The sequence below is a fragment of the Carex rostrata genome, chromosome 1, assembly GCF_964058835.1.
Source record: "Carex rostrata chromosome 1, lpCarRost1.2, whole genome shotgun sequence".
NCBI classification, from domain to species: Eukaryota; Viridiplantae; Streptophyta; class Magnoliopsida; order Poales; family Cyperaceae; genus Carex; species Carex rostrata.
Genome location: NC_135918.1, coordinates 13,216,527 through 13,352,458, shown reverse-complemented (window position 1 = coordinate 13,352,458; position 135,932 = coordinate 13,216,527). Strand labels below are relative to the sequence as shown.

General features: G+C 34.4%; 11 protein-coding genes, 1 non-coding gene and 3 pseudogenes across 18 annotated transcripts; 8 read left to right on the top strand and 7 right to left on the bottom strand.

Annotated features, from left to right (window-relative positions):
- The first annotated feature begins 23,011 nt into the window (after window positions 1-23,011).
- Window positions 23,012-25,716, top strand: LOC144554852 (uncharacterized). The gene is made up of 3 exons (XM_078303455.1): window positions 23,012-23,253; window positions 23,721-24,850; window positions 25,360-25,716. Exons 1-3 carry the CDS (start codon window positions 23,170-23,172, stop codon window positions 25,364-25,366), a joined length of 1,221 nt encoding a protein of 406 aa, XP_078159581.1. The 5' UTR covers window positions 23,012-23,169; the 3' UTR covers window positions 25,367-25,716.
- Window positions 25,717-33,760: 8,044 nt separating this feature from the next.
- Window positions 33,761-35,948, top strand: LOC144561548 (sugar transport protein 8-like; annotated as a pseudogene).
- A 2,300-nt stretch (window positions 35,949-38,248) lies between these two features.
- Window positions 38,249-44,351, bottom strand: SWC2 (DNA binding protein SWC2). 4 transcript variants are annotated; one of them, XM_078308511.1, is made up of 12 exons: window positions 44,160-44,350; window positions 43,055-43,124; window positions 42,664-42,735; window positions 42,251-42,294; window positions 41,576-41,876; window positions 40,769-40,844; window positions 40,363-40,482; window positions 39,657-39,725; window positions 39,422-39,464; window positions 39,261-39,326; window positions 38,547-38,757; window positions 38,249-38,301 (listed from the first exon to the last, which is right to left on the bottom strand). In XM_078308511.1, exons 1-11 carry the CDS (start codon window positions 44,222-44,224, stop codon window positions 38,562-38,564), a joined length of 1,122 nt encoding a protein of 373 aa, XP_078164637.1. In that variant the 5' UTR covers window positions 44,225-44,350; the 3' UTR covers window positions 38,249-38,301; window positions 38,547-38,561. The 4 variants fall into 4 exon arrangements, with proteins under 4 accessions (XP_078164637.1, XP_078164630.1, XP_078164653.1 ...); XM_078308504.1 differs by having other exon boundaries at window positions 38,249-38,757; window positions 44,160-44,349; XM_078308527.1 differs by lacking the exons at window positions 38,249-38,301; window positions 39,422-39,464 and having other exon boundaries at window positions 38,546-38,757.
- A 2,038-nt stretch (window positions 44,352-46,389) lies between these two features.
- Window positions 46,390-47,843, bottom strand: LOC144554017 (casparian strip membrane protein 1-like). The gene is made up of 3 exons (XM_078302585.1): window positions 47,426-47,843; window positions 47,196-47,319; window positions 46,390-46,752 (listed from the first exon to the last, which is right to left on the bottom strand). Exons 1-3 carry the CDS (start codon window positions 47,782-47,784, stop codon window positions 46,537-46,539), a joined length of 699 nt encoding a protein of 232 aa, XP_078158711.1. The 5' UTR covers window positions 47,785-47,843; the 3' UTR covers window positions 46,390-46,536.
- A 530-nt stretch (window positions 47,844-48,373) lies between these two features.
- Window positions 48,374-51,010, bottom strand: VAMP714 (vesicle-associated membrane protein 714). Its single transcript, XM_078308469.1, has 4 exons — window positions 50,691-51,010; window positions 50,133-50,323; window positions 49,460-49,623; window positions 48,374-48,570 (listed from the first exon to the last, which is right to left on the bottom strand). Exons 1-4 carry the CDS (start codon window positions 50,911-50,913, stop codon window positions 48,477-48,479), a joined length of 672 nt encoding a protein of 223 aa, XP_078164595.1. The 5' UTR covers window positions 50,914-51,010; the 3' UTR covers window positions 48,374-48,476.
- Window positions 51,011-58,598: 7,588 nt separating this feature from the next.
- Window positions 58,599-60,598, top strand: LOC144559433 (Cyclophilin-like peptidyl-prolyl cis-trans isomerase family protein). Its single transcript, XM_078308460.1, has 6 exons — window positions 58,599-58,759; window positions 58,897-58,992; window positions 59,088-59,149; window positions 59,278-59,411; window positions 59,733-59,817; window positions 60,366-60,598. The coding sequence occupies exons 1-6, from the start codon at window positions 58,688-58,690 to the stop codon at window positions 60,409-60,411; spliced, it is 495 nt and encodes a 164-aa protein (XP_078164586.1). The 5' UTR covers window positions 58,599-58,687; the 3' UTR covers window positions 60,412-60,598.
- Window positions 60,599-62,070: 1,472 nt separating this feature from the next.
- Window positions 62,071-67,759, top strand: LOC144559414 (putative disease resistance protein At3g14460). Of its 3 annotated transcripts, XM_078308441.1 has the most exons (3): window positions 62,071-66,341; window positions 66,811-67,264; window positions 67,684-67,759. In XM_078308441.1, the coding sequence occupies exon 1, from the start codon at window positions 64,574-64,576 to the stop codon at window positions 66,305-66,307; it is 1,734 nt and encodes a 577-aa protein (XP_078164567.1). In that variant the 5' UTR covers window positions 62,071-64,573; the 3' UTR covers window positions 66,308-66,341; window positions 66,811-67,264; window positions 67,684-67,759. The 3 variants fall into 2 exon arrangements, with proteins under 3 accessions (XP_078164567.1, XP_078164562.1, XP_078164575.1); XM_078308436.1 differs by lacking the exon at window positions 67,684-67,759 and having other exon boundaries at window positions 66,811-67,559.
- On the top strand, window positions 63,359-64,545 carry LOC144561464 (putative disease resistance protein At3g14460). The gene is made up of 3 exons (XM_078310453.1): window positions 63,359-64,027; window positions 64,121-64,375; window positions 64,531-64,545. The coding sequence occupies exons 1-3, from the start codon at window positions 63,359-63,361 to the stop codon at window positions 64,543-64,545; spliced, it is 939 nt and encodes a 312-aa protein (XP_078166579.1).
- A 375-nt stretch (window positions 67,760-68,134) lies between the features above and the next one.
- LOC144559468 (uncharacterized) lies at window positions 68,135-70,198 on the bottom strand. Its single transcript, XM_078308496.1, has 2 exons — window positions 69,059-70,198; window positions 68,135-68,615 (listed from the first exon to the last, which is right to left on the bottom strand). Exons 1-2 carry the CDS (start codon window positions 70,154-70,156, stop codon window positions 68,262-68,264), a joined length of 1,452 nt encoding a protein of 483 aa, XP_078164622.1. The 5' UTR covers window positions 70,157-70,198; the 3' UTR covers window positions 68,135-68,261.
- Window positions 70,199-70,879: 681 nt separating this feature from the next.
- LOC144566589 (U2 spliceosomal RNA) lies at window positions 70,880-71,017 on the top strand (annotated as a pseudogene).
- A 1,085-nt stretch (window positions 71,018-72,102) lies between these two features.
- SPY (Tetratricopeptide repeat (TPR)-like superfamily protein) lies at window positions 72,103-82,852 on the bottom strand. Of its 2 annotated transcripts, XM_078308480.1 has the most exons (18): window positions 82,697-82,852; window positions 81,694-82,135; window positions 80,813-80,974; window positions 80,016-80,191; window positions 79,620-79,695; window positions 79,376-79,504; window positions 78,755-78,874; window positions 78,590-78,658; window positions 78,401-78,482; window positions 77,682-77,776; window positions 77,528-77,592; window positions 76,937-77,135; window positions 76,050-76,244; window positions 75,297-75,391; window positions 75,050-75,185; window positions 74,410-74,627; window positions 73,441-73,568; window positions 72,103-72,781 (listed from the first exon to the last, which is right to left on the bottom strand). In XM_078308480.1, exons 2-18 carry the CDS (start codon window positions 82,105-82,107, stop codon window positions 72,363-72,365), a joined length of 2,778 nt encoding a protein of 925 aa, XP_078164606.1. In that variant the 5' UTR covers window positions 82,108-82,135; window positions 82,697-82,852; the 3' UTR covers window positions 72,103-72,362. The 2 variants fall into 2 exon arrangements, with proteins under 2 accessions (XP_078164606.1, XP_078164614.1); XM_078308488.1 differs by lacking the exons at window positions 81,694-82,135; window positions 82,697-82,852 and adding an exon at window positions 81,148-81,301.
- Window positions 82,853-95,904: 13,052 nt separating this feature from the next.
- LOC144561392 (G-type lectin S-receptor-like serine/threonine-protein kinase SD2-5) lies at window positions 95,905-98,338 on the top strand (annotated as a pseudogene).
- A 1,042-nt stretch (window positions 98,339-99,380) lies between these two features.
- LOC144559406 (M28 Zn-peptidase nicastrin) lies at window positions 99,381-106,392 on the bottom strand. Its single transcript, XM_078308426.1, has 14 exons — window positions 106,021-106,392; window positions 105,241-105,398; window positions 104,638-104,741; window positions 103,982-104,048; window positions 103,809-103,898; window positions 103,343-103,507; window positions 102,890-103,030; window positions 102,205-102,282; window positions 101,895-102,007; window positions 101,685-101,745; window positions 101,282-101,449; window positions 100,339-100,440; window positions 100,135-100,224; window positions 99,381-99,672 (listed from the first exon to the last, which is right to left on the bottom strand). The coding sequence occupies exons 1-14, from the start codon at window positions 106,292-106,294 to the stop codon at window positions 99,610-99,612; spliced, it is 1,674 nt and encodes a 557-aa protein (XP_078164552.1). The 5' UTR covers window positions 106,295-106,392; the 3' UTR covers window positions 99,381-99,609.
- Window positions 106,393-108,632: 2,240 nt separating this feature from the next.
- LOC144566593 (U4 spliceosomal RNA) lies at window positions 108,633-108,785 on the top strand. The gene has a single exon (XR_013515231.1). It is a non-coding gene; the product is annotated as a U4 spliceosomal RNA (small nuclear RNA).
- A 1,186-nt stretch (window positions 108,786-109,971) lies between these two features.
- LOC144553199 (uncharacterized) lies at window positions 109,972-111,169 on the bottom strand. Its single transcript, XM_078301632.1, has 3 exons — window positions 110,835-111,169; window positions 110,678-110,743; window positions 109,972-110,225 (listed from the first exon to the last, which is right to left on the bottom strand). Exons 1-3 carry the CDS (start codon window positions 111,077-111,079, stop codon window positions 110,147-110,149), a joined length of 390 nt encoding a protein of 129 aa, XP_078157758.1. The 5' UTR covers window positions 111,080-111,169; the 3' UTR covers window positions 109,972-110,146.
- Window positions 111,170-135,932: the final 24,763 nt, after the last annotated feature.

Here is a 135,932-nt window from a genome sequence, read left to right as displayed (position 1 = left end):
TGTATTTAGTTTGAAGCGGTGATTAAGTTCCTAATTACCGTTAATTCAAATAAAAACTGTGCGTCCTATCTCAAAAAAAAAAGTTTATGTTTGTTAATAAGTAACATGCATGGTTTAGATTCAAGATAAGCATGCAGTGAGGGTTTTAATTAATCCAGATATTATTTATTAACAAGAAACATAACAATATAATGGGTAAAAAAAATACCGCCACCAAAACAATTTTCCATAACTTCTCGACAAGTACAAAACAAATTAGTGACCTTGTAAGCATATATGAGGAACTAACAATTTCGCCAATTATATAACCAACAAATTTGAAAAAACAAAGGCACCCAAACATAAATTTTCACCAAATTAACTTTTTGGATATGTACTTCATATGAATAAACTTTTTTATTGAACAATTCGAAATAATAAAAATCGGTATCCCTAATTGCAAGTTGGATGGAGCGAGAAACAGAAACAAAGTGAGCAGTAAAGAGAGAAAAATAAATATAAAAATAGATACTAACACGTGGCTCCCATCTGAATAACATCCTTGATCCTTGATAACATTAGTGTATCTTTTATTAATTTTTTTGTTCAAATAATTTAGATTACTTAATTTCAATGAATCTATGATGCTAAATAAATTCCCTATAATAACTTTTTTTTGTATATGTGTGCATTTACAATATATATATTCCTTATTTTAAGGATTTGGAATTCTTAATTCTTTTCTTTTTTGTATGTTTCATGAAAATTTATTCCAGACGTTTTGCAAAACCTTTTCAGTTATTAATTATATTTTCATATTTCAAGTAATGTTACATGTAATGTATTTAGTTTGAAGCTTTGAAGCGGTGATTAAGTTACTAACGTTGATTCAAATAAAAACATAAAAAATTCTATCTCCAAAAAAAACAAAAAGTTTATGTTTGCTTAATAAGTAACATGCATGCATGATTTAGATTCAAGATTAGCATGCAGGGAGGGTTTTAATCCAGATATGTTTTATTAACAACAATATAATGGGTGAAAAATTACAGCCACCAAAACAATTTTCCACTAAGAGTACAAAAAAAATTAGTGACCTTGTAAGCATATGAGGAACTAACAATTTCCCCAATTATATAATCAAAAAATTTGAAAAAACAAAGGCAAACAAACATAAATTTTTCACAAAATTAAATTTTAAAAATTATTTATCATAATCTGTAACATAGTAGAAAGAATTATTTTTGGATATGTACTTCAAATAAATAAACTTTTGGATTGAACAATTCGAAATAATAAAAATCGGCATCCCTATAATTGCAACAAGACATGATAAACTAGAGCAACAGATATATAACTGACAATCTGCGAGCATTACAAGAACAAATAAATTTAGTATAATTTATTATTTATTCCCTCGTAAAATATTGCGGTGTTCACCCATCTTTATCAAGCTCCAAATTTTGTAAAACAATAATATTATGGATAAGGATTAACTTAAAAAAATATGCTAGTTTACTTTAATTATACATAGTTTGTTATTCAATGGTTGATTATCCATTACATGGATAAGAGTAATTGCAATGGAAAGAAAAGAATTCCAATATTGTGAAGGGAATCAAATGTGTAATCAAGTAATTGTCAATATTCAGTTTAGATTTCAAAATTACCGATAAATTGCAAACTCTATTTTTTTTTAGTATATTGAAGTTTATGTGTATTTTTTTTAGTATATATTTTTTAGTATATTGAAAACCAACATCAAATGAAGTAAGACTCAAAGTGGATTGAAGTAACAACAGCATTTCAAAACCTAGAAATTTACATCTCCAATTTATCTATTCTATTTACTTTTAATTTTCGTCAAATATAAATTTGACCTCTGATCCAACAACAACTCTTTGATTTCAGATTTTGTCTAGTCTTCTAAAGAAAAATTATTTAATTACTCAAGACCTTAAATATTATTTCTTGCAGATCGACACTCGTTTATAGTACTCAATAAGATTATGCACTTGTAATCTAATTAAGTACAACCAGATTATAAATTTAAAAGCACATAAACACGTCAATAGCAACTCTGATGTTTTACTTATTATTTCGAATTTTATCAGAGATGAAGGGCTAATTGAGGCTTAAAATAAAGCAATATTACCAGGAGGTAGGTATAAGAAAAGGTAAAAAGAAAGCTAAACACTAATTCGTACAAGCAAACAAAGATAAGATCAACTGACAAAGCTGATGTAGTCGATCTGACTATTCGACTAGCGCAGCTTTAGCTTCTCCATCCCTTGCTGGCGCATCGATTATGAAGAGCAATACTGCTTTATTCGATAACGCATAATTCGAATAATTAATTAAAGGAAGTGTCTAATTGTCCACATTCTTTTGTTCATCATTTGTCCACAGCTTTGACTTGCGCAAATACTGTAAAATTACTTCTACATGCTGTATAATTATACAATATATCACATAAAATATATCAGTTAATCACAAAACATCCAGCAACTATTTGAAGTGGTCCCATGATAGTTAGAAAAAGATTGCAACTTGCACAACAGGACAAAATAAATGTACTTTCAAATTGTACTTCCGAAAATTACAGTTATAGGAAGTTATTGGCAGTTATTAGCTTCCGCACTGGGTTGAATCTTGTATACTGTAAAATTGAATCTTGTATACTGTTAAATTGAATTTTGTATATAGTAAAATTTTCAATTGAATCTTGTATACTGTAAAATTGAATCTTCTACACAGTAAAATTTACAATTGAATCTTGTATACTGTATAATTGACTCAGCAGAACTGTAAAATTGAATATTGTATACAGTAGAATTTTCAATTGAATCTTGTATACTGTAAAATTGAATCTTATATACAGTAGAATTTTCAATTGAATCTTGTATATTGTAAAATATATACTGTAAAATTGAATCTTGTATACTATAAAATTTTCAAATAATACTGTAAATTTTCAATTGAATCTTGTATACTGTAAAATTTTCACATAATACTGTAAATTTTCAATTGATTCTTGTATACTAGAAAATTGATTCTTGTATAAAGTAAAGTTTTCAATTGAATCTTGTATACTATAAAATTGAATATTGTATACTATAAAATTGAATTTTGTACACAACAAAAATTAGAATTGAATGTTGTATATTGTAAAATTCAGTCTTGTATACAGTAAAATTTTCAATTAAATCTTGTATACTGTAAAATTTCTAAATTTAAACCATAAAAAATACGATCTATACTGTAAAGGTATAAGATAACATCTAAAAAATGCTACATTTCAGTTTAAACTACAACCTGCAAAGTACCATGTATACTATAAAATTGCAAAATATAAACCATAAAATAATATCATGTATACTATAACATTGCTAAAATAAACCTAACTGTACTGAATCGACATAAACCACATACATCAACACACAAAAACCTGTTCAACACAAAAAAACATCTGTTCATCACAAATAACATCACTGGACAAGAAACTTTCACATTAAAAACATCCTCTGTTTATTGTTTGGATGAGTAAGCAACCTTATTGCAAGAACAACCCGTTCTTTTGATATATCATCCTGCATAATAATAAAATAAACAATGAAACAAAATTGATTTATAACAAATAAGAATTACAAAATAATATTACAAGTTATTTACCTGAGTGAAAACCATAGGACTGTCTGTAATAATACTGTAGACAAAACGTAGCACAAAGATAACACAATCATTTGACTTCTCACCCTGTTTCGGGCACTCCTTGCAAATCACAGAAGCATCTACCCAATCAAGATTGGCTGAAAGGTAAATTGATATCAACAATTTATCAAAACTTTAATTCTAAAACCTATAGTTAATTGCCACAAAAAGGCAAAACTAGTACAACAATACTGTAAAATAATAGAAGAAGACATTATAATAAAATAAAAAATACTCACAAGTCCTCCACGAAAGAAAATTCTTTAGCCAGCAGATGGAGTGCCAATGGTACTCCATATAAGCCCCTTCTTCACCAGATGATGTATAATAGTTGATTTCTATTGCAGGGACATCCAGTGCATAAAGAACCCAATGGTTTTTTCTTACAAATTGGAACAAAAAGCCATCTTATACTATCAAACTAAGGACTAAACAGCTGAGGAATGTTCTGCAATGCTGCATATGCACTGTAATCATGCATACAAGCCTATATCATACAAAATAAAACACATTAAAGAGTACTCAAGTATTTGAACAGCAAAAAAAAAATTAAATTAATAAAGAGATAATAAAATAAAGAGCAAAAAAAAATACTTACAGACAAATAAGGATTAATGAAGAACCATTTATCCTTCACAGGCATCTCAAATTGCATGATACTCAAAACCATATCAACCAACTACAAAAACAAATGATAAAAAACATTCAAATCAAAATCACTGATGTATCCAGTAAAATAAAATTACTTTATGTATCCTGCAAAATTACTTCATATATCCAGTAAAATTACTTCATATATCAAATTACTTCATGTATCCTGTAAAATTACTTCATATATCCAATAAAATTACTTCATATATCAAATTACTTCATGTATCCTGTAAATTTACTTCATATATCCTGTAAAATTACTTCATATATCCAGTAAAATTACTTCATATATCCAGTACAATTACTTCATATATCAAATTACTTCATGTATCCTGCGAAATTACTTCAAATATTCGATAAAGTAAAATTACTAAAATATATCCTGCAAAATTATTTCATATATCCATAAAAATATACAGTACACAGTGTAAAAGTTCAGTCATTACCTCACTGCTTATAGGTTTCTCAGGATCCATTAGGTCTTTCATCACAATCATCCTGCACCAGAAGCCTCCAGGCGTGTGAAGGAAACCTGTCTCAATGTTGATCAATTTTTTGTTCTTCACATAGATCGTCTCTCTTATATCTCTCCAATAGATCGCTCCCCCAGATCGTCTCTCTTAGATCTCCACCAGATCGCCTCACTCTCATCTATCTCCACCAGATCGTCTCTCTTAGATCTCCACCAGATCGCCACACTCTCATCTATCTCCACCAGATCGCCTCTCTTAGATCGTCTCTCTCCACTAGATCGCGGCCGTCGCTGTCGTTGCTGCCGTCGCGGCTGTTGATGCCGTTGCGATCGTCGCTGCCGGAGCAGATGAGAAGAGAGAGAGAGAGAGAGCCTCGCCAGGATTTTCAAAAGAGAGAGAGAGAGAAAAAAGCTGCTAGAGTGAGAGAGAGAGAGCCTCACCAGGTTTTCAAAAGAGAGGAAAAAAATAGAGAGGCGGAGGATTGAGAGAGAGAGATCTGATTTATAAAAGGAGAGTAGAGTCATTAAAATCAGTTAGAGTGGATAAGGTGGTGGACAATTCGTGGACAAACGTCAGTGGACAAAGAACATTTCTCTTAATTAAAAGTATATATCTTTCAAATAAAAGATAAAAAAAATATGATACTAAGAAAAATAATAATATCAAAATGTATGATAACTAAAACTCCATTCCAAAATATAACCAAATTGTATATCTTAATATATGACAAGTAAAATTACAGTCTAAAATATTGTACAATATTTCAAATCAATTGTTTCTATTATGGACTGCCAATAAGTCAACAACATTCATCATTTTGAAGTAACATAAAAATATTAATTTTAAAAATAGCAAATAAATATAATTTTAAGAAAAAAAAAATCACATTCTCTTAAAAATATTGTCATTGTATATGCTCTATGATAAAAGCTAATTGATTAAAATAACAGATTTTACAACCCCTAATATTTACTGAAACAACAAAGTTTACAATATGCAATATTAATTAAAACAACCGAATTTGTGATATCTAATATGTGAAGGAAATTCATATTTATTAATATTATTTCTTCGTACATGTTCAATTCATTCGACATGTAAAATATGAAGTACCACTACTTCCATAAAATTATAAAATTTGCAAGACATAATAACATTAAGCAAAAGTTACTTCACATTTCTTCATGATCATCATCATCATTATTATTATTTTTTCCATATTCTTGATCTATAAATAAGATATAAGAGGTTGGTACGAAGTACGTTTAATATTATTAGACTCATTTTACAATAATGGTTATATGGATATTTGCAATTCCATAATTATAGTAGTTAACAAGCACAACTATGCTTCAGAAAAATGAAATTCTGCATTTACATCTTAAGAACATATTTGTAAATGTCCAACGCATATGAATCATACATCATCTATGTGATCATCTGTGTAGCGGGTACAAATTGAATATAATCAAATTTGTTATCTGCTAACAATTTTTCCAAGGAATTGATGTTATATCTCCCGAGACATTATCCCCCATATGTATTAAATTGCACTAAATAAGAAATTAAATTTTCTATTTCTATAAACCCCCAAGCGTCATCTCTTCCCATTAAATAACAAATTAAAGCTTTAAATTTGTGTAATTCATGAATCGTCATCTATACCCATTACATAAGAAATTTACCCTTTAAATATTTGTATACACCAAATCGTTCTCCTAGTTCCAAAAATAAAACCTCCCCATTCCACGTCAAGGCCATGGCGCCGAGCTCTCCCTCCCGAATCGACCATCTCTCGGTTCTCCCTGACGAGGTGCTCATTACCATACTCTCTCTACTCCCTACACGCATCGCCGCCCGCACCTCCGTTCTCTCCCGCCACTTCCGCTACCTCTGGAAAGCCTCCCCTTCCGTGGACCTCCGTTTCACATTCCATCCCTCTTTCAAGAACTCAACCTACGTTTCCATGGCTAACAGCGCTCTCCTTACTCGCACACCCTCCAACCCTCTCATCCATCTGAACCTTCATATCGGTTATCCACTCCCATGCTCTCGGCCTGCGCCACCTCTTCATCGATGACAATTCGGACTTTGAGCACTCTGAATCTGTTCTCTGCTCTGTCTTCTCCATTAGCACTATTGAGTCTCTTTCAATCCGCATTGATTCCACATTTCCATCCCAAATCGCTTTCACCCGCTTGAGAAGCCTTTCTATCAATTTTACTACAGACAACTGGACTCAATTCCAACGGCTTCTCTCTGAATTGTGTTGTTTGGAAGAATTAGATCTTTATGTGAACGCTTGGGTTGAGAAAGTTTGCCTGTCCTCCTGAACGATAAAAAACCTAGAGCTGTTTATTGATTATATAGAAATTGATTCTGTGGACCTATCCATGCCTTCATTGGATCAGTTCATTTATTTGAATAATCGTTTAGGATGTAGAAACGTACTACTGATCCATGGAGAGATTCCCTTAATAAGAAAAGCTATTATTACCATTGGTTTCCTTCGTAAGGAAAACATCACAGCTGTTGCTCAGATGCTGAACTTCATCGCACATGTCGAAGAGTTGAGCCTTGATTTGGAGGAATATAATGTAATAAACTCCATCTCCCAAACCTTATTTTTGGGTATTTGCTGAAATTAGGAAACTAGGTATTTCTACAAACAAAGCAAGCACTGGAATAGAAACGTAAGATAATTATACAAATATAGATGTGAAATGTAGCTCAAAGGTTTAGAATCAAATTATATTGTACCTTGCCCCCCCCCCCCCCCCCCCCCCCCCCCCCCAATTATGAGCATAGAGTACTGTTGTGTATAATGCTTAGAAATCTCCTCCAGTGGCATGCACTTTAGTGTTTTAACTTTTTTTGTCTGATTTCTACAGTTCTCCAGTAATCCATTTTGTGTCTTGATGGAACCGAGCAAAGAGGTACCAAATTTTCCTAATTTGAAGCACCTGGATATGAGCATATGTTTTCATGAGTTCAACTTTGAAGCTGTGGTCACAATACTACGTCATTGTCCTGCATTGGAATCACTAAAACTACATCATAAGGTGCATAATTGCTTTCGTTGAAATTTCATTGATGGAAATGTTCCTTTTGTTTTAAGAACGTTAGACTAGGCCATATCCTGAGGCAATACTCATATATATATATAAAACCCATTTTTGCTCTCTCTATTTTGTTCTTAATATTTTTCTTTTCTGTTTTTGTACCAATTGAGATTTAAATGGGACGACCGGACAAATATATAACTCATATTATGATATTCATCACCTAGGCTATATCATGGTTGATCTTAGTAATGTATATACTTTTTGAATCAAGTTTTATGTTTTTATTATTGGCCATATCAAGTTCATCACTTAGGCCATATCTTGGTTAATAATTAATGTACTTTTTGAATCAAGTTTATGTCCTAACGATTGCAAAATTAGACTCTTTTAATTGTTTGAAATATTTGAGTGAGATTTATTAGATGTTGCCAGTATTGACTTACTAGACATGAATGGTTGAACTTTTAGGTAAACTGATTATGTCGATTTCCTAACACCTTGTTTGGATTGAGAGTAGAGGAAGGGAGGGAATGGAAAGGAACAAAAAATTTCCATTGAATCGTGTTTGGTTGTTAAAATTATGTTGGAGGTGAAGGGTATAGGAGGTGAAAGGTTTAATCTTGTATCATTATAATTAATAGAATCGGCTTCCCTCCCAAATTGAGGTATAACGGATGGAAAGAAATTTTGTTACAAATATTTTTACAAAAAATAACACAAATACCCAATCCTATATTTTACATATATAATTTTCATACAAGATTTTTTTCCTCAAACCTACAACAGTCACCGAATTTCTCATTAACCTCCTAAATTTTAATCAACCAAACAAGAAATAAGACGGAAAGGAAAGTTAAATTTATTTTCTCTCATTAATCATCCAAACACGAAAAGGTTAAATATGTTAATCTTCATTTCTATTTCATTCCATTCCCTTCTATTCTTAACCTCCCATTCCTTCCTCTACTCTCCATCTAAACATGGTGAAGGTTGTCCTTTTGCCTCGGATGTAATTAATTAGTTATGCCTGCTTCGTTGTTTGCGTCTTTTTTAATATATATGCTTCCATTATATTGCCACTGATCATATATTTGTTTGTTTTCTTTTCTTAGGCTCCTGATGATATGTGGGCGGTTAAAAGGGGGAAAAGAAATGTTTGGAAATCAAAGCTGCCACGTAACAGAGACGGTAATTATCAATATGCTTGTTTCAAAAATCTTCATTTGAGAGAGAATAGAGAAGAATTTGAGAAGTTGCTAAACAAAAAATGTACTCCTAAGAGGCAGAAAATAGGTAGCTAGAGATGCAAATCATGCTATCGAAAACAATACTAGAAATGTTTTTGTTCGGATTCATTTTTTTTTTAAACTGGATTTGAGTTCAAGCTTGCTTGCAAGTTAATAGCAAATATGTTTATTATTTTAGCTCATTATTCCATTGGTTTTGTTCATTTAAGCTTTCTTTTTTCCATTATGGTCGAATCTTATATATTAGTTTTTCTACTTTAGAAATAATTATAGTGTGAGTTCAATTTCTGCAAACTTGATTTGTTGAAGTTCACTTTCGACTTTTTTAAAGAGGTTGGAATTTAAGAAAAAAGGTGATGCGATATGCTGCACCTTTCCTTTAGTTTTGTGCATCTTTGTTATTCTTGTTTGACAAAAAGAAAAGCTTTATTATTTTTTATATTGCCGAAACATCTCGAATTAATGAAAGAAGATTATGAAATAAAAACATTAAATATTAGCGTTGTCCACGGAATTATAAAAGAAAAATAAAAAGTATCTAAACTAGACATACCTTTCGCAAAATGATGACAATATTGTGCTATCTAAGAATATATTGTCCATGATGTGGTTTAGGTTTAGTTCTACAAAAGGTGAATAGAGAAATGCATTCTTTCAAATAAGCAACGTGGAACTAAGTAATTTGAGAACCGGATTGATAAATATTTGTTTTTTAATTGACTGGATTTTATATAGTATATATAATAGAGTAACGTACATTGCTCTCCATATTTTACATCTCCGCTCAAAAATGTTTCAAAATTATATTTTCTTAATTTTGATCACATGAAGCTATATGCACCTTGTTTACTTGACTCCTTGCATCTAGCCTCTTTTTTTTTCATTTGCAGATCAAGAGATTCAAAGGTAAAAAAAAAATTGGATAAGAAAATTCCATCTGCTATCATTCAATTTTTTGGTCTTTTAAGCAACAATAGATCAAAATGACAAAATTACTTGTATGAAATTAAATAACACAGAACTCCCATGAATCATCCTTCCCTCTCATATTTTATTGATCAAAGAATATTTGTTGTTATTTTACATGGCACCAGCCAAGGGTATTTAACATCAAGATTGAATCCTATTACATCTTCTAATTTTAGAATATAAGGCTAGATAATACAACAAATCAATTCCTAAACCATCTAAGGAAGGTGGGCTAGGAAGAGGAGCTGCTGGATTGATTCTTTCCTTTTTTGCTTAATTGATTATTTCCTTCTTTGCTTGATATCAATTTATTTTCCCTGCTGAATATTTTGTTTCCCTTGCTGATTATTATGATCCCATGTGATTATTTCACACTCCCCCTCAAGTTGGCATGAAAAGATCGAACATGCCTAACTTGTCCAATACATCGTGAAACAACTTGCTTGGTACTGCTTTGGTTAAGATGTCCGCGAGCTGTTGACTAGATTTCACAAATGGGAAGTTGATTGTTTTTGTTTCCAAGTTTTCCTTGATGAAATGTCGATCCACTTCAATATGTTTCATCCTATCATGTTGGACGGGATTTTGAGCTATAGCTATGGCAGCTTTGTTGTCACAAAATAGACTTATCTCCTTGCATGTGGGATATCCCAGTTCTTTTAATAGTTTTCGTAACCACAGTAGTTCACAAATATCTTTTGACATGCCACGAAATTCTGCTTCAGCACTTGATAAAGCCACCACGTTTTGTTTCTTGCTTCTCCAGGTCACTAGGTTGTCTCCCACAAAGGTAAAGTAACCAGATGTAGATCTTCTATCTGTGTTACTTCCAGCCCAGTCTGCATTCGAATACCCCATAATGTCTAGATGTCCATGAGCTTTAAATAAAATACCTCTTGCAGGAGATCCCTTTAGATATCTCACAATTCTAATAACTAGATCCATGTGTTCTTTACTAGGAGAATGCATAAATTGACTAGCTACTCCTACAGCATATGCAATATCGGGTCTTGTATGTGACAAGTAGATCAATTTTCCAACTAATCTTTGGTATCTCTCCCTATTCTCAGGTATTTGATCAGGGTTGATCTCAACCTTAGTGTTAGGCACCATCGGACTATCTGCGGGTTTGCACTCAAGCATTCCTAATTCCTTCAAAAGGTCAAGTACATATTTTCTTTGAGAGAGAAATATACCTTCCTTAGACCTCATTGCCTCTATTCCCAAAAAATATTTGAGCCTTCCAAGGTTCTTCATTTCAAATTCTTGTGATAATTTCTCCTCTAGTCTGTTCATCTCTTCCTCATCATTTCCTATGATAATCATATCATCAACATAGATAATCAGCACTGTTAGTTTATCTCATTTTTGTTTAATAAATAGAGTATGGTCTGAATCACACTGATCAAACCCATATTTCTTCATTGCTCCAGAGAATCTTCCGAACCATGCTCGAGGAGATCCGAATCACCATACAATGCCTTTTTTAGTTTACACACTGCATTTGTTGGTCCTGAATATTTAAACCCGGGTGGCAAATCCATATAGATTTCCTCTTCAATTTCTCCATGCAGAAATGCGTTCTTCACGTCAAATTGATGCAAAGGCCAATCCATGTTTGCTGCTAAGAATAATAAGACCCTTACAGTGTTCAATTTTGCAACTGGAGAGAAGGTCTCTTGAAAGTCTACTCCATACATCTGTCTGTACCCCTTCGCAACAAGCCTTGCCTTGTATTTCTAAATGGTCCCATTGGCATTGTACTTGATGGAGTATATACACCTACATCCAACTGATCTTTTTCCTTCAGGTAATTCTGTCACAGACCATGTCTTGTTCTTTTGGAGTGCGTCCATCTCGATCTCCATTGCCTTTCTCCAATTTGGATCACCAAGTGTCTCTTATACTTTATTTGGAACCTGTATTAAAGACAAGTTCAAAGAAAAAGCTTCGGCTTCTTTTGTTAGTTTATTTAATGTCACAAAATTGAACATTGAAAATTTTGCAGGGTTTTTTGGATCATAATGTGGATCATACCGCTCTGGAACCTTTCCACGATTGATTCTAGGTGGTAACTTTCTCGAAGATTCAGGAGCACTTACCTCAGGAGATAGGCCCTGTGGTTGAGAGGGGAAAAATTGTACATCTTCATCACCTAATTCTATCCATATATCGAGGCCAGCCAGACTCCCCCTTTCTTCTATTCTACTTTCTGACTCAGTCCGATTCTGCTGTGAATTTTCTACTGGATCTGTTTCTGAATTTTCTGCTAAAAATGGGGATTCTGTTTCTGAATTTGCTGCTGGAAATGGGGATTTGGTTTCTGAATTTTCTGCTGGGGATTCAGTTTCTGAATATGGGGATTCGGATTCTGAATTTGCTACTGGAATTGGGGATTCGGTTTGTGGCTTAGAACCAGAAATAGAAATTTTTGGCTCAGAATTTTGTGGCTCAAGAAATAAGATTTCCTGCTCAATATTACTCTCCCCCTGAGAAGGAAACTCATTATTTTGGAAGTATGGTTCATCTTCTAAAAAATCAACATCCATTGTGATATACGTTTTGTTTGTAATGGGGTTGTGGCATCTATATCCCTTTTGATTTGTTCCGTATCCAAGGAATACACATTTTTCTGCACAAGGATCTAGTTTCATTCTTTTATTCTTATGGATGTGTATATAAATTGTACAACCAAAAATTTTAGGAGGCAAAGTAAGAATGGAAGGAAGATCGACAAATGATGCTAAGATCTGAAGAGGGGTTTTGAAATTCAAGGTTTTTGAAGGCATTCTATTAATGAGGTAAACTGCAGTGGTAATGGCCTCTTCCCAAAATTTGGTTGGAACATTATTATCAATAAGTAATTGTTCGCGTGAAAGCGCAACGCAAGTTTCGGTATGCTTGGGAGCGTACCTTTTAAAATCGCGGTTACACCTTCCGATTAGGGTTGCAAGTGCACAACCCTATCGAGGAGTATAATCGGGTGTCGATCCACAGGGACGGTTTCTTTATCTAGAGTCTACTTATCTCGACTAAAGACTAGAAGTGAGAAAGAGGGAGTTTTGGTACTTAATTTTCCTAAAGAATCAACTCAAGCAATCAAACAATGCAATAGAATAGTAAATGTGCAAGGAAAGGTATAAACTGTGTTTTGATTTGGGATAAAAGATGTTTCAAGGGTTTCAGACTTCATCTCTGATTTGCCTCTAGTGGTACGGGTCTTACCAAGTTGGTACGGCTAGGCCGCACCAACCTGGTCCGACCAAGCCGAGTAGAGCTTGGTACGGGTAGACCGCACCACTCTTGTAAGACCTGTACTGATGTACCAGTACAGAGCTTACAAGTTCGAGTTGATGCATTTCTTGCTGGTACCTCGTATTAAACTCTTCAGAAATGTTCAATTGACCATACCTAAGGTTCCTAAACCTCAACTCTCGTTTGTTGGCTCAAGATCTAGGTTTTGGAGTCAATTCTTCACCTTCTAGGGTTTCTAAACCTCAACTCTCGTGTTTTGGTCCAGATCCTCTAGTTGATTGATTGGAGATCTAAGGTATCCTCTAATTTGTCAATTAGGGGAGAATTCAACCTTTCGGCTTCAATTCGAACAAGTCTACCTAAAGGGATTGGTTTGGTTGAGAGAAGGCAATGGTCACATGACCTTGTTAGGGTTGATCTACCACTATAGGCACACCATATGCAATCACAGAAAGACAAAGCAATCAAGACAAGCAAATACACAATCAATACAATCAAAAGAGTTCATACAAGATCCAAATCAAGAAAAGCAACACAAATCAAGAAAATCCATCTACAAACCCTAGAAACAATGATCAACTACTCACAAGTCATAGATCTGTCCAGAAATACAAATAAAGAGATAAAGAGAGGCATGATAGAACTAGATCGAAGATCGGGAGTGGAGAAGAGGTTGATCCGTCGATTTTCGCCTCTTCCTCTTCCTTCTTCTTCTCTCCTTGCTCCTTTGCTCTCTTTCTCTCTTTCTCTGAGCTCTCAATCTCGAATGAAAAATGGAATCCCCGAAAATGGAGAGATCCCCCGCTTTAAATAGCCTCTGCCAAGATTTGAATTCTGTCAGGCGGCATCTAAGTACGGCCCGTACCAAAGTGGTACGGCTAGGCCGTACAAGATGGAAGGGAAGCTGGATCGGCTAAGTCTGGTAAAGGCCGTACCAAATCTGGTAAGGGCCGTACCAGAGAGTCCAAAAACACCATTTCTTCGTTTATTTTGCTCCAATCCTGCAGAAAACAAACAAACTCTCAGCAGTACCAAATTCTAAAGATATATCAATGAAATGCACATGATTTTGACAATTTAGAACGTGAATTTGGTACGAAATCAAGTCAAATATAGGCTAAATATGCGAGGTATCAGTAATGCTCTAGTTGTTTCCAAAATATGCCTATTTTTTCGCTCTGCCACCCCATTCTGTTGTGGTGTGTTAACACAAGATGTTTGGTGGATTATCCCTTTTTCCAAAAAAAAAATCTTTTAATTCCCTATTTAGAAATTATCCCCCATTATCACTCCTTAAAACTCGTATCTCTTTCCCATACTGATTCTTTATTAGATTACAAAAAGATTGGATTACACTTGCAACTTCCCCTTTTGTTTTTAACAAGTATAACCACGTCATACGAGTACAATCATCGACAAAGAGAACAAAAAATCTATTGCCATGCAAAGTTTTAACCGGGAATGGTCCACAAACATCAGAATGAACAAGAGCAAAAGGTTCAATACTTATATTATCATTTCTTTGAAAAGAGACACGGTGATTTTTGGCTTTAATGCACGTTGTACAATCAAAAGATTCTTTATCACATTTTTCAAAAATACCGGGAATAATTTTTTTCATATACCCAAAAGATGGGTGCCCTAATCGTTTATGCCACTTGATAATTTGGTAAGAGGTGATTTCTCGAGACTTAACATGATGTACTCTTCCTTCACTGATATCTTCCATAACATACAATTTTCCCCTTCTAGTACCACGCCCTAAAATCTCCTTCGTATGTGCATCCTGAAAGAGACAAAAACGTGGGTACATGAGTACAATACAATTCAAATCATCCGAAATCTGTCCAACAGAGAGTAGTTTTGATGACAGTGAAGGAACAAGTAACGTATTAGATAATGATATTGAAGGGGTAAGAGATACTCTTCCTGCACCCATGACCGGGTGTTTTTCTCCATTTGCATTTACAATATCGAGTCTTCATGGGGTAACCAATTCGCAAAAATCATTTTGGTCATACGTCATGTGATCTGGCGCTCCCGAATCTATTATCCATTCAGAATTTTTATTAGTACCAATATTTAAATTACCTTCACCTAGATGAGTATGGTTGGAAACCGCTGGTATTAGGGAAAAACCATGCTGCTGTTGACTTGTGCCAGCCGCTGCCTCATACTGCTTCTCTTCAATGGTTCGGCCAGCAGCTCCAGTGGATCGGCCAGTAGCTTCAATGGTTCGGCCAGCAGCTGTTGACTGAATCATGTTCACATTTGGTTTTGCACGGTTGTACCCTCCAATCTTCTTCTTCCCTTCTCGCCACCATTCAGGGTATCCATGGATTTCGATGCATGTTTCTCTAGTGTGCCGTGTGCCCCCACAATGAGTGCATTTTAGATATTTTTTGTGATCTGATCTTTGGTTACTAGGTAGCATTTCAGAGGGAGATTTTAGAGTGGGTTTAGTTCCGGTATACATGACTGCAGCCGACATCTCATCTCTTCCTACCATTAGATTATGGCGCACTTCTTCTCTCCTAACCCAGGCGAAGGCCTGTTCTGTGGTGGGAAGTGGAGAAGTTTGGAGTATATGTGCCCTCATTTGGTCCAGCCGATCACTAAGACCATTCAGAAAATTAAACAACCTTTCTTCTTGTATTATTTTGTTATACCTTTCGATAGTCTCGATGCCAGTAAAGGTGTTGGGTCTGCAATAGTCCATCTCTCTCCACAAACCTTGAAGTTCCTTGTAATAGGCTTCAACAGAGTTGTCTCCTTGTCTCAAGTTATAGGTTTTACGCCGTAGATCATAGTACTGGGCAGAATCACTACCATCGAAAAAAGTCGTGGCGAGTGCTTCCCAAACTTCTCTTGTAGTGGAACAATTGATGAAGCTTCCAACTAATGAGTTGTCGAGGGATTTGATCAGCCAACTCTTCACCGTGTTGTCTTCGATCTCCCATCGTTTGTGTGCCTCATCGGTTGGTAACGGAATTTTCTGGTCCCCTTTCACATACCCGAGTTTATCTCGAGTTTTTAGTTCCATCTCAACCATTTGCGCCCAAATTCGATAATTGTGGCCATCCAACTTTATGGCGATGCCTGAATTCGGGTTTTCGCTTGAATGAGATTGCCCCACGCCTTCAGAGGGCTTATTCTGACTTTGTGCCATGATTTGGGAGAGCTTCTTTGAGAATTCTTCAATGAGAATTTTTGTTGTATCTCGCATGTCAACGCTTGATTCTGGAGGTGTGCTCGTCATTTCTTATCTAGCAGCAGAACAACGAGAGATATAGGATTGAATGAGGTATCTAGATCACCTTCGGTATGACCATCAGCAATCTGTACCTCAAAACAATTCCTGCTCTGATATCATGACAAAATTACTTGTATGAAATTAAATAACACATAACTCCCATGAATCACCCTTCCCTCCCATATTTTATTGATCAAAGAATATTTGTTGTTATTTTACATGGCACCAGCCAAGGGTATTTAACATCAAGATTGAATCCTATTACATCTTCTAATTTTAGAATATAAGGCTAGATAATACAACAAATCAATTCCTAAACCATCTAAGGAAGGTGGGCTAGGAAGAGGAGCTGCTGGATTGATTCTTTCCTTTTTTGCTTAATTGATTATTTCCTTCTTTGCTTGATATCAATTTATTTCCCCTGCTGAATATTTTGTTTCCCTTGCTGATTATTATGATCCCATGTGATTATTTCACACAAAATAACTTGGTTAGTCCGAAGTCCGAATGATCTAAATAATTTTCGGAGGAAATTTGCGGCGTATCTTTTGTTACTTCGTATCTTCATTTGTTTTTCTAAGAGAAAATTACTAGTGTACCCATACAAACTTTTAAAATAGCCAATTTTTTCATAAAAACACCATAATATCCAATATCCTCGTAAAAATTTTAAATTATTTCTTCTATCCCCTTTTATTTATTTAATCTTATACTTAATTATTTTAAAAATGAAATTGACAAGAATACCCTCATCTCGTTTTCACTATATACATAACTTCTCTAATTAAACAACAATCGGACTAATAAACTGTTAAACCATGGCTCGCCTCCTCTCCAAAATTCTTCAGTCACTGATAGAGCCGCGCCATTAACAAAAGCTTAGTATTCTATAATATGCTTGGTCCAGGGCACCATAAAAGAGAAGGTTGGCACCGAATAATTATAAGAGAGAGTAAATTGAAAACAAAAGAAGGGAATGAATTGTTTGCTTGGCAGCATAACTCGTGGCATCAACTAGCTTTTGCAAATGACAGAAAATATATACTTCTCTTCTCCCACTTAGAAAAAAAAGAAACTAATACTTCAAATATTTGCAAGCAATAGCAACTATTTTTTTGTTGGGTTTTGTTTTACTAGTAACACATGGCTGTGTTAACGTGTTTCCAAGGAGCAAAAAATGTCAAATTTCCTTTGGACTTTTTTCTTACCTGGCTGACTACAGCATGAATCCTCCTACTTCACTCGGCCACAACTTTTACTCATCTCTTTGGTGCACTAAACCGGATCTATTCAAGTTATCTAAATGTACCTCTTTCGTCTTGACTTAATCGACTGTGTTTAATTCCCAAAAAAGAATTACAAAGGACAAACGCTCTTTCTTGCTCAACTCTGTAAAAAAGAGAAGAAGACCTGAATCAAAGCATTCAAGCTCAATTCGACAACTCCAATCAGTAAAGATAAAAGAGATGGGAGAGACGAGGGTATATATGTCAACTTTATTTTTAAAGTAACTAAATTAAAGTTTAAATAAATAAAAGGGGATTTAAGAAATTATGTGATGTTTTGATGGGCAAATTGGATATTATAGTTTTTTTGTGGGGAAATTGGCTATTTTAAAAGTTTGTATGGGTACACCATAAATTTTCCCTTTTTCTAATTAGTATTCAAATATATTTTTTTGTAGGACCAAGATATATCTTGTTTGATTTTTTTTTTTTTTTTTTGTAAGGGACTATGGACTCTATTAAATTCGGAACATTTAGTCAAAGAAGCAATTATATCAATTATTAAATTTATTCAAATAATTGACTCTATTTATACGGGTAGCAACTTTTATTATTTCGAATTGTTCAATATAAAAAAGTTCATTTATTTGGAGTACATACAGAAAAAATATATTTCTTTCTACTATGTTCCATTTAGTAATGTCGCAGATTATAAATTTTGTTGTTTTAGTCTGTCATGTCGTACTGCAATTATATATACGGATAGCATTTTTTATTATTTTGAATTGTTTAATAAAACAGTTCAATTATTTAGAGTACATATATATTAAAAATATATATTTCTTTCTACCATTTTCCATATTATGGCGATTTGTGTGCATTTTTATTTAAATTTGTTGGTTATTTAATTGGCGAAATTATTAGTCTCTCCATCCTTAACTATGAATTAAACAAATAATCGAATTTATTGGATGTAATAGTTTATAACTTTTGTCTCATAATTATCCCTAGAACATTAATTTGCTAAATCATTTGTTTTCTGTTTTTATCTTCTTCTTTTTAAAACACATGTTACTATCTGTAAAAATTAAACTACATGTCACACATGTACAACATACAAATGAAATCCAAAAATAATAAACTAAGAGGAGCTAATACATAGCAAACTTGTCATGCCCTTTACAAAATTTAACCACAAATTCCTTTCTTTTATATCATTCTACACAATAACTTCTCCGTGAGATTCGTTTCTCTGAAAATTGTTTTATTTTGTTGTCACCATAATAACTATATTATGCAAAAGAAGTGCGTCGCTTATTTATTTTTATTTTTTTTTGTTATCAATTCAAAATTACTAGAAACCCTCCAAGAATTATCAAATTTTTGTTAGATCAAGTTTCCAAGAGACATTAAACGACACCCTCGTAATTAATGCACTAATAGTTCTCCAAACTCTTTCAGCATATTAGCAAAGAATACAGACAAGAATACAGAAAGTGAACGACATCTTCCTAGCTAGTCACACTAATCACATAAACAAGTACACTAATCACAATCTGAATAGCACAGACAAGTACACTAATCACAGACAACAAACAAAGGCACACAAACATAAATTTTCACCAAATTAACTTTTTGGATATGTACTTCATATAAATAAACTTTTGTATTGAACAATTCGAAATAATAAAAATCGGTATCCCTAATTGCAATAACACATGATAGACTACAATTAATAATAACAGAATTTACAATCTGCGAGCATTACAAGACCAAATAAATTTAGTATAATTCATTAATTATTCCCTAGGACAAATATTGCAGTGTTCACCCATATTTATCAAGCTCCAAATTTTGTAAAACAAAAATATTATGGATAAGGGATTAACCAATCACCAATTTTTTTAATTTTTACTTATGTTAGATAGTTTTTTAAATAATTGTCAAAAAAAATCCGCTGAATTTTTTTATGAAAGAAAAAAATATGCTAGATTGGCTTTGACTATACATGGTTTGTTATTCAATTGGTTGATTATCCATTACACAAAATGTTGATGTTAAAAAAAAAAATTCAGTTTAATGGCTCCATGGATAAGAGTAATTGGAATGAAAGAAAAGAATTACAATATATATTGTAAGGGGAATCAAATATGTAATCAAGCAATTGTCAATATTCAGTTTAAATTTTAAAATTACCGGTAAATATTCTTAAATTTGTAATTCAGCTCAAATTTACTGCTTCGCCATATAATTACTTATTTACTTCATTATATATTTAGATCTATTAAAAAAATTAATTTTAATTAATTGTTATAAGGACACTAATAGTCACAAAAAACATTAATTTATATATGTAACATAGAGATAACATCCTTTAGTTTTAAAACTTACATATAATTACTTCATAAAGGGCATCACAACCATCGCACTACATTTACTGATAAAACAACAAATATGATCAAATAATGCTTCTTCTAAGAGCGTTTGTTCCTTGAATATATTTCCATCTATTATAGGAAAGAAAAAAAAAAACTCTCGGTCAGTTGTGTGACAAAAGCAATGATCAAAATATTCTCAAAAGTCACACATTAGAAAAAATCACAATCATGTAATTCAGATATATATATATATGGAGTGAGTCTATGGTACTATGTATATCACGGGTACGTTTGGTCCGTGCTACGGCTCAATATTCGAGTTTTTAAAATCCTAATGGTTGATCCGAACCGTTCATCTTGTTCTCCATATTAATATGTGTTTGGAGACCAAATTTTACATTTTTTGAAATTTTTTACTATTTTTTTAGATATTTAGAAAATCACTTGATCTGAAAATTCTGGACCATCTAAAAACAGTGATTTTCAATAAATCTAAAAAATAGTAAAAAAATTTCAAAAAATGTAAAATTTGATCTCCAAACACATATTAATATGGAGAACAAGATGAACGGTTCGGATCGACCGTTAAAATTTTGAAAAGTCGAATATTGAGCCATAGCACGAGTCAAATCGTAATATGCATAGTACCATATATAGACTCACTCTATATATATATATATGAATAATCATTTCTGTACCCGTGCTACAGTACCCGCATAGTACCCGCGCTACAGTAACTTCATTTAGAGGAATAATGTATTATGGTCCCTACTAATTATATCGTGTCCACTAATTATTATTCTAAAAAGATATTATATAGTCTCAACTAATTATTATTCTAAAATCCCAGCAGCACCCTTTCAAAGCCTCGGCACTAATTCTGCGTCAACATTTCTCTAACAAAAATAGTTGACCTCATAAAAATAAATACTTCAGTGCATAGATATAAATAATTTTAATATTTAGATATTAATACTTTCAATGTCATATGTAAAAAAAGGAGGGATCCAATTACAACATTATAGCAGTTTAGGTCCCCACAAGCAGTTATGTAAAAATTACAACATTATTTACTATATAGATATAAATACTTGTGTTCTTTGAACTATATACTTCAAGATTTGACTATTAATATTAAAAAAAAAAAGTTATAGATCTGGAACGGTTGTGGTCCCCACAATCAATTACGACAATTTAGGTGCGGGTACGATTATTTAAAAGTAATTAATTTATCATTTACATTGTTTACTATATAGATATAAATACTTGTGTTCTTTGAACTATATACTTCAAGATTTGACTATTAATATTTTAAAATAAAGTTACAAATCTAGAACAGTTACCGTCCCCACAAGTAATTATGACAGTTTAGATGTGGGTACGACATCAGAAATTTTAAAAAAAGTACGGGTACGATTATTTAAAAATAATTAATTTATTATTTACATTGTTTACTATATAGATATAAATATTTGTGTTTTTTGCACTACATACTTCAAGATTTGATTATTAATATTGAAAAAAAAGTTACAGATCTGAAGTGCAATTATGGCAGTTTGGTCTCCACAAATAGTTATGGCAGTTTAGGTGCGGGTACTGTAGCGCGGATACTCATATCAACTTCATATATATATATATATATATATATATAATTTTCTAAATTTTTTGTTTAACCATCAAGAAAGCAAACAATTATGGTGTGTGACAAAAGACTTACCCATTTATAAACATTGCATAATTGAATTCAGTTGCTCGAAACAATTTTCTTTTTTTAATTCTATTGCTTGAAAATGATGTCTACGCGTCCCTTTCCCATAAATAAACACATGCAATTAATGTTGCTGGATCACGAAGCAACATAGAAACAATTACCCAAAAAAAAAAAGTTTAATTTGGAAAGGTTACTGGGAAAACACCAGTTCTCAACCCCACCACCCCAAGACAACATTATAATTAATTAAGGACTTTATAATGTAGATTTCTCCATTTCTGTTGGTTTCTTACTTTAATTGAACAAAAATTTCTACATATTAATTAATCATAAGTTTTTTGGGAGGAACTATATTACCTTGGAAGAAACATTTGATAAAGATGTGGGCATAATTGAGATACAAAATCAATGGATAATTTTAATCCTACTCTATTTAATAATATCATGATTGAATATTTATAATTTAAATCTAAAATATATATTGTGGTATTTCTTTTGTAATTTTATATTTTTTATGAACATTGTGATTTGTACCAACCATGCAAGCACCTTATTTCTTTTGTATATACACGGTTATACAAACAACATTACACTATGCAATGCCAATGGATTTTTTAATTTTTGTTTTTTACAATCCAATAGCAAAGCATCAATTTGTAATTTGCCAAAGTTAAAAAAAAAAAAAATTCTGTCTAAAAGGTAAGTCTTTTTTTTTTTTTTTGATGAAAAGAAAGGTAAGTCTTTCCTTTCTTAAAACAGTAAAAAGATGAAAAGAAATAGAAAACTGGGCCCACGGGCTCTCTTCTCACTGACACTGGGCTACAAAAAAAAAAGCGCAAATGTGGAATACTGGAATTAAGTGTTTCTCGGTAGTTTCGATCGGATCCGTTACCTGACTCAACACAATTGAAAACGACGGCCTAGATTTAATTTCATCCGGTTCTTACTTATTATTTGAGCTTTAAGATTCGTGTCAAATTAAAAGGAGCAATTCTGGACTATCCGATTCAATTGTACTGAGTCGGGTAACCTGAGAGGATTTGAATTCCTTTCGATCAAATAGCGAAGCAAACAGGCCCTAGTGTCCCTCTCCGTCTCTCGTTCGCCTCCTCCGCAACCTTCATCTCTGATCGATTCCCTCACCACCCGTCGCCTACTCACACTACCCACCACCTTAAAGCAAAGCAATATACTGTTCCGAACAGATCACTACTGTCTCTAGCCTCTAGCCTCTAGGTAGCTTCAACAAATATGGGGCGCAGGCGCCGAGGAAGGAAGACCCAACGCGAAGCCTTTTTTGGAGAAGGGAACTCTAGTTGTCTACCTCCAGCACATGTACATTCATTACTTACTCCGCCAAGTTTGATTTTGTATTTCTTATGTATTATCATTTTTTTTTCTAGGGTTACTTTCAAAAGAGCACAAAAAATAATAATTTAATATCCTCTCATATCTAAGTGAATGTGATAGACTCCTAAATTTAGTTGGCATGAGTTGGTGTAAAGTTTCTGGCTTTTATGTTTAATAAGTCCTATTAGGTATTCTCCGAATTTTATTATTAGTTTCTTAAAAGAAAAAAAGGTTAATTCATTGTAGTATAATTTTATTTTTATAAGGTTAAAACTTGAAAAGTAATAATGCATGCAAAAATTGTGAAGTTTTGGTTAAAATTATAAATATTCCCCTTTTTTCTTTTTTGAAAGTGCAGCCTACTTTAAATTTTTTATGTATGGAAGCCAAGCAATCCTTTCTACTTTAATTATTTCCATGTACTTTAAACTTGGCAATGACACTATATTCAGGAGAGCAACGAGAATATGATGGAGAGAAGGGATTGGTCTTCACTCCCTGAACTCGTAGTGGCGATGATCTCCAACTTTCTACTTTCTGAAGATGTAACGGAGTACATCCGCTTTCGCGCAGTTTGTCCTGGTTGGAGGCGATCTACTGCTCCTCCCTCCAATATGGAGAGCCTCTTTCGGCCACGAAATTGGATCATGATCATTTCTGGTCACCGTGAGAAGTATTCCCCTGGGGGGCTTAAAGATTGGAGTACCTTCTTTAATGTCTCAAGTGGAGGCTGCCTTCTAGTCGACATTCCGCAGTTCTCTGAGGGTTACATGCCAATATGTTCTGCTGATGGGCTCCTTGTACTGCTAAAAAAGAAGACGGGTGAATTATGTCTTCTCCACCCGTTCACATTATTTATTACTGAACTGCCTAATGTGTATTCTCTTCCCCTTGGATCGTCCAGCATCAAAAATGGGCTAAGAAGTGTCAACTTCCTCTCATCTTCCGTTGTTGTTTTCTTCCTTCAATATGGTAAAGTTGTATATGCAAGGATAAGAGACAACAGATGGATTGTTGCGGATTTTGAGGTCAATTGTATTTCAACTCTGTCCTTTCAAGGCAAGTTGTATGCGGCTGATACTACAACTGGAGAAATATTGCAGTTTGAGCTTGAGGGAGCGGCAATTGGGCCTAGTTTGCATCCAAAACTCAACTTGATCCTGACCCCCGGTCCCATGTATCTTGGTCTTCTTGAGTCTGGGGGAAGAATGTTACTCCTATGGATGTGCACTGATGTGCCGCCCCTTGGTGGTTTACACTTTGAAGTATACGAGATTGATGTGGAGAATAGGAGGCTCATCCCAACTACCATACCTTGTGATCGTACTATCTTTGCGTCAACGAGCCGATGCCTATGTTTATCTACTTCAGTTTCACCTTCAATCTTGCCACAATCCATTTATTGCCACCCATTTATATATGCAGGCATGAATGTTTACAGTTCTCACCGCCCAAACTTTGCACCTACAAATTCATATTATCCTGATCCCGACAACCGTTGCATCATCTCATGCAATAAAAAAATGATTGGTCCTTATTCTCTTCCCACATATCTCATTTGGGACTGCGCAGACTTTTTATGGTACGTGCCCTTACTTTTTCTTTTTTCTTTTTCATGCATATGTAAAATTAAGTTAAGAAATTTTTTGAATCCCCAAACCAGTGTATAACCTTATTTTTTAACTTCTGTGGACCCACATGTTAGAAATCACTATTGTGATAATGAGAATACCCAATGTCAAATACATTAAGAACAAAATACAACAAAATAATTAACTTAATGTGAAAACATCATATAAGACTAATTATATGGTTATTCCAGTACTTACTATTTTCATTGAGTTCATTCATAAATTAAAGTTTAAGTATATGGTTGAATAAGACTAAGGATGAATTACTGAATTAAATGCTTTGTGATGATTGTAAAGTTTTCCAGTGCTTCTAGCGCATGCTATGAGACACCCTTTTGGCAATTATGAAAAATTAAACACTTCTGCAACAATTACAAAAAGAATTTATAAGAATTTATAGAATTTCTGTTTTCTATATTAGGACATTACTGCATAAACAATTTTTGCTTTCCTTTTGTAGCCGGTAGATTCCTTGCTGGTACAGGCCATTATAGAGGAAGCGGAAGTAGTACAATTTCCGACTTTAGCAGGTCTTTCAAGATTCGGTGTGGAAAAAAAAATTGATGATGTGCTTCAAAACCTTTGTTTCTTTATGGCCTTTTTGTTGTAAAATATTTATATCTGGACCTTGTTTAGTAGGTATTCTAGAACAATTTAGTATCGTTATCGTAGTATAATGTAGACTTTACTGGCTCGGTATCAACTTTTGATACCTCTCGTCAGGCTATGCTTGTTTCAATGAAATCGGTGGGATATTGTTTCCCAGTTTGATCAAACAAAAAGTTTGAAATGCTTGTCAGTGTTACAGGTACAGGTACAGCTTACATGACTCCTCTGTATGAGTCCCTTTAAAACTAAGCTGAACCTCTATCACCCCTCCATGCTGTGTACTGTCTAGCAGAAATGTGCCACTTTGTGCCCATGGCCTTGTTATTAATTTTCTGTAATTTCTTGGAAATGTTAAGAAAAAAGTCTTGAAGGATTTCTTGAAACCTGTAGATTCTGAAACTGATTCTCTGATTCTGATCTGGTACCAATCGGTACTGGGGTTCTCTCTATGTTTCGGTATGACCTGAGGCATTTTCCTGAGGGCTTGATCCGGAAGTGTTTGGTAATTATTTCTTGTTAGAGAGTCTAACAGAAAATTCATATTTAATCCTATGCTCAGCACCATATTCTAGCCACTTCTCCTAGCAATAGCAATTATCTATTATCCATCATCAGTAAGTGTTTGAACAGCACTTTATATTTCCAATTAGAAATTGCTATCATATACAGTACTGTAGTATATATTCAACTAGCAAGTACATATAATGCGACACTATATATATGCTGTCGCTTATTAATTATTACACTGCCACCTTCCTCCATTAATCATATACAACCAACAAAAAATTATTACAACATCATGGATATATAAATTAATTAATAATTTTTTCCAAGATAAATCAAACTAGCAGAATTCCATACAGACAAGGAATTGGAACCGAGCTCAGTATCTCAGAACAGGTAGCCGATGAGAAGCATGATCACTGAGGCCGTGACACCATATGCTGGCATTGCGGTAGCCGCATCAGACATAACAAATGTAGATGGGGCAGGGGCAATTTGTGCCTCTGTGACAAGCATTGTTATAGCGAACACGACAAGCGACACAAAAAATCTCTCCATCCCTTTCACAAATGGAGTACAAAACATAAAACAAATAATAAAGATAATTGTGAAATATGTCATCAAAACAACAATTACGGTCATCTATAACTTTCACAAGAATATAACCACAAATAGATAGAGCACAGTATAATTTTTTTTTTTGAAAAAAGCTTAATAGAATTTACAATTTTACATCCAAGACCAATTACACTAATTTATTACAGCAATACATTGGATCCTACAACCGTAAGTGAGAGAAACTTGGGCTCATGCTAACCGCATGAAGGAGTGCTGGAACGAGACTAGGAGCTTTACGCCTGCCATAAACAAGGGTTAAAACTTAAAAGTAATACTAAAGAAAGAAATTTGATGAATTGAAATCAATATGAGCATAGGCTTACCGATAAAACAGTCGCCGATACCATCTGAGTTCTTGCGCCGCTGCCTGTTATTTTTTTAGGATTACAAAATATATTAATTTTTAGGGTTTACAAAATGTACCATAATAATGTAAGTATACATTACACGGACAAAATACAAAAATTCCTTTTCTTGAGGTGCAAAGGGGGAGGGGATAACTTGTACAAAAAAAAACCTCTAGTTGGTGTTCTAAAATTTATATTTGGGCCTGACAAAGCCCCCTTTGGGACTTTATTTGTGTTCTCATATCACTTTAATAGTAATTAATAATATGAAGTTTGGTGTAGGATAGAGAGACAAGTTCTACACAAATTCTTTAATTTTCTATTCAAACTATAATTCTACATGCATATATAGATTTAAGTTTCCCAACAACACAATAAATAACTATTACACCCCACTTGTTCCTAAACACTACATAGAATTCTGAATTTCAGTTTTCTTAATCCAAAAACCTTAACAACACCCCAAAAAACTTCTACAACCCTATTCATGAATTATTCTTTGAACTACACATATTGCTAATAATTAAGTTTATAATTAAACAATATGTCCTAACAGCCCAAACTCTATGTTTTTTTGGGGTAGATCGATGATATTAACAAGTAATCCTAATACATTCTTCGTTATATTAAAATAAATGCATACTGACCTTTTGGTTGTCCTTCGCTTTCCTAAACCATTCATGCTGAAATACACGCGAGTATGTCTAGCCACGACATAAAGAAAGAAAGTATTTGTTAGCTGTAGTTGCTTTAGGAGCTAGATTAAAAGAAGAGTATGCATGTAAATAACACAGTACTAAAATCTCAATTTTGTTATTAACTTTGTATATTTGAAATTCTTATGAGAAAGTACAACAATAATTGCATTAGCATCAAATTAACTTTGACAGTGAAGAAAACATTTTGTAAGTGCTTGCATTTACTAATTTTCTTCATTTATATATTGAGAAACATGCATGTAAATAACACAAATAATATATAGACATGCGCGCGCTAATCTTGTGGATTCTAAATCTTTTTTTTTTTTTCAAGAATATAGTCATCATTAATTAGTTTATTAATTTTATCCCGTAAACACTGTTTGCGAGACAAGCTACTTTGAAAAAAAAAATTTGCAAACCATGAGTTAACATCAAAATGACAAGAAATTAGGTTTCGTTTCAATTCAAACTGTGGTAAATACTTTATTAAATTTCCAGTTTATGGTAAATACTTTATTAAATTTCCAGATTTTCGTACGACACAAATCATACAATTTTCATTAATAATAATAAATCAAATCATAGTGTTTTCCAATGAAAATTTTAGAATATTAATTGTTGTATCGAATTCAATTTTGGATAAATTAAAACTTGTGCTTGAAAAAATCAATCATTAATTATTAAGTCAGCTGACAGAACGTATAGTACAATTTTCAACTATAAGTGAACTGTAAATAACAAATTTCATAATAAATTTTTCTACATATCGAAGCAAATAAATCTATATATTTCAACAAATCGAAGCAAATAAGTATCACTAAATTAATTTTTATTTATTATTATTTAAGTATGGGGAAACAATGATCTAAGAAAACTTTTTTTAGTATCAATATATATGTTGGCGGCACTTCGCCGCCAACCATAAAAAAAAAAAAAGCAGTTAAAATACATACCTTTAATAAAATTCTGGCAACTTCTATTAGGTGCACAAATCCAAAATTTATTTGCCTCTCAAAGATAACCTGGAGATGCTCCCTCCTGCTCAAACTTATTTCTGCAATTAGTAAATATTAAAAATTGGGCATTAGATGGTTTAGTGTCTGTCCTTTTATAGGTGTAGATAAAAATATAATTTATCAAATAAACAATATTGTGGGACTAAAGAAAACGTTAACGGGTTTGAAAATTTATTTTCATACTAATTAATTAATGGGCTGGATTTGAGATGGAATAAACTGGAATGATTTGAATGGTTTAACTAAAGTTTATATAAAATTATTTTATGTTGGATTTATTGAAGAAAAGAAATATGAGTGAATCTTTTTTTCTACTTTATATGTTATCTGAGAATGCTTAAGTTCAAATAATTGAAAAATGAACCTTACATATACGGAAATTATTAAATAAAACATTAAATATTAAAGCTGTCTACAGACTACAGAATTATAAATGAAAAATAAAAAGCACCTAAACTGGACATACCTTGAGAAAAATGATGGCTATAGCTTGAACGGAGTCTTTGTTATCTGAGGATATATTGTGCATGATGTGGTTCAGGTTTAGTTCTCTTATAGGTGAGTGGAGAAATGGTTTCTTTCAAATAAGCAATGTGGGACTAACTGACTAAGCAATATGAGAACCGGCCGGATGGAGAAATTTATTTTTTATTTTAATTGACTGGATATAAATTATATGATATAATAGGCAAGTTTACAGCTACCCGTACTTTTTTAAAAATAACAAAACTAACATCCCTGCCCAAAAATGTTTCAAAACTATGTTTTATTTTTTTTAGTTTTGATCACATGCAGTTACATCTGGTGCATGATTGTTTGTAGTATTCTTTTTTTCTTTTGTAGATCAGGGGATTCAAGGGTAAAAATAGTTGGATGTAGAAAATTCCATCTGCTATCATTCAATTTTGTTAGTCGTCAAGCTGAAGCCACAATAGATATAGATAAAAAAAAAAAAAAAAAAAAAAAAAAAAAAAGTTGGTGAGTCAGAAATCCGAATGATCTAAAATAATATTCGGAGAAAAATTGTGTATCTTTTATTACTTTGTATCTTTATTTGTTTTTCCAATTTAGTAATATTTCGTTTTATCATATAAATATTTTTTTGTAAGACGATAGATATATCTTATTAGATTTTGTTTCGTTGAATTTGGAGTACTTTTGTGGTTTAGGTAAAGGGACTATGGACTCTATTTAATTCATATATACTAATTAGAATAATATATAAATTTTTGTCAAGAGTTATTGTTACTCTATTTGTCATGTCTTATTTTATAATTTTTATTCAATATCTGTCCCATCAGATTCAAGTGTAATTAATGTTCTAACGAACGGTCTTCAAAAGGGAACCGAATTCTCTGCCCTCCTATGGGTAGGACTTGGGGTAAGATGAAATCTGAATCATTAAATATTTGTCAAGATTCGTGTTGAGAGATACGCTGGAAACTGCTGCTGAAGAAGGGTTGAGTTCAGAGTTAAGAGGACAGACGGTGAATATTGAAGAGCTAGTGCTGGCTTGGAAATCTTTCTTTGAATTCAATGTAGAGTTGGAATGATAAAATCTTATAATTGAATTTGCCAATGTTTGATAAACATGGTTAATCATATGTTTCCTTCTTGAAATATGAAGAATATATATGAAGAGTAGAAAACTTTGAATTATGATAATCAAGCTATGTCACTTGAAATATAAAGAAAACTTTGAATTATGAGAATCAAGCTGGAAATCTTGCTTTGAATTATGAGTTTGAAACACAAACTATACTTAGGAATTAATTTGTACCAAGCAAAGGATGGCACATCAGTTAGTGCTTTTGAATTGTAAGCAAATATTGAACTTTTGTGGCTCATCTCTACAATCAATTTTATCTTTATCTTTTCTACTTTAGACTGAATTTTGGAGAATTCTACAGCACAAACACTTGAATCTAAATAGGTGAAATAACAAACAAACATGACAGAAGTACATAAAATTTACAATAATCTAACAAAATGTTATTAATATAGACAATTAATCAAACTAGAAGACATACATATTGGCCAAATTAATAACGATGAAAGAACATTCATATCATAAATAATATACATGATACACTATTGAAGCCAGTTGATTAAAACTGGCGACGAATATCAACAAAAAGGAAAATTTCATAGCTATGTCCTTTATATGTGCAAATATAACCAAGTCCATAAATTTGCAAATTAGTTGAGCACGACCAGTTCTTTTTACCAGAAAGCTTGCTCTTACTGATGGTTCCAAAACCATGTACCAGTTGGCACAACAAGAATATTCCTTCTCTAGCACTAGACATCTCGGTGTGGGTCTTACGAAATTGGTTCTAACAGAATTACTTATTATAGCAACCACATCTTCCCCCAATTCATCTCTTCCATCTCTCAGTGGATTCTAAAATAAGTGATGTTTTTCTCATATAAAACTTGTTTTAGAAAAGAAAACAGAATGACGAGTATTTATTGAGAAATGCTTGAACACACAAAATCTTATTGAAAATACAACTGAAATCCTTGTATATCTTAACTTTAGGCAATTCAAAGCCCCGTTTTACTCTTCTGCAATAAATTTATCATATTTAATAATTGTAGACAATTTCATCTCAATCCTGAATGAGCTCTCTTGGTGTGTGTTTTTCCTTCATATAGGACTAAACTGACTTGAACACCAGCATTTTCCATTTACCTTTGCAAAAAAAAATATATATATATGGAGTAGAATTAGGGTGTTCTTAAGCTCACCAAAATGTTTGGTGAGCTTAACTCCAAAACCCATCAAATTTGTTTCAAATGACGAATCCGAACCGTTGAAATCCGTCTACCTTATGAGTGATGCGTCTACATTTGAAAATTTTAAACATTCGAATTAATTTAGTATAAAGTCAAGCGGTCAAAAAACGTTCAAAAAATGAATGCACTAAAATTAATTTATTAACCTTCTAATTTTGACCTATTGACTTTATACTAAATTAATTCGAATGTTTAAAATTTTCACATATAGACGCATCACTCGTAAGGTAGGCGGGTTCCGACGGTTTGGATTCGTCATTTAAAACCGATTTGATGAGTAGAACACCCTAGTTCTACTCTTGTGAACACCAAATTTACCAACTGTTTCGTTAATTCGTAGCATACGATTAATTATTAGCCAAAAGTGAGACACACAGAACATAGGGCTGCTAATGAGTCGAGCCGGCTTGCGAATCAATGTGTTGAGCGGCTCAATATTTCATAACGATTCGAACTCGAAATTGAAAAAAGTCCAAACTCGACTCGGCTCGTTTTTGAAAGAAAAAATCTCAGCTCGACTCAACTCATGTAAACACTTGGCTCGGTTCAGCTCGGCTCGCAAGCTCGTGAGTCGGCTTACGAGCCGACTCATAGTCTTACTTATTTTCCATTTGGATACTAGCGAAAAAAAATTAGAGAGTTATAGCAATATGCTTTGTCGTCTAACATCTTACGAATTTTCTAACAAATGACGTTTTTAAGGTATACGCCTTCTGTAAGTAAAAATTCCATCACAAAAAATAAAGAAATTTAGGATAAACAATCTAAGCAGTTTACTATTTCCAAACCGTTGAAATAAAAGAGAAATAGTCATGTTATTGACTTGGAATAATAATAGCATTAATATACGAACGAGTCCCTCGTAGTCTTGTAAGTAAAGCATAATAATTTCCGAGTGAGTCTATGGTACTATGCATATTACGATTTGGCACCGTGCTACGGCTTTATATTCGAGTTTTCAAATTATAACGGTCGATCCGAACCGTTTATCTTGTTCTCCATATTAATATGTGTTTGGAGACCAAATTTTACATTTTTTGAAATTTTTTTACTATTTTTTTAAATTTATTGAAAATCACTGTTTTTGGATGGTCCAGAATTTTCAGATCAAGTGATTTTCTAAATATCTAAAAAAATAGTAAAAAAAATTTAAAAAATATAAAATTTGGTCTCCAAATATATATTAATATGGAGAACAAGATGAACGGTTCGGATCGACCGTTAAGATTTGAAAACTCAAATATAGAGCCGTAGCACGATGCCAAATCGTAATATGCATAGTACCATAGACTCACTCATAATTTCCTTTGAAGAAGTTCGCACAAACCACAGTCAAACCTACGGGCTTTAATTGGAACATGCAGTCAAACCTTTCGGATATTAATCGGTGAGAGACTGATCATCAGATCAGATCGATGCATGTGGTGCTCATAATAAGTTGAAATTTGAACAAATTTAGAAATTTAAAAAAAATTGAAAAAAAATTGGAAAAAATTGAAAAAAAAATTGGAAAAAATTGAAATTTGGAAAAAATTGAAATTTGAAAAAAAATTGAAATTTGGAAAAAATTAAAATTTGAAAAAAATTGAAATTTGGAAAAAATTAAAATTTGAAAAAAAATTGAAATTTAAAATCAGTGAATTTTTTTTTTTAAATTTGGAGACAAGTGTGTTTTGATTGATCTAGGAAAATAACAAAAGACAACAATTTGAAAATAAACCTAGAAAACTAAGTAAAAATATGAGCCGACTCGCAAGCCGGCTCATGAGATCGCGAACTGAGCCTAGTCAAGCCAAGTATTTACATGAGCCGAGTTGAGCCGAGCTTTTTTCTTTCAAAAGCGAGCCGAGTTAGAGCCGAATCATATATTTTGCTTCTCTCATTGAGCCAAGCCGAATTTGAGCCAAACCTTAATCATTAGCAGCCTTATGTCAGAACATATTCACATGACATTTACAATCACATGATGTATGTCAATATCTATAGTTAGCTTATATATCTATATTTAATTATGGCATCATGTATCTATTTTAGAAAGTTGTGGAGACAGTGGAGGTCTAAAAATAGATTTTGTATTAGATATATTAATTATTAGGTTGTGCATAGAGCCACATTTTTCCAACATCACCATCTGTACGTACCAAATTTGCTTATAACAATTTTATTGGTTTTGCTCCTAATTAAGCTCTCTAATCATTCTGATCTACACTGTGTTATTCTTCTTCTTTTCTTTCTACCTGAGGGGAGTGAGAGATAAGACAAACAAAATGCCTGATGTTGTTATGTCCAATGGCAATGCTCCCGATTTCGGAGGGAAAATTACTTATTATGTGATTATTTGCGCAGTTGTTGCTACAACAAGTGGATTGATGTTTGGTTATGAAATCGGCATTTCGGGTTAGTTGACTTAGTTCATACACATTTCTATGTTTATTTGTTTTTGGTCTCTCTCTTTTCCCTTCTCTTTCATGGTTTTTTATTGAAAAAATTTCTGTATGATCAAGTGGGTCAGCAATGATAAGGTCTGATACTAGTACTAGTCCGATAATGTCGAATTGATACATTCCCAAATTCAGCAAGCAATTTTTCTCAAATGTTGTTTTGTATATATATTTGCATAATTAGTCAGGTGGAGTTACATCAATGGATGACTTCTTGTTGAAGTTCTTCCCGGCCATGTATGCAAAAAAATCATCATGCGAAAGAGAACAACTACTGCTAGTATGACAACCAGTTCCTCCAGCTGTTCACCTCCTCCTTGTACTTGGCTGCTCTTGTGGCGAGCTTCGTTGCCTCCAGGACATGCTCCAACTATGGCTGTAAGGTCACATTGCAAATGGCCTCGCTCCTTTTCTTGGCCGGTGTTGCCTTGAATGTGGATGCTATGAACCTCACAAAGCTTATCCTTGGTAGGATTTCGCTTGGCATTGGTGTTGGATTTACAAATCAGGCAAGTTATTATTTTGTTAGATGTACGTATAATTTACTTGGTATTGATGTTGGATTTACAGTAATACATGTGACATTAGTATTATTCTCAATTGTATTGAGAATTTCTTAATATATATGTTTTATGCTATTTTTATATAATATAACAAATAGATTAACTAAAAACAAATAAACAAAAAATTCTTTTTTATATACAAACTTTTGCATAACTAAGAGGGGTGTTGTAATCTAGTTAAACAAAACCACCATTCTATATCAAAAACTTGAACATCAATTAGTTATCATTGTAGGCTGCTCACTTTTTGTCAGAGATGGCACCACTAGTGAAGTACCATGGTACCCTTAACATCATTTTCCAGTTGAATGTCACAATTGGCATCCTATGCGCAAATATCATCAACTACTTTGCAGCAAACATCCATCCTCATGGTTGGAGAATTGCACTCGGCATTGCTGGAATCCCGGCTACACTTTTGTTTGTAGGTTCCTTTCTTATTACCGAGACCCCAACAAGCCTAATCGAACGCCAGAAACTGACAGAAGGCATGAATACTTTGGAGAAAATCAGAGGTATGGACAATGTGACTGCCAAGTATGAAGAACTCGTACTCGCCAGTGAGATGGCACGGCAAGTGAAACATCCATATAGAAACATCATGAAGAGGAAGTCTCGACCTCAACTGGTGATTGCGATTGTATTGCAAGTCTTCCAACAGTTCACCAGCATCAATGCCATCATGTTCTACGCCCCGGTTTTGTTCCAAACCGTTGGCTTAAGTAGTGATGCCTCGTTGATGTCTTCGGCAATTGTTGGAACAATCAATGTTATGTCGACTGCTATCTACGTTGTGTCGGTCGATAGGGTTAACAGGAGGGTGCTTCTCCTGGAGGGTTGTGTTCAAATGTTTCTCACTCAGGTACATAATTCAAATTGTATCAGCACATAACAACAATTTCCACTTTGCCAACTAAAAAGATTTTCTTAAACTCAAATTATTATTTTATTTTTCTCCAGATCACCATTCTAACCATTTTGTGCATATAGATTTGCATTGGTGCTGTCCTCACAAAATATTTGAAAGACATCGGTGACCTGCCCGCTAAGAGTGTTGCATTATCTGTTGTAGTGTTTGTATGCTTCTATGTGAATAGCTTCGCCTGGTCATTGGGTCCGCTCGGCTGGCTGATCCCCAGCGAGACGTTCCCTCTAGAGACCAGGACAGCCGGCTATTCATTCGCAGTAAGCTCCAACATGCTCTTCACCTTCCTCATAGCCCAGACCTTCCTCTCGATGCTATGCACCATGCGTGGCAGCGTCTTTCTCTTTTTTGTCGCGTGGGTCGTGGTCATGTTATTATTCGCCATCTTCTTCCTGCCTGAGACCAAGAATATACCGATAGATGAGATGACTGACATGACAGGGTATGGAAACAGCACTGGTTCTGGAAGAGATTCATGGATGACGAGGACGATATTCAGGCGTCGAAAATTGAGATGGCACAATAGTTTTTACTTTAGAAGTATATTTTTAGATTTTAAGTTTGATACTGGTGTAAAAAATAAATTAATTAATTAAAAAAAAAAACACTGACGGGTGGTAATGAATGCACGAACGGTTTGTTCTCAATTTTTTTTATCGGGTTGTGGATGACTAAAATACGTTTTGAGCTCCCTTCAATTGTAATGAGATCCATTAGCTAAAAATTCATACTAATTAAGATTTCTTTTGGTTAACTAATTGGGTGAAAAAATCGCTTACAAACTTATTAATTAGGTAATTACACAGAGTTATATATCTTTATACATTACTTTATAGGATAATAACTATGTACAAAATCATTTGTAATAATTTTTCCATCATTCATTTAATTATATAACAACTGGTGTTCCTATTTTAAAAAGTGTCCTGCACAATCAGAGCACTCTGACGCCAAAATGTCAGTGATAGAGTACTAAATTTTGTTATTGGTCTTGATATCCTATTTGAATTATTTAAGATGCACGATATGCGGTTTAGCAATCTTATAACTAAAATGCATTGTGTTGGCCAAAAATGTCAATTTCACAAGCTTATAGAGGGTACAAAAATGGTAAAAGAGGATATGATGGACTGACAATTAAATTGATTAACATGGACAATTATGGTAAAGAAAAGAGAAACAATAAGAAAATTCATAATTCGAAACGTAACCAGAAGAGAGTGATGGCAAATCTTAACGTTCAGTTGTTGTGCATGCATGCAATTTATAAAATTCAAAACCAACACGCATCAATTTGCGCCTTTTCAACCAGCTAAGCTAATTCTGTCCCTTTATGGTTCTGCTAATTAGCCAACTGGCTTTTATTTTACTCGTGTATCCGTTCACAGATTCTGCCTATTTAAGCACCTCCCCTGGTCATTCTCTCTAAATCAACATAAAAAATAAGTCTTTCAGTGAATACCAGTAACATTCCATAGCAACCAAAACTTGACAGGTTCTGTGTGTCGATTAAAACTTGACAAGTTATGTGTATCCTGAGGACCAAGGAGCAACTTTGCATGTTCTGTGTACTTCGAGCAGCAAGAGCTATACCTCCAAAGGTTTCATTTCTCTCTTTTAGAATTATCATCTCGCTACCATTGAATGTGCTGTCATAGGATAGCGTATCCATCATTTCTCTGTAGAAGTCAAGGACTTTTGTTATAGCTGCCATGTCATAAGCAATTAAGACTTTCCTAGTGAAGTTTTAGTTGAGTCATACACAGATAGTTTTTTATGTTTCATGTAGAATATTTTCAAACTTCTATAACCAGAATCCTTGTTTAAACTGGATGGACCCTGACATGTGAGAACAACATTATAGAGTCAGTATATGAATTTTCTTAGTCACAAGGTGCCCTTGAACTTCCTGACACTATATAGCATTATAGTGTTGGTTAAGCAAGCATTCAGTTTGATAATTGTATTTTACTAAGGGGGAATTTCATGTATATCCCTCAAAAGTTTCAATATTACGTATTTATCACTCCAAAATCAGTAATTACATATTTATCCATGAAAATTGTAAAAACTCACATATTTGTCCAATCTAATTCTATAACATATGAAATATCTCCAAAAATAATATAATATTTTTTTTTAAACTTTAAAATTTATTTTACAATATTAATTAATAATATGTTGACCATTATGCTCTTCATTTCTGTCTCTTTAGTCCGCCAGAATTATCTTCTCTCTAAGACGCCAAACATCCTGCCTTTTCTTACAGATCTATACCGTCTGCAAATGTACCACTGAATGTGCAACAAAATCGTGGCATCAGGGTTTCAAAAGCTTCTAGCGGTGGGTTTCAAGAGCACCACACTAACGCAATTCCATACCAGATGCATGAATATGGATCAAATATGGAATTTGGTTTTGAACCTTCCTTTGGCGATCAAGACAGTACAACTGGGCCTTAGTTAGTTATAGCCTTGTAGCCCTATGGTGGCATTGTTCTTTGTATCTCCTTTCATTTTTTATCATTTTTTCAATGGTTAAATCAAGTAAAATGTTTATCATGCTATAAAGTTAATTATGTAATAAAGTGTAACTTTAGTCAAATCTTGCGCCAATTTAACCCCAAATTGTGGGGACTCAAATTTTCAAATCTGATTTTGTTATGGCTCTGAAAATAACTAATTCGATAATTTATGCAGTGCGAGCTAAAAATAAAATCTATATTTACTGGCACAAAGGAAATGTAGACAATGAAATTGCAGTACATATGACCTAAGAGATTTCTTGTTACCTGAGTCATCAAATTCTAGTTTCTTTCTCTGCAACTAGTCAAAATGAAAGCACAAATGACCATTAAAGCATCTTTTTACTTTCGTACTCTAAAAAATGTTATGATACCCAAGATCTATAAACATTATTTAATAAAAATACATGTTTTCTGTTAGGGCCTTTCCAATGATATTGTTAGAATTATATATACTAAAAGGTGGACCTCATTATTGTTAAAGGTACACAGAACCAACTTGAGAAAACACTAGTTCTCAACCCCACCACTGCACCACCACACCAAGATAACATTATAATTATAATATTATAATTTAAGGGACAACAATAGAAGGCAGACCTATATCAGGAGCTGTTAGTCAGAATCAAGCATATCAAGAGCAGGTATTCTTCTAAAACGGGCCCCAAGTCTTTTATCAGGTCGTGAATTATTTGCAGTAGCATGACCTGACCTCTTGTGCTTAGTTGTGAATCCATCACCAGATACTGAATCAAAGAGATCACCCATTTCCAAGTCCCCTGCTTTCTTTATTCTTTCTGATTCCTCAAACCTACATAGAGAAGAGGGGGGGAAAATATATCACTAAATAAACAAATAAATATTAGAAATATATGTAATGTCCAAGTAAGCACAGTTTGATAAGATCTGTTGTTTTATTATATTTCTAAATTGGACATTACATTTCTCATATTTGCAACTAACCATGATTTTTCTTAGATATGGGAGGATAACCATACTTTTCTTCCTAAACCACAAAGAAATATTGCTCCTGCCTCAAATCAACAAGATTTTCTTCCTAAATCCAAACTAACAAAAATCAAACCAAGAGTTGGAAATTGAACTCCAAGTATGTATAACTCATATTCAAGGGATTCTGGCTAACTTGGTACAGGAAAACCATTATAAGAATGATTTATCATGCAAGTTAAATTGCTCTTGATTTCAGTGAATATCAATCCGCATAACTGTGGGTGTTAGTTGCAAACTTAAGATATTTGAATGCTATAGATAGTGTTTACGGAAATAAACCTTGAAAGATTCCTAAAGTAGTACCTTTCTCTAATAACTTTAAAGGCTTCAAGAGTGGCATAAGGCAATCCAGTTTTTGGATCTTTATACCTAAAAACAAACAAAGAGACCTTATTAACAATGAAATTAAGAATAATATGATAAAAAGAGTTGCGTAAAAAATAAGTAAATGGCATGTGACATACTTTGCCGGGAGCCCCGTAACCACACAAACAGATTTATCTGGATCTGTTGTTTTCAGAAAAACACCAAAAACGGGTTATCGTCCAATACAAATGAAATGAATTAATTTAAAAACATAAAGTCTGGCCATCTTTATTTATTTATTTATTGAATGTTAACATTATCATTTTCTCATATGAAAGATGTTTTAAAAGAGAAAATAGAAGTTCTATATAAACAAGAACAAAGATAACTTACAAGAAGTTGATTTGGTACATAGTTCTGACCCAAAGGATGCTCCCTTGAGAAATTCCAGGTGAGAATTCCCTATAATAAACCATTTGTGGAAGAAATGTTAGAACATGTGCAAACACAAAAACAAATTGTGCTATCTGAGAAAAAAAAAAGAGAATCAGAAAGTGGGAACAAAAATCGCAGTGGACCAAGTCTTTTTGCAAATTAAAATACATTCACAGAAAAACAAAGAAATTTCTAAAATTGCAGCTTAAAATTCAAATCAATAATTACAAGGGTTTGATCCCAAAATATAACCAAAAGGTACAAAAGTAGTACTTGCAGATAACACCCAATTCTGAGGAACTTTTTTTCAGTTCTGAGCATCTAGTTTAATTATATATTAAAAAAGGAAGGTGGAAGAATTTTTTTATTTTTAACAAGTAAAAAAATATATTTTAATAAAAGGGGTTGATTTTTTTTTTTTTTAAAATAGCAAGACCTGAAACAAATTTTTGGTCCCCTGGGTGTACCGAAAATATGTCTCGGTACACCCTTTTACCATATGGCCTTTGGTGCAATTGCTGTGGCATGGGTGTACCGAGACAAATTTTCAGTCACCCCCCGGGTCTTCCTATTTTTGAAAAAAGAAAAAAAGAAGCAATCCACCCTTTTTATAAAAATATAATTTTTTATTTGTTAAAAAAAAAGAAGGGGGAAGGGTGGGTACCATCTTTCGAAAAAAAGAGAATCTGAGGTCCATCATAGTTATCTTTATGTGTAACAGCCTTTTTCTTCACCTCTTCTTCTCTGGCCAGTACACGCTCCAAGTTTCTCAAATTCATTATTTCTGAAATTTTTCACATTTTAGTTGTACTATTATCCAATTTTAATACAGCACACTCACAACTATGACTGGTCTCACGATCATATACAAAAGTGGATCATTTATTGTACTATTTGAGTATTTGTTCAATGACTAAGCTCATTATATATGTCACTCCTAATTTCATAGTTAAATACCAATGGCACTACATTGTGACTAATAGTATAGAGTATAGACTATTTCATTAAACCCCAAACCCTAAACCATTCTTGACTATGTACATCCAAACCCGAATAAATACATTTCTAACCTGTCTCAGCTGCTTCCAGAAGCATTTCTTCTTGTGTCATGCGCTTTTCCTCCCCTTGCTTTTTTCTCTTAATTGGCTGTTGATAGATATTTAAAACAAAATGTGAAATTGTTTACTTGGATTGGGACCATTCCGTTCTGGTCAGCTCTGAAACTTTCAAACAGTAAAATAATATGACTAGTTGCCACAGACAACCTAAAAGGTAGATATCTCAAAATAAGTACCAAGAATCCAAGATAGCTAGACAATTTAATAATTCAAGAAATGACTCACTGCACCCAAAAAAAAAAAAGGAAAGAACAGCCCCACCCCTCTCCAAAAAATAATTAAAAAGAAAAGAGTGAGGCTATGCTATTATGCATAGCACATAATGATCCGTACTATGGATCAATATCTCCATTTTCAAAGTCCCAACAATGGTTCTGAACCGTTCAACATGATCTCCATATAAAAATGCACTTGCAGATTAAATTTTACATTTTTTGGAATTTTTTTAGATAGGTAGAAAATCACTTGATCTAAAAAATTTAGACCATTCAAAAGTAGTGTTTTTCTACCTATCTAAAAAAAAGTAAAAAAAAATATATATATTTTAAAATACAAAATTTGGTTTTGCAAGTACATTTTAATATGGAAATCATATTGAATGGTTTTGATCAACCATTTGGACTTAAAATGAAAATATTGATCCGTAGTATGGACCAATCTGCGCTATGCATAGTACCATAGCCTCACTCACAAGGAAAAAAACAAAAAGTATAAAGGGGTACTAACACCAAAGTGGTACAACCTTGCTAGTATACAAACCTTCATGGTAGCTTGTAGCTCGGCACGTATAGCCTCTCTCTCTGCCTGTCGAACAATAACACTGGTACGAGTTGACTTCCTTACTGTTTTCTCAACCTCTTGCTCTTCTATGCCAGTACTGTCAGGTTTTCCCCCTTTTGGCACGTCATCAGCTTTTGAGGTCTCCTCTTCTTTCTCCAGCTCAGAGAGATCCTTCCCTTTTGCGGCTTTGTTTTTGCTTTTGCTTTTGCTTTTGCTTTTGTTGGATTTTATCTTTCTCATTTGCTTCCCAGGAAATATCAGTCGTTTCTTAACAGGCAATCTATAATACGAAATATAGGGAAATAAATTTCAATGAAAAACAGAAGGCAAGGTTTGTTTTGATGTTCTATAAGCCAAGAAGTACAAATTTAATTTAGAATAAATTTAAATTAAATTATAAATAATTCAATAAGCCCTCAAGTTTGCAATCGCACCACATTTCAATCTTCTTATTTGGCTGAGATAATCCTAAGTTTTATGCAATTTGCCTCAACCAACTATTGATTAATTAGTGTAATCTAACTTGACTACTAAAAGCAAACATAGCCAGGAACCAAGAATATTTAAAAAATGATAAATGACACAATTAGTGAAGTATGTAATGTTATCATTGAAATTTCAAATATAACAACAAAGGAGAGAGAATAGTAGTACCTCTCTTCTACAACAGTTTCAGCTTCTTCATCTGGGTCCGGTTCCTAATTATAAAAAAATTCAAAAGAAACAAATAAAAAAAAAATAACAGTAGACCTTTAGACTACAATTAGAGCAAACAATGCTTTGCATTTTTTTTTATTTCAGCTTTTCTATGACAAAGCTGTTGTAACATAAATAGAAAAATAGAGAACATAATTATGTCACGCGTTAGACAAACCGGTAACATTAAATTTCACATTCGCAAATATACACGAGAAAAGGTTCCTTTCATCTCGAGATTGGTAAGTATTACTTGGTACTAACATAAAATTGCTTCACTGAATTTATAAGAAAACTAGACACCAGTAAATTTATATTAGATTACAAAACAACAATGAAGCTAACAATTGGTGAATGTTTGAATTGCTTACATCTTCATCAAAATCACTATCATAGAGATCAGGAGCTTCTGCCTCCTCTTGATAGTTGTCATCATTCTCTTCCTAATTCAGGGAAAATGATATTTAAATTACATTAGGTCTTAAAACTAGAAATCAATCTACCATGTGCAACTATAGAATTTCACACAGAAGCTATAATTACTGTTCACTCATTTTTTCATCTATTCAAAAGGCGCAGTTGTAGGTTCAAACGGTATTGGTAGGTTCCAACCTGTACCAGTTACAACATGGTGAGGATTTTTTCTTTTCAATCTTTTCTGGGGCCTTTTTTATTTGCTAAATAATAACACTAAAATCAATTTAATCAGAATAGAAATGACAATAGATTGAAGGTCGGAGAGAGAAAGCTGAAAAGTGATACATCCTTAAGAGCTTCTTGGTTCCAAAACATTTCATCTTGCTCTAATTCTTCATCCAACAACTTTGTCATACTGCCAAATTTTATCAATAAACAGATTTAAAATGAAATATTTTAGCATAGTATCATTCAAATAGATCCCTAAAAAAGATGATCACAATTCTGACTGATGTACAGGTTATTGTTTATCTGTTTGAATATTTATTCAATTGGGTTCCAAAGTTAAATTAGGATTAATTAATAAATTTTCATACCATTAACCAAAAGTGCATTTCTTTCCACTAAAGCTTATGGTTATACATATTGTTGTCAATATGGCAAACATGAAATGCCATGTGTCAGTAACATAGAGACAGACTTGGTAAAGGTGCAACTTCAAATCAGTACCCTTTTTTTTACTCAAAATAAATTTCTTTTATAGTTTTCCAAACTAGAGCTCCATGAGTCCTCAAATTGATTTACTCTGTTTTAATTGCTAGTGTTGTATAGGTCCATGAGTGAGGCTATGGTCTATGCATAGCGCAGATTGGTGCATTCTATAGATCAAAATCTTCGTTTTCAAAGTTGAAATGGTCAATCTGAACCATTCAACATGATCTCCATATGAAATTGTACTTGCGGACTAAATTTTACATTTTCTGGTTAGTTTTTTACCATTTTTTAGATAGGTAGAAAAACTTTTGAATGGTCTATAATTTTTAGATCAAGTGATTTTCTACCTATCTAAAAAAATAGTAAAAAATAGTGAAAAAATGTAAAATTTGATTAACAAGTACATTTTCATATGGAGATCATGTTGAACGGTTCAGATTTATTGTTGGACTACAAAAATAGAGATATTGATCCATAGTACAAACCAATCCGTGCTATGCATAGTACTGTAGCCTCACTCTATGTCCATTACTTATCCCATATAATACTTAATTTTTACTGGTACTGGGTAAATTGGGCCAATACTTGACATTTTTACACAGATTCAAGTGAAACAATTCCACAAACAGGTAAGGTACAATCAATCCAGTAAGCAATTTTAGCAATTTAGAAAATGTGTAATTATCCACATAGAGCTTGGTAGCTCGAAAAGAAGATGCGACAGAGATGTAGTTACCGCTTGCCACGTGTCGCACGAGAAGTGCGATCCAGTAGAACTAGCTCGTCTTCATCCGCCGCCATAGGTCTCGAAGGATTGGGAAACAGCGCACGCGCGCGAAGAAATTTTGTCAGAGAGAGAGAGAGGGAATTTCTCAGACGGAGGAAGACAAGAATGGGGGAGGGTTTGGTTCGAGCTAGTTTTGGGAACAGATTTTAACAGAGCAGTTTTGGCTTCACGCAGGGAACGAAGGAAGAAATATATGCAGCGCTGTTTTGATTCTATAGTCCGATCGCTGCATGAAGCCAAAACTATGTTAAAATATGTAGCGATTGTAGCCCCTAAACCCTTCCTGCTCTACGGGTCCGAATCCCCTAAATTAACTTAAAAATTCTGTTTGGATCCGGACCGTCCGATAAAAATCCTGACAGCCGATCTGAGGTTAGAATGAACTGGATACATTTAAATTCATGCAAATTCTGATCGGACGGTTCAGATCCAAACTCAAAACTTTCAGATACTTGAAAACTAGGGGGCTACAGATTTTAACAGAGCAATTTTGGCTTCAAGCAGCGTAAGGACTATGGAATTAACAGCGCTGCAAATGGTTCTTGTTCTGCATGAAGGAAAAATTACTCTGTTAAACTAACCCGGTTTATGTCTCTTTCGATCCAGTCAGTCCGTTCGATCTAAATAAATAGAATGGATCCATAACACTGTTTTTATGAGCCGAAAGGGAAAGAGAGATCATACCTCGGAGTTGGATCTAAATAAATAGACCCGATTTGAACGATGATATATTAAAGGGGATTTTAATTTGGGTTTAATAGATCCAATTCGTTCTTTCAAGATTGATCAGACCGCATTGAAACAGGTGACCACCATTTGGGCCGATCATGCTTTTTATATTTGTTTTTGGTTTTGGTTTTGGTTTTGGTTTTCCCTTAACAATTATTTCCTGTTAAGAGTGATGTCCTCACAATGTAATAAAATTTGATTGGTTGTTCACATTTAGAAAGTACAACACTGTTGACAACAAGACATAACATTTTTTTTTTGAAGAAAATTAAATGTTGATAACAATAACGGTGATGATCACACAAGTTATTTATGTCAAATACAATAATCTACTTTTAAATATAAGCATTAATTCATAATCATATATATGATAACAATGGCCAATGACACACCAACATGACAATTTCATAACAAGAAAACTTGTCTAAAAAATATATTTTTGAAGTATTTTTTGAAACCAAATTCAGCCTTACTTGTCAGTAATTTGCAAGTACCTCTCAGTATTCCTCTCAAAAGAAGATATATAAAAAAGAACCCTTCACTATCAACTAACCATATATTTTGACTGGGTTACAAGTTAGTTTAACACATATTCCTTTGTCATGAAGCCAATAAAAACTGAAGTTTTAGTATCAGATGCAATCTTAAGAGATCAATTGTTATATAAAATATGAATGATACAGGTGAAAATCACCTAATTCAAATGTGCATCCATGAAATGAGAGTAATTAATTTTTCATTAGCCCTCCAACCGTTTTTGGATTTTTCTAGTTCTCAATCAAATCAACATCTTATATTCCTTCTCAATTCTTATAACCATCCTCTATGTTGTACTTGTACACAGCACAACTCAACTGGACATGAACACCATCAAAGCGACTTTGTAAGTAATAGATGCAGTTAATTACCCATAAATTCAGTAGTCTCGGTACCAGTGACAGAGATACCATTGCATCAATCCAGGAACTATATTTGGTTACCAATGCTACTGGTATTTACCCATCTATACTCCTTGTGTTTTTCATCTCCAACATCATCAAGCTCATACATATCGAAGGATAATACATTGGAGTTAAACACAGGTAAACCAAGATCCAATAATTAACTACTTCACTATTTTTAACAAGAAAAAAACCCCGGTATTTTGGATGCCCAATTGGTATCTTTTCTTTATGCCCTTGGATGATTCAGAGCAATGTACCAATAACAAAGAAAAGGCTGGTATCAATTGGTACCGAAATTTAGAGGATGAGAAGAATTAATATCAACTCAATAAGGCTCCACGAAAAGGGTTCAAATTCCCAAACTAATTTATCAGAATTAGTTTTTGCACTGGTACCGATTGGTATCAGTGTCAGTAAAGCACCTTTATTTCAACAGAGATAAAAGAGTATCGGTGTAGTGAAATACATTAGTACCAGTATCAGAGAGAAGGACAGTGGATTTAAGCAAAAAATACACAGAATTTACTTTAATTTTATCATATATAAGCATTAATACATAATCATATATTCGGAATGCAGCCACACATTTATCACCCGACACCACAACAGCATAACAATTTCATAACAAGAAAACTAATAGCAACACCAAAGCATCAATGTTTTCGAATGGCAAGAGCCGACATGATAACAAGAAGAACAAATATGAGAACAGCTATAAACGAGCCGACAACTGCACCGCTGGTACGCTGACAAAAGCCGTGAAACTGCATGCAGATGGCCACCCAGTTCGCCTTGGCGTTTCCATTGTGTGCAAGATAGACTATCGCAGCTGCAGAGGAGGCTGCGGCGGTCGTCAAAACGAGAATCACCTGAATTCGTTTAGAAATTGAAACATAAATTAATTAATATCGATGTCATGATTGTTCTCGTTTGTTGAATTTCATTAAACCTCAGCTAATTCCTTGTTTGCATAATTAAGGAGGAAAAATGAATACTTTTAAAATGGGTAAAATGTGTACTTTATAAATTTAAAAAGGAATTTTAGTAGAAAAATCAATATATCGAGTCAATTTGTGAGTTTTTTTAATTTAGAAGGCTAAATATGATATTATGGATTTTAGAGGGGGTACGTAATCTCGAGGTTTTTGAGGGGTATACAAGAAATTCCACCCAAAATTGGGACAACAGGGAAAAGGATAACAATTTACATTATTATCCAACAACACGTAATTCTAATGAACTTCATTTGATAAGCATCACTGGAAAAATCCTAAAAACGGAAATTAAAGCAAGAATGTGAAAAATTAATTACAGTGTCAAATATGAGCAGGAGAAGGCGTAGTCCAGTTGCTTTAGGCCTGATAACTGTCACTGCTGAAAAGGGAAGAGAGAGCACCAGGTATCCTGCTGCTACTGTATTTCCCACTACAAAAAACCTACATGCAATTTTTTTTTTAAATTGGCAACATCTTGGCATGATTGAACAAAACATATCTATTTTTTAAATTATTAAAAGAAAATAAAAAAGTGAGGATGTGGTACATGAAAGCAGGAAAATCGGCATAGTTGGCACGAAACTGGAAGAACTGAGTGAAGAAAGAGAGTGTCTCATTAGAAGTGCCGGTTGCAATGGCAGCAGCAAGAGTGGCCCCGAAAGCCAAAACCCTCAGAAGAAAATCAAGCACTGCGAGTCCTCTCCTCCACCCGCCTTTCCCTCTCCTCAAAAGTAATGGCATGCCGGTTTTTCGAGAAGCGGTGGCGCCAGTAGCAGCTGTATCAGAAGTAATAGGAATATGTGGAGGAATTGGGTCGGCTGGTGCTTTTCCGGATCGGTGCACAGCAGTGCCGGAGTCTGACTCGATTGGGATGACAGTGGCACCGGCTTCATTAGTGGTGCTCATTTTGTTTTGATTTGCAATGAGAGGAAGTTTATACTTTGAAATGCAATGGTGGAAACAGTGAAGGAATTTGTAAATATATATAGGGTTGTTCAAGGTTTAAGGAGAGGTGAAGAGGTTGGAAAGGTGGTGCAGTTTAAAAGATAAAGGTAGGAGCAGTTGTCAACTAATCTGTTGTACCAGTACCAAAATTTTCATACTTGACTCACCAATTCAACTAGCATACCATGAAATATTATCAAATCACATTAAGATATGTTTTATTAGTGTTAACTATGGTACCATTATGTACATGTTTTTTCTTAGCATAAATTAAGATCTTTATCGACTTGTTTTGGTTTAATTCAATTGAACTACCATGAAAATCCACCTTTCAAATAATGCCTAAATAAATGTTAATTTTTAATGGCCAGTACTGTCACTTTTCTTGTGAAAAGAATAACAAAATACTGGATCATCAAGCATTTTATGTCAAACACTTTACATAGAATAATGAACACCTAATGGCATTAACAAATTTAATCATATAATTTGCAAAAAGGTCATGATATGACAACTCCAAAGTAACACCAGAAAAGCCAAGAAAAAAAAGTTGCACAAAGGAATGATAATTATTATTATTATTACTATCACGAGTTTTACCACTATATTACACAAAACAAATCAAACATATACAAATGTAATTTAAATTACAATCATTTGGATCGGCAATTTGATAGTGTGAGGCCACCACAACATGCAGCAATTATAAAGTACAAGAGCACAAGAATCAGACCTGTCATCACCATTCTGTGAAAAATAAAAAAGCAACAAAGATTAAAGAAAGCACAACATATTTTATAAGCCAAGGCTCTCGTACTTCAAATTATAATTTTGTTTAAGTTTCTTTTGCCTTCTCAAGTGGATTTAGGAAAACCAGCCTTCATTTTATTTCTTCAAATATGATTCTCCCAAATGGTTGCTGTACATATCACATCTGATATGTTACTAAAGTTTACTTGGAACTTCAGTAGTATATTTGAAAGAGTGAGGCTACACTACTATGCATAGCGCACATTGGTCCGTACTATGGATCCATATATTCATTTTCAAAGTCTAAATAATTGATTTTGAACCGCTTAACCTGATCTCCATATGAAAATATACTTGGAGTCTAAATTGATATTTTTTTTAGAATTTTTTTACTATTTGTTTAGATAGGTAGAAAATCACTACTTTTGGATGGTCTAGAATCTTTACATCAAGTAACTTTTTGACCTATCCAAACTTCTATTTTACTATTGGGTCGGTTTTTACCTACTTTTGGACGATTTGAAAGTTCTGGACCATCCAAGAGCAGTGATTTTCTACCTATCTAAAAAAATAGTAAATAAATTCCAAAAAATGTAAAATTTGGTCTACAAGTACATTTTCATATGGAGATCATGCTCCACGATCCAGATTGACTGTTTGAACTTTAAAAATAGAGATATATATGCATAGCACAGGTCAATTCGTAATATGCATATTACCATAGCCTCACTCTATATTCAATATCCAAAACAGTTCTTTAAAAAGTTTGCATGCTAACATTCTAGTTAAGAAGAGTTTCCTCATCTGACATTATTAAGTGTGCTTTTCGAAAATCAGTATAAAAAAAATAATCAAAATTCCAAAGTTTGGGTTAGCGGGTGCATACAAAAGTTTAGCATTCTTCAACCAAAGAGATCTCCTAAGTCTATTAGACTGCTTCCTGAAATGAAAAGCACTATCTTGCATGGTGGCGGTTCTGTCTACAAGAAGGGCAATTTTGTCACCTCTGTCCAAAATTTTGTCTATGTTCTCCACCATTATTGTATGTATCTGAAATTAATCAGAAGTAAAACCAAAAAAATAAGGATAAAAAGAAGATAACAATTTAAGTCTCATAAGACAAAAAATTATCCACTTGAAGTTATAAAATTTCCGCCAGTTTGGTAAAGCTCTGTGTGGTATCTTTCAGTTTGGTACAGTATAAAAAGGTACACTAACAATTTGTAGCACTAGGATTCAAAATATTTTGTGAGCGTAATAAAGACTCATAAAACAAGATGAAATGAAATATGTATCTTTGAAGAGTTGGGATACTTTACAAATTGACATCCTTCTTTTTATTTTCCATATTTACCCAAAATAATACTTCTCAAAAATAACGAAAGAGAGGTCAACTAGAAAACAGGTAATTGCACCATATTTTAAGAAAATTGAAAGAATAAGCATGGGGTATGTATACTAGACACCCTTTGGTGGAAATATCTTGGCACTCACAATATTACGATGGCATATATATTTCCAAATGAAAATGAAAAATAGGAAATATTTTACAAACTTGCCTCAGTGACTTCGTTGCGAAGGCGGTTAAGAGTATCATTACTAGGGTTGCTAGAGAAGAACTCCATTTGGTGGTGCAAAACCCTAGAAAACTCATCATTCATGGCATATGCCAAGGCCAAGTGTGCCACCTTCCCATAATTCTTCATAAACCTCATGTGTATATCCTCCAAGTATAGAAATGGCACTCTTCCTATATATGAATAAATTGACATGATACAATTGTTAGAGTTACGGAATCAACTAGTATGGTGCCAGTAGAAACTTATGAAAAACAAGAATCAAGTTAACCTTGGATCTGACTGGTACACATGATATCAGACCCAATTAGTAAGTTACAGGCACTTGGTACCAACAGTAAAAGATGGATAAATCAACAAATAGGACTTACATACCAGTAATTACTGATAACTAGTGTACTATTTATGGTTTGTCAGAAAAGTAACTCAATTCAGTCTGAAATAACTGGAGATAACAAAAGATCATTGAACAGAGCTACTGAAAATGGAAAATTCTAAAAAAGAAAGTAACAACAAAGAAAAACAAGAAGAGGAACATACTTCCAAAGGTATCATTGGCCATACAAAGATAAGTGATTCCATCGGATCTGAGCACGTGAAAGATGTAGCGATCCTGAGAGAAACACAGCCTCGAGTCGGATTCGGATTCGGGCGGGAGTTTCTCCAGGATCCGACGCGCCACCGCGCCGGCGTTGCCCGTTACGGCGGCGAACTCAGCCAGCACCACCGTCCCACGCGCCACCACCGCGTAGAGAATCGCCATGAAAGAAGAAGAAATCGATTCTGATTCTGATTAGGGAATGAGAATCGGATGGAATTGGGTTTTGATTTGATGAAGGGAGAGGTGATGGAATTCATTCCACCTACGGTAACAGAATATTTCTGTTTAGATCCAGACCGTCCGATCATAATCCACACGACATTAATTGAATCTCGTGCTTTCCATCTCAGACCGGATTGATCCAGATTCTAATCGGACGGTGCATATATAAAAAGAAATATTCTGTTACCTCAGAGGATTGGATTCGAGGTGATGGGGTTTTGTTCGTCTGCTCTACTTGGCGGTCAATGATGTGGGGAATTGGGAACATGGAATGTCTTTGTTTTTTTTCTTATTTCGTTCGTTTGTAGTAATTTTTGGGTTTCTTTGCTTAATGGACCTTTACGGTTTCCAAATCCATCCGATCTGTATTAAAGATTCGTGCGTACAACTTTATAATTTCCTATGTTATGTTCGCACGAATTTTGATGCAGAACGGATGGTTCCAACTAGATATTGGAGCGAATTCGATCCAATGCCCATTGGACCGCCACCCACTACAGTAGAAATAACATGAAGAGCTCACCGCAAACATAAGTTCAGTACACTGTGCAACCAATAATTAGGGATTTAACCTTTTTTATCTTAATTTGTAACATTTCAATGGAGTAACATGAAATAGCTGGTAACTTTTCACCTTATTATAGGGGTACTAATGACAGAGTAATTACAATCCGATTAATCCAGCTAACTCATTTAATCTGATTTAAAAAATTGTAAATTATTATTTTATATAAGAACAGATTAAATTTTAATTAATAGAACACAATTTATTTTAAAAATGAATCGGATAAAATTCAATTCAACCTGCACCTAATTTTTTTTTTTATAAATTTATTATATACACTCTATTTTTAACGGCGAATCAGACTTGCAGACTATAAAAATCAAATACATATGAAGATTAATTATATAAAAAATTTCTATGAAGAATAGAGATCAATTTTACAGTAGCATACTATTTTACTAAAATCATACGTATATATAACAAATTTAAAAATAAGAAAATCAATTCACCTTCATTCTCCTTTTCTCTCTCCGCCTCTGCCAGATCAATTTTACAGTAGCATACTATTTTACTAAAATCATACGTATATATAACAAATTTAAAAATAAGAAAATCAATTCACCTTCATTCTCCTTTTCTCTCTCCGCCTCTGCCAGTATCCAAACCAATCATCCATATGCAACAAACGCAAGTAACAATTCACAAAAAAACATCCAAGCTACAGTCAGCAAATCTAAAACGCCGCTAAACATAATATTCTTTGTAACAGGTTGCGTTTGGATGAGGCAAAGAATAGTGCTAATCCGAGTTAGCTACTATTCCGAACTACTATTTTATGTTTGGATGTGTTTGGGTTAGCAAAAAAGGACTATTCTTTGTTTGTTTTTAGTGGGTTAGCATGCTATTCTACTAACTCAATTAAAAGTTGGATTAGCTCACTATCTCAAATTTGGATTAGCTCACTATTCTTACTAACCCAAGCCTTCATCCAAACTGCATCAGCTGTATATTATTCATCATCCGAAGTCTGCACCAGGGAATTTCTTTATCCGTAGCAATTAATTAAATCAGACGTACGTGAATAAAAAGAAATAAAAAAGTATCTCGTTTTCTATATTATTTTCAATAAATATAGAAAGATCGGATTCATTAAGTCTGATTCAAATATTATGAATCAAACTCAATAACTCAAATCCAAATATTATGAATCAATCTCAATGATTTAGATCTATGTTTTTTTTTTTTTTAGTTTGGATCCGGACCGTCCGATTAGAGGAGAATTAAGCTCTGATCCACAGATGATCTCAGAAAATATAATATTTAGATCTAGACCATTGAGTCAGATCCATATATTTTGAATCAGACTAAATGAGTCAAATCTTTCTATATTTGTTGAAAACGAGATACTCTTTTTATTTTTGTACGTCTGAATTTAATAATTTTTATAGATAAAAATTTCCATTCACCACCTGCCCCTCCCAGGTCTGTATAAGAATGTATGCATGAGTCCAAATCTGCTGAAATCCCAACTGGATTTAAGTAACCAGAAATCTCTCTCCCTGTGTCTATCTCTCTCCTCAAAGATTTCAAGAGAGAGAAAGAGGAGAGAGGAGAGATATAGACATAGGAAGAGGGATTTTTAGTTCCTGAAATCTGGTTGAAATTTCAGCAGATTTTAATTCTGTATGCATTGTCTTCAGGGATCCACCTAGTCAAGGTCTGCTCACTGTTGTGTCTCTTCTAGAGTACCTATACCTATCCAATACAACATAATATTTAGTATATTCATTATAATATTTCTAGTACACACTACTACATAATAAGTGATTGTACACGGACATAAACAGGAGAGCTACACGGATTTCCTGCCGTGTGGACTTGTGAGGGTGTAGAAATCCTTGAATATTTACACACGGATATTTACCCGTGTGCGATTATCGAGAGCTACACGGATTATTACATAAACAGCCGTGTATGATTACTCTTTCTACATGGACATTTAGCTAAATGTCCGTGTACGATTACTCTTTCTACACGGATATTTAGCTAAATGTCCGTGTAGCTCTCTTATTTTTTTTTATGTTTAAATACCTTTCTACACGGACTTTAGTTAAATGTCCGTGTAGAATTGTTTTTTTTTCCAATTTTTTTTTAATGTTTAAATACCTTTCTACACGGACTTTAGTTAAATGTCCGTGTAGAATTGTCCTTTTTTTCCCATTTTTTTTTTTTTTGGTGGCTAGCTTCCAATTTTGTTAGCCATTTAAAATTAGAATTCCAAAACAGAGAAACATTAAACAGAGGTCTTTTAAACTCATAATTCCAAAACTATACAACACTATAAATAATTTATGTACACTAAAATATACAAAATTATACAAATCCATATTGAGCATTACAAAATTTAAATTGAAACCGTCTTGTCCACATACATCTGACATCGTCGATCTACTCCTTGGTGTAACACTTTTGCTTTGGTCCATACTACAATTATAATTTGGTATTAGTTAGTAACAAGAAAAGGTAGAAGATTACAATTCATGCAACATATATATATACAAAGTCTTTTGTACATGCAATCTCATGTGATAAAACATAACATATACTCCTTAGGATCCAATATAATGTTTGTATAAAAGTTATATCCTTACCACTTAGTAACCACATGATCAAGCTTTGGCCCAAAATTCAGCAAGTTGGGCTCAAATTGCCAAAACTCTTGGTTATGATCTAGTTTGGACCGAAATTTCATACAAACTAAGGCGTATTAGATCCAACATACCAAAAAAGGAGCTCCCATGTGATCCATGACATGATGCCTCTTGGTTAAAGGTCTCCAACATATTGCATCTCCAACATATTGCATATATGTGCATACATAATAGGGAATAAAAATTCTCCTTTAAAATTTTCATCCAAAATTATAAGAAAATATTTATATATAAAATTAGTTGAATCTGTATAGCTTTTATACGAACCATTGAAAATCAATTTCGTAAAAAAAAAATTATTGCATCTTATATGAATTTACGATGGCTCTGATACCAAATGATAGTCTTAATAATTCATGACGTGTTTTGCAATTAGAAAAACACAAGCAATTCAGAATTCGTAAATTCAAAATAAAATAGCAAAGTAATTTAAATCTTACAGTTCTGAATGCAGACATCTTTAGGCGGAAGCGTTAGTACTGATCTTCAACGGTTTTCCTCAGATCTGATGATGGAGACCTTAGACGTTTTCTTTACTTCTCACTTTCAAAAAATGATCCACATTACACTAATTATTTACATTATCTTAACAAATCAAGCATGCATGCATTAATTAATAATTGACCTAAATAAGCAATAATAAGCTAGTAACAGAAAAGAGAAATATATATATATATATACACACACACATGACTAACCTTAGCAAGATAGAGAGGAGAAATACAAATTAACTTGAAAGATCTCAGATCCTAGCTCCTTGTGCACAGAAATCAAAATGACACTGCTGGAAGGAGAGAGAGAGTATTAATTGATCAAAACGGCGCTGCTGGAAGGAGAAGGTCTTTTATATAATCAAAACCCTAGAATAACCTTTCTACACAGATTTTTAAGTAAAAAATCCGTGTAGCTCTCTCAAGGCTTTCTATACTGTTATTTAAACAAAAAACCGTGTACAATTTTCACCTTTCTACACGGTTCTTTAATAAATATCCGTGTAGCTCTCTCAAGGCTTTCTACACTGTTATTTAAATAATAATCCGTGTACAGTTCCTAATAAACGTCCGTGTAGCTCTCTCAAGGCTTTCTACACTGATTCTTTAATAAACATCCGTGTAGAGATCCCACAGATATTTCGGGCTTCCAAAAAATTACAATTTATCCACGGTTTTTAGGTAAAATTATCAAATCCGTGTACAATGTGCAGTGTACAATTACCATTTTTGTAGTAGTGACATGATTCTGTCAAAACACATATTATTTCTTTGTTTCTAGATCATCTATACAAGTGCACTGAAAGCAATTAAAAAAGTTTGTTTTAAGTCCTGTTAGATAATTTGTTTGCAAAGTCCATTATGTCCTGTATATATTGTCATTCACTAATAAAATTCTGACAATCATCTAATCAAAACCAAATTGGTTTACAAATGATCAATTGTTTCTTCTTGCCTACAGAAGTGGTAATGAGTATATTCTAACCATTCTCTTTTGTCAAATTTTCCCATTAGGGTGTGCTTGTAGCACACAGGAAGTGGAAGGAGGTAAAATCCGGCTCCCCTCAACACAATAAAACCTACATCTTAATTTGAGATGAACATTTTCATCAAAACTCTACACATGAGCATCACCTTCGAACAGTGTTTATCCCCTTTTTCTTTCCCTTCATCTCCTCTCCAATTCTTCTCTTTGGTAAGCTATAACTTGACGAGCGTCACCTCTGCACAATGAATATCCCCTTCCGCTTCCTGTGTGTCACCCCGTCTAGAGCACACCCTTAGTATGTATATTATATTGGTTATTATTAATTTTTTAAATAAAATTCTAGTTTACCTTATTATTAATTAAGAAACTTCTTTTACGTTTGGGTGACACAGGAATAGCGCTAACCCAGGAATAGCTGCTATTTCTGGCAAGCTATTATCAACACAACACGTTTGGGTGAAAAAAAAAACGTTATTCTCAACAAAGGAATAGCTCGGGTTAGCTGCTATTCTGTTATTCCTATAAAATATTGGGTTAGCAGATCTTCCGAACTCAAAAATAACTGCTATTCCGAGCTATTCCTTGATTCATCCAAACGCACATAAAGTGTTCTTTAAGACTGCTGCTTCTATATCAACATATAAAAAAAAAAAAAAAAGTCTCTTTATCCCAACTGACTTTATTTGCCTCAGCTATTGGGAAAGTAAAAAATAAACAACTAAGTCAGATTTTCTTATATTTTATATTTAGATTGTTGTTATTGTTAATTATTTTTTCGGAACAAATTCCATATTTATAAAACTCACAAAGTCAAAAGAATGTGGGTAGTCTCAACTTTTTTTTAATTAGTTACCGATAAATTTTATAAGCTGACTACTATAAATAAATCAGATTCAAAATACCCAACCTTTGTATATTTAGCTTCTAAGTATTTATCACATAAATAAATATGATGACTTTTCATAAATCATACGAAAAAAATCAAAAATTGATGACGTGTTTCATAAAAAAATTGAAATATTTAAAATTATCAAGCTAATTGATAAATTTTGTGTACTTATATAAGTAATAAATCTTTAACTCATTCTAATTAGATAATCTTGTTATATTTGTTCACAAACTAACAATTTTCGGTAGAGATGTAAATGGATCATATTTTATGAAAAGTTGTATCTATTTTTGGAAAAAAATAAAAACTTTAAGTTATTTAATAATTGTTATTCAAAAAGAATTCTCAAAATAGATACAACTTTTTATAAATTAAATGTCCTAGAAGGATCACAATATTTTCTAGATTACATAGAAGTGACTTTTGAACAGGGATCAATAACTCAGAATCTAAGCATTTTTATTTTTTTTCAATAACACATAAAGAAATATATTAATTTTTCTTACAGCCACGAAAAATCCGGCCTGAAAAATATTGATCCGGGTTATTTGTTACAGTCTTTCTGATAAATCAAATTATATTGTATTTCATCTATTTTTAAAGAAATATATTCAACATTTATAATATTTCAATACAAAAATAAAAAAAAATTATGTTTTTAAAAAAAAAAAAAAATACAACTTTCCAACCGGATATGTTTTTAAAAAAAAATACAACTTTCCGGTGAATGGTTAACCGGATATATTGTTTTGAGTCCAGGAATCCATTGACCGGAAAATTTTTCGAATTTCATTCAAACAATGGGTAGATTCCGTAATTTTATATATTTTTTTGGTATTTATAAAAATTTCGGTATTTAGCCGAATTGTACAAATTCAAATATTTGGCAGATAAGTATATTTTTCTAGCGGAATTGTATACTATTTTTATTTTTAAAGCTTTACTCGGATCTAGATACATTTTTTTCTGAAATATGAATATCTCTATGTTGCATGGATACGGGTACGGTGACACGGTAATTCTCAAAAATAGAGGATACGACACGGGTATTATATATTTATTATTTTAATTATATTATTAATTCAACACTCATGTTATAAGTAAAAAAAAAATTGCCATGTAATATGCACACACTTCATAACAGCACCTATGATTTTGAGATAGTATGAAAACATACGAAACTAATTTCATCACAAGTTCATAACAACACTTGTTAAAATTCTCTAGAAATCATATGAACTTGTGATGAAATTAGTTTCGTATGTTTTCATACTATCTCAAAATCATAGGTGCTGTTATGAAGTGTGTGCATATTACATGGCAATTTTTATTTTTTATTTATAACATGTGTGTTGAATTAATAATATAATTAAAATAATAAATATATAATACCCGTGTCGTATCCTCTATTTTTGAGAATTACCGTATCGCCGTACCCGTGTCAGCCCGTGTCGTATCCGACACGATACCCGTACCCGTATCCATGCAACATAGTTATTTAGTCAGTATCCGATCAATATCCATCTTCAATAGTCGGTGTCACCGTGAAAAAAATAAAAGACCGTGTCAGTAAAAAAATTTCTCACATCGGCAAGAATATTTTCCGGTTTCAATTAAAAAAAAAAATACTGTCCACATGGCAATACAGTCATCATCATCTTTTCATTATAAAATTTTCGAATTATTCACAAATAATTGGTATTTTTTTTATGACAAATCGAACGCGGATTATTTGATTGACTGAACTTTAATCAAATTATTCGTGATTTTTTCCTGAACAATCTTTTTTTTTAATCTCTTGTGGGACTGAGATCTCCGATCCGAATAATTTCGAATCATTTTCATATTACATTCAAATTATTTCCGAATCATAAACTATTGATCCCACCAAATCGAATCCGAATAATTATTTGCACTATGCTTGGAAGTAAACGAAATTGAGTGGTTCAATTGAGATTAAACTAAACTTTAGGGGGGCAATATGTAATACTGCAAAGTAAGTGACCTCGTAAGAATTACTGGAAATGTCCAGTAGCTTCCACAGTTCCTGATATTTGCCTCCTCGGGTCTTTTTTCTTATTTCCAGTCTACATCTCGTTCTTCTCCAGTGTCTCTCTTCCAGTCGAAAGCATGTCGACAAACGCCGATGGCGGCCCACCTGAGGTCACACTGGATACCTCCATGGGCCCCGTCACCATTGAGGTTTTTCTTACCATACTCCCCCTCTTCCACCTCTCTCTCTCTCTCTCCGTTGATCTAGGGTTTAATAGTGCTGTTAACTTGTTGCCATCCTTGGTTGGGATTTTTTACTGATTTTCTTCTATTTGTTATAATTGTAGATGTATTACAAGCATGCGCCAAAGACATGCAGGAATTTTGTAGAGCTTTCTAGAAGAGGCTATTATGACAGTGTCAAATTTCATCGCATCATCAAAGTATCTTCTTTTCTCTTATTCTGTTTCTACCTTTTTAACATTTTTTTTCTCATTTCTATTTTTAAAATGATTTTGTTTCTTTTTATGTGTTACAGGATTTTATAGTGCAAGGTGGAGATCCTACTGGTACAGGAAGAGGTGGAGAATCCATTTATGGGTATGCACCAGCAAAAGTCAAAATTTTGTTATTTATCTTTCAATTGTTGTCATCAACTTTTTTAAAAATGAAATTGCTTATGCTAATAACATTTTTGTTCTTGATTTTATTATTTATTTGAATTCTAGAGCAAAATTTGAGGACGAAATTACTCGGGATCTGAAGCACACTGGTGCTGGCATCTTATCAATGGCAAATGCGGGTCCCAATACCAACGGAAGCCAGTTCTTTATTACTCTTGCTCCTTGCCAATCCCTTGATGGTATGTGTAAAACAAGTTGTCACTTCAAAACCTAACTTCTGAATTAAACCCTAAACCCTAAACCTTAACTTCTGAACTAAACTTTAAATAAACCATGAATACTTGAGTGGACCCAAAATTGACTTCAAAAATAAAATTCTGTAGATACCAGTACGGTACTGCTGTACCGATATTGACTGATGTTATTCTGATTGGTGTGATACTGACATCCAAAACTGGAACTGTATCACACCAATATAGATCTTTGTTTAATATGATACTGGTATTTTCTTGACAAAATTGGTACTGGAATCGACTATTTAATGATTATACAAACTACAGGAAAACATACAATTTTTGGAAGGGTGTGCAGAGGTATGGAGATTGTGAAGCGTCTCGGCAGTGTTCAAACTGACAAGAATGACCGGTACGTTAATTTTTTGCTTTATGTGCAAACTGTACTAAATGTCACTTTTCTTTATGAAACCTTAAAATATCACATAGCAGTGGAGCCTCAAGCATGGAATATTATCACCAAATGCCCATAGTTATTCTAATATTTTTGAAAAAAGATCAGAACCTGCACTGTCCCTTTCCTCCTTTTTGTTGAGAGAGCAACAGTGAGGAGTATTTTGGGCATAGTTCCTAAACAATAAGGAAGCAGTGTGGAGGATTGTTTTACTTCTGTAGGAACAGATTTTTCTATGACTTTTTTTTTTTTTCTGGATATCAATGAAGTAGTTATATTGGCATAGTTTAGGAGATATTTTGACATCTTGAGGATTAAACTTAGTTCATTCCTTCATGCATTGTTAGTCCTAAACTTATGGTCATCAATAAAAGGGTAAATGAGTTTTAATGGTACAGTAAACAGCAAAAGAATCCAAATCGTATTCAAATTGTTTCTGATGCCATGCATCTTTTTTTGGTCGGTTAGTGCGCGTTTAATGAGTTTTTCTTTTTTGGTTAATGTAGGCCAATCCATGATGTCAGAATATTGCGTACCATTGTCAAGGATTGAAGATCCATTTGTATTATGCTTATGCAAAGAATATGATGTGATTTTCATTTCTGGAGGAAAAGAATTGGGATGTCTTAGTCTTTTAGTTGTAGTAAATCAGAATTTATTAGCATGATCTTTCCTTTTAACACTCATTATTTTTTTTACTGTGCTTTTCATGTGCTCAATTTCATGGGCTTGTGGGAAACCCTAAGGGGAAATAAAAAGGAAAACCGTGTGGTGTGTGAAGACCAAAACTAGATAAACAAACCTAGAATGGGACACCATTTTGCCTCACTTATCTTGTGAATTATCCATTGAGATACCAAATTGATTTGTTGCAAGTAGTTTGTTGATCAACATAGTGCCACAACGAAACATGATATTTTGAATCATGAAGGTCACAATATTTAGCCGTGTTTTAAATAGTGCTCTATAGCATTTTCGGACCTTAAAATGTGGGTTAAAAGTGTGTTAACTCAATTATGAATCCTATAGCGGGGAATAGTGCCCACTATGTTACATAGATTTTTTATTTAAAGGTTTAAATTGAAATTTTATTTTATGGGCTAATTTTTTTTAAGATGATTGTTTTTTTGCTTTTAATTTAACCTGTTGAATTTTCTATTGATATTGACTCAGATAATGATGTGTCTGACAAATCTAAATAATGACTGATTTGAATATGGAGTAGCAAAATTAAATATTGACTCAGATTATGATATGTTTGATGAATCTTAAGAATGACTGATTTGAATATGGAGTAGCAAAATTTGAATATTGACACAGATAATGATGTCTGATAAATTTAAAGATATGAATATGGAGTATTAAAATGATACTTAATATATGTGGTAGTTGGGATATTTTGAATAAAAAAAATATATAGTTTATGTTACGATGCTCAAGTTATTTTGAATAGAAAAAAATATATAGTTTAATATAGGATATTATAATTTAAATAGCAATTTGAACTTTGTAATAGTTCAATATAAATATTATAATTTTTTTAATCAATTTAGTATTACTTATTAATAGATTTCAAATAATGTTAATATTTTGAATAGAAAAAATATATAGTTTAATATAGGATATTATAATTTAAATAGCAATTTGAACTTTGTAATAGTTCAATATAAATATTATAATTTTTTTTAATCAATTTAGTATTACTTATTAATAGATTTCAAATAATGTTAATAATAAGTAGAAATATAGGATATAATTTTTGGAAAAAAAAAAAAAGCTATGGACGCTATCTACCGAGCTCTATATTGACAATCTGAACACATTTTGCTTATCCTTTTTTTCCCTTTTCCCATGTTTTTATTTATTTTCCACATACAGGATCACTGTCTGACAAACAAAACAATGCATCACAGAAAATAATATGAGTTGTAATTTCCTAAATGCAGTTATATATAATATGTAATTGCGCTTGTTGATAATAATGTGTGCAAGTTGATAGTAATGTGTGCAAGATGTCAAGACATACATGTATTCCTTGTAATGGTAACGTGTTGAATTTGTGTAACATACTGACAAATATGATGCATCTGTACTGACACGCGATCTGTAACTAGTTGGGTAACGACTTTGACTACATAAAAGATAGATGCCTTTAATTGATCAAAGACTCAAGTAGTCAAGTGGTACGAATTATTGGAGAGGAGACGGGGACGGGGCGTGGTTTTGATCATCAATTGCTTATCCTAACAATTAATTGAATTGTATCCTTGGTCTCTCTCTCTCTCTCTCTCTCCACACTCCATTTCCGATATCCAAAAAACCACTTGCTTTATTAACCATGGCAGAAGCAGCAGTAATTGCTGGGCTAGGGTGGGTGGCATGTCCGGTCATAACCAAGCTTGTGAACAAGAGCAGCTCCTACCTGGGGAGCAACATCACGAAAGAGCTCGAAGATTTGGAGACGATTCTCCAGCCACAGATTCAGCGCACCATCGAAGCAGCGGAACACAGCCCCTCCAGGGCCCAGTTTTCCGGGTGGCTGGCCCGCCTGAAGAATGCTTATTTAGATGCCGAACCTATCCTCCACGACCTTGAATACGAGCGCCTCAAACGCAAGGCCCAAGGAGAGGGCAAGAAACGGTTGGTGTGTCTCTCCTCTAAACCTATTATCAAACCTATTGTAAAAAAAGCTTCCCTATTGTCTGCTCAAAAGAGAAAATTGTTGAAACGACTGAAGAAACTCAAGGAAGTTGCAGCAGAAGCCAAAATTTTACGTGGGTTACTGAGCACAGAAAGCACCCAAAGCACACAGAATGCCGGTGACAACCCTTTTGTCACCACGTCACTCCCTGGTAATGCTGACAAAGTTTTTGGTCGTAATGGAGAATATGAAGAGATAATTAAATTTCTGTTGGATGAGCAAGGAGGCTGTAGTAGTTCAACAAAGAGTTACTCGGTTATTGCGGTAACTGGCATGGGAGGTGCTGGTAAGACTACGCTTGCACAATACGTTTATAACGATGAAAGGGTGAAAAAATACTTTGGTGTCAGAATGTGGCTCTCCTTATCCCAAAACATGGATATCATTGAGCACATAAAGGAGATGATTGAGTTCGCCTCAGGAAAGCCCCACAATCTAAACAATTTAAGTAAACTACAAGAAGAACTCGTAGAAACATTACCTGAAAACATCAAGGTCATGGTCGTACTAGATAATGTTTGGTATGATAATAATGATGGAGCAGTGAGAGAGAATCAATGGGAGAACCTCTTAAAACCATTTCATTCTCGAGGAGGAACATGCAAAATTATGGTAACTAGTCGCTCATCATGGTCATTTCCTATTGATTTACAGCCTGAGAAACTTATTCAGTTGAGCGATCTAGCGCCTGATGATTTCAAATCACTTTTAAGATATCGTGCAATTGATGGTTTGCTAATCAACAATCCACAAAAGTAGAATGAGTTGAGTGATATTGTGGATCAGATTGCTGAAAAAATGAATAAATTGCCTTTGGCAGCTAAGGTTGTTGGTAACCAGCTACGTCAACAGCCAAATATCAGGTTTTGGCAAGCTACTCTAGCAAATGTCAACTTGAGCAACATTATGGAGATTTTGCTATGGAGCTTTCGCCGCCTCGATGTACAATTACAACGGTGCTTCTTATTTTGTAGTGTTTTCCCCAAAGGTATAATATTTAGCAATAATGTGGTACCTTATTGGGTGGCACTTGATTTTATCCAGCCCTCAAATGATAATAGAAGTGTTGAAGATATAGGTTCAGAATACTTTGAAATAATGAAAGCCAACTCTATTTTTCACTTGGTGGATAATAAGTATGTCATGCATGATCTCTTTCACGATCTTGCAGAAGAGCTCTCTTTTGGAGATTGTTTTAGGGTAACAAAAACTGAGAGAGAAATCCCTTCAACTGTGCAGCATATATGGCTTGAAGTTAACAATGAAAATCTAAAAGAAAATGTTTATAGTATACGTAATTTAAGTAACTTGCGTACCTTCATCTTGGGAAACCCATTTATTGATGACATTAGTGAAATCATTGAAGAGATATCTACGAATTTTAGAAACTTGAGAGTATTAGAGGTGCAGTCTATGGGCTATAACACACTGCCAAGAGCTATAGGAGATTTAAGGAACCTACGGTTTGTAAATTTTGGGAGGAGTTCAATTAAAAAATTGCCGGATTCAGTATGGCAGCTCTACCATCTTCAATTTGTAAGGTTACCCTGATCTATAAAGACCCTTCCAACAAAGTTGACAAACTTCATCAAGCTGCGATGCATTAAACAGTATAACAGTGATGGTAGTCAAGTCAAGACCTTACCTCCAGTACCTTACCTAGGCAAATTAACTTCACTTCAAAGTTTAAATGAATTTCATGTGAGCAAAGAGAAAGGATTTGAGCTGCAACAACTGGAACCTTTGAAAGAGATTCGTGGTTCTCTAAGAATTGTAAATCTAGAGAATGTCAGAGATAAGAATGAAGCCGGTCAGGCGAGCCTAGTTAATAAATCCAAACTTAAAAGTCTGGAGTTGGTGTGGACTAAGTCAGCTGAAAATGGCTCAGAAATTGTTGAAAACGACTTGGAAATAATTGAGGCGCTGCAACCTCCAGCAAACCTAGAGTGTCTTATAATTGATGGGTATAGGAGCTCGACATGTAATCCAACCTGGTTGGAGGAAGGTTCCTATATGAAGTATATTCGAGATGTTAGGTTTTTCAATTGTAATGCTCTGACAGATCTTCCCCAAAGTTTTCATCAATTCCGCCATTGCTCCCAATTTGTTCTTAAAAATTTAGGAGCTTTGAGAGCATTGTCTACTTTTCCAGAGAACCTTACTAGGTTAAAAATCAGTAAATGCAGGGCTTTGAACGCATTGTCCATTTTTCCAAAAAACCTTACTAGGTTAAAAATCAGTAAATGCGGAGCTTTGAGAGCATTGCCTACTTTTCCAGAGAACCTTACTAGGTTGAAAATCAGTAAATGCGGGGCTTTGAGAGAATTGTCCACTTTTCCAGAGAACCTTACTAGGTTAAAAATCAGTAAATGCAGAGCTTTGAGAGCATTGTCTACTTTTCCAGAGAACCTTACTAGGTTAAAAATCAGTAAATGCGGGGCTTTGAGAGAATTGTCCACTTTTCCAGAAAACCTTGCTATGTTATCAATCGTTAGTTGCTCGAGTTTGATTTTTGTATATGAAAATGAGCTTCAAGTAAATGAAAACCAAAGCATAAAGGAAAATCGATTTTTGCAATGGCGTGTTGATGGTTTGAAAGAAGTACTTGATGATGAACTCAAAAGCTTTGAGCGAACAGGCTCAAAGGTAAACTGTGCAAAGCAATTTAGTATTATAGAAAGCATTGCACGGGGTAATGCACCAGAACACCTTAAAAATGTAAATAGAGCTTGGTGGAGTTGTCATCAACAAAGAATGGACTTTATTTTTAGATGCAACACTCGAACAAATAAATTGAAATTACCCACCAGGCTTCGCATCCTTGATCTTGCGTATTGTTGTGTATCTGATGGAGCGTTGTTGAATTGCCTGATAGGAATGGTAACTCTTGACGAACTATACCTAACGGGCATCATGACAATTACCACACTTCCACCCGCACAAGTCCTAAAGTCTCTGACAAGCCTCCTTGTTCTAGAGATCACAAATTGCTGGTATCTAAGCTCACTCGGTGGTCTGCATGCACTCCCTCTTCTTCAGAGCTTTCTACTAGATTCCTCTTGGTGTTTGGAGATGGACAGTAATTTGCCCCCCACTCTGCAGTCCTTAACCATTAAAAGTTGCAAAGTTACTCGGGATATTTTCAATGGAAATCTTCGGTACCTCAAACGTGTTGCAATTTACAATTGCCTTCTCCCAAGATCCCTGTCATTTCCTCCGCTTTCCTTACTCAAAGAAGTGATGCTTATCAACAGCCGCAGCCACTTCTCTATTCATGGCTTAGAATCACGTCCTCACATTAGCTCTCTTACTTTAGTTCATCTTCCATATCTTGATGTAGAATCTGTTCTACAGTCTTGGCAAGGTTGCAAAACACTGTGGATCAGCAATTTAGAGATGATGAACAAGCTTTTATCATCCCAAAATTTTGATCCTCCAAGTTTTTTGGGGATAGAACAATGTGATGAAGAAGAGATATCATTTGAAGAATCTAATCACCTCCGATCTATCAAGACACTTGTATTTTATAAATGCAAATCAAAGAACCTTCCAATAACTTTGAGTGGTTTTTCTACCCTTGAGGCAATCCATTTCAAATACTGCCCAGAAATATCGAGGTTGCCGGAACTGCCAGGTTCGGTCAAAAAGATTAGTATAAAAGGTTGCCCAGTGTTAAGGGAAAGGTGTCTTCCAAATGGTTCAGACTGGAACAAGATTCAACACATACAGTACAGAGACATTGAATGATTTGAGACGGACACTTTTGCCCTTCTTGCAATAGGTAACAAGCAATTCCTCTCTTTTTATCTCTGCTTTGTTTGTTTCTTTCTTTCTTTTTGCTTCCTTTTTATTCTTCGCTTTTATTTGTTCTCATGTTCTATATTCTTTGCATGATATTTGGCTAATTAAACATCATCATTGCATGCATTTACAAAACTAGGAGATAATTATAATACCACATATAGAACCTGCACTGGTCAGTTTTTAAAAGGACATATTAGTCAATTTAATTTTCAAAAAAATTAAATAAATATTAAATAATTAAAAGGATAAAAGAAAGAATGTTAAATTTTAGTGAGGGTATTAGATGTTATGGTATTTTTACGGAAAAATTAATTATTTTAAAAATTTATATGGGACTGTAATTTCCCAAAACAAAAAATTCAAATGGTGTTCTAATTTGGTTCTGATTTCATGCATCAAGACTTTTTTTGATGAGTTTTATTTGTTTTGTACTTTTGTTAATGTAGACCAATCCATGATGTGATCAGGATATAGTGCGTATTGAAGATCCATTAGTATTATGCTATGCAATTGTGATTTTCACCTTCTGGAGAAAAAAAAAAAATTGGGATGCCTTTTTTTTTTTGTTGTTGTAATGCTACGTGTGTAGCAAATCAAAATTCCATCCCTGATTCTTCCCTTTTTGTTGTAATGCTATAGTAGAATAGTTAACTGGTAGGACTACTACGTTTCTTTTGGGAAATTTGTTTTGTAATAATATAGCTCTTCTGAGGCCGAAATTGTGTTGGATTTGGCAAGCTGATACGCAAAGATTCAGAGAGAGATTTCCAGAAGATTTGCATTTATCACTATCTTTTGTATTTGTTATGTTTAACTATGTATAGGTAGTCGATATTTATTTACTATATCTGAATGATTGTTGCTGTTTTTTTTCTTTCTAGCATAGATATAATAACAGAGGTTCTCCTTCCTCTGTATCTTGGCTGTGGTCCTCCTCTATAGTATCTGGCATAAGATGAATCATGCCAGATACTATAGAGGAAATGGATCCCTCAGCATACCTGATAGACAGGGTTGAATCTCACCACATGGCCTCCTCCTCATTTGATACAAGAATAAATGGAGGCTCTCTTTTGGATTACAACTCTGTCTATTTTGATGCTTAACTTTTTAGTTTATCTTTGTCATTTCTAGAAGTTGCTTAATTGGTTGTTTTAGTAGTTGGTTTTGTAATATTGCCTCTGCGAATATTTGATAGTATGGTTATCTTGCACAATGAGGTTGACCTCGTTGATTTTTGTATAACTGCGACATTTTGTTTCTATGAGAAACAGGTGGGGGTTACCCACTTTTGTCAAAAAAAAAATATAATAACAGAGGTGCGTCTCTGTTAATAATCAAGATAGAAAAAACCTGGTTTGTAATATTAAGCTTGATCAGTAAAAATGAGGGAGGGAGATTCAGGGAGTTTGTTCTGTGTGTTATTGATTTGTGACAAATTGCAAATGTTAGTTTGAGATGCTACAGCTCGTAATTCTATCGGCTCGCATCTCTGGTACCGGTTTGTAATACTTGATATATAGTTTCTGCTTTCTAATGGAAACTGGTGAGGAATTTACCTCACTTCAATAATAAAAAGAAAGTTTGTTGACTACCATAATTTGAACAGACTTCCATTTACTTGTATTATTGATTATATAATTGTCATCAGCATTGCAAATTTTGTTTCAAGTAAAATCCTTTTCCGTCAATTAAAGCTCATTTCTTCTCCTGAGCTGTGTGCCTGTGTTTGATTATCTGAACACATTTGATTTTAAACAAAACAAAAAACCACATAAAAGATAACAATACAGAGCACTAACACAACACTACAAGGCACATACAAAATACATGTCAGGCAAACTTAAAGCTAACAGGCCTAAAAGCAAAAAATTAACAAAAACAAAAAGACAGAACATTACTGGCAGCAAGACATCAGTTTTGCCAGATGGACAAGGTGCCATGTCAGCGCCATTAGAGTAAGCACATTAACTAAAGAAGAATAATTATTCCACCTTGTAAGCCTGATACTAAGTCTCCTAAGGTTATTCTCTGCACCCATCTCTTCATTGTGCTTTTCAGTTTGAGAAGTGGATTTTGCAGTACCAAAAGACCCGACTGGTGAGGCGGCAGTAGTGGTGGTTGTAGTAGTTACAGATTCTGGAAGTCCAGTTACAGTAGCTGCAGTTGCAGGCGTCATCGGTTCCACCATATCAGATATGTCGTGTCCCCTGCCTTCTTCTTTCTCTGCCTTCATCCTCTCAAACATAATCTGTCACGAAATTTAAAGAACAATCGTGCAGAACTTTCATTCCCCTAGCAAAAATTTAAAATTACCGATTTGCAATTTGAAGGCCCGTATGCTACGATTTTTATACTTCTTTCCAAAAAATTATAAATGCATTATTTTAAAGAACAATGTGCAAAGCATTATTCCCTTGGCAAAAAATTGAAAATTACCGATGCCGACCTCTAATCAATTACTGATTTGACATTTGTCGATGCATATGCTCTCGCATTTTTACACTTCTTTCCAAATATTATAAGGGCGTTGTTTTCAATTCTGCACAAGCTAACTATTTACTCTTTTAACATTTTTTTTTTTTTTTGCATTGTTCTCTTGGTAGATTTTACAATTGGAATTATGACATATCATATATAACAATTATTATATAAATTATAGAAAGATAATAACATTTGTTATAAAGCACAGACCTTCGTTGCGTTAGGCTCGAGGAAAAACATGTTAACTAGCACCATGCCGAGTGAACCAAGCAAATTATAAGCTTGCAATTTCTCCCCTTTACTCTCTCTACCACTCCCGATAAGTTGCGCAAGAAATGCTATCGAAACCCCATACGTGATCACATGAAAATACACCGGGTACACCTTGCTCTGTACCATCCCGAATTGCTGACGAGGCAGTGCCGATGCAAGCACATGGCTCGAGATGAATGTGACCCACACACATGTGCCATATGCGGTTGCAAACCCTAGCAATTGTGCTACAGCCCAAACCGTACGGCTTGTTCGAGGGCTTGTCACATAGGATGCCATGTCATACGCCACGTCACATGCACGTTTTGCAATGTCAGTTAGGTTTTGTGCCGCTTCCTCGGCTATATCCCCTGCCTTCCCCTTTGCTTCCTTTATTTCCTCCTTTAATAGAGAAGCTTTGTCTTTAACCTCTTCTCCCATTTCAGATAACTTATCCTTTGCTTGGAATAACTTATTCTCAGCATTGGATAACTTATCTCCTATTTTCCCTTTAACATCTGACACTTTATCCTCAACCCCTTCCTTAGTTTGGGATAATTTATCCTTGGTTACCTCCTTTGCCTGGAATAACTTATTCTCCGCCGACTCCTTCGCTTCGGATAACTTATCCCCCGTTACATCCTTAACTTGGGATAACTTATTCTCCGCCGCATCTTTAACTTCCAGCACCTTATCCTTTGCACCTTTTTTCACTGTCTCTTCACCTTCCAACAACTTATCCTTGCCATGGTGGAATAAACCAGACAACTTATCCCTGCACACACCGAACGCATCACAAATCTTATCCTTAGTCGACTCCAATACCACCTTACCGGTATCTACGCCTTCGCCATTACCATTACTTGTACTGGTACCGGTATCGGCCAGAAATTGGCGCTCATATTCTAGTACTATAACCCGGTGCCCTTCTCGGAGCACTTGATCGGAGAAGGCCGGGTGTTTGTGAGAGTGGTGAGGTGAGTTCACCGGCGGTGACAAGACTCCAGCTGCGGTGAGTGTTGATAGTACAAGGCCTAATGCTAGTAGATTTATCATTTTTGTGATCTGAGGGTTTTTGGGTTGTAACAGAAACAATGAAAAATTAGAAGGTTTCTGAGTCAAAGCGGCATGGTATGGATGATGAACTGCTCTAGAAACGAGGTAAGAGCTTACGTGTGTGAAATTTGGTGAGCCAAAAATTCGACACGTGTCTCTGTGCTGACACGTGTTGGACACTGCTGGCGGTCGGAACAACTTTGCTATAGTAAAAAGAAAGAAAAAAAAAGGAAAATGTTAGCTATTATTTTATATTTTGTAAGCAAGTAAATCTGAGTGCGCTTTAAAATATTTATCAACTTTATATATAAAAAGAATACAATATGTCCAGAAAAAATAATTAGTAATTATTTCTTGAATCAAACATATTTCTACAATTAATATGGTAAGAAATTCCAGAGATCATAAATTCATAATGATATTTAATTAATAGGTGGTAGCGCTTTCCATTTGTGAACAATGGTTTAAAAATTAGAACCAATTGAAACCTCCCATCTCCATTCTTAGCAAAAGAACGTTAGATCTCAACCAATATCTGATCGGAACCGTTGGGTCTGCATCAAAATTCGTACAATCAATAAAGATTTACGCTGTGGATTTAATTATAAATTGTTCGTACGAATTTGAAAACGGATCAAACATTCAACGTAATTGTGATCTGATCCTGAAATTCACCAGACACTTCAGTTCCTAAATTTACTAAATTGAAGCGGCCCATATTTAATATCTGATATGTGGGCATGTGCTCACAACGATATTAAATTTATTTTTTTTGGGGTAGAGTCCGGCACGATAGCTTGCTATCGGGACTTTTACGTGTCGCCTTTGCGTTGCACTATTGCATTGGCTGGCGCACCCCTACCAAATATTAAATAAAATGTTTTGTGTTTTGTTCACAAATAAAATTCTGTAGAAGGATTTGTAATATTTCTCACATAATTTAATATCACGGTTTAATTGAATGAATACTCTCAATTTCGAAATTATGTATTGTTCTCCAAAATTCAAATGAAAAATCAAGGAAACCCCATTCTCCATTTTTTTTTTAACAAATAATTTGAAAAGGAAAAAAAGAACATATGGAAAACAACGATCACCGGATTCAATTTTTTTTTTTAAATTTGAAATTACTGTAGCATCACGGGCACACCGGGTACGGGTATGGTCAGGTACGAGTATGGTCGGTCCGGGTATGGTCGAGTATTTGCCCAAAAAATTGAGTCCAGCCCGTTTTTTGCCCGTACCCGTGTACCCGACCTATACCCGGGCTCGGGCACGGGTACACAGGCGGGCAAAATTAATCCTCTAAAGACAATTGGCATGATGAGCAAACGGTTCGTAAACCCGTTAAAATGTTCTAATATTTTTCTGCCCAAGGGTTGTTTGGGCCTCAATTATACTTTTTTTTTTTAAATGATCTATTTGTTATGAATAAAATATTAATGTGGATGTCCATAACTCCCAACATTCATTCTCCACTATCCCCACTACTATTGGAATTCATATCCCACTACTATTGGAATTATTTTTTTCATTTATTCTTGTAATTAATTTAGATGGTTTTTCATTTACAATTTATGACTTATAAATAGAGACTTTGTAATATTGTATGGTACACATATGAGAAATATATGAATAAAGAGATTGACATCTTTTTCTCTCTAACTTGTTTATCCTTTTTTATGCTTGTTTATCTTTATTTTATAACACTATTCTCCGTTTTTCTGTTTTTTTATCCATCTCCGTTTCAAAAAAGATTAGATAATGATTGCGAGGTTTTAAAGGACCAGATTATATATTTTTACTGTTTTTTTAATACAAGACTTCGTCCATATCCTTTCGAATTTTTTATTCTGTATAACTTTTTTTTTTGTAAGCTCGCTAATTGTAGAGGGAAAAAACCATCGTAAAATTTAATAAGACAAACAAAGAAGATATTAACAACCAAAAAAACCTCAAAGGACTTGATTAATTTTCGAATTTTATGATCCTATTGATGAATTTACAAATCTTTCGTATCCTCTTTTTCTCAAACGGAGATGGCACGAGCTAACTACCAACCTTTCTAATTTCCTATCTAAACACAACACCCATCTAATAAAAACCCCAAATATCACCATCTCCAAAATTAGCAATCAATCAGGGATTAATTTATACTCCTGTTGTATATAATCAAATGACCCGTTGCTTTGTATCTCCAGGAATATCAACTCTTACTTTCCCCATTACCATTTTCATTGCATCTTGGAATTGAACTCGAATCTGAACCCGAACCCGAGCCATTTGAGTTGGCACCTAAATTCAAACTTGCTAAAATACCATTTCCAATGCCATTTGCATTTGCATCTTTCTCGAGCACTTTAACAGGTACAGGGAGGCTATTATCGGGTTTGAGCAACTCAACCCGGGTAAGGGAAGGAACATCGCCACAGCAATACCGGTGCCACATGTAACGATACGCTGATTCCAACCCACGAGTGAATTTCTCTCCATTGCACAAAGGAGATTTGCTCATCAGATCACGCAGAGACATGCGCAGTTCTTGTAGGGCCGACACATCAGAAGCTAGGTCAATTGCAATTTTGATGTATTCCTCCTCTGATTTGCCGACCAATCGACCAAGACCTGTATTCACAATTGTATGAGATTGAGGTTAAAAAATCATCTCTAGAACAACACTTGGCCTTTCCTATCACCAGTGTTTTAATATTCGGTCTATTCAGCCGAATAGGAAAATGATTATTCGGTCCAATATTCGGCCGAATATTTTTTTCCGCATATTATCTATTCGGCCGAATATTTCCGAATAGAGAATAAGAATCCGAATAAGAACCAAATATTTCCGAATAAGTTATAATTTCATTTATTTAAGTTTGAACTTATGTTTTATTTATGTTTATTTGTAGTTTTGTAATTTGTAATATGGGTTGTTAACTTGTTCTAACTTGTGTTATGTTTTATTTATGTTTATTTGTAATGTTTATCTATGTTTATTAGAGTTAATACATATGATTTTTCATTTGAAAATCCGAATATTCGGCCGCATACTGTATATGCGGTATGTATTCGGCGGCTTTCCGAATACCGAATAAGAACCGATTATTAAAACACTGTCTATCACAGAGAAAATGGTTACTGTTTTACTAAACCAATTTATAGATCAGTTAATAGTTACTCATCTCTCTTTTTTACCAAGCCTCTATTTATAGGAACCAAACAGGTTCTAGAAACTTTGGTTATTCTCCAAAACACCTGCTTCAATTAGAAAAGCTAAGAGATCATACCAATGTTAGAAAGGAGGCTAACACCGACATTATGGGCATGTACTGAACCAGCCATGGTAACACACGGGACCCCCATGTACAAAGATTCACATGTAGTTGTGGTCCCCGCATATGGAAACGTATCCAAGCTGCATCATCAATAAAAGGAACAACAAAAAAAAGGGAGAGGAAAAGGGTAATCAGATATTCAACATTGGCATGTCATAACTAAACTTAGAAATGAGAGAAACAAACATATACATGGACAACTCATTGTCTGTTCTTTCTTTTATTTTCTAACTTCTCGTAAACAGTATATAAATGAACAGTGCATTTCGTGAAATCTAACATTTTTCTTTTAAAGCTCACGTGCCCACCCCACCCCAAAAACCCAACACTCGCCACTGACCACTCTAAATGCATGGTCAGGTTCAGGTCAGTTTGAATTAACACGTCTATTCCTTCATCTAGTGCTGAAATCCGATAACTCTGTTTTTAAAGTCCAAACCATTCAACATGATCTCCACATGAAAATGTAAATGTAGATCAAATTTTATATTTTTTAGAATTTTTTTACTATTATTTTAGACAGATAGAAGCCTGATCTAAAAATTCTAGACCATTCGAAAGTAGTCATTTTCTATCAAAAAAAAAAATAGTAAAAATATTCTAAAAAAAAGTAAATTTTCACCTGCAAGCACATTATCATATGAAAATTATGTTCAACAGTTCAGAGCGGCTATTTGGACTTTGAAACGCAGTATGGACCATAACTTAAAATATAAGCAAGAACAATTAAAATAGATTCTAGTGTGATATCCATGAGAGATTACACAGGCAAGCAACCAAGAACAGACAAATTCCCTCGTGGATATTAGAAACTAGAACTGTCAGGTGTCAGCCATCAATCATCAAGTATTGAAAAATATAAAGGATGAAATTCTCAATGAATTCACCGCTTCCCTTCAAAAAAATAATAATAATAATAACCTGATATCCATGAGAGAATAGGCTTGCATGTGATCGTGATTGAGGAGTATAAGAGGCAACAAGTCAACACGCCAAGGTTCAAGCCCGAGCTGCTCAAGAGTAGTAAGAAATCTCTGCCTTACGCTGTCACAACAAAAAGGTTTGCACTTAACCACCAGCCGTGAGTTCGGCACTGCACACAATATCCGGGCCCACACTTTCAACACCTTTGGTGTTATCTGTTATTATACGATAAGAGGCAGAAAGACACAATAAGTTTATTTCAAGTTTTTGGTAAAATGACCAAAATGTCCCCAAACTGAGTGCACCTCTTTAGATGAGGTACCAGGTTCATGCGAGTCCATATCCTCTGAGATAACTGAAGATTTCAGTTTATCTTAAACTAGGACATATTTATTTCGGTGCCTATCCGGAATGCACAGGCAAGTATTATTGTTGTATTTTTTTGTACTTGCACTTGGAGAATTGATACTATAACGATGACTGGCTGCATAGCATGCTAAAGAATAATAATTTGAAACACAGCAATTCGTATAGGTACATTACATTCCTGATTAGTTTACAAGGATTAAGATTCAATTATACAGTACATTACTTTCCCAATTAGCTACCTTACAAGGAATTAGTTATCCATTTTTACCTTGGCTAAATTATTGAAGCTTCCAAAAGTGACAAAACCATTAGAGAGAGCAGGGGTGGGGCAGATAGGGCCCGCTTCTGGGGAAGGTGTATAGCATAGAAAGCACTCTGGCAACCGTACCAACTCCTCCACGTGCCTATTCAAAGTCACAAAATTTAAGTTTTCAATGTTAAAAATAGCTCAGAATGAACTTGGAATATAGAGTTTTGCAGAGAGCTGTTCGCAAAGCTGTAGATGTAAACTTTACTTTTGATTGGTGGTAACTGGATCTGCTAATGGATCTGAAATCCGATAGTCAATTGTAGGTAGACCTGTTGTATTAGGGTAACCAATCCAAGTCACCTGTAGACAGTAAAAAAAAAGAAAAGAATAGATGATAAGTGAATAGTGAGCAGGCCCATGCAACAAATAAACAACCCTTAACAGTAGGGGTGTTCATTGGGTCCGGTTTATATGGTTTTCAACTGAACTGAAAAATTTGGATTATTTCAATTTAAATGGATTGGTTCAGTTAAATTTTTTACTTCAGTTTTTTATATTTGGTTCGATTTAGATTTTTCATAACCGAAAAGACCAAACCGTCTGAACTCTATATGTTTCAAATCCATGCTTTATATATAATGTATGCAATATCAACAATTTATATTTTGGTTTAGATATTTCGTATGGAATGGATCAATGTATGTAATGTCAACAACTTGTATACATAATTCATATTTATTTCTATGATTATTAAATGCATTTGTGCATGTATTGAGTTTTGACCTTCTAAAATTTAATCTCCCTTATTTCAATTCGACCAAACAAACCGAAATTTACTTTGGTTATTTTGGTTCAGTTGTTATTCGGTTAACAAGTTTAATTCAGTTGGTTCGATTAAATTTTTGAAAACCGAATAAAATTTTGGTTTGATTATTTTAATTTGGTTTTAACCGAACCAACCCAATGAACACCTACTTAAAGAGTACAAAAAAAAAAGGAAATGGATTTGTATATGCACCTGTACAGGAGCAGGCCGACAAGCCATGGTGCCTAGTTTATTATTTGCTGTATGACCCGTCAATTCTACTAAAATGTCAACTTTATCCTGTCTAACCAGACTTGCTATCTTCTTTTCATCAATGCCGTATATGTCCCTCCAAGTACCTCCTTTCTTTAGCACCTTATCCTTGAACTTTAGGGTTTTTGCATCTGCCTAAATGAAGGAAAACCAATCCAAAAAGAAAAAATTTGAACAGAATAAAGAGACGTAATTTTTTTTCCCCTTTTTAGGAGAATTTCATTGAGCACATCTTGCTTCCAAATATTTTAAACAATAAAATATAGATGTGGCCCCCAACTAATGTTTGATTGCTCAGATTGTGCCTGAACTGTTGATTACAGTTGAGTAGAGAATAGTTAACAGTAAAACCGGCCCAGCAACACTATGTTTTTTTTTTCAACCCACAAGACCTCTATGCTCCACATGGACCCCTCATCGCCTTGAAAGAGAAAGATGCCGCAATTGAAATGATATCATGTACCCTTTTTGGCCTAACATCGCCTTGAAATGATATCAGAGGCTATTTTATGCAATGCCATATATGACGTATGCTTTTAGCAAAGGATGAGACAGGATCTGGGTTCAGGTGAGTCATGCAGTACCATTTTCAGACTTTTCTCTAATTATTCAATAGAGAAAGATGCAATTACTATTTTTCCATTTTTCAATGACCTTTTTCAAAAAAGAAATATAAATATCCAAGTATTCTCAGACCAAGATAAAATGCAATAAGAAAATTGTACTATTTTATGTCACTTTTTGTATTGACCAACTGTTGGGTTCAGGCCCAAATCAACCAATAATTATCACCTCTAATTCAAATCAGAATGTGAAAAGAACAGTACCTTAACAACAGCAGAGTAGACAATGACTTTATAATTGCTAGAGTCGTAGTATGAGAGAGGTGCCTCAATGAAGTAGGAGACTGAATGGGTAAAATAATCAGGGGAGACATAGCCAATGACCAATGGACGGTCTAGATCTTTAGGGTTCTCCCAGCTGTTGTACTGTGAGAATAGCTTCATGAATCGCCTTCCCCATTCCCTTCAATTGGTGCATTTTAATTAATAAAAAGGATGATAAAAATTAACATTATAATAGTTGAGATTTTTTTAAGGTGAAGGTCCTTGGGACCCTTTTCATGTTTTGTTGGGTTATATTATAGATTTTACAAATAACAAAATATCAAAAAAAATTCTATTACCACAAGAAAGTAGCAATATTCCCCTTTATATTACAAATTCCCACAAATATTAACCCCCCCCCCCCCCCCCCAATCCCTCAGTCTTTTCGTCTTTCAGAGCATATGGAGGGGTAATCAAGGAATTTTTCAAAGAAGGAACAAGAGGAACATAGCAGATATTTCCCAGATTTTATGTGAAATTTTCTCACTTCTAATGCTCAGATATGTCACACAAAAAAAAGTGTAACAATACCTGTGAGCCTCATAGAGTTTATCATCTACGCCTTCATCTGTATAGTTCAAAGCCAACAGTCGATTCTGTATCAAATTAATTTACAAGACCCTCAGTAAAAATAGTAACAAATGCATAAATGATGTATGTAACAAAAATATAGAGAGACCAGTACCTGACCAGCATTTCGAGAATCAGGATCAATTTGAAGGCACCTCTCATAAGCATCTATTGCTAAAGCTATGTTACCGGCATCTCTGTATAACACCCCTAATTGCCACAAATATTAAAAAGAAAATTGTTACAGAATGATTATGCAATAACTAAAATAATAGACTCAAATATATCTCATACATGGAAACATGAATATCCTGTACCCTCCACAGCCAACTGTATAGTATATGAAAAGTACCCTTCCTCTACCCTATAAATACAGTGATGGCTGATAATTTTATTAATTCTGACTCAGTTATTAACATATCCATAATGAGATTAGTTTGAAAATAGTTAAAAAGGAAAAATTAGTTGAGAATAATGAAATTGCATAAAAGCTTGTTATGATGTTTCATGAGACTTTGTCCCATAATAAGCATGTCACGTATGTCACGTCGGGACCAAATAATTATTTATGATAGTATAATATCCCTCAATTTGAACTAAAACATTTTTATCTTTTCTTATAAACAGAAGTTCTTCTCTCAAAAAAAAACTGGGGCTATTCCTTTCTGACTTATGAAGAGGGGAAGCTACTCTTCTATTTTACTCATAACATAAAGGAATAAATAAAACAAACAGCTAGCAACAAATCTTTATCAAGTCAGGAGAAAAAGAAACAAGCTTATAAATAGTATTTTAATTTAGAAAACAGCAAATTTCTATCATGGTAGCTCCTACCTAAGTTATTGTAGGCCTCAGCATAAGTTGGGTTTGCTGCAATAGCTTTCTCTATCATACTAGCTGCAGCATCCATCTTCCCCTACAGATAAAGTGGAATAAAAAAGCAATTACTTAATTAAAATAAGAAAGGTAAAATTCTATATTACTTAAAACAAACTAAAGAAAGGTTCAATTAGAGGAACAAACCTGAACAGTATAAACGACTCCAAGGTTGTTTAGAGATTGTGAGAAGCTCGGCTTAATAGATAAAGCCATCTGCAAAATAAATAAAAAATAAGAACTCATACCAGAAACATCAATAAAGTATGTCGCGATATTAACAAATATAAAGATTTTATAAAATAAACAGACCTGATAACACTCAACAGCTTTCTCCAAGTTGTCCCTATCTTTGTAAATTACACCTAAGTTGTTGCATGCCTCCGCACAACGAGGGTTGAAATGTAAAGCAAGCTCGTAAAATACAATTGCCTTCAGAAATAATAAAAACAAAGTTTAATTACTGAAAAAAGGGAATCAAGGATGCTACAGGAGACTTACCAAGATTCATAATTCATAAATTAGGATTCAACTGCCTGCGTTTTTTTGTGCCTCAATCATCCCTCAAATTTTTTTTAAGTTTATAAAATATAAACCTAAGACTCAAATAACAAAATAAAACATTTAGATATGATCTAAATAACTTTCTCTATGCACAAATTAGAGAAACATCCCAAATTATCCACATTGGTGAGTTCCCTAAAACACTTGCTGCCTAACAAAAAAAGAAGGTTTACATGATGTAATTTTTTTTTTCATGACTAGAGAAATTAATACATATTACATCGGATACTTCCCATTTTTTATGTGTTTAACTTGCAGTTATTAAACATTTAAAAGTAGAGACATAATGGAGGCACACAAAAATGAGGTACTTGAAATCTTTTCTTATAAATAATGCACAAATAAATCAGAGAGACAGTGAGGACTAACCATCTCAAATTTGAGCATTTCACCATAGGCTACACCGAGATTATACATAGCATCAGCATAGTGCCAGTTGTAGTACAACGCTTTCTTGTAATACATCACCCCTTGGTTTACATCTCCTTCGAGCTTAACCTTTTAACACATTTACAAAAAAGAAACACATTAGATGTATAGAATATATGTAGAACAAACAACAGACATCTAACCTTTGCTAACATTTATGCAAATAGTTAAATATTGAAGATACCTTTGTTCCCAAATCCGTAAGAGCAATAGCCATGTTGTTTTTAGCAATCTCAAAATTAGGAGAAATGGTCAAACACCTGATATACAATCAGAAAAGAAAAATAAATAAAATGATGTCATATCAAATTCTGCATGGTTCTACGAAACAACAAAAACATCCCTCCTTAAAACGAGTTTATTCGTTCCTTTATCTCCCTTCAATGTGAGAGAAGAAAAGACAGTTTGGCTCTTGCTTTTTATTAGAAAGGGGGAAAAAAGACGAGAAAATACATGCAGGAATATATCCAACTATACAAATAATGTCCTGTAAAACCTTTGATGTTTTCCCCAGGAGGTTGTGAAGGATATTTTGAGGTTTTACAAGGTGGAAACGAAATGTTTCAAGAGAAACTCTAACCTCTCATAGCAAGCAATGGCAGCCTCCAGTTCACCTCGATTTTTATAAATAACCCCCATATTACAATAGGCCTCAGCATATAAAGGTCTAGCCAAGGCAGCCTTTTCATAGCAACTAAGTGCCTGGTCATATTGCATCATCTCAGAATACACCACACCGAGATTATAGTATGCTGGCTGCATTGGAGAAATATATCTTTCAGAAATTTAAACATTGCAGTTATAAGGTCCAAATATCATGCAACCATTATGCTTATTACTGTGTTGGAATTATGTCCAAATAATACAAACTTAAATAAAAAAATCACCCCCAATATTTCTTCGAAGTATATCAAAGCTAGAATGATGGTATGATATCTGTAGATTTCTGTTGTTGAACCCCCCCCCCCCCCTCCCTACTGAAGAAACTATTTTGCTAATCAAAACAACTGTATGTGTCACAAGAGTTCTCTTAACATGTGCTCTAATTGTGTTACTATTTGCAACTTGGCTCAAAGTTGAAGTTTCATCCAGGAGAACCAAAAACAATGTACTTCTGATCAGCATAGTGCCAGTATGATGACAGTATAGATGTACTGGAGTGTACATTAAACCTTTATGGGGACCATCCCAGAAATCTCCCACTATTTTGCACAAAAAACAACTGGCTGTCTCTACAAAGAAGAGAGAAAATGATCTAGACCAAAATACAGCACACTTTCATGCTAAAATTAATATTACAGGAAACCTACACCTTTGTGAGTACAAGTATGCATTCAGGTCAGTAAAATATCACAATTTAAAGCATAAACAACTTACAGCGTAATTGCCATCTATATTAAGAGCATCGTGATATTTTTGAATTCCTTCCTCAGTGTTCCCAGCCAGTTTCAGGCTGGTACCTAGATCCGTCAGAACAATAGCAAGACACTCTGCAGCTGGCTTGTAAGTCGGATCTGCCTTGAGTGCCTTCTGGTACAGCTGCATCAATTTTCGCACCATGCAAAACAAAACAACATGGTACCAGTGTAAAAAGTTTGTCTGCACAGTTTTAAAATGGTAGAGTAGGTTGGGCTTAAATGATTCAATTCATGATAGAACAGGTGTACAATTTGAGACAAGAACACGCATGCACATACACAAAAGAAAGCTACCTTATCCAATAACATCTGCAAATACTGATACCAACATTGACCGGTATGATGTCAAAACTGAAACTGCTCTCCTTGCCACCACCAACTTCTACACTAGTAGTCTACTACAATCGCGCCTCACATTCTTATCTCCGTTTCAGTCCAAACAGTCAATCCGAACTGCTCAAAATGATCTCCATATTAAATTGTGCTTGGAGACCAAATTTTATATTTTTGGAAATTTTTAACTATTTTTTTAGATAGGTACAGAATCACTGTTTTTTAATGTTCCAAAATCTTCGGAAAAAACAGTGATTTTGTACCCATCTAAAAAAATAGTTAAAAATTTCCAAATAAATATAAATTTTGATCTCCAAGCACATTTTATTATGGAGATCATGTGGAGCAGTTCATATCAACTGTTTGGACTATGAAAATGAAGCTAAATATGTGAGGCACAATTGAGGCATGAAAGAGTTGAGGCATTTGAACCCTACTCTACAAGCAAAAACATAACAAAGAGAAACACATACACACTACTAAAACAAAGGGAAGAGGTGGTGTTACCTCAGCAGCCTCAACAAGGTGGCCATCATCCTTATAAATGACCCCGCAATGAGTGAGAGCACAAGCATTAAGTGGGTCCCTTCTGACCGCCTCAGAGAAGCTCTCGAACGCCTGCATCATCATTCCCTGCATCTGCAAGCATATGCCACGGCCGATCAACGCCTCCACATTGCCCCCATCCCGCTCAATGACTCCGTTATACAGCCCCAGTGCATCTGCAAACTTGTTCCTCGACCGTAAAATGTTTGCATATGAGAGCGCATCCTTCGGCTCCGGCCGCTTCCCGGCTTCTTCTTCCCCGTTTGCAACTTGGGGTGCGATTTGGGGAGACGAAGAAGGCATTTCGGGGCCCGGAGACATGTCTTGTATTTCTTCTGAGTGCTTGTTTGAGGTGGTGGTGTCAGACCAAGCCATTCAGGGCACATCAAACTGTTTCCTGCTTCTGAAAAGAAGAGGAGTACAAGTGAATATTTTGAAGTGTGATGACATTTAATTGCTTGTATTGATGAGGATCCCTACTCTCTTTTTTTCTTGTACTGATAAATACCAGTATGTACTGATAAATCTAACAACAATGTGAAATGTGATGATAAATCTAATTCTCGCTTTCTGTTAAATACTCATTGTATAGCAGTGCGTGCTTTAGAGATTACGGAGACTTGTATTAGGTTTTCAATTTGCTGGCAAATAGAGGTTCAAATTTAAAAAAAAAAAAAATCTTCAACAGAAATAAACTTCAATCCACAAAATAATCAAAAAGCGACTGCTGAAAAGGTAAAAGAAGGATGCGTGCCTTTTCAAACAACGAAGTAAAAGATTATAAACTAAAGCAAAATATATTTTCGCTCTTTTTTCACAAAATTGAACGAAAAAGAAAAGGCGCCAGTTGGAAATCGCACCTAGCGGCTCTCACTTGCGAGCGATGAGAAAAGTAAGGCTAGAAAAAGGATCTAATTAGTAACGCTATATTTGTACTTAGAATAAAACGGGAGACTAAACTCACAGTGTATAAGAGGATATGTAAGCTGTGGCCGAGGTGCCATGGCGGCGAGCGCCGAGAGAAAGAAAAATGGCGTCAAGGGTTTTGAGAGCTCAGAGAGAGCGCTTTTTCTCCCCTCTCTCTCTCTCTCGCTCTTTTCTGCTTTTTGGGGTTTTCTTTTCGCCTTTTTCCTCTCTCTCCCCCCCTCCGAATTTATATGAACTGAGGTAACAGATAATTTATGTTTAGATCTAGACCGTCAAATCCGTTTGTACACGAATATTAAAGAAACCCGGATCTAATCGGACAGTTCGTATATAAAATAAAAGTTTGAGTTACTTCAGAAGATCTGGATCTCTCTCCCTCGCCCGAATTCAAATCCTAAGGTAACAGAATATTTCTGTTTAGATCAAAACCGTCCGATCAGAATTTGGGAGAATCCTGTCAGAGGTTGAATGGACAAGATCTCTTTAATATCGTGCGAATTCTGATCGAACGGTTCGGATCTAAACAGATGTGTTATGTTACCTTAGGTGAGATGCATTCCCCGCCCCCCTCTCTCGAGTCTCGCCTCTCAGCTTTATTATTAATTTATTATTACTAGAGACCGTGTTATATTTGCAATTGCGTACCTTTTGGTTGATTAATTTTAAACCTACTCCTTAGCTCAAAATAACTTGGGTTTTTTCCTTCTTCTGACAGAATTTTTTATTTTAAGAAAAGTAATAAATGTTTCTTTAAAAAGTAAAAACTGAATGAAAAAAAAAAATCGACCACATGGAAAAAATTGTATCAGTTATAAAATGTATTGATTGGCATTTTGGTTTATACAGTTACTAAAGTTTGAACTAATTATGACCCAAAATAATGGAATGAAAATTAAGAATATAACAAAAAAAATTCTAACAAGGGATAATATATATATGGTTAACTTAATTAATTATATATTATAACGATTGCATCATGAACAATTTGTTTTGTTTGTGCTAAATTTCTTCATCATCTAAGTTGATTTAATTTAAATTGATGTTTTATAATCATTGGTATATAATAATTACATTATATTTATCTATTTTATGGAGAGTATTGTTTTATAAAAAACCTGAAACATGATTAGGTAATATATATAGATATCATTTAAATTTAATAGTACTTAATTAATGTGGTTTTACATATAAGTCCATTTAATTTTTAATGGATTCGTCAACGCGGAAAAGTCGGGTTTGACTCTGCACCTGTATATTGACCACCAAATTTATTCAATGGTCATGACAATCAATTAAACTGTTACAATAAAAAATTTATAAAATATATATATATATATATATATATATATATATATATATATTTTACGTGTAGTTTAGATGGGTTGCGAATTAAATTTGATGAAAATTTGTAAACATTTTGTTATTTGTATAACACAAACTTTAAAATTTATCGGATAGACTTCAAATGACGAATCCAAAGCCGTTCAAAGTTCAAACTGATTTGCTATATAAATGGTACGTTTACGTGCAAAAATTATAATTTTTTGGATCTATTTAATATCAAATAAAGTAGTCAAATATAATATTTTTTTAAATTAACTTTAATGCATTCATTTTTCAATATTTTTTACCGCTTAATTTGATACTAAAATAATTTAAAAAATTAGTTACAAATATGTACTAGAAATCCAATTTCATTTTCAAGTGTCAACAGAGAATATTATGAGCTTACTTTGCATCTATCGTATTCAATGACATTGATGTCATACTAGCTGAATTTCTGATTAAGTTATGATAAAAACTAATTATTATTTTTTTCGAAACGCTTGATTTATAAAAAGATTGGCTTTGAAATTATATAAATTTTCATATATAATTTATCTAAACTACAGGGAAGATATGTGATGTTGGTTTAATAATTATTTGATTACTCATCATTTTTCAAATAAGTTTGTTGTTAAATTTTGACACGTCACGACTAGTTCTAATTAAATAACTATATACAATATATAAAAATAAAGGTGTGATAATAGAGACATTTGTTGTTGATGTAGACAGCATTTTTTGGTCAATGCAAACACGCTTTTGTATACATCAACTATGCCTTGTTGTCAATGTGAACAGTGGTGTTAGTTTTTCAATTTTTTGAAAGAGAAAAAAATGCAAAGAAATAATTTGATTAGTAAATGTGCTATTCACAAGTTTCATAACTCCATTTAAAAGTTATTCCAACTCAATCTACTCATATTATTATTATTATTATTATTATTATTATTATTATTATTATTATGATGATGGTGGTGGTGATGATGATGATGATGCATAATAGACCCAAAATTTGGAACTTGAATCGTCAAGTAATTCAAATTTTGAATTTGAATTCGGATTGTCCAATCAAAATTCACATAAATATTAAAGGGGCCTCATAAATTTAAATCTAGACCAAATTGATCCACATTATAATTAAATGATCGGAATTGAAATTCAAAATTTGTGTTTAACTCATCAAAAGAACGGAAAATAACATAAGAGTTAATCAATTTTAAAGTAAGAAGAAAAAATATATATAAAAAAATATTGGATGTATGATCATTGACTAAGCACAAATAAAACTACAATACATGATTTATAAAATTTATTAGCACACACTATCAAAAAAAAAAAATCAATGTGAAAATAAATATTCACTGAAATAAATTGAAATAAACGGTAATAAACAAACGATTAAACTGTAAAACGGCAGATTAATCGTTTTTATCTACAAACAAGTTTCCGTTAAGTATATTCGTAATAATTTGACCGTCGTTAACGATTAATCAACTGTTTAATCGACTGTTAAGACTATTTTTTACAACACTGATTCAACCCTTTTTCCCATCCTTCTCCCTGTTTTCATGAAATGAATATCATCTCAAAATAGCTTACGGAATGAAATTACTTCCAGCGGAGCATATTTTTATTTTTTTTGAACCAGATAGATCTGGCACATCCTGTCACGGTTCAGATGCATGTTACAAGTGTTTCCATGCGAAGAGAGAGACCAACAAGGAGGCCTTGCAAATCTGACACAATTGCATGCATGCATGATCTCCAGTATAATGTTTTCACATACCCTAGTTTACTATCTTAATATAGAGAGTATGGCTAATATAACATCAGTGTCATTTAAGTCTATATAACATCAATTTTAAAATCTATCAAATTGAGTTCAAATGACGAATCCAAACCGTTCAGATCAATTTACTTTATGAGTGATGTGTTTACATGCAAATTTTTTTATATTTTCGAGTTATTTTAGTATCAAATCAAGCGGCAAAAAAATTAAAAAATGAACGTATTAAATTAACTTAAAAACTCACACATTTGACCGCTTGACTTGATATCAAATAAACTCAAAAACTTATAAATTTTACATGTAAACGCACAACTAATGAAGTATATCGGTTTGAACGGTTTAAATTCACTATTTGAACTCGATTTGATAGATTTAATGACACTTATATTATATTAGCCATACTCCTTAATGTAGTCGCTATTAAATTTGTTCTGGACAATGATGTTCAGTCGGTATCATTTGATTGCATAAGATTCATGTAGACAACTTTAAGAATCACACGTATGAACTATGCACAAAGTTTGACTTGAATCGAACGGTTCCGACTAGACATTGGGTTGAATTTGATCCGATACCTATCGGACTACCACGCATTTTCACATTGGATCTGAACTCCTTTTCAATAGGGAAATCAACTCAGATTTGATATTGATTGCTCTTATTGGATCCGAACTTGCTGCTCTTTCAGGGCCTGCACAGGCTATTTACTGTGTACATGGGAGAAAAAAATTCATTCAGACTTCGCGAAAATCAGTCCACGCGTACAGTATTTCGGCCATTAAAATTTTTTCATTCATGTTCCCTTTAGACGGCCGAACAGGCCCTTAGAATCCACACATTTCAAATCTGAACCGTTGAAAGCATTTGAACGGTAGTCATATTCTGGTTTTATGTATATAAGCATTGTGTTAAAAAAAATAACACATATAAAAATCATTTATATATAAACGAATATTTGTAAACTGATAGATATACATAATAACAAATTAAACCTTAAAAATATCATGATTTATTCCAATCTTGGAGTACAAATAATATCTTACAAATTATCTTCTAATATGAATCATGATTTGTTAGTATTAAATATTTAAAATGTATTAGAAAGTGAAGACTCATGGAAACATTTGAATTATGAGCTTCTCTTCGATTATGAATTTATCATATTTTGTAATTACAACTTAAACGCTCTCTTCTGTCAATTATTAATACCATTAGAATTAATTTCTGATATTCGTTCCGAGAAATGGTCTAGTGGCAAAGGCAACGCTTTTCATGTGAGAGATTGCTTGATCAAAATCCGAATAGAAATTTTTTTTGTGGATATTAAATAATTCGATTGCTTGACTTCCAACTTTTACTTGAACAAAAAAAATATATGAGAAATTAAAAAAATGATTAAAAAGATATGTCACACACCCTTTTCGAAAAGTTTCTAGATCATCCAAAACAATATTTTTGTATCTATTGAAAAAACTAGTATTTTTTTTTTCTTGAAATGTAATAAACAAATAGAACGTAACATAAAAATATATAGAAATGGAAAGTTTAATGAATGATAACATAATAAACAATTTTTTGTTTATTAAAGGGTCATGTACATCCAACCTACATGTTTTACATTAGGCATGTTCGGTTGCACAGTGGGAATGAAAATAGGAATAAGAATAAGAATAGGAAATTTTTGAATTGAAATTTAGTACTGTTTACGTGAGAAAAAAAAATTCAGTCTGAGTGAATTTTATTTTTCCCACGTGAACAATATTTTGTGGGGAGCAGCCGAACATGCCCTTATTCTTTTTAGAGTTGAACGAACCTGTATATCTCTGTGGATAAATATAACTCAATTTCACTTCACTAAGTTTACGATTCTGCATAATAAACAAATTAATTATGTGTACTAGATTGTTTTTTTTTTTTGATGAAATTGTATACTAGATTAAGTATACATATTGACAAACATCATGATGAATAAAATTCAAATAATTTTTAGCGTATAATTAAATTTGATTATAATTGAAACAGTTGATTCGATGATGAAAAAATTATTGATAATTTTAGAGTATCAATTTAATCATTAATAGCCGACAAACAAATAAATAAGGTACACAGTTTATAATGCAAATTTAACTTTTTTTTAGAAAAAAAAATACAATGAGAGACATGAATTATCAATCCAACAAAGCAAATCCAATAATGAGATAGTATGCATGATTGTCGGCTGAGAGACCAAAGAGTGTGCTTTTTGTCAACAAACCTTACCAAAAAATATGTTTTGAGGGGGAGAAACAAAATACTGAAATAGTCAAATATTTCATCCTTTAAAAGGAAAGTAAAAAAAAAATCGTAGAAGAGAAAGAGAGAAAAGCAAAAATAGTGTTCACATTCACAAATTATCACAATTCCGATAGTTGTCGGGTTCGGGTCCGGATCCGGATCCAGGATCTCCTAAAGTAACTCAATTTTTGAGTTTAGATACGGACCGTTCAATTTGAATCCGGGGCAATCTGGTTTGAGGTAAGCGCACGAGAGTTCTTTATTCTGACGGTCTAGATCTAAATTTAAAAAAATAGGTTACTTTAGAAGATCCGAACTCGTACTTATCGACGTGTATTGTGAATTTATATATTTAGTTTAAAAGTTAAAACAACTGATATAAATCGCTAAACATGATTGCTGTAAGAAGATAATTTTGTTTTATAAAACTTCTTATTAATTTTTTAAATAGGTAAAAAATTATTTAATCTGAAAAATTTGGACCATAGAAAAATAGTGTTTTTTGTGTAGCTTAAATATAGTAAAAAAAAATCTAAAAAAAAATGAAAAGTTTGGTTTCCAAGTACTTTTTCATATGAAGATCATGTTTAATTGTCCAGATCGAAGAGATATAAGTCCATAAAACAAGTCTATCCGCAATACACATATTACTATAGCATCACTTTCAAACAACTCCAATATATTGTTTTGAATAAATTTCTTTTAAAGAGAGATGTAGAATTTCAAATTTTAAGAATTTTCATCTGAATTTTTGAACACAGTTTTTTATACGAAAAGTATTATCTTTATCACTTAACAAAAGATTGATTCACTGAATCATATTTTTCTTTTTCAAATTATTTCTTCTGAATAGTACTATTTTAATTTGCCAAATAGATTATAGTTAAATTAATAAAGGAGCATTGTTGTTTCTGACATTGCATTATGGTTGCCTTAAATTGGCCATGCGTGAGTTGTTGCCAATTAAATGTGTCAGCAACAAAAATAATGAAGTATCACTTAAAGTGCTTCGCTCACTACAGTTTCCCAGTCTGCCTCTGCTGTTATTAATTTGTGATCTTTTTAGAAACAAAAAAAAAAAGGAAGTTGAAGACTTGTAGTGGAGCACTATAGGAATTTTTTAACAAATAATAATTATATTTAATAAAAAAAGGTTGAATGTTTTCTTCTTCTTACAAATTTAACAAGCACCGGATAAAAATCTTCGGTACACGGTCACTTTCTTTTTGTTTTCACATAACATGTGTTATAGGAAATCCGTAAAAAGAGGTGACCAAGACAATTTTGAACTTTTAATTAAATGATAAGATAGAAAGAAGAAATGAATTTTATTATTTCTCTGTTTTTTGTACCATTACAGAAGTGTTTGCTATTGCTTATATAGCAAGGGAAAACAACGACAGCTCATGCAAATATACAAAAGTTAATATTGCAGATTCTGAAGATAATATTATAACTCATAGAATCTGTTGTAGATAGTAAGTATCAATCCGTTGGATTGTCATTTAGTGAAGCTTGATCTTCTGTGGTATAGCTGTGGTGCATTAGTGTTGCAATAACCCCCTCAACAAAATATTTGACTCGACCACCCTTTTTTTTCTTTTCTTATTTCTTAGGTTTAATATATAAAGGAGAGTTCAAATGCCTCCATTTTTTGTGCCTCCGTCATGCCTCTATTCTTAAAAACTTTAATAACTCAAAATTTAAATCTTAAAATTCAAAATAAAACCGTTGGATATGAACTATATCATTTTATCTATGCACATGTAAAAAATTATTGCATTTCAACTTTGTTTTGATTGTCATCTTGAGCTTGTAAAAATGTATACAAATATGGATAATTTCTAGACGTTGATTTTTCAACTTATTAATTCATATAAAAGCAAAATCAAAATGTGATAATTTTTTATGGGCACAGAGAGAAAATAACATATATTATATCTAACGATTTTATTTTGACGTTTAAGTTTTAAACTTTGAGTTATTTAAGTTTTTAAAAATGGAGGCATGATGGATGCACAAAAATGGAGGCATTTGAACCCTCCTATATATATATATATATATATATATATATATATATATAGGGATGGACTACGCTACTCCATGGAGTAAAATGAGTTGGTACTCCACACCGCCATATTTTTATTTTGAAAATCCAAACGACCGATCCAAACCGTTAGATGTGATCTCCATATTGAAATGTGCTTGGAGACCAAATTTTACATTTTTTGGAATTGTTTTACTATTTATTAACAATTTTTGAAAATTGCTGATCCAATGGTCCAGAAAATTTTACTGTTTTACTGTTCACAGCAAAACAGAAATTTAAAAAAATGCTTAATAAATAGTAAAAAAATTCAAAAAAAAATGTAAAATTTGGTCTCCAAGCACATTTCAATATGGAGATCACATATAACGGTTCAGATCGATCGTTTAGATTTTCAAAATGAAAATACAGTGTGAAGTACAAACGCATTTTACTCCATGGAGTAGCGTAGCCCATCCATATATATATATATATATATATAGAGAGAGAGAGAGAGATTGACTAATATGCTTTCGGTAGCATATGGGCCGAAGTGCTACCGGTCCAAATTTAAAATTTTAAAATCCAAAAAGTTGATCTGAACCGTTCATCTTGTTCTCCATATTAATATGTGTTTGGAGACCAACTTTTATATTTTTCTGAATTTTTTTACTATTTATTAAGCCACATTGAAAACTGCTGATCCAACGATAGCACTGTTTTGTTAAGTCACCGTTGGATCAACGATTTTCAAAGTGACTTAATATATAGTAAAAAAATTCAGAAAAATATAAAATTTGGTCTCCAAGCACATATTAATATGGAAAACAAGATGAATGGTTCAAATTGACCTTTTGAATTTTGAAATTTGAAATTTGGACCGGTAGCACTTCGGCCGAAGTGCTACCGAAAGCATATTAGTCAATCTCTCTCTCTCTCTCTCTCTATATATATATATATATATATAGAGGAGGGTTCAAATGCACCCAAATTTTCAAATCATTTTTCTCCATTTTCAAAGTCCGAATAGTCAATCCGAACAGTTGGATGTGATATATATATTAAGATGTGCATAGAGACCAAATTTTACATTTTTTGGAATTTTTTTACTATTTATTAAGCCACTTTGAAAATCGCTGATTTTATATTTTCTGGACCATTGGATCAGCGATTTTCAAAGGGGCTTAATAAATAGTAAAAAAATTTCAAAAAATATAAAATTTGGTCTCCAAGCACATCTTAATATATAGATCGCATCTAATGGTTCGGATTGACTATTCGGACTTTGAAAACAGAGAAAAATGATAGGGTGCATTTGGGTGCATTTGAACCCTCCTCATATATATATATTTTACATTTTTTGGATTTTTTTTTGCTATTTCTTTAGATTTATTGAAAATCGTTGTTTTCAGCAAATCTGGATCATAAAAAAACAGCGATTTTCAATAAATCTAAAGAAATAGTAAAAAAATTCCAAAAAATGTAAAATTTGGTCCCCAAACACATATTAATATGGAGAACAAGATGAACGGTTCGGATCGACCGTTAGGATTTTGAAAAGTCAAAATCCAAGGCGTTGCATGGAGGGGCTCTATGCTACGCGTAGCATAGAGGGCCTCCGTGCAACAGCTCAATATTCGACTTTTCAAAATCCTAACGGTCGATCCGAACCGTTCATCTTGTTCTCCATATTAATATGTGTTTGGGGACCAAATTTTACATTTTTTGGAATTTTTTTACTATTTCTTTAGATTTATTGAAAATCGCTGTTTTCAGCAAATCTGAACCATAAAAAACAGTAATTTTCAATAAATCTAAAAAACTTCGGTACAAAAGAGATTGCATGTTTTTTTTTCTTACAAATTTAACAAGTACCGGATCAAAATCTTCGGTACACGTTCTTTTTGTTTTCATAGAACATATACTATAAAAAATCCGAAAAAATAGGTGACCGGGACTTGTTTCATATAGAAACCAAGCTTCTAAATAGCGTTTATAGCGGTGTAGCGGGGAGACAAAAAAAAAGCTTTAGCGAATAGCGGAGCTATAGCGAAAGCTATTATAAATAGCGTTTTTTTATTTCAAAAATTATATTTTATATTTCTACTAATAGTAAAAAGAGTGATGCTTCTCTGGATATAAGGGCCTATCTGTAAAATGAATATATTTTTATTTTCAAAGTTCAAACAGCCGATCCGAACCGTTCATCTTGTTCTCCATATTAATATATCTTTGGAGACCAAATTTTACATTTTTCTGAATTTATTTACTATTTATTAAGATGGGTATAAAAAATATCAAATTCAGACCATTGAATTTTGTACCCATCTTAATAAATAGTAAACAAAATCAGAAAAATGTAAAATTTGGTCTCCAAGCACATATTAATATGGAGAACAAGATGAACGGTTCGGATCGACTGTTTGAACTTTAAAAATAAAATATGTTCATTTTACAAATAGGTCCTTATATCCATAGAAGGCTTTGCCTAGTAAAAATGTCTCATCAAGAAAAAAAATATCAAATTAATTAAGAAGTTCTAATATTATTCATATTAAACCAATACAAAGTTCAAATTGTCATTCAAAATATCCCTAATTCAAAAACTATCGATATATTTTATATTCAAAATATACCACTACCATATATTAATGCATGATACAAAATTTAATTGATATAGCGGTATAGCCCGCACATGTTCCATTGTATTGATATAACTTAATAAAGTAAAAAAAAAAAACCAATCTAGATATTAAGGCCCATTAAAATTGCAAAATCATGTTTTCAGAAAAAAAAAAAATTGCAAAATCATAACCCATGTAGCATAGCGGACCGCTATTGCCGCTATTGCCGCTACGCGCTATAGCGGACCGCTATTACCGCTATAACGGTCGTAGCTTGATTAGCGCAGTTTTAGCCCGTAGCTTAGCTTTCTGGGTCCAAAACCGCTATAGCTAGCTATTTAGAAGCTTGATAGAAACCAATGTTCATTACAAAATTACAATGAGTTAATAACCTCATTGCACCAGATAAAACCCATTTACAGACTGACAAAAGTATTAGCTATACTAATGCAGTTTAGTAAGGATCATATTACAAAACACAGATATGACTAGCTTATAAAGTTTCAACAATCCTAAGAAAGCATAGAATCAGAAGATGCTGAAGATGCAGAAGTGCAGTCTATGTAAGATTCATCAGAGGATGGAGATGCAATTTCTAGATTGGATTGATTGTCAAAATCAGACTCCGTTCTGGTTATTAGATAGTCTGAGAGGTCCACCTCTCCTGACCCAGGTTCTTCTATGCTGTATTTTGAGAATTACTCTCGTCTTGTGTATCTAAAATCGGCAAAAGGGTCAGACTACCCTCCTTATTCAAGTTATAAACATCCATTGACAAAATTAAGATCAAATGATATATTTTTAACTTTTTACCTGATAATATTCAACCTATGCTCTAGAAGTACTGCTATAGATCTCTTTACGAGCTTTCCGAATTAAGATTACATACTCAAACTAAAGTTTCCTACCAAAAGTTATATATGGTCGTTGAAGTTTGAATTTTTATTTAAATTTTTGGTTGGATAACTTCATAGTGAAAATTAATTTATATTGATTAGTTACAAATATTAATCATTTGATAATTAATTAACTGTTACAAATTAATAATATTAATTACAAATTAATCAAATAATTAAAATATATATCAAATAATTCATCATATAACAAACAATTATAATTTTTTTTATTTTTTATTTTTTAAATAGTGGGGAAACTCACCAGTTTTCATTGAAACTAATAAAGATTAGTTATAATAAACTTCAAATTTGAAGAATGCAATAGCATACAAGATCCACATTATAAAATTTATTTATAAAAAGCACATTTAGGTGTACTGAATTAAATTTTTGATATATACATAACTGAAAATTTAATTCGGTATAGGAGGTATCAAATCCCCCATAGTGTACCAAAAGTTTAATTCGGTAAACAATTACCAGAAACCAGTTGCAAAACAAGTTCGTAATCATAAAGAGAGTGTTCGGAAGAATTAGTTAAGAACTATGTTGTATGAATACGAGTATGGATATCAAATCGGATACAATATTGATATGGTAATACGGTAATTTGTAGAAATCCCGGATACGATACGTCTATTATATATATTATTTTAGGGAACGACTAACAGTACCCTATCTGTTCCCCGCGCTAAAAGACAAGAAAAAAGTACAACGGAGAACAACTAATTAACGCACACGTGCTAATTGCCACCAAAGAGCAAGGTTAACGTGATTTTATTAATAGTCAAAACATATAGTATTCATACTTACAAATTTGTAATATTCATACTTATTATCTATAATAGTCGAAAGTGGAGGGGACCATTAATCTTGGGAACCAGTAACGACTAGGGGGACCGCTGGCGTCTTGTGACAGCCTGAATTGGGGACCGCAACCGTCTGAAAGCGACATTTACCAAGATTGGGGACCACTACAGCGAATCTATATAGTATTCATATCTAAAACAATGAAGTATTCATACTGACGATTACGAAGTATTCATACATTTCGAAATAATTTATACAATTCAAAATTCAAAGTCAGATTCATCTCTCTCACCCCACCTCTTCCAAGAAGTATTCATATCTAACATGAAATATGCATATCTAACAAATGAAGTATTCATATCTAAATAATAAAATATTTATATGTTCTATTTTGACAACCTTCGCTAGGCTAGCATGGACCTCCTCCAATGGTGCACCACGCTCTTCCAACCGAATCTTGACGGTGCACCACTCTGTCCTCGCCGGATCTCGACGGTGCACCCGGGTTAATTAATGCTAATCATTAATAACTACTTTTGTTAGTTATGACAAGTTGGCCTGGAGGGACTGTTAGAGGACTACTTCTAGAGGGACAATATCTTTATTCATCATTTTATTATATATTTTATATATTGTATTTAGATAATCACAACTTAAAACAAATTTATACACCAAGAATATAAGCTGAACTTAAGTATCAATTAAATTGCAGATTTGTTAGAGTATATTACATGTGATTAACTAGTACAGTAGATATAAATTTTGATACTCAATTCGAATCACGTGGACAGAAGAAAAAAAAGTTAATTGTCCGCCAATTTGTGACAGGTATCAAAATTTGAGGATGTAATCAGCAAATAAGTCCTTAAAATAATAGCCTTTCTGCAAAATTGCATCCACAAGTTAAAAAATAAACTAGAGGAAAATTAGTCATGAAGACAGGCGGTCGGTATTAAGCAAATAATGATATACAATAAATTGAAAATTTTATACTTCAGTATTTACATCGTCAATGTTTTGAATTTTTTTGAAATAAAATTGTCAATGGATAAGAAAGAGAATTGGAGAAGACAATGGAAATCCCAATTTGCTTTAAGTTTTTACACGCAACTCACTTCCGCTCCTCCTCAAAATTTTCAGTTTTGGAGCAAGTAATTGACATTGGTCAGATGTTTTCCTTTCCTTCTTAATTTGTTCTTTAATGAAGACGTTATGGAGCACAAACTTAGTATCCAAACAAGAATATATATTTGTTTGGATTAGATAATAGTGGAAGGGCAATTTCCTTTCAATTCATAATCAGTTAATCATATGATTAATGAACCCTTTGACGGTCCAAAAGGCATTAGACCTATTCCTTGTTCTTGATTAATTATGAGCTGTCATAGATTTCATTCTAAATGGTTTTGTCAACGCACCATCTTATATGATTTTGTAAGGGATAACAGCTAGCTTGCATTGTCTATTGCTATATGATTATACCCCTACAGGAGCAAACCAATGCTACCTCAAATTGCTTTGACTTCTTGCCTTGCCTTCATTGCACTTCTCCTGTGCTTCTCTTTCTCTGTTAATCCACAACCTTACGACTATTCCAATGCAATTGCTCTGACATCATCGACCAAATCACAATTATGTCTCCCACACAACAGGGATACCTCAAATGGTGCAATTGTGCGTGCCCTCCTCCTCCGGCTAAACTCTGAAGGTTCTAGTGGCCTATCGTACTGCTTCCCTCGTAAGAATTGTTTTCTATCCATATACATTATATATGCAAATAGCGGTGGAGGTATAATGAACCGCTCCCCTAAACAAGTCATCTGGTCAACTAATCGAGCCCAACCTGTCAGTGAAAATGCCACATTTGAACTGACATCTCAAGATGGTCTAACCCTCTGTGACAGTGATGGTAGTATGGTTTGGATTGTTGATGTGGCCAATCGATCTGTGGTCAGAATGAATATTACTGGGTTTGATAAGCTGGTGCTTGTTGATAAAAGTATTTTTATAATCTGGCAATTTATTGACCACTCAATTGATTCTCTAGTAATGAGTCAAATGCTGGCAAGAGGCATGAGGATTTTTGCATGTTTTTCCAGCACCGATTTGGCCGAAAGCCGGCTTTATCTTAGCCTCCTTGCAGATGGTTTGTTCGGATTTGTCGATTCGAATTCCCCGCAGATCATATACTATCCCAACTCACATATCTCATCTCCAAATAAAATAGCGGACAAATCTGCTTTCATCAAATCCATGAATGCCAGCCTAACTATGCTTTCCACGTTATCAAATCCTAGTGAGAACAAAACTTTATTTTATTTACCGCCTCAATCAACACAGTACACGAGATTAAATTCTGATGAAAACTCAGGATTTTATTATATTAACGGAATGTATTGGACTTGGGTGCATGATGAATTCAATAGATATCTGAATTATAAGTATGATTATCCAACTATCTGTGGGAAATATGGAATTTGCAATAATGAACAATGCACAGGAAATTACTCTGTGCGGCTGGTTGATAACCGGCGAGCAGCGCTTAGCTGCTCTGCAGTTAATCCTATAACATGTCGAGATGCATATTGGAACCTTTCGTCAGAACTTTACTATGTATACTATTCATATAGTGACCTTGTTGCATTTAGCACGATTGACAAGGAGAGTTGCAAAAAGGCATGTCTTAGGAATTGCAGTTGTAAAGCTGCTCCGTTTCAGTCATCTAATGAAAACTCATTAAATGGCAAGTGTTTAACACTTACAGATGTCTTTCCTCGTAAGAATCATCGACATGAGGAGTATAAGAATATTGTCCTTTACTTGGATAGTAGTCTAGGCCTCATGTTTGTAGCAGGCTTCATGTTTGCAGCTCTGCTCTTTATTCTCATCTTAGATAGAATTTACCGAGTGTGTTTGAGAAAACATGAAGAACCACAAGATGAGGATTCCATTGAACAATTACCAGGGATGCCAATCATATTCACATTCGAAGAACTACAAGCGGCTACTGAAAACTTTGTTAGAAAGCTCGGAGAAGGTGGATTCGATACTGTGTTTGAAGAAAGGTGGAGTGATGAGAGATTAGCAGTAAAACGTTTGGATAACGTCAGACATGGAAAGGAGGATTTCTTGGCGGAAGTTGAGGCTACAGGCAGTATCAATCACATCAATGTGGTGAGGCGGATCGGTTTTTGTGCTGACAGGTTGAATAGGTTTTTAGTTTACGAGTACATGTGTAATGGATCGTTGGATAAATGGATTTGTTGCAGAGATGTGAGAGTTCCTTTGAATTGGTCGATCCGGTTCAAAATTATAACCGACATAGCCAAGGGTTTATGTTATCTGCATGAGGAATGCAAGCAAAGAATTGTGCATTTCGATATCAAGCCGAAAAATATTCTATTAGATTAAAACTTTAATGCTAAAGTTTCTAACTTTGGGTTATCCAAGCTGATCAATCGGGACATGAGCGAGGTAATGACTCAAATGCAGGGCACTCCCGGATATATGGCACCTGAATGTCTAACAACAATGGTCACTGAGAAGGTTGATGTTTACAGTTTTGGTATGATTGTAATGGAGATTTTATCTGGAAGAAGAAATATCGATAATTCTCAGACCGAAGAGAATCACCATTTGATTAAATTGTTACAAGATAAATCTAAGAGCAATGAATTATCAGATTTGATTGACAAAAATCTCGGTGATGTCGAATTATACAAAAATGAACTTGTGAATGTAATGAAGCTTGCAATGTGATAGTACCAGAAGGCCTTTAATGTTAATGGTAATTAAGATTTTAGATGGAGCAATGAAGGTAGAAACATCATTGGATTATAATTTTGTTTCTTCAATTTCAATTTTATTGAATTTATCTGGCCTAGTGGATCAGTCAGCTCCCCTTCCCGCTTCAATGTTGTCGGACCCTCGATGAAATTCAGTGATCCTTTATTCTTATCATGCCGACTCTGAGCTGAAAGAGTACTTGGAGCAATCTTTGTAGTGCATTAATTAGAAGTGTGTTTCAGTATTATTTAGTCAGAAGAGTGGCGGAGACTTTTACCTAGCCTCACCCAATTTTTTTTTTTTTTTTTTCAAAATATTCTTCTTTTGTCATGTTATTTTTGGAAAAAGTAACAAAAGTATGCTTTTATTTAAATAACAAAACTAATATACGATTATATCATACAATGAAATTTTGTCCCATCCTATTTTTATTTCTGGCTTCGCCCCTAATCAGAAGATTATTAAAAGTCCATCTGCAGGCCAAGTCCTTTAATAAATTGATTTTATTTTATTTTTATCCTTGAAAGCCCTCTTTATAAAATAAAGTTACAGGAAATTTACTTATCTAGCCTTTCAATCGCAATTTTCTTGTTCTGCCCTTACTTCTATGTCAAAACATAATTTACATTGCATTAAATTTGATTTTATTTTTAATCCTATTTTTACCATTTAAATTATTTTTACACCTTAAACAGGATCTTAGCCTTTTTACTTGGTGATTTATTGACACTTGATGAGTTATATATAGTAAATGTGAATATGAATACAACATTCCCAAATTGATTTTTTTTTCTATGGAGAAATAAGAATAAAATATTAAAATTAAATCTGTGCTGTCTGGAGAGAGTATCCCCTCAAGGTTTAATCCTAACCAAACAATCTTTTTTCGGGCATGCCTCAGATGCACAGGTCTATGAAATTCATGCCAGATTAAAATAAACAATCCAAATCTCATTGTACAGGTTAGGTCAGGTACCTGACTGGGTTCGAATTCCTAAAAAATCGGTGACATTATTCAAAAATAAAAAAAATTCCACCTCAAAAGTATCTATTCTGAGTTGGCAGTAGGGCCTAGTGAATTTCTCACCTCATTTGATTTTTTTTTTTTAATTTTAATTCATGAGGGTAACTATCTACTCCACTGTATATGAGCATACACCACAAAACGAGTCGCCTCGTTTAAAAGATAATGTTTATAAAACAAATTTGAACAAGAGGGGAAAAAAAAAGACAGCATACAAAAGACAAAATAATGTTACAAATTAAACATTCAGATCTAAACAAAACTGACTCCAAAATTTCTAAGCAAAAAGCGTGTAAAATTTGGATGCGTTGCCTGATACAGTCGCTTGGTTTCTAATCTAAAGTCCAGAAGTACACATTGGCGAAATAAATATTTATTATTACATCGCACGGGGTCTATACTGACTTGGATTTTCGCACAGTAGGCCGCCGGAATATGTTAATTAGATCATCAAGCCCCTATATATAAAAAATATATAAATCATGTCTGAGAATAACTTAAAGGCTATTTGCATAAATTTGGGGTCACTAAAAAACTTAAAAGGAAATTTAACTGGTCATCTGCTTTTATAATTTTAACTAAAGTAAAATTTTACAGAAGGCCCCAAACAACACTTCTGTCTAATATCCATTTAAAAGAAAAGGAAGGGAAGTTTGGGTATTTAGTGAACACAATAAACCAAGGGCTGTGAGGATATTATATTTCAATCAATTGTATTGGTCCTTCACATTATTCTCAATTGTTCAAATATATTGGTTTGTTACTAGAATTCTATCCAATATAAGAGATTTGATAGTTTGAGATCCTTCCTGCACAAATGTCATACTATTCTCTTGAATCTTCGTTATATATGTTCCATGCAGTTTTTTTATCATGTTATCTCGAGAGATTGAGAGAGAGAGAGAGAGAGAGAGAGTTACCCTTGTGGTGATAACGAGGAAACTAAAGAGCACTATCAAATAAGATCCCAATACCATCAGGAATAAAAAATCGAATGTAACACCCGCCACCTACAACCAAAATAAGGCATATTATTTTGTAAACCAACTAATAATAATAATTACTTAAAACCAAATAATTAGATGATTAAGAGTACGTTTTATTTCAAAATAAAAAAATATTACCTGGTATATATTTAGTGTGGCCTCCGTGGAATCATAGAAGGTGAAAGCCCCATCAAGGAGCTCATTTTGCACATGTACCTCTACTGTGTGGTCAGATAGTTCCTGCGGCACAGAGTTAACAAATTTTATTTATCAAAATCAATGTTCATATTTTAACAAAGAAAATAGAAATTAGGCCAAACACTATGGCCATCGTGCTAGTCATATTTTATATTATTTGCACAACACCTTGAACGTTTTAGATATCTTCAATGTTCATATTTTAACAAAGTTGCCACTTACTTCAGGTAAGATTCTTTCCCTAGGCTGAAAATTGAACTAAGAATCAATGCAAGTAGATTTTACTCAAAAATAAAGTAGATACATAATGATATTATTTCTACTAGTTGTAAGAGATTGGTTGAGTTAATTTTTAAAAAAAAATCAAATGCCAGTTTAGTCTAATATAAGAATCAATGTAAGAGATTGGTTGAGTTAATTTTACTAAAAATCCTGTCAGATATTGACAAAATCAGCCCTTGCAAATGTAATTTTTGTTCTCTCTTTTATTAAGCCCACACTTCATTAAAAAATAAATAAAGCATGCAGGCTTACATCTTTGATTCAGGATATAAGCTTGTTAATACAAAAAGACTTGGTTGATTGAATTACTATTTACTAAAAACTCAAAGCAACTTGGTCATTTTTGCTTCACTGAACCTAGATTCCAGATCTTGGATTTATTTGCAATATAAGCCAAAAAAATGCCAGGTACTATTGCAAATCCATTAAAGTTAGATGCACATTTACCGAACTAAAGATCTTTTCCCTTTTGCCCGATTTCTACTTCATTTGGGGTATTAGGTACAGAACTAAAGATCATGGTCAGTATTCAATATGCATTATTACTCTATGATTTAACTACTAGTATAATATTTTTAAGGAGATATAAAATAAAAAAAACCTTCTTAAGAGCGGCTAAGAAAGGGTCATTTTTGGAGAGAAAAGGTGCCACTCGAGGAGTTCGCGATAAGAGATACAACAATGATCTGATATGATGGGAGTTCACTGCCAAGCTGCTACTATCTGCAAATATATCTATGTTCTTTCCTTTATGTCCGTAAATTTGTCTCTGAAAAAAAAAAGTAGAAAAAGAGTAAAGATATTTTGCTAATTCATAGTTGAGTAAAAAGTATGTCATATGTAAAATAAAATTGACTGTTAACAAATGGGAAAAAATTTAAATTGTAATTGGCTGTTGTTTCTTTACTGTAAGAACAAAGCAACATACTTTTTTTAGTACTTTGCTAGCTATTATAATGTAAAAATAAAAATGGAAAAATTGAAACACAAACTACTAATCGTACCGCAAGGCTCTCAGCAACCAATTTGACAGTTCTGGCAACCACCTTCTCATCCACTGATTTCCTATATTTTATTGAAAAAAAAAAAAAATACTAAGTCAAAACAGAAACTATCTGCAACTACTACTGAGTTTTAAATTAAGCCCTTCCAGAGCAAAACTGTAATGTATCCATTACAAAAACATAAAAAATGGTGTCTTCACAGTTCCCTACCTAGTATCATGTAAGTTGCCTGTGCTTTGCAAAAACTCTGGTGCTGCCGAAAGCCCAGAAAGTGTCAAGGCTGTAACCCTAAACCTAGAAAACTGTTCATGTTCCCAAGCTACCTGTTCATAGACAAAGTTGAAAACCAAAAATTAACAAATAACTTTTCAGAGGAGAAAGTACATGCATTAAGCATATACATGTATTTTCTTGTTTTCATTTTAGGAAAACTCACATCTTTTATAATGCACATGACATGAACATACATGCTCTTTGATAGTGGTTAATAAAACAAAAAAAGATCAGGCTGGGTACAAACCCGGGGATTAGAAATATTAATCTTCTTGTGCTTGACATTAATTGAGAAGCCCATATCTTTAGCAACCTCCGAAAAACCCTGCCAAAAAAGACCATTAGAGATTTATAAATGATTTTTCATCGAAATTCATGTAGAAGAATAATAAGCAAATTTTACATAAGGTCACCAAAGTGTACCCAAAGAGTCTTAAACACAAACCCTGGCAAAATTAATACCCCTGAACATTAGCACAAATTAATAAACAGAGGGGGAAACAACAATTTCATGTCTGCCCATATAAAGCATCAATTTTTTTATAGATATTACCTACAGCACTCTATAATGTCTTCAGAGAGACCCATATTAAACAACTTTATTCCAGATTGACGTAGAACTTTATTCCAGATTGACATAGAGATGAAGTTAAAGGAGCGACAGTTAAGGTTATCCTGAGAATAGGAGTGCATTTAAGAGGGATACAACCTGTTATGCATGAGATTCTGAAATTTTGCTAAGGTGCTTCACGCATTCTAGGATATACATTCACACTCAATACATTCTATGTATATACATTATGTTTACAGGATACATAGGTGCATGCATGAGATTCTGAAATTTTGCTAAGGCATGATAGCTGCCGTTACAATATTCAGGATCAAGATAGAAAATTTAAATAAGCAGGGGGGCATAGAAAAAGAAGACATACTTCATGAATTTCCTTGATGTACACATTTTCTGGGGGTTTTGAAACGTGCATCCAAAGGTCATTCTCCCATGTTCCGACACTATTTAGGCAAATTGCATAGTCTATGCCCTCTCTTACACGCTGATCGAAGCTTCTAAGCCACTGAAAAATTAATTTGGTCACATAATTTACTAATAATTAAAAAAATAAAACATGCCAAGAACCCCTTAAATATTATCATTTTTTTTGGCTGGTGGCATATCAATCAAAACAAAAGTATCATATCTAGCAGAAAGCAATAATTTCATTCACAAGAAAAACAAAAGACTTTTGGATTGCTGCTGTACCAGCTAAGTAGTCTGGTAAGGTACTGCAAAAATATGGGATTTAGTTGGTAATATGATACATTATATGGTGGATATAAATAAAAAAATAAAGTGCAAAAGATATGGAACTCAATTCTGGAAGAAGTACCTTCTGAGTACCATTATAGTTGTAGGGACCACCAGAGGTTAAACCAAAGAGGATGTTGTACTTCCCCCTAGTTTTAGGGTTTGAGTAGAGGCGCGAGAAAAGGCGTGCAATTTCTAGAAGGGCCGCAACCCCACTTCCATTGCTATCACTTCCCACTGACAGAGACTATAATATTACCAAAATAAAAGAATGGAAACAAATTAACATCAAGATAATCAATTTTCTGTATCAACTATCAAGTCCCATCTTTTTAAAGACAAATGTTATTTCTCGTTTTTTCTTCTAAGGAATAGGTTTTAATTTTGCAATTTCGGGTCCAGTTTCCGTCGCATATCCTTTTTCTGATCACTAAAAATAAATTTGAGAAGTTACACCATTCCGATGGTAAAGTAAAATATTTATCTTTTACAGTATACATTGATTTATTAAAGGTATAATTAAAAAAATGCACTGAGAAAATTCATACAGGTGCAGCGCCAAAAGTGTCATAGCTTGCAACAATAGCAATAGTAGGGAGCTGATCTGAATCTCCATCTTTTCTTCCTGGAAGCCATCCCTGTAAGGAAGTAATATTGTTTTAGTTTAATTAAAATTATTTTTTAAGTTAGATTATATATAATTTGTATCTTTTTATTGTACCTGAAAATTTGAAATGGTTGGAGGAGATAGCTTCTTAGCCTCAGGTGCAGATATCACCAACTTGTAACTAGGAGGAGAAGTACGATAAAACAGTACAAATTAATGATTGAAAAAAATTGCAAGAAAGAAACAAAAGAAACCTTGATTAAAAAGTAATGGCAGAGTTCCATAATATTCCTTTTTTATTAAGCACGGCAAAAATCCATATTAGACATCTGAACACCGTGTAGCAGTATTTCAAATTCTACAAAGGATGCTGGGGTCCCTAACAATTACACTACAAGATCCCAGTCCATAAAGTTCAGAAATTTAATTTGGATTTTTGCCATGCTTAGCTTGAAAAAAAACAGAGTCATAAGCTACTAAGCTAAGTTAAAAATTTGCAACATTTGTAAGGATCGTCTTTACCTATTTTCAACCAAAACACAGTACTTGTTATATGGTATTTGAATAAAACATGAGATATTATCCACAAGCAAACAAATTCAATGCAACTTATATCTATTTGAGGGTATATATAAAGCCTGTTTAATTAATAGTTAGTTTGAATCAAACTGTAGTTAAGTAAGGCTCAATCTTATATTTTTTTTTTTTTTTTTTTTGCAAGTCTGAGAAAAGATTGGATATTATGTTTAGAAAAGAAAGTAACAATTTACCCTCCATTTGTGGAAGTTGCAGATTGGGTCGAATAGTTGTTTCCACGAATATCTCCTAACAAACTGTCAAATGTGCTACTCTCATATGCAAAATACACCGGATACTGCACAGCACATAATAGCAGAATAATTAGAAAAATTACCATGAGGGACAATTATTTGGTATAACCATACAAAACTGTAAATTCCTTTCATCACAAATATAGAAGATAGACTATACTTCTCGACCCTCTCATTTTCCTAAGAATGTTCAAATTATCCACCCTTTGCCACTCATCTGATGGTAATTCATATATATTTTAGGCTTAGTAGTGTTTAGAGGTTTCATAAGATGAGATACGGAACTGTACCTCCCAAAAAAAAAAAAACATTGGTACATTAAAACCTTGATAGAAAGAAAATTTACTTCCTATCCTTTTCATGACGCTTTTTGATGTTCGCTTTTTGATGTTCGCTTTTTGATGTTCAATCTAAACATCTGAAGTTTTAACTTATTACTATTAAATAAAAATCTGCACAACTTGTCACCTAGTCGCACAGGGAAGAGAGAGAGAGGGAGGAGGAGGAGGGCGGGGGGGGGGGGGGGGGGGGGGGGGGGCTTACTGGTAATTCGGAATGAACAAGCAGATCTTCCAACTCGTGCAACACACTTTTAACTCGGCTGAGATTCACATTTTTCCCAAACTCACCAAATTTGGAACTGAGCTTCTGAGGAAGGAGAATCACCAAACCACCCAATGGCTTCTTATTAGATATGTAATCTGATACAAGGACAATAAAATTAAACCAAGTTACCTTTTTTTGCATAGAGGAAAGAGTACTTTAGAAAAGTGGACTAGTTGACACTGGACTATACAATATCAGTCAAATTCGATTCATGTGCAGTACATGGTACTGCTGTCTGACGCTGATCCGATGCCTGTAATATGCTTAATTGGGATGTAATTGTGGAACTCTATATTCATTAAATACTTAATTGGCAATTATTCTCTGTCCGAAAAACAACAAATGCGAATCAACAAATGTAATAAAGGTTGAGGTATAGAAACCAGAATAATGTGGTACACCACTCCTTTTACTATAAGAAGCTAGGAAAGGATTACAATAAAGGCCAATTGGGATCCTCTCCAGTTGGTGCAAATTAAGGGATCGGACAATTCCTAGTTCACCTACAGAAACTAAGAAGTTACAAAGGCAGGTCAGGCAGGAATTATCCACAGTTCTATACTAAGTGAGCCATGCCAGAACCAGAGTAGGACTTTAACTGTCGATTTAGTAGTTTACCTGATTTAAAAGCCCTTCTAAAACAATTTCTTATTTCACTCTCAATAAACCTGAACAACATTACTAGTTGAATCAAAATGGATTTCTCAATTATGGTACCTCTGAGAAATGAAAGATCAAGGTCGAGCAAGGGGACGACCAAGGCGGAGCGAGACAGATCCGCATCGGGGTCGAGCGGGAACGAGACGGCATGGTGGTTGAGGCCGGAGATGCGGGAACCGAGAGGTACCCCTGCCAGATCGTACTGGATTAAGCGGTACACGTGTACGGCGGATGCAGCGTCGCCGAGCTCAACACAAGCGAAGAGAATCAGTAGGAGAGAGAACATCGAGTAGGTGAGCGAGAAGGCCTCAGGCGTCGCTGGGGCCGCCATTGTTGGATTTGAAGGAGAGAGAAAAATAGAGAGTCAAGTAGCAGAGGACTTGTTTTGTTTCGCCAGATGGAAGAGATGGCACTCGGTATGTTGTGTCCGCGGTGCAGTTTATGGAGTTTTAATATTAGCCTTTTATAATTTATCGAGTAGTTTATTTATGAGAAACAAAGGAGAGGGTTCCAGATTGGAACCATTGTAATTATGAACTAGTATCATATCCGTTGCAACGCACGGGGACATATTATAAAAACAAAATATATCAATGAAAATAATAATTATCTAAAATTAAGACACATGTTAATAGAAAATTTATATGATTTCGTATTTTTAATAAATCATGAACTCTGATAACAATTTGATGATGGGATGATTCTTTATTTTTAAGTACTGATAATATCAAATAATAGCTCGATTCGAATCTAATATCAAATATTATACAACAATTCGACATATAATGATATCAAAAAACATAAATAAAAAGTGTTATCGTGTGTATGTATAGGATATATCACACACACATATTGTAAGAGAAATATATATTCACACACACGTTCCAATTTATATTCTTCTTCTTCTTTGTTTCCAATTTAGAATACACGCGCGCACACACACACACACACACATTGATATATTATATATTGAAAATATATTCTAAATTGCCCACAACAATATGTATAGAAGCAAAGAAAGAGAAATAAGGAAATAAAAAAAAAATGATTTTCATTGTGATCCATATAGAAACGAAGAAGAAGTAAGGAAACAAAGAAATAAAAAAATGGAATGTGGAGTCTTCTTAATTGAAGAGAAGAAATATGGAAACAAAGAAATAAGGAAATTGATAAATATATCGCTAAATTTCATATTTGTTCAGTTTTAGTTGTAACGTATTGTGTGGCAGCACATGTGGTGAGTATGTTTTTAACTAAATTTAGACTTATATACATAAATCAGATGTATTTAATCAAAAAAAGACAAATTATGTAATTGGAGGGCTGAGATCAAATTCGAAGTTTCATCTTTCAATCGTAGCCGTTGGCGGATCGGACACTTAACGTGCTTAATAATAGAATGGAGATAAACGATTAATGCTAAAATAAATGCATTTACTTTTAGGCCGAACCTATTTTCGTAATTTTATAATTTGCATCATCAAATTGACTTTCTATTCGCGGAATTTGGAGTAGTGCTTGTCTAGTTGTGTTAGGGGTGCAAACGGGTCGGATTATTCTTCTGTATTTGAATCTGTAATAAAAAAATTAATATAGATATCCGATATTTGAATATCTATACATGTATGCTATGTTACCCTGACACTCCTGGAAACCCATCGTACCCGTGTCCGACACGTATCCGACACCGACACGCCTCCGATACAGGCACGATATGTATCAGACACGCCAGCTGGCGTGTCAAGTGAGCTGGCGCGTCCCAACCATCTTGATACGGTCTCCGATACGGGTTGACTCGTTGGGATACGCCTCTGACACGAATGGACACGTCTGCGATACGCTTGGTTCACGGTGAACCGCACATACAACCCTCACAGCGCTTGGTTCACGCGCAAAACCAAATTAATTTTGTGGCTGAGGGGACTCGAACCCAGGACCTATCACCCCATATCAACAGCACATTACCACTATGCCACTTTGTGTTTGTGTTATGTTGCAGTATATATTATATTTATGTATAATAAGCTATATTTTAATATGTAATTTATATAAAAAGAATTAATAATATAATTAAAATAATAAATATATATATATATATATATAATAGGCGTGTCGTATCCTTGATTTTTGAAAATTGCCGTATCACCGTACCCGTGTCGTGTCCGACACGATACCCGTACCCGTATCCATGCAACATAGCATGTATGAATATGATTTTAAATTTTAATTACCCGTATATATGATAATTTAAATAGTACATATATATCATATAGTTTAATATATAACATAAAAAAATTATGTATATATTTATAGATATCTAATCTGTATCTGTCTAATTATTCAATTCGTATATCTGTGTGACTGTATCCAAAAAAATTACGAATATGATCTTAGTACTGTCCGATCCGTATGACCGTATCCGATCACTGGTGTTTCAGTTTGTTAGACTTTTAAAACGAAGCCTCCATTATCAAATGAAAAAAATTTGACCCGCTGGGCTTTAAGGCCACTAACAACTAAATACGAGGCCTAGGCCCATAAAAGCCCGGATGAGTTTTCTAACCGGTTCGTATAAAGTGCAGAGGAAATATAGTCCCACTAGGTCGATGTAAAGAGAAACGATAGGACCTCTGAGCTATAAATAAAGAAGCTCAGCATCGGTAGAAGTTATCTTTGCGCTTGGGGCAATGACGCAGCTAGTGAGGTAATACCGAAGCGCGTCAATTGCTGGTTGAAAACTATTTCCAAACCCCCTCATTGGCCGCAGCTTGTCTGTGTGCCTCTGAGAATTTCTGGAAGGGTCTCACCTCTGGTGCTGGACCCTACAATACTTAAATCCCAACTTTTTTTTTTTGTGTAGTAAGTTTATATTTGAGTTATGTAGGTGCTCATTTGTAAAATTGCTGTTCCAGTTGAGCCTAAATTTTAGTCAGAAATGGAAGTTACGAAAGCTGCCTAAATTTGAGAATGTAGGTCCCACCTCTTTTTACTGATAATTTAAATGTTCTATAGTCCATTTTACCTTAATTTGTAGTTTAAATGTAATTCTACGTTCAAATTTTCAAAGCGCTTAAACAAGCTATTAAATTAGGGAGTACACCCAGCTATTTTTGACGTTGGGATGAGTGATGTGTCCAGCTATATAATATATGAGGAGAGATCAAGGAGTAGAACTAGGGTGTTCTTAAGCTCACCAAAGTGTTTGGTGAGCTTGACTCCAAAACCCGTCAAATTGGTTTCAAATGACGAATCCGAACCGTTGGAACCCGTCTATTTTACGTGTGATGCGTCTACATGTGAAATTTTTTAACTTTCAAATTAGTTTAGTATAAAGTCAATTGGTCAAAATTAGAAGGTTAATAAATTAAATTTAGTGCATTCATTTTTTGAACATGTTTTGACCGCTTGACTTTATACTAAACTAATTCGAAAGTTTAAAAATTTCACATGTAGACGCATCACACGTAAAATAGGCGGGTTCCAACGGTTCGGATTCGTCATTTGAAACCGATTTGACGGATTTTGGAGTCAAGCTCACCAAACACTTTGGTGAGCTTAAGAACACCCTAGTTCTACTCGAGATCAAGTTACAACAATTTTTGAGTTACAACAATTATTTTCTATATTTTTTAAAGTCCAAATCGTCGATCCAAACCGTTAGATGTGATCTCCACAATAAAATGTGCTTCCATACCAAATTTTACATTTCATGTATATTTTCAATAGAAAAAAAACATTTAAAATTTTCTGTTTTAAAAAAAAAAAAAAAAAAAAATCGGGTTCGGTTAACGGTTAAGCGAACCAACGAATCCGGTTAACGGTTAAGCGAACCCAAACCAAATTTCCGGTTAACCCTTAACCGGAAATTTGGTCCGGTTAACCGTTAACCGGAAATTTGGTCCGGTTAACGGTTAACCGGTTTGGGTAGATTTAAAATTTGACAACCGGTTCGGTTAATTTTTAAAATTCAATTTATATTTTGGATAAAATTAAAAAAATCGGGCCTCTGCCACCGACTCCACAACATTTAACACAGTAGTCGCAGTTTTCTCAATTTTATCTGATTTGGCATATAGAATAACAAATATAAGTAGTTTAATATTAATTCAATTAGTATCTGATTTTGAAAAAGATATAATATCTAGCATAAGTGCCTCTTTTGGAAACAACATAATTAATTTCCTTAAATTATTGTACCTTCAATTTGCAAGTTCTTGTAGAATGGAAAAAACACTACAAACGACCCCAATAACCATTGTGCCCTGCATAAATTTTCAAGGTTAGAACACCAAACTAGAAAACTTTTTTTTTTTGGAAAATAGGTAGAGCTCTTCCGTTGAGATATAAAATGTCAAATACAAATGTTCCAAATGAAAAAAATAGAAAGAAAAATAGAAAGCTACCCAAAAAAAAAAGCCAGTGCCTTTTTGTGGTCTTAGTATCTCAGGTGGCATCCTGAACTAAATACTGAACTCCAGAAGGAGCAGTATTAAGATTTCAGCCATGTTAATCTTAAACTAGAAACTATAATATCGCTGAAAGATTAAAATGGAAATATAATATAATTACATGCTACTCTTTGTTTTTTTTTTAGAAACTAATGAGATGCTACTCTTTTATCAAAAACAAAGACAAAATGCATGGTTTAAAATAAAAAGGTACAGATTACAGAACTACAGAATATTCTATTTAAATATTAGAAGGAAGAAAATACCATGAGGGGATATTTGGAATCTGTAAATTGGGTCCACCTCCAGCGTTACTCTCCTTAGAATTTGTCCTGAAGGTGTATGAGTGATACAAAGATAAAGATTAATGTCTGACTTGTGTGTTTCAGATAAAAATTTAAACTGTATATAGAAATTATGTACCTTTTGTCATCATCAAGATTCACTTGCTCGTGGTCTTGAGATATGGCCGTTGTTGGTACTTGCTCAGCTCTTACCACAACCATCGGCATGCTGCGTAGTCGGGAGGCACAGTACATTGTGGTAACCGGCCATTTGATGTTCACACGATTAGACTGAGCGCTGAAGTGGGAACTAGAGATATTTGGTTTTGAGGGGTTAATTTGGAGCACAAGTGAAGAAGAACCTATTGGTTGGCTAGTGATCATATTTGATAATTAATTAAACACCTAAATTTGTTTTGATGTGCTGAAGGAGGAGAGATTTTGAACCGAGGATTGTAAAGAAGTAGATGCTTTCTTCTGGGATTCATATGGAGAGGTGAAGGGGTCATAATGTCATATATAGAGGTCACGACCGTCAGGTCAGTTGGGGCAGCAAACGGATTCTTCTCTTTTTAAGAAACAATTAATTATGTATCCGTTAACAGGTTAAGAGCATTTTCAATCCAGCAATTGAAATTAATTGCTAAATTAGAAATTATGAAAATTTTAAAAATTAAGCAATTTACTCTTACATTGGTGCAATCAACCAAATAATTGAGAATTAAACATTTGACCAATAAGAATTAAATATTTGGCCAACTCATCTTTAGAAAATGATTTCTTATTAAGCAATTTTTTCCAACAATTATTAAATAAGCAATAACCATACAACCCAGCAATTACAAAAACAATTGACACATCAGCATAAGCAATCCATAAGCAATCACTGTTGGAGATGCTCTAAGGGATTGTAACTAGACATTTGTAATTAGGAAACGGTGGCAATCTAGTGATTAGTTTGAAGTAACGTTTCTACCCGTAGAAGTAATTTGATATCAGACTACTATATTTCACCTAAATTTCTATTCATAGGAAAATGAAAAAAGAAAAAAAATTAAAAGTAAGAAATGTTGTGTAAAAAATTCAAAAATAGAAAAGCAGGAAGAAGTCATAGCGTCTCTATTGGACACTATAGCACATTTCAAATTAGGAAAAAAAAAATGGGCCGCCATGACTCAACCATACCCATGGAGTTTTTAATTTATGAATTTCTTTACTTGTGTTACTGAAACCTATCATGTCTATCATCACTTCAACTAAATCTGTGAGTATTGATGGGTCATGGTGGCTCAGTTATTTTATTTTATTTTATTTTTTATTTTTTATTTTTTACTTTTATCCGGTTTAATTGGATGGGTCATGGCATTCCATAAGTATTTTCTTTTTCCCTAATTTGAGATATCTTATGTGTCTCCGTCTCTGCTTTTCCATTAATTTTTGAATTTCTTGCACAACACTTCTTGTTTCTTATTTATTTATTTTTTTCCATTTTTCTATGAATAAAATTTCGGTATATTTCATTTCATTAATTTAATCCGTTCAGTAGCAATTGCCTCTTTATGAAAAATATTTTTCAACGTATATATTTTGAAGTTATACTTTCATATATAAAGATTTGTACAAGGCTTGCTTAATATTTTTCTTTCCTTTTTTTTGAAAAAAATAATGTGGAGGTCAAGCCTCTGATTTCATTAATCAGTGCTGCTTAATTTTAAAATCAATTATCAGTTATGTTTCATTTTACAAAATATACAATCTTTATACACAAACGAATTTATATTGAAACGTCCAATCAATTACACATCTACGATATATATTGAAACATCCAAAATGTGACTATTCGCGAGGGTAAAAATGAGACAGTATTCGCGAAGGTAAAAAGTGACTATTCACGACGGTATACCGACATAAATATGTTTTTTCTATTCACGAGGTAGTATCCGCAAGAGCATACCTGTAACGCCACGTAATTCAGAATACTAAATTAAGATACAACATAAATAACGTATATATATATATTTATTTATCCTCCTATATCATTTTTTCTCCTTCGCTTAATTTAACAAACTACCCAAATTAAAAATGTCATCAGAAGAAACTAATGGGTTCCGACATAGATCATGACTTAAAATGTATATAGCAGATTGTTCGCACATAATATATGCTACAAAGTTTCAGTATAGCAAGCTATACCTTTTAAACCTTTGTTACACTCTGTCAAATCAGATAGCAAGTGTACTATCCTATCGATGAGTATGCTCAGGTATCGATCCACAGGGATGGAAGAAAATAACCGGACTCGTCTTAAAATTACTTGAGATTCTAGAAGTGAGAAAAATTGGTTTGATTTAATCCTAACAATTCTACTGATTTATGACAAGTTTAAAAGACAATAAAAAGAATTAAAGTTGTTTTCAAATGATAAAAAGGCGTTTCCAGGGTTCAGATTTCATTTCTGTTCAGCCCCGAGGCATACGGCCCGTAGGGGACCCCGAGTTAATGCTGCAGCTACTGTTTTCTGTGTTGATACTAATGTTTAGGGTTTCTATCGACCAGATCTAGATACCTAACCTCAACTTTCGCATTTTGGCCTAGTACCCGATTACCGGACTCAAATACTTCCCTCTTAGATGCGTTAAACCTCAACTTTCGCATTTTGGCCTAATTTATCTAAGTTACTTGTTGGTTTACTAAAAGTATCCAAGGACTTTCGCCTCAAGGAAAGTTTCACCTTTCGGGTACTCCTTGGTTTAACCCTACTTCATATACTTTATTCGGTTGGATTAAATGTCATAGACTTGGCTCCTAACACTTAGATGTGCGCATTCATCTAACGGGATGACTAATCAATTCAAGCAAGCACAAATAAAGCAATCAAAATACTACTCAACAAGGTAAAAACAAAGCATTCAACACAAAATCCAAGTAGCATGCAAACAAAACCAAACTAGAAACTACATCTTAGCCCTAGAAACAAAGTAAATTAGCTACTCATGTTCATAAGATAACACAAATAACAGAAAATAAAAGAGTTCATGACAAAACAGTGGAGAAATCCGAAGATCCGTTGCAAACTCGCGTTTTTCACTTCTCTTCTTCTTCTCCTCCCCTTGTCTTTTGCTCCAAGAAAGGTTGTCCAAGTTCCAGTTGTGAATCCCCATTTTTTTGGTGAGGAAATATCTCATTTAATGCCCTGGATCGCGTGTGCAGAGTCTTCCTTTTCGGCCTCCTTGATTTCAGCTGATTTCAGATCCTGCTAGATTTTTCCGATTTAGCACCCTACGGCCCGTAGGGGACCCCATACGGCCCGTAGGGCTGTGTTTTGTCTTGGAGACTATGTGCCTCTGTTGTGGAATCTTCTGTGTGGTTGGGCAGATCCTGTACGGCCCGTAGGGTATGTCATACAGGCCGTATGAAAAATTGTCAGATCCAGTTTTTTGCCCTTTTTCCTGCAAAATACCAAACAAAACATAGCAGTACCACATTTCTTCGAAATATAAGTAAAAAGTCCACATTTATAGGCTTTAAAACACAGGTTTAAGTATAAATTAGGGTTATAAATTAGACATAATATGGAGATATCAAATTCCCCCAAGCTTGAACTTTGCTTGTCCTCAAGCAAAAATTCTAACTTAGGTGTGATTCTGGTTGTTGGACTTACCTAAATGCAAGTTAATCTACTAAGAGGAAAATTTGCATGGTCTTGCGTTCGTTAGAAACCTATTAGAGTCATTTTGGATAGTGATTTGGTTTTCTTTGGTCCATTTTGATTCACCCCACAATTCAATCAATCAAAACCCCATATTCAAGAATGTATTGCTATTTGTAAGCACCAAGTAATCAAACGCATCAATAGTTCATTTTCTACCAAGTTTATGCCCTCATTTGTAGTGATTTGTTTTTCTTTGATACCCCCCCAAGCTTGGAACAAGCTTAGGTCAGAAAGTCGCGGACTACATGTGTTGACATGTGCAAAGATTTTTTTTATTTTATTTTTATTTTTGGGAGACGAGCTCAAAGGCGCCCTTAATGAACTTATTGCCAGTACTCTTATTTTCTCCATCTTTTTTTTTTTTTTATATATATATTTTAATTTGTTTGCACATATCATGAATACACATATCCAATGGTATTCTCTCATACCAATGGATATCCCAACCTTTCTATTGTATTCAAATCTCATTTCTCTATTTTTACAAGGCACAGTTCGGTTTTAAATGCTTTCTTGGTACAATTCAATTCTCAGCTCTACAAAGTCCCAAAACAAACTATCATATACAGTTCTTTCAACCAAATGTGTGGTTACTTCCAATTTCACAAATTCAACCATCTCTCAATCAAAATTTCTCAATTTGGTCCCTAATTCACGCAATTCACACAAATTAATCCTCGAAACATGCAAACACAAAAAACAAAAAGAACAAAACTACATGCAACTAAACAAATCAACTAATCACCCCCCCAAGCTTAGTCTGAGCATTGTCCTCAATGCTTCAAGACATGCAAGCAAGTAAACTAAGATAAAAAGATAAAAGCTGGGGTAGTGAAAACAAACCTGATCAGTAATCATAGGAGGGGTCGAAGCGCCAGTCACGAAATTGGTCCTCAATGTCACCAAGGCGCTGAGCATAATCAAACATGTGGCCACTGATCTCATCCAAGCGCTCGCCGTGAATGTCTGTCTGCTGCTGGATAGCTGTGATGTGACGGCCCTGCTCCAGCTGAGTATCCCTGATGTCCCTCATGATGGAGTAGATATCCCTAAGATTAGGGTCAGCCAGGTGTGGGGGTGCAGACTGTGATGGTGGTGGCTGGGTAGAAGAGCTGGGTGCATCAGAGGGCGGTGGTGGAGGAGCTGTGATCAACCAAGTGGATGGGTCATGTGGTGAGATGGAGGGGCCAAATGGTAACCTGCGTGAGGCACCATTCTCAAAGCGCCAATCATAGAGGTCCTGGTGACCCGCTGGGCCACGGGAGATAGAGATGAATAGGCCCTGGCGGTAGCTATCAGCATCCATAATGGTGGGACCGGTGCATGGCTCTCTACCCGGTATTGCTCCTAATCCAAGCTTTCGCTTAATGAGCTCAACATAGGCCCCTATTTTGATCTTGCCACCACTCTTCTTGTTTTCGCGCTGCTGGATCCAGTGCTGGACCATGAGAAGGGCTAGGTCCGGAGACTCGGTGTCTGGACGGAGCATAGTGTCCATAAGCATGAGATCACAAGTGTTGGCGCGGTTCAGAGTCTCTCCTCGCGCAAAGATGGTAGAAGCGAGGGCGCGCTGGATGATACGGAGAACGGGGTGAGGGATGAAGCGGGCTCGGTATTCTGAACTGGCCGATCTAGGGCAGCCAGTGATCATGCCCCAGAAGGTATCCCTATCCCATCCCTCACGGAAACTGAGGGTGTCAGAAGTGGGCTCTCGTCGGAAACTGAACCACTCTCGAAGAGTAGGAAAATAGACTCGGTGAGTGCTATTGCACAGCCGGAATTTGATGAAGGGGACATCTTGATTGTCCCTCTTAAGCTCGAGAGAAGAGAGAAATTCCTTGGTGTCCATTGCGTAGGCTGGGAGGCGAAGGTTCCAAAAATCCATGCCAAATCCAACTCCAGCAGTTAGGAGGACGAAATCATCCTCCACTCCAAAACTGTGGAGTGTGCCTAGGTCGACCATTGCTGTGTTCTCAAACTTCTTCTTTTGGAGATTGATGAAGTTTTCGTACATCCGACGAGTGGGCATCTCAAAATACCGTTCCGCAAAGCGGTTGGATCGGTCGGTGTATTCACCAGAGTGGGTTTGGTCAGAGCCAGAGTCATATGGCTCAGGGACTGGATGGGGTGGTGGTTGTGGTGTGCGGTCTTGGCGGCTCTTTCTGCGGTGTTCACTAGACATGGCTGTCAGGTACCTCTGGTACGGCCTGTAAGGTTGTGGGTACGACCTGTAAGGTTATGGTAGAGTTGGTTGTGGTTCTCGGCAGGGATTGTCTACGGGCTGTAAGGGTTGGTGTACAGGCCGTAGGGTCTTGGTGGTTTTTGTTGGGGTTTGGGTTTCGACTGGTGGATTGACAGTGGTGGCCGAGAGATCGGAGGAGAAGGTGGAAAAACAAAGAAAAATGGTAGAAAATGAGTAAAAATAGAAAAGGAGAAAGGTAAGGGTGCTTACCTTGGAGAAGAAGGAGGGGAGGCAGCCGGCGGGTGAGTGTGGTGGAAAAAATGGCGAAAGAGAGACGGCGGCGGTCGGGTCAGCGTGGAGAACGGCGCGGGTCCTTTCTGTAGTGGCGAGATCGGACGGCTAGTGGCGGAGGCGAGCGGAGGAGAAGGTGGCGGCGGCTAGGGTTTAGGGGTACGGCTTCTCGTGCGGCCCGTAGGAGGAAGACGACAAGGTGGGGTTTGGTGGGTCAGGGTTTGTCGGGTTCTGTCAGGAGGGGGGTATAAAAAGGTAGACGGGTGAGTTGAAGGGACGCGAAGAGAGAGAGTCGTGACTCTTGGGTGTCCGCGCCGAATGGATACCCTACGGCCTGTAAGGAAACTGGTACGGGCCGTATGAACGCCCAGAATTGTATTTTTCTCCTATCTGATCTGGTTTGAAAGATAACTAAAAATCGAAGAATCAGAATTAAACTAATACGAAATTAAACATGCAAAAACTGAAACTAAAATAAAAGAAATGACTAAACAAAATAAAAATAAATTAAAAAGTGCTTGGGTTGCCTCCCAAGAAGCGCTTGTTTTAGGTCCTTAGCTAGACCACCTTGCAAATTAAGTTTCAATCGGAGCGGGGTCAGAAAGAAACTGAACGCTCCGCTCATTCATCAGGTGGTCAGCAACGTAATGCTTGAGGCGCTGACCATTCACCTTGAAGGTAACACTTTCCGTGCTCCAGATATCGACTGCTCCAAAAGGATACACTTTCTTCACTTGAAATGGGCCGGACCACCTTGACTTGAGTTTACCTGGAAAAATTCTCAATCTAGAATTAAACAAAAGTACAAGATCTCCCTCTTTGAATTGGCGAGGCGAAATGCGTTGGTCATGCAATCGCTTCGTCTTTTCCTTGTAAAACCTAGCATTCTCATACGCATGCAGCCTCATTTCCTCCAACCCATGTAAGTCGAGGACACGTTTTTCTCCAGCTGCAAGTAGGTCCATGTTGATTGCCCTTGTGGCCCAGAATGCCTTGTGCTCAATTTCAACAGGGAGGTGGCACGACTTTCCATACACCAGCTTGTAAGGACTCATGCCAATTGGTGTCTTGAATGCAGTGCGGTAGGCCCAAAGTGCATCATGCAGCTTGAAAGCCCAATCCTTCCTTGTCCTTGCCACCGTTTTCTCTAAAATCGACTTGATTTCCCTGTTAGAAATCTCAGCTTGGCCATTAGTTTGAGGATGGTAAGAAGTGGATACCTTATGAGTCACCCCATGTCGGCTCAAGAGATTGTTGAATTGTCGATTGACGAAGTGCTTGCCTCCGTCACTGATAACAGCTCGAGGTACCCCGAAACGAGGGAAAATGATCTCATTGAAAAGCCTTTTCACAGAATTCGAGTCAGCCTTGCGGCATGCCATTGCCTCTACCCACTTCGACACATAGTCTACTGCCACCAAAATATACTCATTCCCTCGAGAGGAAGGGAATGGACCCATGAAATCAATGCCCCAAACATCAAAAATCTCTACCTCTAGGATAAAGTTGAGAGGCATTTCACTTCGTCTCGTCATGTTTCCGGTTCTTTGGCACCTGTCACAAGCTAGAACAAAAGATCTTGCATCTTTGAAAAGAGAGGGCCAAAAGAAACCAGATTGTAATACCTTGGCAGTAGTCTTGGAGTATGAAGAGTGTCCTCCATAAGCGGATGAGTGTCAATGTGCAAGAATAGAACTTGTTTCCTCGTGTGGAACACAGCGTCGGTATATGCCATCAATTCCAATCTTGAAGAGGTAGGGCTCATCCCAAAAGTAGTACTTGGCATCAGACTTGAGTTTCTTCTTCTGCTGGTGGGACATTGTGCCAGGCAAATCTCCAGAGACCAGGTAATTCGCGATGTCGGCATACCAGGGAGCTTGCTGTTTGCTCTGGTTGGTCTGCGTACGGCCTGTAAGAAAGTGCATACGGGCCGTATGCTGAATCATACAGACCGTATGAACTTCTGTACGGCCTGTATGGATGTCCTCCAGGTCAGAACTGAATGCGAGGAGCTGTTCATCGGGGAATGAGTCATTGATCGGGAGTTCGATTGTGGTGTCCTCTTCCCAACGAAGCCGGGACAGATGATCCGCCACAGAGTTCTCGACTCCTTTCTTATCTCTTACCTCAAGATCAAACTCCTGCAAAAGAAGAATCCATCTTATTAGCCTTGGTTTTGCATCTTTTTTAGTCAAAAGGTACCTTAGTGCAGCATGATCGGTGTAGACCACTATCTTCGAGCCCACCAAATATGATCTGAATTTGTCAAGGGCGAAAACAATGGCGAGAAGCTCCTTCTCGGTTGTGGTGTAGTTCATTTGGGCCGGATCTAACACCTTGCTAGCATAATAGATAGCACATGGCTTCTTGTCCTTCCGCTGCCCCAGAACTGCCCCAACTGCATAGTCACTTGCATCGCACATCAACTCAAACGGTAGTGACCAATCGGGTGGCTGTAAGATAGGTGCAGAAATAAGGGCTTCCTTTAAACTGCAAAAAGACTTGACACAATCATCAGTAAAAACAAAATCAGAATCTTTAATAAGTAGATTGGTCAATGGTTTCGCAATTTTCGAGAAATCCTTTATGAAACGGCGATAAAAACCTGCATGTTCGAGAAAACTTCGAACCCCCTTGACATTTGTTGGGATTTCAAGTTTCTCAATTACCTCAATTTTTGCTTTGTCAACCTCAATCCCCCTTGAGGTGACAACATGTCCCAAGACTACTCCTTCTTGGACCATGAAATGGCATTTTTCCCAATTGAGGATTAAATTCACTTCTTCACATCTCTGCAAAATCTTACACAAATTAGCCAAACAAGAATCAAAACAAGTACCATATACAGAAAAATCATCCATAAAAATTTCAACTTCTTTTTCAATAAAATTAGAAAAAATAGCCATCATGGCTCTCTGAAAAGTCACAGGTGCATTGCAAAGACCAAAGGGCATTCTACGGTATGCATAGGTACCGTATGGGCATGTGAATGTGGTCTTCTCTTGGTCCTGCGGATGAATGGGAATCTGAAAGAAACCTGAATAACCATCAAGATAACAGAAATATGAGTGATTAGCAAGCCTTTCTAGGAGTTGATCAACAAATGGCAAGGGAAAGTGATCCTTGCGTGTAGCCGCGTTGAGCTTCCGGTAGTCAATGCACATCCTCCAACCGGTTGCAACGCGTGTTTGGATCATCTCATCTTTTTCATTCTTCACCACTGTTGCTCCTCCTTTCTTGGGAACCACATGGACGGGGCTCACCCATTTGCTGTCAGAAATCGGGTAGATAATACCTGCTTCATAAAGTTTTAAAATTTCTTTCTTTACTACCTCTTTCAGATTTGGGTTGAGCCGTCTTTGTTGTTCAACTGAAGGCTTGTGGTCATCCTCTAGCAAGATCCTGTGTGTGCAAATGGTTGGATCGATCCCTTTCAAGTCCTTGATAGAATATCCAATCGCGCCTTTGTGGGTTCTCAACTTCTCCATGAGCTTGGCGGTTTGGTCAGGGGTCAATCCTGCATTTACAATAACAGGACATTTCTTTTCTGAATCAAGGAATTCATACCTGAGAGAGGCTGGGAGAGGTTTTAATTCGGGAGTGATCTGCTCTGTCTGGCTGGTCGTACGGTCCGTATGATCTGGGTACGGGCCGTATGCTTCAGCTTCAGGCTGAGCCTTCGTTTCCTTCTCAATCTCCAGCTTCTCTGTTTGAAATTCCTCTGGTCTACGGCCCGTATGATCTGGGTACGGCCCGTATGGATATCCTTCCAGACAAACAGGTGCTGCGTCTGCCGTGTAAATCGTCTCAAACTCGCTTGTTTTATCCTGCAAATCAGATAAAAAATCGAAATGATACCTTAGCGAGTTGTCGACTTGCTCCAGAAAATTCTCTTCAACCAATTCATCAACCACATCGATTATATAACACGATTCAAGTTGAGCGGGGTACTTCATTGCTCGGTCGATTTGAAAGTGAACTTTCTCATCTCCGATGTTCAAGGTTAAAGTCTCATTTTTCACATCAATTAGCGCTCCCGCGGTCCTCAAAAATGGTCATCCCAAAATGATAGAGACCTCCTTGTCTTCCTCCATTTCCATCACAACAAAATCACCGGGCACATAGAACTTACCGACTTGCACCGGTACGTCTTCCACTATGCCAAGTGGTAGTCTAACCGAAGAATCCGCAAGTTGTAAGGTCATTCGTGTGGGTCTAAGCTCGCCCACACCCAGTCGTTCGAAGATAGTTCGCGGCATGAGACTCACACTAGCCCCCAAATCACACAAAGCTCGTTGGATGGTGGCCTTGCCAATCGTGCATGGAATAGAGAACTTACCCGGATCTTCCAATTTCGGTGGAAGTTCACTCCTCAGTATAGCACTGCACTGTTCAGTCAATTTCACCGTCTCACGCCCCCCCAAGCTTCGTTTATTGGATAGGATGTCCTTGAGAAACTTAGCGTAGGTGGGCATTTGGGTCAATGCCTCGGTGAATGGAATTGTAATGTGCAATTGCTTCATAACTTCAATAAACTTGAAGAACTGTTCATTGAGTCGGGTTTCTGCTAATCTCTGTGGGAATGGAACTGGTGGCCGGTAGGGCGGTGGCTTCTCGGTCACCTTCTTTTTCTGCTTGTCACCTTCATCTGGTACGGACCGTACGGGTCTGGTACGGGCCGTATGGTCTGTCTCTTCATTCACAATTTCAATCGGATCAGATGCTGGCTGCTCAGAAATCTCAGTAGTTGTCTCTACGGGCCGTACTGGATTCATACGGGCCGTAGGTTCGGCTTCTGGCTCGACATGCATGGTTGGTCCTTGGTACTGTGTCCCACTTCGCAATGTCACTGCCTTAGCCTCTTCCCTGGGGTTAATCTCTGGTTGGCCTGGTAGCATTCCAGGTTGTGGTGGTGCGGTTTGGCTCCCATTTTGAGGTTTGTTTTGGGCGGCCAAACTAGCCAACTGAGCGTTGATTGCTTGCATCTGTTCGAAGAGCATTTGATTCATCTTCCCTTGCTCATGCATAAAGTTCTCCACAGCAGGGGTAACATAGGGTTTAGATGGTCTTGAGTATGGTGCACGGTTGTTCGAGTTATTGAATGCAGCATTGTTGTAGAAGTTGCGGTTGTTATTGTTGCTGCCAGAAGGGTTGTTATTGAAGTGTGGGGGGTTGTTTTGCTTCCACCTCCAGTTCTGTTGTTCAATCGGGTCCTTGGAATAGGTTCGGGTGAAAGGAGGTTTTGGGAAGTAAGATGGCTCATTGTTGAGAGAATTCACTTGCTCGGGTTCTTCATCTCTTTGCGCAAGCGGACAATTCTCATACTCGTGTCTATCATCCCCACACATAACACAAGGTTGTGGTTGCTGATTACCAAGCGCTTTGACACTCATCTTGTCAAAAGCCTTCTGCATGGCATCCATCTTGGCGGTGAGAGCGGTGATCTGATCGACCTCAATTCGGCCTCCTCCAGTTCCTCGAGTGCTCCCTCGACCGGACCATTGTTGGTTAGTTGCCATATTGTCAATTAAATTCATTGCCTCGGTAGCCTCTCGATCCATGAGAGCTCCACCTGCAACTGCATCAACAGAAGTACGAGTGGTATCAGTTAAACTAGAATAAAAAGACTGAACAAGTAACCATTCGGGAATACCGTGATGTGGACAAGAGTATTGTAATTCCCTAAACCTTTCCCAGGCCTCATTCAGTGGTTCATCAAACCTTTGTCTGAAACTGGTCAGTTGGGTCCTAATCTCGGCAGTTCTTTTATGGGGGAAAAATCTGGTCAAAAACAGTTTGGACAGTTCCCTCCAAGTTGTAATTGAATCCCTTGGTAGTGACCCTAACCATTTCTTGGCTTTATCCCTAAGAGTGAAAGGAAATAAAGCAAGCCTAATGTAATCAGCTGTTGCGCCATTAATTTTAATGGTGGCACAACACTCAAGAAAAGTTTGAACATGGGCATGTGGATCCTCATGATCCATGCCATGGAATGTGTTTTGCTGGACGATGTTGACAACGCCCGGATTGAAGTTGGGCTGGTTGCCAGCAATCCTTGGCAATCGGATTGCTCCTCTAACATCTTCAGCTCTCGGGACATTAAACTCTCGCAATGTCCTGGGCGCATAGTCTGCTCCTTCATCATCAGAGAATTGGTCCTGGACGGGAGGGTCCTGGATGGGTGGATCCTGAACGGGTGGATCAGTGATGGGTGGATTAACTCCGCCGTTATTCATTGTGTCCTGTTCTAGGTCTGTCTGGCCTCTGTTGTCGGCTGGTACGGGCCGTATGAATCTCCTACGGGCCGTACGGAGAGGTGACAGATGTGGTGGTGCTGGAATGAATGAGTTGGAAGTCTGCCCTTTGCTTCTGAGATGGTAGTTGTTCTTGGGCCGTGACTCTTCCAGTATGTTCCTGCAAATATGGAAAAAGAAAAATTAAAATTAAAATCTAGAATCAAGCAAAAATAAGAAAAATTCCAAAATTTTCGTTGCCGTCCCCGGCAACGGCGCCAAAAACTTGTTCGCACAGAATATATGCTACAAAGTTTCAGTATAGCAAGCTATACCTTTTAAACCTTTGTTACAATCTGTCAAATCAGATAGCAAGTGTACTATCCTATCGATGAGTATGCTCAGGTATCGATCCACAGGGACGGAAGAAAATAACCGGACTCGTTTTAAAATTACTTGAGATTCTAAAAGTGAGAAAAATTGATTTGATTCAATCCTAACAATTCTACTGATTTATGACAAGTTTAAAAGACAATAAAAAGAATTAAAATTGTTTTCAAATGATAAAAAGGCGTTTCCAGGGTTCAGATTTCATTTCTGTTCAGCCCCGAGGCATACGGCCCGTATGGGAATCCATACGGCCCGTAGGGGACCCCGAGTTAATGCTGCAGCTACTGTTTTCTGTGTTGATACTAATGTTTAGGGTTTCTATCGACCAGATCTAGATACCTAACCTCAACTTTCGCATTTTGGCCTAGTACCCGATTACCGGACTCAAATACTTCCCTCTTAGATGCGTTAAACCTCAACTTTCGCATTTTGGCCTAATTTATCTAAGTTACTTGTTGGTTTACTAAAAGTATCCAAGGACTTTCGCCTCAAGGAAAGTTTCACCTTTCGGGTACTCCTTGGTTTAACCCTACTTCATATACTTTATTCGGTTGGATTAAATGTCATAGACTTGGCTCCTAACACTTAGATGTGCGCATTCATCTAACGGGATGACTAATCAATTCAAGCAAGCACAAATAAAGCAATCAAAATACTACTCAACAAGGTAAAAACAAAGCATTCAACACAAAATCCAAGTAGCATGCAAACAAAACCAAACTAGAAACTATATCTTAGCCCTAGAAACAAAGTAAATTAGCTACTCATGTTCATAAGATAACACAAATAACAGAAAATAAAAGAGTTCATGACAAAACAGTGGAGAAATCCGAAGATCCGTTGCAAACTCGCGTTTTTCACTTCTCTTCTTCTTCTCCTCCCCTTGTCTTTTGCTCCAAGAAAGGTTGTCCAAGTTCCAGTTGTGAATCCCCCTTTTTTTGGTGAGGAAATATCTCATTTAATGCCCTGAATCGCGTGTGCAGAGGCTTCCTTTTCGGCCTCCTTAATTTCAGCTGATTTCAGATCCTGCTGGATTTTTCCGATTTAGCACCCTACGGCCCGTAGGGGACCCCATACGGCCCGTAGGGCTGTGTTTTGTCTTGGAGACTATGTGCCTCTGTTGTGGAATCTTCTGTGTGGTTGGGCAGATCCTGTACGGCCCGTAGAGTATGTCATACAGGCCGTATGAAAAATTGTCAGATCCAGTTTTTTGCCCTTTTTCCTGCAAAATACCAAACAAAACATAGCAGTACCACATTTCTTCGAAATATAAGTAAAAAGTCCACATTTATAGGCTTTAAAACACAGGTTTAAGTATAAATTAGGGCTATAAATTAGACATAATATGGAGATATCACAGATCATTGCCAAATCTTGAAAGCCCAATAAAGTTGCGATAGGAGAGACATTTAAAATTCAAATTGATAACTTTCCAATTATAACTGCCGCCTGTCTGATCCGTAGGTTACCAAGTTAATACTAGTAATCGTGCCCGTGCACAGCAACGGAAGCAAATTATGTAGTAGAAAATCTAATTTACTAAAGTATTTTTTTTCATAAAAAATAGAGAAAATAAATATTGCTAAATGTAAACCAAAGATATTATTTTTGAATTGAATATAGGAATAAAAAAACATAGCATTCTCTAATAAAAACCATAAACATACAAAACTAATTTGGTTTTGTTTTCAATTTTTGCTCATGGAGAGAATTATCCTTTCATAATTAATCTCAAGTAATTACAATCTCATAAATCGATAATTTAATATAGAATACAACAAAATTAGACTACCTCGAGAGATTGCCCCTTGATCATTCCATGTCATGTACTCATGTGGATGCATCTTCTTCCTAGAGCAGCAAACCAGGATCATCTCTCCTATTTTATTTTTATTATTATAATTATACATTAAGAGCTAGATCTAACAAAAGGTAAATTTTCTTACTAAACTATATGAAATAAAATATAATGCTTCAAAAGAAATTCATGGTTAGTTCTCCACGGGTAATAGCCCCAAGGAAGAGAGACATGTCGAACCCAAGAAATTTAAGCTTATCATCAGTAAGAACTACTCTTTTTGATGAATTGCTTATAATTACCATTTTTGTCCATGTTGCTGCTAGACTGCTAGTCTACTACCAAGACAATATCAGCAAGCAAATTATCACAAGATTGTTTGGCGCAAAATTCAGAAAATATTGAAAAAAAACATAACTATCTAAATTAACAAATTATAAGATACTACATTGTATGCTTTTACTAAAAAGTAAAAATCTAAATGTCAAGTTAGCCCTTCTTAACCTTTTTGGAAAATTTACCCCTTTATCAGTCTATATCAGAACTCCTCTTTGGATAAAAGATGTTATTGCTGTTTATGTAGGGTATTTCAGAAATTACCTAAAAAGAAAATCGTAATAAAATAAATGAACATACATACATTGATGAGCACCAGCATATGGTTTCTTCTTGTCATGAAGTACCCCCATACTGATCTAAGAACCATGCTTGTCATGAGAGGCAATAAAATATATCAGATATATAAAAGGGGAAATTGGTAATTGAATTAGTTTGAGACAAGGTTTATAATTAACTTCTTGCCACATAAATTCAAATTTTGCATAATTTTTACAACGTGCCTCCAAATTCTTCTTTCTATGTCACTGCCATATATATAATTCTCCAAATCCTTCTTTCTATGTTAATGGAAGTGGAATAACTTTATCAGTTGATAATGAAAGTGGAAATAAAAAGAAAAAGGAGAAGTCTCACAATGAAAATCTGATCCTGACCTTGATAGCAAACTAAAATGCCTCAATTATCTCCACCATATACTCAGCCGCGTGTTCTGGTCCTTCATGGAAGTACACATAATAAATAGAGAGAGGGAAATAAATGAATAAGGCTGGCAAAATAAAAATAAAGAAAGTAATGAACTATATTACATGAGCTTAGGGTTTAGGGTTTAGCCTTACATGGTACACCGGTAAGCGGGCCCACCTGACAACATGGACCTTGCACATTTTCAAATCCTATTGGAATAGGAAAACAAATGAAGGAAGATACCAGTTAATGACTTGATGTAGCATTAACTGTGGTGATAATACTACTACACAAATGGTGCTATTTCAAGGTATTACCTTCTGCTATCAAACATGATTCGTTTTTAATTTGGTAGGCCCAATTATGCCTTGAATTGCCTTGTGTCAATAATGACATGTATGCTATAACAAGTACACATATATACCTGTATTAAAATACCTATTTCAAGTTTGAGAAGTGAAGGTCTCTGTTGCAACTTGGATAGAAGAAAGGCAAATCAATTTAATTCTCAATCCGAGCATACAATACAGACAACTTCTATTCACTTTAACTAATAAATCAGCACTTACACAACAACATAAGTATATAATATCCAACAATAAAGAGAGAGAAAGTTAGTACCATAGATTTTAGGATTTGAGATAATCTCCAAAATACCCTTGTACACATCACAGAACAAAATCTGAGCATTTGGAAGATATTTGATAAGTGGACATAAGTATATAATATCCAACAATAAAGAGAGAAAGTTAGTACCATAGATTTTAGGATTTGAGATAATATCCAAAATACCCTTTTACACATCACAGAACAAAATCTGAGCATTTGGAAGATATTTGATAGTGGAGAGACCTGAGACTTATAGGCAATAGCAAATAAGAAGCATGCGACTTGGATTTGAGCAAATATCATTGGACCCTGAATTTTTTAACATTAAAGAATAAGGTGAAATAATTGCATCATAGATATTTCGTGATAGATGAGGATTCTAAATGGCTATTGCAAGGCTGGATATAATATTAGCAAAAGTCAATAGCAAGGCACGGGGAGTACTGGAAGCTTGAAACTAAATCACGAAATCACCAAACCAAAGCGGAGAAGGATTAAGGCCCGACGGAGCACTTGAAATAGACCTCTTATCAATCATGACAATTCATTGAAAAAACAGATTCAATTACGTCCATTTCACTGCGTTCTTTTGTCAAACACTTGATTTGCACCTCTTATCAAACATACCTGATCGAAGAGGACCGGACGAGACGATCGTCAGACATTGATGGATTAGGCGACATCATTTTTCCATATTTTTATTTTGGCTCTTCTTCTTCTTCACACATCAATTCATCTCTCTCTGTCCCCGTCTTACTCCGGCCCTCTTTCGTTTTCACTTGAGAGTTGGGGACTCCGCTGAATCGGATCTCTTGCTGCCATCTCATCGGTCCGATCATGGCGGCACTTCCTCCGAGGATGCATCACCTTCGCGCACGACCGAGACAAGTGCGCGAGGGAGGGGGTAGAGGGAGGCGTGCAGGGACGATAGGAGGGGGCGCGAGGGGAGGGAACGATCCTTTTTCCCCTTCTCTCTCCATCTCTCTCTCCTAGGTTTTTTTTTTCATTGGAAGAAGAAGGGTCGGGGAGGGGACGCAGGACGCTGGGAGAAAAAAATTTCGCAGAAGCGAAACAATTTGCAGTTATCTCCTCTCCGGTGTGGCAATACGTGTAATAATAGGTGTGGCGGGTACAATTGTAATTAATTTTGGACTTCTACATAGAAAAAGATTGTATTTAATCAAAGAAAGACAGATTAATTGTTTAGATGACTCAGATTCAATTAATAAAAAAAACAGCAAATCAAGACCGTTGCAGGATCTAGACATTAAGCTCCTTAATAAGGTAAAATGAGATATATCTGTTCCTCTATATATATGATTTAAACCCTACATCTCTGTCTCTCTCTCTCCGCAAATAACCAACAGAAGATTAAGAAAGGGAAAGGGGTAAGATATCTGGAGTTTGATTATTTTCCTTCCTACGTAAATAATTTTGATGTTCAATTATTTCTTTAACTGTTTTGATGATTCTTATAGCCATCAATTGGATTCCTCTATTCTGTGTTAATTATATAATCTTTATACTATAGTTATTTCGTTTGATCAGAATTTTATCCTTTCATGTAATGTTTATACTATATTTTATTTATTTGATAAGAATTCCTGAGGGTTATAGAAATTTTGAAACTATTTATCTATTAGGATATATTATATTATTGATAAAAATATCTTTGTAATCAGTAAAAATTAGTAATGATTTTGATAGTTATTAATTCTTAAAATTTCCGGAAGTGCAGAGTTCTAATTATTATTATCTTATATTTTTAGTTTTAAAACCTTATACTATATCAGAAGCCTGGATTTGTTTAGGTTTCTTAATACTTCACCGAATTGCATCTATTATTGAGTTGCATTCATTATGATAATTTCTTTTGTCGATAATCCTAGGGATTTATTCACCGATAACCCTAGAACTATTTTTATCATAAAGAACTATTTTGAGATAGGATCATGATAACAATCCCCGCAGGTCTATCCCCGCAGATACTGCCAAAAAAAATATTGGGGGACCGCTCAATCATTAATGAGCGTTTAAAAAATTACGGGTATTTAACTTGAAGCATCAAAGTATTTACCTTTAATTTGTCAGGTATTAAACCATCTGCAATGATATCTATTTATGAAAGAATAAATCAATCCATTAATTGTCCCCGCACAAAATTTCTTTTTTTTTTGAATCGTCCCCGCACAACTGGGGACCATTAAACATGGGGGGACCGCTCAATCATTAATGAGCATTTAAAAAACTGTTAGTATTTAACTTCAAGCATCAAAATATTTAACTTGAATTTGTCAGGTATTAAACCCTATGCAATGATCTCTATTTATAAAAGAATAAATCAATCCTTTAATTGTCCCCGCACAAAATTTCTTTTTTTTTTGAATCGTTCCCGCACAACTGAAGACCATTAAATAAACAATCCCCTCACCCAATGATAAATACTTTATGTTACATGGGTAAATACTTTACATTATATGGATAAATACTTTATGTTACATGGATAAATACTTCTCATGCATACTTGCAACTTTCAGTAAAACATCAATGATAAATACTCTCATGCATAATGATAAATACTTTATGTTATATGGATAAATACTTTGTATTACATAGATAAATACTTCTCAGACATAATTGCAACTTACAATAAAACATCAATGATAAATACTCTCAGACATAATGATAAATACTCTATGTTACATGAATAAATACTCTATGTTACAAGGGTAAATACTTCTAAGAAATAATGATAAATACTTTTTTGAACATTAATTAACAGATAAGCATTTATTAACGGGGATTGTTATTAGATAACAATATAATTAATGCGGAGATTGTTTTTAAAGGAATAATTAATGCGAGAATTGTTATTAGAGGAAGACATAATTAATGCGGGGATTGGTATTAAATGACAGTCTAATTTAATGCGGGGATAAAAGGAAACTTTTAGTGAAATTAGTGGGGGATATATGGCAGTTAAGGAAGAAAGAGAATGCGGAGAAAATGGGGGGATGGGAGTGAGGGGTTACTTATAATTATTCTTTGAGTTATACTTAATATTTTATTTATGAAAATTCTTTACCGATAACCCTAAAAATTTATTCACCGATAACCCTCGAACTATTTCTATTATAAAGAACTATATTTTTAAAACTTATAAATAATATATCTAGTTTTCCTGGTAAGAAACAAACGTTAATTTAATATATGTATGATACTATATTTCTAAAACTTATAAATAATAGATATAGTTTTTCCTGGTAAGAAACAAACTTTAATATATGTACGATTGTATAATAAAATAATATTATATCTGGTTTTATATACAAATATGTCCTATTTGCATTTCCTTCATTCGGTCAAAACAAACTTTACATATTATGTATGATTGTGTGATAAAATAATACTTTATTTATATTTACATTCCGACTATGCTTATTCAACAAATATACTGACAGACAAAGGAAAAATGGTATAAATATTAATTTGGAAACCGTATTACATGGTCTAGGTTTGAGTTCTGGAGTAGAGAGTGCCGTAGAAGCGGGAGTGAACTACACCACGATAGCAGGTACGGGTTTCCTGGATATTGTCAAATTGTTACTTACCATTTTGTGTGCATTTTATTTATTTAGTTTTGGAATTGTGCATGTTGAATCGAACGATTCCTTTTGTTTGTTTAGAGATACAATAGGATTATTCATATCGATCATGAGACTTATAAGTAGGATGTGTTGAGCATGGCATTGTGTAGTGTTAAATAAAACGAACATAGAATGTAACGGATAAGTTAAAGGAAAGGGGCTAATATGGGTTGAACTCATGTTGGAATGTATACATTGGGTCTAGGTTCGACTAGACCCCTCGTTAACGTGGCTGTAGGTGAAAGCGGTCCTGTCACGGGTCAAGATCTAGCGTAGGGTGGATTCCCCGTCTAGTGCGACAACCAATATCTAGCGTAGGGTGGATTCCCCGTCTAGTGAGAAAGTCTCCCGTTGTTGGTTGGATTTCCCAACGGGTTGGCGTTCTTCCAATGTTGGATGGATTTCCCATTGGATTGGCAAAAGAACGGATTAACGGAAAACTTGAAAGATAACTAAGGAAGTGTGTGTGTGTGTGTTTTAAATATGCATTAATCAGATTGCATGTGAGGATATAATTTTAATATCCTATTTGTATTAATAAGTTAATTTTACAAAATTCGGGACTGGAACTAAATTCCGTACTGAGAGACTGTTCGATCTCTCACCCGTTTCCACTTTTATGTGGGTTTCTGGAAATGATGAAGCCGGCGGTGAGTACAAATAGAAGGAATGCGGATCATCAGGACAACAAGGAGATGGCTCAAGTATCTTTTTAATTTTAGTTTTAGTTAAATACTTTTTTTAATATTCTCTTTGAAAGTGGATACATTGACTGACATGACAATTATCGGTTTGTTTGTCATGTTTGTCTTGATCTCATGTTGAAGTTATGTTGTGTGTTTGAACTACTTATGGTGTTAAATGATTTCGTTTGACTTTTAAATGTTGCATGAGTATTTGTTATTGATAATGTATGTGATATGTACACGTCTTACGTATAAATATGTGACAGGTTGTCTCGGAGTGTGACAATACCAACATAAATGTGTTTTTTCCCTCGCAAATACTATCTACTTTACACCACCACAATGATATATTGGTATATTAAATATAATTATCTAATTGTGGGGACCATATTGGTTTAGTCTGAACAAGCAATTTATTTAGATAAAAACGGGAATGGAATCATTTAATTTTTAATACCTGTAAAAAAAAAAAATTCCACAGAAAGTAGTTAAGACAAATAATCAGTTTGATTCACATTTTTGAGTTGTTGACTTTGCACATGTATCTAGCTAACTGCTAATTTTGCTCGTTACCAATTTAGCATATGAACAAACAGTTGCACATGTATCACATGTTTTTTGTATATATTTTTTTTAAGTTAGTGGCAAATTGCCATCTAATGAATGTATTAATAAAAAAAGTTTGTATACACAATCCACCACTAAATCCTATGTCTCCTAAATAATGTACTAGGAATCAATAAAAAAAAATAGGCTACTAAAAGTCTAAAAATTAGAAAAAATAAAGTTGAATTAAAGTTGTAATTCGGAAAATAATTTGAGTATAATTCGTGATTCGGAAATAATTTGAATATAATTTGGAAATAATACATAATTATATATTGAGAGGAAAAAAATAAAATAAAGAAAAATTCGTGAAAAATTCATCAATAATTAGTAAAATTCACGAATAACTCGAAAAAAGTTTGGATAAACTGAATAATACGCGGATTGATTCATGAAGAGCTCAAATCTGAATTATTCGTGAATCTGATTACTATGCTGATTGGATAGCACTACATCCTCTTTTTTTTTAGTTTTATCCTTTCTTTCCATTCTTCTCACCAAATTAATTAGAGCGATGCCTTTTTATCTCTAGCGTTATACTAAAATTAAGCGAGCTCGTCGTATAAGAAGGCATCTACTTGAACAGGACTAACGACATGATCAAATAGTTAAACACTGAGCTCACAAGGATCCAGTTCTTCCTCAATGATGTGAGTTGAAATGGAAGAATGGAGACGCTGTTGTGATGAACTGGATGAAAGAAATTACAGATGTCGGCTATTAAATTGAGGATCTAATTGATCTCATCAAGTACAGGAATGAGATTCGGAGGCTGAGAAAGGGGTTCATCGGCTTCATTTTGAGGTATGCTCATTTACCATGTGAAACTTTTGTTCTTCACAAGGTAGGAGCAAATTAAGATTGACAAGATAAAGGTCAAATTAGAGGATAATGTAACAGGAAGGAAAGATATGGAATTACTAGTACTGGTAATGGAGGAAATGACGAAGAGATTCATGGTGGTGGTGGTGATGAACTCGCATCCTCTGAGATATCTCATATTTTGCGTGACTTCTTGGGAAATCTGAAACGTTCAAATACGTTCTGCACGAATCTCAAAGCACAAATAATGCTGGCCCCTGCGCTATCCCCGAATAGGCACCGGACACGTCGGTCATGTAAAATATGAGATATCTCAGAGGATACGCACTCGGTGGTGATGTCATGATTAACATTAAGAGGCTCCATCTCCTCATTTTGTTTACGATATGGATGTTGTTGGTTTCGATGGTTAATTATATGGATGTTGTTGGTTTTGATGGTTAATTATATAAACAAATTAAGCGGGCATCTATTGAATCAAGGAAATTTAGCTCGTAGTGTTGTAAATCTCACAGAGGCTATCTAAATATATTGAAAACCTAAAAAAAAAAAACTTTTTTAGATTTTCAAAAAGAAAACGCATCTTATTAAAAAAAAAAAAACTTTGTTTTGTCCAGCTTGGGATAATCGAGACGAGACTTCAATTAGTTAAAAAAAGAAAGTGAATTTGTATCCTCCAAGGTACCTGACTGAGAAAATTAGCAACGGATGGTCTATATTAATCTCAGTCGGATCAAACTCAATCCGGTGCCTATAGTTTCTATAGGTGATCCACTTCAAGATTCGTGCCAGGATGAAAAAACAGTCCAGATCTAATTTTTCTCTGGGTAATCTGAATTCTTCCATGACATGGGGCTTGAGATAAAGAATAGGGAGATGATATGAGTACCTGCACTCTCATCCCCCCATTGTACCCCCAATTTTATTTGTTCAATCTTGTCCACATTTCTCATGATTTATAAGAAATTTTGCGGATCTAAAACCACGAACGTCTTCTACACAATTTTATTTTTCAAATGAGATCCATGATGACATACTTTCGGGTTCGTCATCATACAAGTATTTATACCTCGTCATTTAAGTATTTATACCTAGTATTTTTCACATATGACACTGCAGACATTTAAAAGTATTAATATCAAGTATTACAAGTATTTATATCTATGCACTGAAGTATTTATACCTATGTGGTCAACTATTTTTGTTAGAGAAAGGTTGATGCAGGGACGATTAGGGAAATGTGATGCGGAGATGCGGGGTCCACGATTGGGGATAAATACTTACAAGTATAGGTATAAATACTTGTATGATGCGGTATAAATACTTGCACAATGAGGTATAAATACTTGTGTGACGATGAATCCGAAAGTACGTCATCATGGATCTCATTTGAAAGATAAAATTGCGTAGAATACATTCGTGGTTTTAGATTCGCAAAATTCCTCATAGAACGTGAGAAATGTGGAAGATATTGAAAAAAAGAAAAAAAAAACCCACATCTAAAAATGTGTATGATTCTTCTCCCCATGTAGTTTGAGTGGTCCCTCCATATAGTTATATCAAGTTAGACATGCAAGTATTAATATCTTAATTTGCAAGTATTAATTTATTATATTCCAAGTATTTATACTAGTGTTTTGAATAAATTAGTTAGTTAAGTTAGTTTATGAGAAGTTAAAATCTGTTTAAGAGATGGAGGTACAATGAGAGTACTGGAGTGTGGGGATTGAAATAATTATTCTAAAGAATATATATATACAATTGTCCAAGTTTATGACATCAAACAAAATTCTGTTAAATTCGATATTATATCATTTCTTACCACTGAAAATTAGTTAACTTCAAATGAGTGGGCTTAATCATGTTGATTCATTTTTTTAGAAAAATAGTTCACTAAAATGATGGTAATTTTTATTGATGGGCTTACTTGTATGATAAATCCATGTAAAAGGTTGGGATATATTATGGGCCTTCTAATGTTTAAAATGGACAATAGTTGGGCCCAATCAAACTTATGGAAAATCCGAGGCTTTACAAAAAGTGCTTCGCCATAAACAACAATACAATACAAATGTCTGATGCTTTTCCTAATCAGAAACTTAATTATAAACAAGAAGATCACATTAACATATATATATCATTTCAAAGTTCACAATTGCATATTTGGGGACCAATTTGGGTGCCATTTGCATCATACTCAATTTTCGATTTGAGTCTAATGGGTTCAACATCCGTCCGATCCGCTTTAAGATCCGTGCGCACTGCTTCAATTAGTGTGCGCATCAGCTTCACTATTTGTGAGCACGGATCTTAAAGTGGATCGGATGGACGTGGAACCTATTCAGCTCAAATTTGAGTCCAATGACAGTCCGTCGATCCAGCTCAGCTGGCTTGGTGTATTTTTTTTTATTTTTTATTAAAAGGCATAAAGCCCATTTTCATTAGCTGAAAAACCAATGGCTTGGTCTATTAAATATAGGTATTTACTCATATGCGTTTGAGTTTCACAGCACTTAAACAAGCGATATTATCTTACGGTAAAAACTTTATCACCATTAATTTTCCTCTGGATTTTGTAACATCTGTAACTATCAATACTATGTTTTGGCATAGAACAAACTAGATTTGGCTGAGAACAGAGAAAATGTACATATGATAATAAGAATCATCTCTTCATCCCTTTATTCATTTTCTAGACACAGCAAAAATAGATTTCGCCGAGAACAAATTATGGTTATATATATTATGAGTTCGGGATTTTGTTAGATTCTCAATTCTATATTTTATAAATTTCTAGGGCTGCCAAATGGGTATTCAGTTGTGCCCAAGCATATTACAGTATGCAGTCTAGTAAATTTTCATTGTTTACTGTTGAATTTGTGCATATATATTATGGTTTATCTGTGAACTATTTGATTATGGTAGGCTCATTAGCATAAATGTGATCAGCTGTATGCCTGTATCATATAGATAATTAGTTAAAAGTTTCCTAGATTCCAAAAAATCAAAAACATAGATACCATAAATGTTTTTGATGTAAATATCTTATTTCATATTCAGAGAAAACTCAGGGTCACATACTGGCACGTACGCACAGTATAAATTAAGAACACTAGAAATATATTTTGACAACTTCTTCCCAATTAAAACAGTAAGAAGCACGTGATCTTAGCATCAAGCACCAAGTGGTAGTGTTCTTAATTTTTGAACTTGTTTTGGAGGACTGTTCGCGCGTGGA

Excerpts from the sequence above, each read along its gene's own strand:
- LOC144554852 (XM_078303455.1), top strand. The coding sequence starts at position 23,170 with ATGGGGCGCAGGCGCCGAGGAAGGAAGACCCAACGCGAAGCCTTTTTT. Across the intron at positions 23,254-23,720 it reads GTTGTCTACCTCCAGCACAT|GAGAGCAACGAGAATATGAT; the intron begins GTACATTCATTA and ends CACTATATTCAG.
- SWC2 (XM_078308511.1), bottom strand. The coding sequence starts at position 44,224 with ATGGCGGCGGATGAAGACGAGCTAGTTCTACTGGATCGCACTTCTCGT. Across the intron at positions 40,483-40,768 it reads TCTGGAAGCAGCTGAGACAG|AAATAATGAATTTGAGAAAC; the intron begins GTTAGAAATGTA and ends GAAAAATTTCAG. Across the intron at positions 38,758-39,260 it reads TTTAAAGTTATTAGAGAAAG|GTTTGAGGAATCAGAAAGAA; the intron begins GTACTACTTTAG and ends TTCTCTATGTAG.
- LOC144554017 (XM_078302585.1), bottom strand. The coding sequence starts at position 47,784 with ATGAGCACCACTAATGAAGCCGGTGCCACTGTCATCCCAATCGAGTCA. Across the intron at positions 47,320-47,425 it reads GCCGATTTTCCTGCTTTCAT|GTTTTTTGTAGTGGGAAATA; the intron begins GTACCACATCCT and ends AATTGCATGTAG. Across the intron at positions 46,753-47,195 it reads TCCTGCTCATATTTGACACT|GTGATTCTCGTTTTGACGAC; the intron begins GTAATTAATTTT and ends AAACGAATTCAG.
- VAMP714 (XM_078308469.1), bottom strand. The coding sequence starts at position 50,913 with ATGGCGATTCTCTACGCGGTGGTGGCGCGTGGGACGGTGGTGCTGGCT. Across the intron at positions 50,324-50,690 it reads GGCCAATGATACCTTTGGAA|GAAGAGTGCCATTTCTATAC; the intron begins GTATGTTCCTCT and ends ATTCATATATAG. Across the intron at positions 48,571-49,459 it reads TTGAAGAATGCTAAACTTTT|AATGGTGATGACAGGTCTGA; the intron begins GTATGCACCCGC and ends TATTTTTCACAG.
- LOC144559433 (XM_078308460.1), top strand. The coding sequence starts at position 58,688 with ATGTCGACAAACGCCGATGGCGGCCCACCTGAGGTCACACTGGATACC. Across the intron at positions 59,150-59,277 it reads GGTGGAGAATCCATTTATGG|AGCAAAATTTGAGGACGAAA; the intron begins GTATGCACCAGC and ends TTTGAATTCTAG. Across the intron at positions 59,818-60,365 it reads CAAACTGACAAGAATGACCG|GCCAATCCATGATGTCAGAA; the intron begins GTACGTTAATTT and ends TGGTTAATGTAG.
- LOC144561464 (XM_078310453.1), top strand. The coding sequence starts at position 63,359 with ATGAATAAATTGCCTTTGGCAGCTAAGGTTGTTGGTAACCAGCTACGT. Across the intron at positions 64,028-64,120 it reads ATTTAAGGAACCTACGGTTT|ACCCTTCCAACAAAGTTGAC; the intron begins GTAAATTTTGGG and ends TGATCTATAAAG.
- LOC144559414 (XM_078308441.1), top strand. The coding sequence starts at position 64,574 with ATGAAGTATATTCGAGATGTTAGGTTTTTCAATTGTAATGCTCTGACA.
- LOC144559468 (XM_078308496.1), bottom strand. The coding sequence starts at position 70,156 with ATGATAAATCTACTAGCATTAGGCCTTGTACTATCAACACTCACCGCA. Across the intron at positions 68,616-69,058 it reads TCGAGCCTAACGCAACGAAG|ATTATGTTTGAGAGGATGAA; the intron begins GTCTGTGCTTTA and ends ATTTCGTGACAG.
- SPY (XM_078308480.1), bottom strand. The coding sequence starts at position 82,107 with ATGGCTTGGTCTGACACCACCACCTCAAACAAGCACTCAGAAGAAATA. Across the intron at positions 79,505-79,619 it reads TTACGGATTTGGGAACAAAG|GTTAAGCTCGAAGGAGATGT; the intron begins GTATCTTCAATA and ends ATGTGTTAAAAG. Across the intron at positions 77,136-77,527 it reads AAACTCTATGAGGCTCACAG|GGAATGGGGAAGGCGATTCA; the intron begins GTATTGTTACAC and ends CACCAATTGAAG.
- LOC144559406 (XM_078308426.1), bottom strand. The coding sequence starts at position 106,294 with ATGGCGGCCCCAGCGACGCCTGAGGCCTTCTCGCTCACCTACTCGATG. Across the intron at positions 104,049-104,637 it reads GCAACTTCCACAAATGGAGG|TTACAAGTTGGTGATATCTG; the intron begins GTAAATTGTTAC and ends TTCTCCTCCTAG. Across the intron at positions 99,673-100,134 it reads TCCTCGTTATCACCACAAGG|GGGCTTGATGATCTAATTAA; the intron begins GTAACTCTCTCT and ends TTTTATATATAG.
- LOC144553199 (XM_078301632.1), bottom strand. The coding sequence starts at position 111,079 with ATGATCACTAGCCAACCAATAGGTTCTTCTTCACTTGTGCTCCAAATT. Across the intron at positions 110,744-110,834 it reads AATCTTGATGATGACAAAAG|GACAAATTCTAAGGAGAGTA; the intron begins GTACATAATTTC and ends ATACACCTTCAG. Across the intron at positions 110,226-110,677 it reads ATTCCAAATATCCCCTCATG|GGCACAATGGTTATTGGGGT; the intron begins GTATTTTCTTCC and ends AAATTTATGCAG.